Raw genomic sequence first — 144,179 nt, 5'->3', positions numbered from 1 at the left:
AAAATAGAAACATCTGTCTAAATAAAATATGCACACATTTGTTCAAAGCAGCTTTATCTGCAATGGTTAAAAATTAGAAACCACTGAAATATCCTACAATACATGAATGGTTAAAAAAAAAGGTGGTTCAGACATGCAGTGAAGTACTACTTAGCTGTAAAAATGAATCAACCATTAACATGTAATAGCTTGAGTAGATCTCAAGGGGATTACACTGAGTAAAAAAAAAAAATCAATATCAAAAGATCATATATGTATAATTCTATTTATATATCATTCTCCAAATGACAAAGTTAATAGAGAGGAAGAACTGATGAGTGGTTGTCAGGGTTAGTGATGGTGAGGAGGGCGGGGCAACTACAATGAGTAACACTAGAAAGATCTTTGTGGTAAGGTGGTGAATACACAAATGTACATCTGATAAGATGACATAGAACTATACACACACTTTGTACCAATGTCAAATTCATGTTTTATATATTGTACTATAAGCATTTAAGATGTAACCTGGGAAATCTCACGAACACAGGAGCCTGGCAGGTTACAGTCCATGGGGTCACAAGAGCCCAACATGACTGAGGGGCTAAATATGGGGGAAACTGGAGTAAGCGTGGAAATTGAGTCGCAGTTCTTTCTGTGCTATCTTTACAACTTCCTGTCAATCTAGAATATTTTAAACCAAAAACAAACTAAAAACAAAGAACTTTCCTTTTTCCATTGTAGTTACTCAGCTCCTTGTTGAATATCAATTAAGCATATATATGTGAGGGTTTATTTCTTAACTCTCTAGTGTATATAATTGGTTTATTTGTCTATCCCTATTGATGCTAATACCACACTATATAGGATGGAGTTATTTTACAGCTGGACAGGGAGAACTCCCTATTTATGTTCAGGGAAGGTGGGTATCCAGCTTCAACTATTATGTCAGTGGTTCAGAGTGCTAACCAGATGTGGTCTTTGGGCTAAACAATTCACTAATAATCAGTGATGTGCTGTTTAAAGTCTTAAACACCCTTTCTGACATCCACTTTGGTGGCTTTCAACTGGCACAAGACAGTTGACTTGGATATGTTACAGGAGCATATAAAAATATATCACTAGAAATTTCAGTCTTGAGCTCTAATAAGCCAAGATTCTTCAAACAATCTTGATTGTTTAAACTTAGCAAAGATTGCAATTTTGTGTAAGAACATGGAGAATCTTCATCTAGAACTCTCAAATTCAATGCGTGTCAACATTCTCTTTTTCTTGCTGTATCATATACTTTCTCCTTATTTAAAGCCTGACATTAAAATGTTTTTTGGTGACCTGTGAGTCATTCTAATATCCAAAGTCATTCAAATAACCTTTAAAACATTCTCTGTATTGCTGTAGCTTTATGGTAAGTCCTGAAATCATATAGTGTAGTATCTCCAAAATTTTATGCTTCTTTTTCAAAATGGCTTTGGTATTCTACATTCTATATATGTCCAAGTGCATTTTAGAATTGGTTATCTATTATGTTTTAAAATACCTGCAGGAAATTTTGTAGATGTATTTTGGGAGAATCTTAATATTGTCTTCCAATGCATTAACATGATATATCTATTTATACAGCTCTTTGTTTTCCTCAAAAAGACTTGATTACTTAAATGTAGCGATCTTGCTGAAATTTTATTAGATTTATTCTAAGATGTTTTATATTATTTTTGATATTACTTTATATCCTGAAATGTTTAAAAATTTTATTTTCCAATTGTTTCTTGCTAATATATACTGATAATTGCTCAGTTGTGTCCCACACTTTGGACCTCATGGACTATAGCCTCTGTCCATGGAATTAATCAGTCAAGAATACTGGAGTGGGTAGCCTTTCCCTTCTCCAGGGGATCTTTTCAACTCAGGGATGGAACCTGGGTCTCTCACATTGCAGGCAGATGCTTTACTGCCTGAGCCACCAGGTAAGCTAATATATAGAAATTTAATCAATTTTTATTGATATTCAATCTTGCTCTTATTTTATAATTTCCTTCTTTTATTTACTGAGTTTTTAATTTGCTCTTCTTTTTATAGCTTCTTGAACTGACAGCTAAGACCATTAATTTTATATCTTTACTGTTTCCTAATACAAATGTTTAAAGTTGTACAATTTCCTCTAAGTATTGCTTTTACTGCATTTTAAAAACATTAATGCTATATTTCCTTACAATTTAGTTCAGTTCTAGAATCCTTGTTCCAGAGACTACAATATTCATCTTTAACTGATTACAATCTACTTTCAATATTATTACACTATTTCAAAAAATGTGTAAGAGATTTCTTATAGCCTAATCCCACTTTCCCACCTCTGCCCTTTAGAGACTTGTTTTATAACTTGACTTTTCTAAATGCAAAAACAGGATAATAAATTGTTTGGAATTCCCTGGTGGCTCAGACAATTATAAATTACACTTTTAAAATACTTGTTTTTATTTATGCTTTACTTAGTTAAGACTCATCTAAAGATACACACAGATACACACACACCTGATTTAACTATCTACCAAATATGTGCTATTTCTGATATACATTCCTGTGCAGCTCTTGTGATCTGGTATTGATACAAACAAGGGTTTTTGACCTTCCCCAATCAACAGAAATTGACTAGGAGCCAGACAAGAAATTCAGTAAAGGCTTTCTTTATTTGGGCACCTGCTGTATTAGGGGTGAGCAAGAGTAAGTAACAGGTCCCCTTGCTTTCTCTCCGGGAGAGGGGGGCTGAGCTGGTTCTTTAAATGGGGTGAGGGTAAGAGTGTACCGGAGAGTCTAGCCAGAGGGGTGGCTTAGGTGGTTTGCCCACCCCTTTGTTGTGCGCTCGATCCCTGCATCAGGAAGATCCTCTGGAGAAGAGCTGGCAACTCCACTATTCTTGCCTGGAAAATCCAATGCACAGGGGAGCCTGGCGACCTACAGTCCATATTGTCAGAAAGAGTTGTACATAGCTGAAACGACAGCACATTTGCTGTGTGAAGGGGCTTGCGCAGTATCCAGCTTTTGCTCCCAGCATCCTGTTCTGCTTCTAGGTTCCTGGTAGTGGTATTGTTTTCTTATTTTCGTCTTCTTCTAACTTTTGGCTTGTAATTTGCCCCAACTACACACACACATAGTTACTATTAGTTCCTCATAGTTTCTTTGTAATTTGTAGTTCAAGGAGATGTCTATTCAAGTTCAAGCACTGCAGCACTGCAGCAAAGGGTCCCAAGTCGCAGCCTGTCTCGATATCGTTTCTATTCAACTTTTTTTTTTTTTTATAACAGTGCTTTTATTTATTTATTTATTTATTTATTTATTTATTTTTCCCCATTTTTATTAGTTGGAGGCTAATTACTCCACAATATTGTAGTGGTTTTTGCCATACATTGACATGAATCAGCCATGGATTTACATGTGTTCCCCATCCCGATCCCCCCTCCCGCCTCCCTCCCCATCCCATCCCTCTGGGTCTTCCCAGTGCACCAGCCCCGAGCACTTGTCTCATGGATCCAGCCTGGGCTGGTGATCTGTTTCACCCTTGATAGTATACTTGTTTCAATGCTATTCTCTCAGGACATCCCACCCTCACCTTCTCCCACACAGTCCAAAAGTCTGTTCTGTACATCTGTGTCTCTTTTTCTGTTTTGCATAAGGTTATTGTTACCATCTTTTTAAATTCCATATATATGCATTAGTATACTGTATTGGTCTTTATCTTTCTGGCTTACTTCACTCTGTATAATGGGCTACAGTTTCATCCATCTCATTAGGACTGGTTCAAATGAATTCTTTTTGACGGCTGAGTAAAATTCCATGGTGTATATGTACCACAGCTTCCTAATCCATTCATCTGCTGATGGGCATCTAGGTTGTTTCCATGTCCTGACAATTATAAACAGTGCTGCGATGAATATTGGGGTGCACGTGTCTCTTTCAGATCTGGTTTCCTCGGTGTGTATGCCCAGAAGTGGTATTGCTGGGTCATATGGCAGTTCTATTTTCAGTTTTTTAAGAAATCTCCACACTGTTCTCCATAGCGGCTCTACTAGTTTACATTCCCACCAACAGTGTAAGAAGATTCCCTTTTCTCCACACGCTCTCCGGCATTTATTGCTTGTAGACTTTTGGATAGCAGCCATCCTGACTGGCGTGTAATGGTACCTCATTGTGGTTTTGATTTGCATTTTTCTGATAATGAGTGATGTTGAGCATCTTTTCATGTGTCTGTTAGCCATCTGTATGTCTTCTTTGGAGAAATGTCTGTTTAGTTCTTTGGCCCATTTTTTGACTGGGTCATTTATTTTTCTGGAATTGAGCTTCAGGAGTTGCTTGTATATTTTTGAGATTAATCCTTTGTCTGTTGCTTCATTTGCTATTATTTTCTCCCAATCTGAGGGCTGTCTTTTCACCTTGCTGATAGTTTCCTTTGTTGTGCAAAAGCTTTTAAGTTTCATTAGGTCCCATTTGTTTATTTTTGCTTTTGTTTCCAATATTCTGGGAGGTGGGTCATAGAGGATCCTGCTGTGATTTATGTCGGAGAGTGTTTTGCCTATGTTCTCCTCTAGGAGTTTTATAGTTTCTGGTCTTACATTTAGATCTTTAATCCATTTTGAGTTGATTTTTGTGTATGGTGTTAGAAGGTGTTCTAGTTTCATTCTTTTACAAGTGGTTGACCAGTTTTTCCAGCACCGCTTGTTAAAGAGGTTGTCTTTTTTCCGTTGTATATTCTTGCCTCCTTTGTTGAAGATAAGGTGTCCATAGGTTCCTGGATTCATCTCTGGGCTTTCTATTCTGTTCCGTTAATCTATACATCTGTCTTTGTGCCAGTACCATACTGTCTTGATGACTGTGGCTTTGTAGTAGAGCCTGAAGTCAGGCAGGTTGATTCCTCCAGTTCCATTCTTCTTTCTCAAGATTACTTTGGCTATTCGAGGTTTTTTGTATTTCCATACAAATTGTGAAATTACTTGTTCTAGTTCTTTGAAAAATACCGTTGGTAGCTTGATAGGGATTGCATTGAATCTATAGATTGCTTTGGGTAGTATAGTCAGTTTGACAATATTGACTCTTCCAATCCATGAACGTGGTATATTTCTCCATCTGTTTGTGTCCTCTTTGATTTCTTTCATCAGTGTTTTATAGTTTTCTATGCATAGGTCTTTTGTTTCTTTAGGTAGATATACTCCTAAGTATTTTATTCTTTTTGTTGCAATGGTGAATGGTATTGTTTCCTTAATTTCTTTCTGTTTTCTCATTGTTAGTGTATAGGAATGCAAGGGATTTCTGAGTGTTAATTTTATATCCTGCAACTTTACTATATTCATTGATTAGCTCTATTAATTTTCTGGTAGAGTCTTTAGGGTTTTCTATGTAGAGGATCATGTCATCTGTGAACAGAGTGAGTTTCACTTCTTCTTTTCCTATCTGGATTCCTTTTACTTCTTTTTCTACTCTGATTGCTGTGGCCAGAACTTCCAAAACTATGTTGAATAGTAGTGGTGAGAGTGGGCACCCTTGTCTTGTTCCTGATTTTAGGGGAAATGCTTTCAATTTTTCACCATTGAGGGTGATACTTGCTGTGGGTTTGTCATATATAGCTTTTGTTATGTTGAGGTATCTTCCTTCTATTCCTGCTTTCTGGAGAGTTTTTTTATCACAAAAGGATGTTGAATTTTGTCAAAGGCTTTTTCTGCATCTATTGAGATAATCATATGGTTTTCATCTTTCAATTTGCTAATGTGGTGTATTACATTGATTGATTTGCAGATATTAAAGAATCCTTGCATTCCTGGGATAAAGCCCACTTGGTCATGATGTATGATCTTTTTAATACGTTGTGGGATTCTGTTTGATAGAATTTTGGTGAGCATTTTTGCATCTATGTTCATCAGTGATATTGGCCTGTACTTTTCTTTTTTTTGTGGTATCTTTGTCTGGTTTTGGAATTAGGGTGACGGTGGCCTCATAGAATGAGTTTGGAAGTTTACCTTCTGCAATTTTCTGGAAGAGTTTGAGTAAGATAGGTGTTAGCTGTTCTCTAAATTTTTGGTAAAATTTAGCTGTGAAGCCATCTGGATCTGGGCTTTTGTTTGCTGGAAGATTTCTGATTACAGTTTCGATTTCCTTGCTTGTGATGGCTCTGTTAAGATCTTCTATTTCTTTCTGGTTCAGTTTTGGAAAATTATATTTTCTAGGAATTTGTCCATTTCTTCCAAGCTGTCCATTTTATTGGCATAGAGCTGCTGGTAGTAGTCTCTTATGATCCTTTGTATTTCAGTGTTGTCTGTTGTGATCTCTCCATTTTCATTTCCAATTTTTTTAATTTGGTTCTTCTCCCTTTGTTTCTTAATGAGTCTTGTTAACGGTTTGTCAATTTTGTTTATTTAAAAAAAAAAAAAAACAGCTTTTAGCTTTATTGATTTTTGTATGGTCTCTTTAGTTTCTTTTGCATTTATTTCTGCCCTAATTTTTAAGATTTCTTTCCTTCTACTAACCCTGGGGTTCTTCATTTCTTCCTTCTCTAGTTGCTTTAGGTGTAGAGTCAGGTTATTTATTTGACCTTTTTCTTGTTTCTTGAAGTAAGCCTGTAATGCTATGAACCTTCCCCTTAGCACTGCTTTTACAGTGTCCCATGGGTTTTGGGTTGTTGTGTTTTCATGGTCATTTGTTTCTATGCACATTTTTATTTCCTTTTTTATTTCTTCTATGATTTGTTGGTTATTCAGAAGCGTGTTATTTAGCCTCCAAATGTTGGAATTTTTAATAATTTTTTTCCTGTAATTTAGATCTAGTCTTACTGTACTGTGGTCAGAAAAGATGACTGGAATGATTTCAATTTTTTTGAATTTCCCAAGACTAGATTTATGGCCCAGGGTGTGATCTATTCTGGAGAAGGTTCCGTGTGCACTTGAGAAAAAGGTGAAGTTGATTGTTTGGGGGTGAAACGTCCTATAGATATCAATTAGGTCTAGCTGGTCCATTGTGTCAATTAAAGTTTGTGTTTCCTTGTTAATTTTCTGTTTAGTTGATCTATCCATAGTTGTCAGTGGTGTATTAAAGTCTCCCAGTATTATTGTGTTGCCATTAATTTCCTCTTTCATACTCGTTAGTGTTTGCCGTACATATTGCGGTGCTCCTATGTTGGGTGCATATATATTTATAATTGTTATATCTTCTTCTTGGATTGATCCTTTGATCATTATGTAGTGTCCTTCTTTGTCTCTTTTCACAGCCTTTATTTGAAAGTCTATATTATCTAATATGAGTATTACGACTCCTGCTTTCTTTTGGTCTCCATTTGTGTGAAATATTTTTTTCCAGCCCTTCACTTTTAGTCTGTATGTGTTCCTTGTTTTGAGGTGGGTCTCTTGTAGACAGCATATATAGGGGTCTTGTTTTTGTATCCGTTCAGCCAGTCTTTGTTTTTTGGTTGAGGGTTTCAACCTATTTACATTTAAGGTAATTATTGATAAGAATGGTCCCATTGCCATTTGGTTTGTTGTTTTGGGTTCATGTTTATACAACCTTCTGTGTTTCCTGTCTAGAGAAGATCCTTTAGCATTTGTTGAAGAGCCGGTTTGGTGGTGCTGAATTCTCTCAGCTTTTGCTTGTCTGTGAAGCTTTTGAATTCTCCTTCATATCTGGATGAGATCCTTGCTGGGTACAGTAATCTAGGTTGTAGGTTATTCTCTTTCATTACTTTAAGTATGTCCTGCCATTCCCTTCTGGCCTGAAGGGTTTCTATTGATAGAGCAGCTGTTATCTTTAGGGGAATCCCTTTGTGTGTTATTTGTTGTTTGTCCTTTGCTGCTTTTAATATTTTTTCTTTGTGTTTGATCTTTGTTAACTTGACTAATGTGTCGTGGGGTGTTTTGCCTTGGGTTTATCCTGTTTGGGACTCTCTGGGTTTCTTGGACCTATGTGACTATTTCCTTCCCCATTTTAGGGAAGTTTTCAGCTATTATCTTCTCGAGTATTTTCTCATGGCCTTTCTTTTTGTCTTCTTCTTCTGGGACTCCTATGATTCGAATGTTGGGGCGTTTCACATTGTCCCAGAGGTTCCTGAGGTTGTCCTCATTTCTTTTGATTCTTTTTTCTTTTTTCCTCTCTGCCTCATTTATTTCCACCATTTTATCTTCTACCTCACTTATCCTATCTTCTGTCCCTGTTTTTCTACTGTTGGTTCCCTCCAGAGTGTTTTTGATCTCATTTATTGAATTATTCATTTTTAATTGACTCTCTTTTATTTCTTCTAGGTCCTTATTAAACATTTCTTGCATCTTCTCAATCTCTGTCTCCAGGCTTTTATCTGTAACTCCATTTTGTTTTCAAGATTTTGGATCATTTTTATTATCATTATTCTAAATTCTTTTTCAGGTTGATTCCCTATCTCCTCCTCTTTTGTTTGACTTGGTGGGCATTTTTCATGTTCCTTTACCTGTTGGGTATTTCTTTGCCTTTTCATCTTGTTCAGATTGCTGTCTGGAGTGAGCTTTCTGTATTCTGGTGGTCTGTGGTTCCTTTTTATTGTGGAGGTTTCACCCAGTGGGTGGGGTTGGACGATTGGCTTGTCAAGGTTTCCTGGTTAGGGAAGCTTGCATCGGTGTTCTGGTGGGTGGAGCTGGATTTCTTCTCTCTGGAGTGCAATGGAGTGTCCAGTAGTGAGTTTTCAGATGGGTCTATGTGTTAGGTGTGACTTTGGGCAGCCTGTATGTTGACACTCAGGGCTATGTTCCTGTGTTGCTGGGGAATTTGCATGGTATGTCTTGCTCTGGAACTTATTGACTCTTGGGTGGTGGTTGATTTCAGTGTAGGCATGGAGGCTTTTGGATGGTCTCTTATTACTTAATGTTCCCTGTAGTCAGGAGTTTTCTGGTGTTCTCAGGTTTTGGGCTTAAGTCTCCCGCCTCTGGATTTCAGTCTTATTCTTCCAGTAGTCTCAAGATTTCTCCAACTATACAGCACTGATAATAAAACTTCTCGGTTAATGGTGAAAAGATTCTCCACCGTGAGGGACACCCAGAGAGGTTCACAGAGTTACATGAAGAAGAGGAGAGGGAGGAAGGAGATAGAGATGAGCAGGAGGAGAAAACGGGGGACTCAAGAGGAGAGAGACAGATCTACGCAGTTCTCTGTTCCCAAAGTGTTCTCCGTAGCCCAGACACCCACAGAGATTCACAGAATTGGTTTGGGAAGAGAAGGGGAAGGGAGGAAATAGAGGTGATCTGAGGGAAAAAATGGAGAGTCAAAAGTGGGAGAGAGTAATCAACACATTCCTGAGTAAAAATGGGTACTGAATATTGGATTCTTAAATGTCCAACATTGATCTCAAATACTGAAAAACAAAGATTAAAAATCTAGAGTAGAGGTTAGACTCTTAAAAATACAATATTAAAAACAAAAACACAAAAAAATTTAGAAATATATATTAAGTTCAGTTTAAAAATAGGGCCTCTTCTCTTTTTTTTTTTGCAAGGTTATAGTGAAATGAAAATGAAAAGTAAGCAGTAGTAGAGGAGTAATAGAGGACTTTCAAAGAAAATAAGAGAAAAAAATAAAAAAATTTTCTAATTAAAAAAATAGTAAAAATATATGAAAATGAAATTTAAGGAGTAATGGAGGAGTAATAGGGAATTTTAAAAGAAAGTAAAAGAGTAAAAATAAAAAGCTTACACTTCTCGATATCTATAGGCCCCTTCCAGTGTAGTCAGTGTTAACTACCGGGATTTTAATCTGTTGCAGCGGTCATTTCTGAAGTGGTTTCCTTTGTTTATTTGGCTTCTGTTTGCTGGTCTCTTCAGTGTCTAATTTCCGCCCTGACACAGGCGGGTGGAGGTGGTCTCTTGTTCAGGTTCGCTTGTTCAGTCATGCTTCGGGGAGGGAGGGGTGCTCCATTCGAAGACGATGGGCTGCTTTTCTGGGTGCCTGATGTCTTCTGCTAGCGGTCAGTAGAGTTTTGTGAAGTTTGCTCAGTGTTCAAATATTCTTTCGATGAATTTGTAGGGGAGAAATTGGTCTCCCCGTCCTATTTCTCTGCCATTTTCTCTTAGAGATCTCCATTCAACTCTAAGAGCATTTTTTAAAAGCATTTCTTAAAGTTCAGGTGTTCCAGGGATGAATTATCTTAATTTTAGTATCCTATTCTGAAAATATATTGTCAGCTTTATTTTGTCTCAGAATAGCTTTGTTATCTTTATTTTTGAAAGATATCTTGCTGAATATAGATTTCCAGGTTGAACATTCTCTCTCCCTCTTCAGCATTTTAAAAATGCCAATTCCACTGTTTACTGCCTTCCACTGTTCTCGTGAGAAGTTAGCTGTTATCAGTTAACATGATTTCCTTCTCTATAATGTTTTATCTTCACTGGCTGCTCTTATAATTTGCTCTTTATCTTTTCTCTTTTAGTAGTTTAACTACAAATTGCCTGGGCATGGTTTAGTTGTAGGATTTGTCATTTATCATGCTTTCATTTTGCTGAGGTTCTTTATTCCATAGCTTGCTGCTCTCTTTAATTTGGAAAGATTTTAGTCATTATTTCTTTAAATTATATGTTTTATTTCTCTCTTTTGAGCCTCCAATTACATTTTTAGACATTTTGGTATTATTTCACAAATCTTGGATACAATATTTGTCTTTATTACTTGTAGTTTTTCCCTTTTTTCTCTTTGTACTTTGGCTTGAAATTTTTTCTACATGCATTCAACATCATAATACTTTCCTATGATGTGTCTAGTTTGTTTTTAACCTACTTAAATAAGTCCTTCATTTCTGAAATTATATTTTAAATTTCTAGAATTTTACTACATAATTCCCATCATTCTAGGGGCTTCTCCAGTGGCTCAGTGGTAATAGAGTCAGCCTGACAATGTAGGAGACACAGGAGACATGATTTCCATCCCTGAGTCAGGAAGATCTCATGAAGTAGGAAATGGAGACCAGTTCCAGTATTCTTGCCTGGATAATTCCATGGACAGTAGAACCTGGTGGACTACAGTCCATGGGGACACAAAGAGTTGGACATGACTGAGCACCTAGGAATGCATCCATGGCTCTTATGAAATTAAATATTTTTTATAAAACTTCTCCTTGATGCTTTATTATATTCATTATAGTTAATTTAAAGTCTTAAAATCCTCGTTTGAGAATTCCAACTTTGAGCCTTCTCTGAGGTTAATTATATTATTTTCTCCTTTGCCAATGGCCTATATAGACTCTTGATTTTTAATGTGTCTCATAATCTCATTGATTGAAAGCCAGGAATTTTGTGAAAAAGGGCTTCCCTGGTGGCTTAGATGTTAAAGCATCTGCCTGCAATGCAGGAGACCAGGGTTCGATCCCTAGGTTGGGAAGACCCCTTAGAGAAAGGGCAACCCACTCCAGTACTCTTGCCTGAAAAATTCCATGGATGGAGGACTGGAGACTAAAATAAATAATGTTCATCTCCACAAATAGGCAAACTCACTTTACTCTCAGGTTGCTAGTGTCAGGCCTTAGTCATATAATTTATGGTTGTCTTGTTTCTAAGCTTTGTTAAGTCTATAATTATTTTAAACTTACTACTGCCTTCAGATGTATTGACAAAAGGATCAGCACCTTCTCTTCAGTAACTCCCCTCCCCTGATTCTACATTTTGGTGAGGTATCAGAAATATGCCGCTTCTTTATAGCCAAGGCTCAGACAGTTTAATTGACCTGCTCAGGTTCACATCATCAATAATTAATAAATCAGCAACTCAGAACTTTCCTATTTTCACAGCCAGCAAACACCCAGTGCTTCAAATAAAGAAAATTGTATAGTTTGGAGGAGTACCTGAGGTTCTAAGACCTATACATAAAACAGGTGGTTTAATTCCCAGACCAAACAGAAAGCATGTGAGGAAAACAGTGGATCTCAAAAATGTAAGAAAATTACATGATATGTGAGACTGAGGAGCAGATCATATAGGTTGTTAAAACACTGAAATTTAAAGAATTATGAGCTATATTTATCTTGAGTTTTCTTTTCTTTGTCATGATATCCTCACTATTACATTAGACCCAGATTACTGATTTGGGATTACTTTCCACTTCAGATTTAGGCAGATGCTGATCAGGAGGTAGAATATGTCATTGTCATCTTTCTAAATCCCCTTCAACTTCATCTTTTTACTACCCTCATGACTTCCGCTTTCACCTTCATTAGAATATTCATGAATAATTTTATTTGTTTTGTGACTGGTTTGTTCAATTTCTAGTTGTGACTTGGTGTGAACTCTTTCCCCCACTTTTTTCCATTTTCTACCTTTCTTTAATCTTATCTAATTCAACTAGTGCAATTAAGATCCTCAACATCTTGAAGAGAGAATATGAATATTCATGTCAGGGAATTCATTGCAAATTTTTGGTATGAACTTTACAAAAATCCTTGATGTAAAATTGATTTGGTCCTTTGAGTAAGTGACTGAGAAATGGACTCAAGTTCACACATAAAAAGCAAACTCTTCTTTAAAAATCATGATTATGTTTTATTGATGATATATACATGCATTATTGATTTAAAATATTAGAAAAAATAAATTTATATGATTTTTTAATCCTTTAGTATATTTTCCTTAAATATATAAAACTAATCATATTTCAAGCTTGACTGTTTTAGAAAATTATAATTAAAAGTATACTGTACTTTTGTTAGGCACAATGCATCTAGTGACATAATTTACTTTTCAACACTTTTTAAAATTCAGTTCTGCTAAAACTTTCAACTCATTAGATTCACTTGAAAATATTTTAGATAATTCTGAAGTCCAGGACTAGTTAAATTATAATTATTGAGGGTGAGGATCAGGCCCTGGTAAATTTTTGAAAGCATAGATTATTAAAGTATGCTAACTGAGTTGAGACCACTGCCTCAATTTAAGCAAGGGCATACCATTGGGAACAATGTCCATGCAGAATCAAACTTATACATTTATAATACTAATAATATTTTTGCACTATATGTTTATTTGCTTGATATATTAGTGTTAACATCAGTGTTACATGAGATTGATTGGATTAAACTAACTTTCAAGTTGGAAATGATCTGACAAATTTACACTAATAAGAGCTTAATTGTTTGCCCATGATAATATATTTTACTAAAGACAATTTCAATCCAAGAGAATTACACCCTGGGTGAAATTTAAAGAAGCAGGGTGAGCCCAGTTGAACATACTTGAGGGATCAGGACATTTAAACAGTTTTCTATCATATTATATAACTGTCACCTTTCACTATATTTATAATGCATATTGTAATATTTGTGGTATCTCAGACTAAGTTATGTATCATTATTATTAACATTTAGAACTGAAGAAACAGATGCTCAAAGAGATGAAATCCAGTATCCAAGATTTCATAGCAGGAAATGACTGGGTAACTGGACTCCAAAGGCTGATTTGAGAACCACTATAATAGACCAGTCTACTACACACCATCTAGAATTCACTATAATTTTCCAAGATACATAATTAAAATTATTCCATACTGAGCAAGAGTTGTAGATAAAATATGTGTGATGCAGTGATAATTACACAGTAAATAGTTGATAAATATCTTATGATTGGCTTATAATGATATACATCATCACTAGGAAATGATTAAATAGAAAGGAAAAATTAGCATCACATTTAAGAAAGCATTTAGCATGACAAAAAGATTTTTTGTGAGGTTGTATTTTGGTTTTTTTTGTTTTTTTGGTTTTTTTATCTTCCCCCCTCAGAAAATTCTTCACAGCTTACTTTTTATACATAGACTGCACAATGTATTGTAAATTTGTAGATCTGGCTCTTACCTTAGTTTGCATGTAATAGCTACATTTTATTGAAATAATGTGAATAAAATAATATGCTTTCTCACTTAGCTAATATAACTTTCACAGGTCTTTATAAAAGTATAAGTCTTGTTTATTTTTGAATTGATGTCTAAGACTTAAAATTGCCCAAACCCATGGCATTTGTAAGAGTAAACATTTATATTTCTCAAAAGCCACATGATCTTTTTAATCTGAAATCTTTTTTCTTGTTTGCTATCAAATATTCTTATTTAGAAAGATCACTAATGTCATATGTAACATGTCATCAAGCACTCAGTTGGGTGTTTATAATATCATGTAGCATAACTGTAGCAAATTGATTGATATAGGAAGTGTGAGGGTCAGCTCATTCCATTTCCTTTTGATATTTATCAACACAGTTATTGTCAAAGCTACTCTGTCATTATCTAACTTTAACCTTTCTCATTACCACTTCTTCACAAGCTATGAATTCCAACCTGTTACATATATCTAGTTTGTAACAAGAAAACAACAAATTAATTGTACTTTTTATTAATTCATTTTACTTATTTCCTATGAAGGGCTTCCCTGGTGGCTCAGATGGTAAAGCATCTGCCTGCAATGTGGGAGACCTGGGTTTGATCCCTGGGTCAGAAAGATCCCCTGGAGAAGGAAATGGCAACACACTCCAGTACCCTTGCCTGGAAAATCCAAAGGACAGAGGAGCCTGGTAAGCTACAGTCCATGGGGTCGCAAAGAGCCAGACATAACTGAGGGACTTCAATTTACTTCCTATGAAACTATTTTATTTATTTTTAAACATTTTATTGGGTATAGTTGATTTGCAACATTGAGCTACTTTCTGCTGTACAGCAAGGTGAATCAGTTACACGTATACAAATATCTACTATTTTTTAGATTCTAAATAGGTCATTACAGAATATTGAGTAGAGTTCCCTGTGCTGACAGTAGGTCCTTATTAGTTATCCATTTTATATATAATGCTGTGTGAAACCATTTATTTTAAACATCATAGACATGCTACTTTCCTATCATTTGAATTATATTATATGCATACTTTCAAAATATATCTCTCTGTTGTACCTTTGTTGTTGTTGTTCAGTCACTAAGTCACATCCAACTCTTTGAGACCCCATGGAATGTTGTACCTACTCTGATCCAACTCCATGTCAAGTCATACTCCTCACTCATATTCCAACCTTCTGTAATATTTATTATCTGATTCAAATATTTCATTTTATCTTATGGTTCAGTCATTGTGATTGGATAGCTGACTTAAAACTCAACATTCAAAAAATGAAGATCATGGCATTCGATCCTATCACTGCATGGCAAACAGATGGGGAAACAATGGAAACAGTGACAGACTTGATTTTCTTGGGCTCCAAAATCATTGCAGATGGTGACTGCAACCATGAAATTAAAAGACACTTGCTCCTTGGAAGAGAAGTTATGACAAACCAAGATAGCATATTAAAGCAGAGACATTACTTTACCAGCAAAGGTCCATATAGTCAAAGCTATGGTTTTCCAGTAGTCTGTATGGATATGAGAGTTTGACCATAAAGAAAGCTGAGCGCCAAAGAATTGATGATTCTGAACTGTGGTGTTGGAGAAGAGTCTTGTGAGTCCCTTGGTGTGCAAGGAGATCCAACCAGTCAATCCTAAAGGAAATCAATCCTGAATATTCATTGGAAGGACTGATGCTGAAGCTGAAACTCCAATACTTTGGCCACCTAATGCAAAGAGCTGAATCATTAGAAAAGACCCTGATGCTGGGAAAGATTGAAGGAGGGAGGAAAAGGGTACAACAGAGGACGAGATGGTGGGATGGCATCACTGACTCAATGGACGTTAGTTTGAGCAAGCTCCAGGAGGTGGTGAAGGATAGGGAAGCCAGGCATGCTGCAGTCCATTGAGTCTCAAAGAGTCAGACATGACTGAGTGGTTGAACAACAGTGTAGTAATATAATAATCTGAAGAATCATACATTTGCTTCTTTCCATGAAGGTAGACAAGAGCATGTACTTCCTTTTCTGAGGGCCTCTAGCAAGCTGCGAGTAAAAACAGCTGTAGTCATCAGTTTTTCCAATCTTTTATATCAGTCTCTGGAAGGGTCATCACCAATGAGGGAAGAGAAGAAAGAGGTTTTTAGGAACAAGAATTAAGAGAGACTATGGAAAGGGAAGGGATTCCCTGGTTGCTCCGACAGTAAAGAATCCACCTGCAGTGTGGGAGACCTTCCCTGGGTTGGGAAGGTCCCCTGGAGGAGGGCATGGCAACCCACTCCAGTATTCTTGCCTGGAGAATCTCCATGGAGAGAGGAGCCTGGCAGGCTACAGTTCATGGGGTTGCACAGAGTTGGACATGATGGAGCGACTAAGAACACACATGGAAAGGGAAGAGACCAGATCCTTCTAACAGAAGCTGTTGGTCCTGTAGCTGGCAGCAGCCTGAAGAACAGGAAAACTTCAGAGAAGAATGTCCACATTATGCTCGAATGAATCAGATATTGAGGTTTCTTGCAAGTACCTCAAAGATGACGCAAAAATAGCAGAGCTTCTGAACCTAAAGAGATCCTAAATAGTGGGATAATGGGTATGTCAGTGGATGCCATTGAGGGCTGCTGAGTGATAATGGCTATCTCTCAATGTAAGATGCTGGAATAACTGTATAATATTGATGGAGTGTAAGAAGGGATCAAGTCATATGACTGAGGTTGACTTGTAGCCAACAGCGTGGACAGGTCTCAGAATTTAGAAGTAGTTGATATAAAACATAAAGATATACATCAGTTCTGCATAATTGAATTTATGATTCATATTCTCTATAATGTTAGTGTTTCATTATTCCAATTTAATTATAATTTCCTATAAGTAGTGTTCTCACTTTTTGCAGCCCTCTTAACACCTACCAAAAATACTTTACATATGATAGGTTGTCAAGTACTCACTGGTTTTTCTCTTTATTTATCTATGGCTTTAAGATGAAACTGAAAATTTCTGACTTACAAATGAAGTGTTTAGAATTTCTGAAGTTAAAAAAAATGATGAACACTATTATACTGTTAATCCAAAGGTCAAAATACTGAAAATATGTCCTAGCACATAATATTTAATGAGCTCGGTGTCATTCTGTTTCTCAAATATTTATATCTTAGTATTGCTGAGCAAAATTTTAAAAAATGAAAATTTTAAGTTAAATATTGAATGCTTACATTAAAGATTGAGTGAAATAATTTTAGAAGGCTTAGTAGCTCCACAGATGGACATGAAAGCATTTGGAAAAATCACTTGTCTTCCCAAGAATAATATCTTCACCATAGAAATATGTTTAAAATTTTTTCATAGAATAATAATTTCTTCATACTAAAATATAATGTGCTTTACATATTTATACAAAGATTGTATTGATATATCTGTGGTATAGACATATAAAACTATGCAAAATAATAATGCTCCAGCAAAATGCATAAATAGAATTTGTTCATATTCAAATGCATGGCTACTATTTGAAAATAGAATCTTGATGAAATTTTCAATACATAAGAATTACTTTGTATTGCCTATAAATATATACTAATTAGAATACTGTTAAACATTCAAAATAACTATTTTATGTAGAGTTTAATTAAACCAGGCTACTCCTAAATAATAAGAAGTCAGTAATCATCATACAAACACTCTCTCGAAAGTACCACATGAGCATAGTATTACCAGCAATGACATATTTGGGAGTCCAACTCACAATTAGTGGCCAGGATGAGTATCCTTGTTCCCCAAGACTCCCTTTCTCCAACCAGAGATACCAGAGTGACTGGACAACAAGGGAAAGGCAAGATATACCATAAAAAGCAGCCTGTACTAGGCAGTCTCTTTGTCCCAGGGAACCTGAGCAGTCTAGCCTAGGAAAACTCTTTTTTCCACCTTAAGCAGCACTAGTACAGATGAGTGAAGTCCTAGAAGTACCAGATAAACTAAGCAGACCAAAATAGAACAGTTTTCCTATATTTAAAATTTTTTAATTATCTTTACTAAAAATCAAAATAATCCAATGGATTTCCCTAAGGAAATCTGAATGTGAAGTTAATTAATGAAAGAAGACTTTTATTATAAGATGAGAATGAGCAGTAAGGTCATGACAGATGGTTTTCTGTAAGAAGTTGTCATGTTCTGTAGTATCTGTAAGGGTGTTCCATTATGAGTTATTATATCTGAGTCAGTCCTTAGTTCATTCTGCTCACTACCTGAGCTGAAGTAGGTTACAATGATCTGCTTTAGTTCAAAGACTATTAAACGTGTGATGACTTGAAAACTTCCCTGGTGGTCCAGTGGCTAAGATTTGGAGCTCCCAATGCAGGGGGCCCAGGTTCTAACTAAAGATCCCGCATGCCTCAACAAAGATTAAAGATCTTACCTGTCACAAATAAGGACTGGTGCAGCCAAGTAACTAAAAATTAAAAATAAATATTTTTTTAAAAAAGAGTGATGACTTGGAAATTTAGGACAGAAAAAATTTAATATATGAAATTAAGTGCTCTAAAATCACTGGAGAGCTTCAAGAAGAATTCAGGTCTTTTAAACTCAAGGATATGAATGCTGTGCTGTCACTCAGATTTCAGAAAGATGGTGGTACAGTCATCACGCCCCCTTCAAAAGGGCCTCTTATCCTCAGAAAGACAATGGATCTATGAATGGTAAGTAGGGCCAATGGAACTGTTTCCAAACACCCAGGGTCTATGACCTTGCGTTCTAGAAGAGGAGAAGAAATATGGTCTCCACTTTTTAGTTTCTTAACATTAAGTATATGTAATCAAAGGAATCCAAATTACTTCCAGAATTGTATCTTCAAGGGACTCTGGGAAACATTTTTAGCTTTCCTCCTTCTAAAATCAAGAAAAGTAGTAAAGAAGTTGAGTGAATCAATATGTAACATACAGTATAAACGTTAATTGTTTACACTTATAATCCTCTCCCTTCCACCCAATGTCAGTATTCTTCTTGATCATGTCTCTTGAGCAAGGCATTATTTTGACGCACAGAACCATCGGCATTTGTCTACTACTCCCGACCTTGAACAGAGAACTATTCTCCTACTTGCTTGCTTCCTGTTGCTCAAACATATCAACCTTGCCTATATTTTGAGAGTTATTATCATGCTCTGTCCTTCTGTCTGGAAAACTCTTCCCTTGAGTTTTCTCATCATTCAGGTACGTGCTCATATATCATCTCAAAAATTCTTCCTTCACAACACTATATGATATTTTAACCATTTTAATTCTCATTTTGTTCTTTGAAATGGTTTTCTTTTCCTCATAAGATTTATAATTACCACAAGCCTGTGCACACTCGCTAATTTGGATCTGACTTTTTGGGAACAGATGGACAGTAGCTCACCAGTCTCCTCTGTCCATGGAATTTCCCAGGTAAGAATACAGGAGTGAGTTGCCATTTCTTTCTCCAGAGCATCTTCCTGATCCAGGAATTGAACCCACGTCTCCTGCATTGGTAGGCAGATTCTTTACCACTGAGCCACCAGAGAAGCCATAGTTACCACTTACTTCTATTTAATAATAAGATCTCCTCCCCTCTCCCTTCTCCCACTGCCCTCTTTATTTTATCTAAGATATATTTATGCTATCATCCAAAATAAAAACATCAGGGGAAACATAATTTTTTTTAATAACTGCAGTAATCTAATTTTTTTCCTTTCTGCAAGCTATTACCCATTTAGAGGTCTAAAGTAATTTATATTTATATATATATATATTTTAATATTTAAAAAGCACTATCTGTGTTTTGAGAATGTAGTCATGGGCTAAGTACATTTAAAAATAGAGATTCCTGTATTTCAGGGAGAAGTAAATTTACAACAACCCCTAACTCCTAAAATTTAAGATCATATCCTTAAAGGGATGCCTGGTGGGGAAGAAAGTAGAGAGGGTAAGGTTAGAGGAGATGTTCTAGGGTAATAAATGTGAAGAATACTTAACAGAGGTTTGAAGTTAGCAGTGCAGATTCAGATTTTATGAAAAATTCCTCTATCAGTGTGTAGAAATGAGTGATATTTTATTAGAAATATTATATGTCCAGTCTGTTTTTTTTAAAGAATAATGTTATAATGACAATGGCAATGAGCATCTTAAGGATATGTTTATTTATATATCCATTCAGTAATTTATTCATATATGTTTCCACAAATATTTCTTTAATATCCACTGTTTTCCAAGCCAGGCTTCAGCAATATGTGAACCAAGAACTTTCAGATGTTCAAGCTGGTTTTAGAAAAGGCAGAGGGACCAAAGATCAAATTGCCAACATCTGCTGGATCATCAAAAAAGCAAGAGAGTTCCAGAAAAACATCTATTTCTGCTTTATTGACTATGCCAAAGCCTTTGACTGTGTGGATCACAGTAAAGTGTGGAAAATTCTGAAAGAGATGGGCATACCAGACCACCTGACCTGCCTCTTGAGAAACCTGTATACAGGTCAGGAAGCAACAGTTAGAACTGGACATGGAACAACAGATTGGTTCCAAATAGGAAAAGGAGTACGTCAAGGCTGAATATTGTCACCCTGCTTATTTAACTTCTATGCAGCGTACATCATGAGAAACGCTGGGCTGGATGAAGCACAAGCTGGAATCAAGATTGTTGGGAGAAATATCAATAACCTCAGATATGCAGATAACACCACCCTTAGGCAGAAAGTGAAGAAGAACTAAAGAACTTCCTGATGAAAGTGAAAGAGGAGAGTGAAAAAGTTGGCTTAAAGCTCAACATTCAGAAAACTAAGATCATGGCATCTGGTCCCATCACCTCATGGCAAACAGATGGGGAAACAGTGGCTAACTTTATTTTTCTGGGCTCCAAAATCACTGCAGATGGTGACTGCAGCCATGAAATTAAAAGACACTTATTCCTTGGAAGGAAAGTTATGACCAACCTAGACAGCATATTAAAAAGCAGAGATATTACTTTGCCAACAAAGGTCAGTCTAGTCAAGGCTATGGTTTTTCCCGTGGTCATGTATGAGTGTGAGAGTTGGACTGTGAAGAAAGCTGACCACCAAAGAATTGATGCTTTTGAACTGTAGTTTTGAGAAGACTCTTGAGAGTCCCTTGGGCTGCATGGAGATCCAACCAGTCCATCCTAAAGGAGATCAGTCCTGGGTGTTCATTGTAAGGACTGATGTTGAAGCTGAAACTTCAATACTTTGGCTACCTGATGCAAAGAGTTGACTCATTTGAAAAGACCCTGATGCTGGGAAAGATTGAGAGCAGGAGAAGGGGACGACAGAGGATGAGATGGTTGTATGGCATCACCAACTCAATGGACATGGGTTTGGGTGGACTCTGGGGGTTGGTGATGGACCGGGAGGCCTGGCATGCTGCGACTGACGGGGTTGCAAAGAGTCAGACATCATTGAGTGACTGAACTGAACTGAACTGATAACAGGTAATACAATTGAGATGGATGGCATGTTCATATTTCTGTTGACCAGTTAAGATAACTAAGAAAGATCTCTTTTCCCTCATATTCCATTTCATTTTTCCTTTTTAAATGAATTTCATTTTTGTTTTTTAATTGAAGTACATTTGACTTACAATATTATATGAGTTTCAAGTGTACAGTAAAGCGATTTGATATTTTTTTACATAACAAATGATCACTGAAATAAATCTAGTGACTATTTGTCACCATTATTACCATATTATTGATTATATCCCCTATGCTATATATTCAGTTCAGTTCAGTTCAGTTCAGTCGCTCAGTCGTGTCCGACTCTTTGCTACTCCATGAATCACAGCACGCCAGGCCTCCCTGTCCCTCACCAACTCCCGGAGTTTACTCAAACTCATGTCCATAGAGTTGGTGATGCCATCCAACCATCATCCTCTGTCGTCCCCTTCTCCTCCTGCCCCCAATCCCTCCCAGCATCAGGGTCTTTTCCAATGACTCAACTCTTCACATGAGGTGGCCAAAGTATTGAAGTTTCAGCTTCAGCATCAGTCCTTCCAATGAACACCCAGGACTGATCTCCTCTAGGATGGACTGGTTGGATCTCCTTGCAGTCCAAGGGACTCTCAAGAGTCTTCTCCAACACCACAGTTCAAAAGCATCAATTTTTTGGCGCTCAGCCTTCTTCACAGTCCAACTCTCACATCCATACATGACCACTGGATAAACCATAGCCTTGACCAGACGGACCTTTGTTGGCAAAGCAATGTCTCTGCCTTTTAATATGCTATCTAGGTTGGTCATAACTTTCCTTCCAAGGAGTAAGCATCTTTTAATTTCATGGCTGCAATCACCATCTGCAGTGATTTTGGAGCCCACATCCTTGCAATTTATTTTATAGCTGGACATTTTTACTTCTTAATCTTCTTCCTCTATCTTGCCCAACTCCCACCCCTTTCCCTTCTAGCAACCGCTGGTATATTTTCTCTATCTGTGGGTTTCTTTCTGTTTTATTATTAATACATTTTTTTTATTTTTTAGATTCCACATACAAATGAAATCAGACAGTATTTGTCTTTCTCTTTCTATTTTGTTTCACTTAGCATAATAATCTCTAGGTTCATTCATGTTGTTACAAATGGCAAGATTACATTGTTGTTTATGAGTGAGTAATATTCCATTGCATATACACTGATATAAAACTTCTTTATCCATTCATCTATCAAAGAACACATATTGCTCTATATGTTGGCTATTGTAAATAATGCTTCAGTGAACATAAGGGTGCATATTATCTACTGCAAAGGAAGCAAAAATATACAATGGAAAAAGGCCCTTTGATAAATGGTATTGGCAAAACTGTACATATTTGTGCAAAAGAATGAAACAAAGCCACTTTCTTACATTGTAAACAAAAATCTCAAATAGATTAAAGACTTAGATGTAAGACCTAAAACTATAATGTTTGACATTGGTCTTAGCAATATGTTTTTGGATCTGTCTCTTCAAGCAGGGGAAATAAGAGCAAAAATAAAGAAACAGAACTACATCAAACTAAAAAGTGAAGAAAACCATCAACAAAATGAAAAAACAACCTACTAAATGGGAGATGATATTTGCAAATGAGATGTCCAATAAAAGTTTAATATACAAGATACATAAAGAACTCATACAACTCAATATCAAAACACAAGTAGTCCAGTTTAAAAATGGGCAGAGTACCTGAATAGACATTTTTCCAAATAATGGCCAGATGGCCAATAGACACACAGAAAGATGTTCAGCATCACTAATCGTCAGGAAAATGCAAATCACGAACATAATGAGATATCACAGGCTAATTCTGTCAACTGCCTGAAAAAGATTTCATAGAACCAAAGAAGCTTTTTATTCAAATACTCATTGCTCACTAAACAAGTTTCCCTCATCACGGTAAGTCATGGCTGGTGACTTCAACAGCAGAAATGTAATGAAACAGATTCTCTTCAAAATTTTACATTCCAAAATGAGACTCTAATTTAGAATTATAAAAAAATATATCAATAAAAATTGCAAAGTATTGACGTAAACCAGATGTTTAATTTTCTTTGTTATAAATAATCTGCAAAGTTAAATTTTAAAGCATTTATTAAAAGATGAGTGCATTATACTTATTATTTTTAACTAAATTTTTATTATTTAATATATATCCAAACACATACTCTAAATTTAGCATGCAAACTTTGAACATAAACAGAAAATTAACTTCTTGAATTTCAGTTATTTCTAAATTATGAATTATTTTCTACACTATTTCATCTAATAATATTGCAAAAATTGGCCTCTTCCAAGACTACTCACAATGTGCATGTATGATTAGAATGAAGAAATCACACATTGAGTGATTATTAAAAAAACAACAATACTACATGACAGAATAGTTTCAGAGAAGCATATGACCCTTGACACTTCCTAAATTGGTTGCAAATTATAGTGTTTTAAGATGCAGGTCTCTTATATTACCTATTTCTCCCAAAGTTGTAGTATTTCCTTATAATATGGGATTTAAGTTCAATATTTTCTAAGAGAAAATTATGCCATTAATAGAAGCATTATATTAGTTCTATTGGATTATACAGGTTAAAAACATTGTAGTATATTAATAAAGCATATATGCTGTCATCATATTAGACTTAATATGACATATGCTGTTTCTGAAACACTTTAGTCTGCTCTGTCCTCAAAATGCCTTCTAATCCCTGTAATGTGCTTAGAATATTTCAAAAAGTGTCACAATAGAATACATACATATATATTATATATGTATACATAACACCTAAAAGAAATTCAAGCATATTAATTTAATAATCTACTTTCTACAATGTAATTTAACTCAAAACTGATACTACATAAGTATTAGTAAAAATAAAAAACAATTGCAAATATTATAAAGAATGCAGTTGTAAACTTAAAAGTTATTTATAACAGAACTGTATAATACATGGTTTACACTTCAAAGTCTTGTAGAACTTAGTGGATACAAAGCCATAAAAATAATTTAATCTAAGTAAAAAATCTTACATATAAGTCTCCTCTAAATACTCCTAAATTAAATATACATACTGTTGACCAGGTCTAATGATGGAGTATTTGTTATTTAATAAGTCAAATCATTTCATTTAGAATCAAATATATAAAATAGAATAAATCTATCTATATAAATTATTTAGGCCAAGTCTTGGTTCCTAATTTTCCAGTTGAAAAATATGAGATTTAAAGTACTTATGGCTTCTTTGGCTATTAAGTGATGACTCAGAAGTCCAATTTAAACCTTCTAACTTTAAGTCCATTTTTCATCACTGTCTCTTTAGTCTCATAATCAACAACTTACTTTTGCTTCTCATTTAATTCTGAACACTCAATAAAATTAGATTCAAGTCCAGTGTATGGAACCATGTGTGGATATTTCTTACTCTTGCAAAATATATTTACTATGTATTTTTAATTGTTAAAATTTTGAAAGAAGCAGACCTTGGGTCACTTTTTTAAGCATTCTTTTTCTTTTTTAGTTTGCCTGGGTATTTCACCTGGTGCCCATCAGTCAAACTCACTGCTGTATCAAATCTATTTCTATGAATTGTAATCTATTTTTTGTCATAAATATGGTGGACAATATAACTTATCATGTAAACCAAAACAGTTTGGAAAGTGAAAAGGAACACAGTTAAGAATTAAACAAAAAAAAAAAACAAAAAAACAGGCATAACTTGAACTTTCCTATCAAAATAAGGCATGAAGAAGTAAAGTGAAGTCGCTCAGTCCTGTCCGACTCACAGCGACCCCATGGACTGCAACCTACTGGGCATCTCTGTCCATGGGATTTTCCAGGCAAGAGTACTGGAGTGGGTTGCCATTTCCTTCTCCAGGGGATCTTCCTGACCCAGGGGTCAAACCCAGGTCTCCCACATTGTAGACAGACGCTTTACCATCTGAGCCACCAGGGAAGTCCAGAAAATAAGGCATGTGGTCATTCTAATTACAGATATTATGAATAGTTAAATGATGTCTTTAAGTGCACATTTTTCAACTATGATCAATTATATGCAAGGAAACATAAATGTTGGGAATATTGATGAATTAGACCTTGTTTTCTTTGCTCACAGGAAAAACAGTCTAGCAAAGAACACATAAAATCTAGGGTATATAGTGAATGTCATGACAGGCCTGATCACATGTAAGCTCTCTTAATGTCACCAAAGAGAAAGGAAGTTCACAAGTCTTTCTTGAAGAAGACTATTGATGTTTTGCCCATTGTTATGTAAATTGTTACATTTATATTTGTCTGAATATGCTTTCTACCTCTTCCTCAAAGTTTCAATTTCAAAGACTAATGTGTCACCACTTACTTAAAGATCCCCAAAGTCTGAGTGAAATTCCTCCTTCAGTGCTTACCTGGGCCATCTAAACTTTCATTGACATTATCTCACTCTTTTAAGTCACTATTGCCTGGAGGGTTTTGGAGAAACTAATGTGTGTGGTCAGCGATTTTTATTTTGCCTAGCCAAAAATTAACTGTTATTTCACTAAGACTTGGTGGGTTATTACATTCAGTAGTTACACCTGACACACCTGTAAAGTCTTCTAATTTTTGTGAATGTTGTCTTCAATCCTTTCTTCTGTAGAAGGAAACAAGCTTTCTCCAGCATTGTTTCATTTTCACTCTCTATATAAAATCAATCACTAAGGTGTTTTTGTCTTTTTGTTGGTCTAATATTCACATCGTCTGAATCAGAACTATATTTTGAAGAACTATATCTTCTGTGAATGTTAATTAATTGCTCAGTCATGTCTGACCCATGGACTCTTTATGACCCATGGACTGTAGCCTGCCAGGTTCCATGAAATTCTCCAGGTCCATGAAATTCTCCAGGCAAGAATACTGGAGTGAGTTCCCGTTCTCTTCTCCAGGGGATCTTCCCAACCCAGAGATTGAACCTGAATCTCCCATATTGCAAGCCAATTCTTTAACATTTGAGCCACCAGGGAAGCCCTATATTTTTGAGACACTAGTCAGTATGTTGCTTGGACAATCATAGAAAATATCTACATAAAAATCACCAAAAAATTCTTCACTCAAAATGTTCCAATGTATCATTTTTTAAATTTTACATTTAAAATATATACAAGGTTGGAACAAAAACCTAATAGAGCAATGTGAATGTGAATAATAACAACAAGCATAAGTTGTATAATGAACCCTTGATCAATTTTAAGCTCTAACAAATTTGCACAGTGATGTTAATTACATCACTCTCTAAAAACATGTTGATATGTCTCTGTTCAATAATATTCAGATAACAAAAGATGTATTAATATGTCTCTGGTTAATAATGTATTAACGTGACTTAGCATTTCATCCTAGTTTGAAACACATATTCTTATTGAATAGCTGGAACCATGTAGGTGTGTCTTTTATCTGAATATTTCTAGCACAATACAAAGTGCTTTTATGTGTTCATTTGTAACTGTTAATGAGGATATACTTGTCTTCACAACATTTGACTTTAGCTAAAAGGCAGAGAAGATATATATGTATATGTTCAACAGTTTCTCATGTTTACAATTACTTTATTTCTTTAGACACTATGCTCAGCAGGTAAAAAATCCGCCTGCAATGCAGGAGACCGCAATTCAATTCCTGGGTTGGGAAGATCCCCTGGAGAAGGGCTAGGCTACCCACTCCAGTATTCTTGGGCTTCCCTGGTGGCGCAGACAGTAAAGAATCTGCCTGCAATGAGGGAGACCTGGGTTCGATCTCCTGGCTCCGAAGATCCCCTGGAGAAGGGAATGGCTACTCATTCCAGTATCTTCACCTGGAAAATTCCATGGATAGAGAAGCCTACTGGCAGGTTACAGTCAATGGGGTTGCAAAGAGTCAAACATGACTGAGCAGACTTTCAGTAGATGCTATGTAATAGTAAAGAGCATAACTCCAATATTCTAATTCTTCTGGTAGTAAAGGATTTATGCCAAAAAAGATTCATGAAAGTCACAGTTCTGATCATATCAATCACTTCTGAAAGCATGGTCCCAAAAGTCAATCTGTCATTTATGAAATAATCATGGATAGTACTTCAGGAAAGGGCTTGAAGTTATCCTTAAACAGTAATCAAGAAAGTGTGATACTGGTAAAGTGTGATATTGATAAATAGATCAATAGATCAATGGAAGAGTGCAGAAATAGATCCACATAAACAGAGTCACCTGATCTTTGACAAAGGAGCAAATGCAAAACAATGGAGTAAAGAAGGTCTTTTCGACAAATGGTGCTAGAACTGGATATCCACACTGAAAAAAATAAATTTAGGTGCACATGTTACATCATTCACAAAAATTAACTCAAAATGTGTCATAGGCTTAAATGCAAAATTATAAGACTCCTAGAAGATAATGTAGTAGAAAACCTAGATGAACTTGGACATGGTGATGACTTTTTTTAGATATAACACCAAGACACAATCCAAGAAAGAAATAATGGATAACCTGGAATTCATTTAAAATTAAGAACTTCTGCTTTACAAAATACATTGTCAAGGAAAAAAAAATAAACAGAGGAAAAGGCATAGACTGAGAGAAAATATTTGCAAAAACACATCTGATAAAGGACTGTTATCTAAATACACAAAGGATTTTTAAACTCAACAATAAGAAAGCAAACAACCCAACTGAAAAATGGGCCAAAGATCTTCATGGAACTGTCATCAAATAAGATATACAAATGACAGATAAGAAAATGAAAAGCTGCTCAACATCATATGCCATCAAATTAAAACAATGAGATACCACTACACATCTGTGAGAATGGCCAAAATCTGGAACAATGATGATGCCAAATATAGGTAATGATGTGGAGCAGTAGGCACTCTCATTCACTCCTAGTGGGAATACAAAATCGTACAACTACCTTAAAAGAATTTGGTGGCTTCCTGCAAAACTAAACATACTCTTACCATACCATCCTGCAATCCCTCTCCTTGACATTTACCCAAAGAAAACAAAGACTTACATCCATACAAAAAATTTCACATAGCACTTTTCTTCATAATTGCCAAAACTTGGAAGCTACCAAAATGTCCTTCAATAGGTGAACATATGAATAAACTGGTATATTCAAATAATGGAATATTATTCTGCACTAACAAGAAACAAGCTGTCAAACCATGAAAAACTATGGAGGAAACAAATTTATATTAGTAAGTGAAGGAAGCCAGTGTGGAAATCTCCATACTATATGATTCCAACTACATGGCTTAAAACTATGGAAACAATAAAAAGATCAGTAGTTTACAGGACTAAGGAGGAAGAGATGGGATAAATGGGCAGAAGATTTTTAGGGCAGTGAAACTACTCTGTATGATACTATACTTGGTGGCATAGGCAACCACTTCTCAACCTATCAATAAAAGATAAAATGAGAAAGTCTTTAAGAGATGAAAACCAATTAAAATTTTGTGTTGCAGCTAGGGTAAAATTAATAGGATGACTATCAAATACACCATGAACACCTAGAATGCATGAGATAATAACCAGACTGAATAAACCTATTACTATCATTAAAAGCTAAAAGTATCTATGACATACACTAATGTTTAGTTTTCTTTCTCTCAGACTCTATGAGAAATATTTTATGTTTTAATTCCATCAGTTAACTATAAAAGTTTTCATAATACACAAACTTATGGTGCTTTCCCCCAAAGATACCTTTTGACCTCTCTTGATATGTAGACTTTGATTTGGGGGCACTCCTAGAGCCATGCTTCCATTGTAGCTGTCCTTAATTGGTTTACCTATTAGCCTTTCATTTCTCCTGTTTGTTTCCTCATCATTCTGCCTTCTCTTATTCACCATCAGAATTCTTAACAACTTAAAAAATTAGGTGTTGTATACAGGTACTATCATTAAATGATTCATTAAAAACCATCTGGGAAAGAGAGAAGCCTAATGTAAACTATGGACTATAGGAGGTAATGATGTGTCAGTGTAAATTCATTAATTGTAACAAATGTACTACTCTGATGTAGATGTTGATAATGAGGCAAGCTATGATTGTGTAAGGGGAGGGAGTATAAGGGAAATCTGTAACTTTCTCTCAATTTAGCTGTGAACCTAAAACTCCTATTAAAGAAACAAATTAAATCAATACATCTGGCCCAGATAAATTCATGAGGCCAAATCGATCCCAAACTAGTATGTAAATTATTGTTATTTTTTTCATGGGGGTGGCAAGAAGGCTAACAGCTAAACTTAAGTGAAAATGCAAATAACTATGAGAAAGCACTCTACCAAATTCTAATTATCAGCATGGATGGTAAAATTGTGATTATACCCTATAGAGCACCAATGGAGCAGCTAAGTGATTTATTTACAACAGATATTATCCCTCAATATGTGTAGTATTGTTTCTTTATATGATATCTCATTGTAATTAGCATTTCTATTTCTTTAAGCTGAAACCAATGTCTAACCTAATCTTTTCTTGCTTTTTGCATTAATATGTTTAACCTCCATGTGTTTAAGAACTATTAAAAGATTTCACATCAACCAAAATCTGGGGCATCATGTGAAATGCCCGGGCTGGATGAGATACAAGGAATCAAGATTGCCTGGAGAAATATCAATAACCTCAGATATGCAGATGACACCATCCTTATGGCAGAAAATGAAGAGAAAATAAAGAACCTCAATGAAAGTGAAAGGGGAGAGTAAAAAAGCTGGCTTAAAACTCAACATTCAGAAAACTAAGATCATGGCATCTGATCCCATCACTTCATGGCAAATACATGGGGAAACAATGGAAACTGTGACAGATTTAATTTTGGGGGGGCTCCAAATTACTGCAGATGGTGACTGCAGCCAAGAAATTAAGATGCTTGCTCTTTGGAAGAAAAGCTATGACCAACCTAGACAGCATATTAAAAAGCAGAGACATTACTTTGCCAACAAATGTCTATCTAGTAAAAGCTATGGTTTTTCCAGTAGTCATGTATGGATGCGAGATCTGGACTATAAAGAGAGCTGAGTGCTGAAGAATTGATACTTTTGAACTGTGGTGTTGGAGAAGACTCTTGAGAGTCCCTTGGACTGCAAGGAGATCCAACCAGTCCATCCTAAAGGAAATCAGTCCTGAATATTCATTGGAAGGACTGATGCTGAAGCTCAAGCTCTATATTTTGACCATCTGATGGGAAGAACTGACTCATTGGAAAAGACCCTGATGCTAGTAAAGATTGAGGGCAGGAGAAGAAGGGGACAACAGAGGACGAGATGGTTGGATGACATCACTGACTCGATGAGCATGACTTTGAGCAAACTCCAGGAGTTGGTGATGCAGAGGGAAACCTGGTGTGCTGTGGTTCATTGGGTTGCAAAGAGTTGGACACAAGTGAGCGACTGAACTGAACCGACTGAAAATCTTGTGAGCACTAGTGATCACTCAAGCGATGCATGCCTACTATATTTGCCCTGACTGAATTTCAGGAAATACCTGGATAATAATATAAGAATGACAAGTGCTTTCAGTGCCCAATTCTTCAAAAGTTGGCTATGTCCTTTACACATATTGTACAACATATCGATCCTTGACAGACTTTAGTGTGTGTCTGTTTCCTTAGAAAATCATTAGCATTGCCCTCTATCCCTCTATTTCCTAACCACATCCAAGCAGTATAAATGTCTTTCATAAGTCTTAAATCAGATTTAGAATTCTGACATGCCAGAGGAAATGTATAATGTTTGCCACATTTTTTTAATGCTTCTATTCAATCTTATACTGCATTCAATCCACAAATCTAAGCATTCCTTGTTGAAAAGTCCAAATTCTGGGCTTTTAAACATTACTGTTTATTATCTCAGCAAATTGATAAGCTCTCCACTAAAATCCTCAGTGTGTTAAAGCAGCAAATTCTTTATGAATGTGCAGTATATGCCAGCCCCTGCCTTGGGGTCTAGGCATAGACAGATGAAGCGGGCATTGCTTTAACCTCAAGGAGCCTAACAATAATACCTTTGTTTGTAAAGTTCTTTCACATAAATTATTTTTATTTAGTCTTCATAATATTTGTTTTGAATTTTTACTAATAATTACATTATGGTTTATTGAATTATAGCTTACAGTGAATTTAAAGTGCTGGTTTATAAGATTTTTGATGATATGTAATGCAATTATATGTACAGTATATCTGTTTAAAAATCATACTCTATGTACATATATAATCTAGAGGAGATTATCAAAATTTCACCATTCTATCTATCATTATGTGTCACCATGGTAAAATTTTGATAATAGTGGTGAAATTCCATGATCTTAAAGAGGGACTTGCTTCTTCAGGCTTAGCCAAAATAAACAACGGTCTTGAGATGCTGGGATTTCTATATAAGAAAGACTCCAAAGGTCTGGTGTTACTAAATGCCAGGCATACACAGATGCAGGTTGAGTACACTTCATGGATTTTTTTTTAAGTACCATGATTTATAACAAAACAGTGCTAAAATCATTAAACTTCCTTTTCTTTTCCTTTGTAAAAATTGCATGGAGCCTGTTGAGGTATTGTTATTGTTCAAAAAACTGTTTCATAAAGAAATGTTAGAATCAAACAAGTAGAACTGGTGTCATCACTTATATAAGAAAATATGTTACCATAAAAATACCCTTAGGCTTTTTTTGACTCCATAATATGGACTTCTAAAATTAAAGCATGGTTCAAGGTAATATAAACTCAACCACCCTCAGAAGGCCTTTGCCTTTAATAAGTCCCCTTCTCTTCATGACAAAATTATCTTCTCCTTCCTGCCTTCTAGAAAACAGTCTCCTCCTAGAAAATTTCTAAAAGTGCTAGCTTTCCAATCCCCGTTGGCTCTAAAAGCCTGCCTAGTACTGAAATACAGTTAAGGCTTACACTGATATCAGATATCAGATTTTACACCTTCAAAATCTTCACCTTCATTTTGTCTGTCAATAATTCCAGGCTGACATCTAAGAGGTTTCTTTACTAGGAGTGAGAAATAGCAAATATCTAATATGAAATTGCCCCCTAGTGGAGTTGAAAAGCTCTCATGATGATCACCTTTAAGAATATGGGTCAATTTAACATAGTAAATTTATTTTGGTTCTCCCACATTGACATGTAGGGTTGTATAGCGAACATAAAAATAAATTTGTTCCTTTCTTAAAAAAGAGGAACTATCAAACTGTACTTCTCAATCAGGAAAATCTGCCAAGGCATTAACCAGCTACTTAACCTCCAGCCCCTGTTATATTTCTTTATCCCACACAATTATTTTGTAAAAATCATGTTCAGTCTGACATATGGAACACACTATAGAGGAATAATAGTATCTCTTTAAAAAATACAGTATGCCCAAACTGGAGATTCTATCCATCTTCATTAGCACACAGTCAATAATACTGTTTTCACAGAATTAACCCAGTATGAGAAATTTTTCCTCGAATAAAATGAGTGACATAACTTTTAAGATGACAAATACATAATCTCTTCCCCAAATACCTTAATTAATTATACTTACCAAAGAAAATTCTACCTAATTTAAACAATAAGACTGTAAGAATGACTAGAAAGGGAATCTATTTTTTTAAATGAACTAATTACTAATCTCTTAAAATATTATTTTCCATCTAATAAACAATTTTGCAATATTTCAAAAGGAAGAATGTATAAATAATTTCCACTCCTTTCAGTCCAGATGAAAACATAACTCATGGAACACTTACTAACTAACAAAGAAGTAAAGACCAATAAGATAGTATGACATCTCAATTCTAGTAAATATCAGACATTGTCGTAAGGGCCTTGTAATCAATAATTAATGAAATTGATGGCCCATTCTCATTCTTACCATATACCACTTTGTTCTTCTTCCCTCTTTTACTTTTACTTCTCTTTTTTCTGCTTATTTTTCATTCCTTTTTCTCTACTAAATGGCTAGTAAAAGCCTTAGGCATATTTTTTACCACACTTTTTTTCAGACACTGAATATTTCATATCGAACTGAAATCATAAACAGCAATAACATTGGATTTACATCAGTTTTGTGATCAGTTTGCAAAACTAATGTTTTACAACAGTTTGTGAAACAATTAGTATTGTTTCATTATTTTATCTGTGTCCTTCAGTGATAGTACCTATGAAGTATTTACAATTATAAAGTTATAGTCATACCAAGCGGCTTCCCTGATAGCTCAGTTGGTAAAGAATCCACCTGCAACGCACCCTGGTTTGGTTACTGGGTGGGGAAGATCCACTGGAGAAGGGATAGACTACCCACTCCAGTATTCTTGGGCTTCCCTTATGGCTCAGCTGGTAAAGAATCTGCCTGCAATGTGGGAAACCTGAGTTTGTATCCCTGAGTTGGAAAGATCCCCTGGAGAAGGGAAAGGCTACCCACTCCAGCCTAGAGAATTCCATGGACTGTATAGTCCATGGGGTCGCAAAGAGTCAGGCACGACTGAACGGCTTTCGCTTTCACTTTCACTTTCAGTCATACTGAAACATTTACAAAATATAAAAATAGAAGAGTAAGGACTAAAATTTTAGGTTTAGAGAAGATAATATGTTTCTGCTAGTTTGGATACCTTGAGTATTGCTGGCACTACTGACCTCATCCATAAAGAGATAGGAGCTAGACACAGAGGAGGTAATAAAGCATACTTATATACAGCATAATTTAGATAGAAATACATAAAACATAATTTTATGTAAGACATATATTTATTATACATAGAGAGGATTTTTTCTATGAAGAAAGAATAAAAAAAACTAAAATTATTTTCAATTATTAAGAAGAGGAATGTAGACACATGGGAAAGCCATGTGAAGTGATTTTTCCTTGTATTTTTAGACTCTTCTGTGGACTGAACATGATTCAGTGCAAAAGAAGACAGCCTAACAAAAGTGAACAGAGCTGAAGGTTTGACTTAATTTTACCTGCTTATAGTAACAAGCACATAGGTATTTGGAATAGGGACTAAAATATACATTCACTAGCAAGAATGATTAAATGGGGTGCTGTCAGGCTCAAAACATAGGGAAAAAGTTAAATGTACATTTTCATATAACTGAATCTAAAAGTACTAGGAATTTCTTTCCTCATATCTTGTTCCCAATATTTTATTTTTATCGACTTCTCATACTGTGCTTGAGACAAAGTCTATTTAAAATTTCATTTTATAGACCAAAATCAGGAGATGAAATTTTTACATAACAGCTTCATTGAGTATCAAAGATAGCCCTGCTCTTAGCTGACAAATCCCAGAAATTTAAGTGTCTTAATTACACAGGGAAGGTCTAGCAATATTCAGCATTGTGTGTAGCAATTTGTGTCATTAGTAATGAGACATATTAGACATGAACAATGGGTTTACAATGTCTAGTTTCAGTGCAATAGTATTTATTAACTCATTGGTGTGCTTTACCACAAATGGTCAATTTAAGAAATGAAACTGTGGCAATTCTTAGAAATTGGTTATGAAAAAATGGGCTATACTTGAACCATTCAAGTCGTCTGGACATATTTAGCAAAAGGAAGATATATTATCCAAAGTCTGCCATATTGAAGATTACGAACAATAAAAAATAGGATTAATGTGTAAACTATATGAAATACAGGACACAATTTTAAATATGAATAATAATAGATAATAACTTTAGAAATGGGCTTCCCCTATGGCTCAGATGGTAAAGCATCTGCCCACAGTGTGTGAGACCGGGTTTGATCCCTGGGTCAGGAAGATGCCCTGAAGAAGGAAACGGCAACCCACTCCAGTATTCTTGCCTGGAAAATCCCGTGAACAGAGGACCCTGGTAGGCTACAGTCCATGGGGTTGCAAAGAGTCGGACACAACTGAGTGACTTCACTTTCTTTCTTTCTTGAGAAATGAGAAAATAAGAAATTCTGTAAAAAGTCTTAAGTTCAATTTAATAATCATAATTAACTGAATTATAATAATTTGTTTACAAACAGATTCCTATCAATACAGAGATGCATACATCAGAGTAGAGAGAATTCTAAATTGTGAAAGAGTTTTTTGCACATGGCCACCACAATAGCTTAGAGAAGCAGTGTACTGTTTACCATGATTAATGCCTTCAAAACCAAATCCTTTATTAAAATTTTTAAAAATCTATAAAGATAAGGGAAAATAGTATACTGTAAAAGTATTTGGCAGACTAAATTTAGATATCCCTATTTCTCTATTTCCATATTACTACTTTTATCCACAGGTTGATTGAATTTTGTTTCTCTATTTATTGATGCTGGTATCAACTTTGCAATGTTTTAGGGCATGGCAACCCACTCCAGGTTTCTTGCCTGGAGAACTCCATGGCCAGAGGAGCCTGGTGGACTATAGTCTGTAATGTCACAAGTGTCAGACATGACTGAAGCAATTTAGCACACACGCACGAATGTCAAATTTAACAAAAATAAGAATATTGTAACCACAAATAATAGACTAAGAAAATGGAAATACTCTTATGAGGCAAATTAGAGGCAATGTATTTAGAACGTGTATACTCTGAAGCAAGACCTCCTTAATTTAGCTCAGCCATTTGTTAGCTCTGTGACATTGAAAAGAATACTAATCACTCTGTGTCTCAGTTCCCTTGTCTGTAAATGGGGATATGATCTACATTTCCTTATTTCAGTCCTGTCATGAGAATTCACTAAGTTAGTGATCCAGAGCACCTAAAGTAGTACTTAGCACAGGGTAAATTCTCAGAATATGTTATGTCTTACTATGTAATTTTATCACTCATCATTTTCCAATCTCTGATGGTTGTTATAAAATGCCTCTAAAATTACAATAAGCATAGGAATTTTAAAGAAAAATTATTGCAATAACTACAATAACATTCTTCTTAAACACAAATTAGAAGATATTGAATTATACAGGCAGACACAGCCAAAAAGCACTATATTTCAATTCCAAATTAGCATGCCTGAAATTCCTGTTTACTCAAACTGCTTAGAAACTTGGCACTCTCTTGAAAGGGTCTCAGTTCTTACTGAACCTGTCAGATTGTGACTTCATATTAGCAAGAAATCAACTTAATTCTTTTCCTTCCAACTTTATATGAATCTTCCAATTGATGTTAGTGAGCCTCATTAGAGCTCTCCACTTGAATATAATCTTTTATAAAAACATTATAATATAATGCTGAATAAGCAAGAAAGACTATCATTAACATTACAGAAAATTCAACATACTTTTGAGAATTGTCTAGAGATTACAGGAAAGAAGGCGCAGCTGTGATGAATATACTGAAAGTAGAAATGTCTACATACCATCAAAACATCCAAAGTGAAAGTGAGCCTTTTAGTCAGATTTCCAGATGCTTGTTCCACATGGCAGTGAGCTTGGGTATGTCCATATAACATCGTGTGCTCTCCTCATGCCAACAGGTATCAAACTGGATGACAATTATTTGGAGCAAGCCTACAATCAGCTACATGAACATGAGATTACATATTGTAGAATCAGCTTTATTACCAGAATAGGTAATTAAAAAAATAATTCAATGTAATGAATGAATGTCTTCAATTATTTAAATATCTGATCACCTACAATAGTTTGATATAAATATAAAATATCTGATCATATCTAAATATGTGACTATGTAAATATAACTCTCAACTCTATTTTTATCTCATTCTACTCAATATTTTTTTTTTTAGAGGTCTGACTCATGAAAAGTCAAGCAATAAAACAGCATCACTACGAACAAAGCTAGTGGAGGTGATGGAATTCCAGTTGAGCTATTTCAAATCCTAAAAGATGATGCTGTGAAAGTGCTGCACTCAATATGTCAGCAAGTTTGGAAAACTCAGTAGTGGCCACAGGACTGGAAAAGGTCAGGTTATATTCCAATCACAAAGAAAGGAAATGCCAAAGAATGCTCAAGCTACCACACAATTGCACTCATCTCACACACTAGTAAAGTAATGCTCAAAATTCTCCAAGCCAGGTTTCAACAGTACATGAACTGTGAACTTCCAAATGTTCAAGCTGGATTTAGAAAAGGCATAGGAACCAGAGATCAAGTTGCCAACATCTGCTGGATCATCGAAAAAGCAAGAGAGTTCCAGAAAAACATCTATTTCTGCTTTATTGACTACGACTTTGACTGTGTGGATCACAACAAACTATGGAAAATTCTTAAAGAAATGGGAATACCAGACACCTGACCTGCCTCCTGAGAAATCTTTTATGCAGGTCAAGAAGCAGCAGTTAGAACTAGACATGGAACAACAGACTGGTTCCAAATAGGAAAAGGAGTATGTCAAGGCTGTATATTGTCACCCTGCTTATTTAACTTATATGCTGAGTGCATCATGAGAAATATTGGGCTGAATGAAGCACAAGCTGGAATCAAGATTACTGGGAGAAATACCAATAACCTCAGATACGCAGATGACATCACCCTTATGGCAGAAAGCGAAGAAGAAATGAAGAGCCTCTTGATGAAAGTCAAAGCGGAGGGTATAAAAGTTGGTTAAAAACTCAACAATCAGAAAACTAAGATCATGGCATCCAGTCCCATCACTTCATGGCAAATAGATGGGGAAATAGTGGAAACAGTGACAGATTTTATTTTGGGGGGCTTCAAAATCACTGCAGATTGTAATTGCAGCCATGAAATTAAAAGACGCTTGACCCTTGGAAGAAAAACTATGACCAAACTAGACAGCATATTAAAAAGCAGAGACATTACTTGGCCAACAAAGGTCTGTCTAATCAAAGCTATGGTTTTCCCAGTAGTTATGTATGGATGTGAGATTTGGACTATAAAGAAAGCTCAATGCCGAAGAACTGATGCTTTTGAACTGTGGTGTTGGAGAAGACTCTTCAGATTCCCTTGGACTGCAGGGAGATCCAACCAGTCCATCCTAAAGGAAATCAGTCCTGAATATTCATTGGAAGGACTCATCCTGAAGCTGAAATTCCAATACTTTGGCCACCTGGTGCGAGGAACCAACTCACTGGAAAAGACTCTGATGCTGGGAAAGATTGAAGGCAGGAGGAGAAGGGGACGACAGAGGACGAGATGGTTGGATGGCATCACTGACACAAGAGACATGAGTTTGGGTAGGCTCCGGAAGTTGGTGATGGACAGGGATGCCTGGCATGCTGTAGCCCATGGGGTCACAAAGAGTCGGATACAACTGAGCAACTGAACTACTATTCAGAAAGTTCGTTAATTACTGATATAGTGTTTATATTAATTTTAATAAAATAGAATATTGGCTGAAATAAACTACAAAAACACATTCTCATCAGCTCAGTCTGTTTGTGTTTGTGTATATAAGAACATTTGCACAAAGTATTTGCATACCATGGAGGCAGAAGGCAAGATTTACATTATTTGTTGCATGATGCCAGAAAATAGTAACTACAAAAATATTTGCACAAAATATATGCTGTTATGTATATGTACTGTTTGGATGAAAGTTAAACTTTGTCTATGAATTTCAGGAATAATAACTAAAATCTAAACAACTACAACTTTTTAAAAGGAGAAATTCTCCCAATAAAACTGATATAAATATGCCTATCATTCTGCAATGTGAGGTGTTTCTAATTTTCCACACAGTCTTATTAAAAACTGTGTGAGTATATAATACAATTTAGAAGGGTTTTCTTTCATATGCTTGTCATCTCCAAAGGAGTTAACATCTATTCTGGAGATCAGTGAGTGCTAGACATAAAATTAAAGCTAATGCGTAGATCTCTTTTTCATCTAAGAAATCCCTCTAAGCCTCATTGACTGAAGGCCAGTGTATGTGTCAGGATGTGAGGAACAAAGTAGGAAAATAGAAAGTCTGAAAAAAAAAAGTCCTTAAATTTAATCTCCTGTTTTCTAAATTGTATTTTATTTACTAATTTGCTAGTCCACATAACTATGTATTGTTTAGCCTTCTATTAGAACTAATTTAGAAAACTACAAATTTATTAGCATGTGTTTAAGCTGTGGTTCCACCATAAAGATAGAAATAAAAAGAACTGTCAATTGAGATATTACATAGCACTGTGAAACTGAAAGTAAAAAATGAAAGTTGCTCAGTTGTGTCCGACTCTTTGCTACTCCATGGACTTCTCTGGGCCAGAATGCTGGAGTGGATAGCCTTTCTCTTCTCCAGGGGATCTTCCTAACCCAGGGATTGAACCCAGGTCTTGTGCATTGCAGGCAGATTCTTTACCAAATGAGCCACAAGGGAAGCCCACATAGCACTGTAAATATTAGCAAATTGACTAAAGAAATATTCCATTTTCATTTTCATTTGAAATGAATTTAGGTAGTTAAAGTAGAGTCTCTGAATTATACTGTTGAATTTGCTTTTTTGTCACAATTTATGTGATAGTCAAATAGGACAGAAGTTCAGTGAAATATGTTTTTATTCTTGTTTACTAAATTTCCTACTTACACAGTAGGAGAATTTCAAATTATATATTGTAACATTTGTGATGAAGAAATGTTGGCTATTTGCATATAGGGTTCAAAAAAATACATCAAGCAAATCATTTTTGTGTGGATACAGTTCTATAACATAATAGAAATTCTTATTAACTTGAAATTTTTTTTAATTTCATAAAAATGAGTTAAAAAATCATGAATTTGAACACTTTTTTCCTTCCTAACCATATAGAACTAGATTTTTAAAGAGCTATGTTTTAGTCACTGTAAATCTTTCAAATAAGAAGGCATTTTATAGCAGAATTTTAAAACACAATATAGCATAATAGTTTATATCTTGCAAAAGACGACAATAGATGTCACATACAAATCTCTTATCAAAATTATTTTCAGTGACCAATATGTGAATAGACATAGACTACTGAAATTTCAGAAACATGCATGCATGTGTGCTGAGTGGCTTTAGTCACTTCCAAGTCTTTGTGACCCCATGGACTGTAGCCCACCAGGCCCCACTGTCCTTGGGATTCTACAGGCAAGAATACTGGAGTGGGTTGCTATGCCCTCCTCCAGGAGATCTTCCAGATGTAGCATCATATGTGCATCTCTTACTTCTCCTGCATTGGCGGGCGAGTTCTTTACCACTAATACACCTGGAAGCCCAGAGTTACACATACAGGGAGGCTATAAAGGCTGAGGACCAATCACTTAAGTAAACTAGCATGAATATTAAAAACTAAAGTTGCATCAGTTCAGTTCAGTTCAGTCGCTCAGTCGTGTCTGACTCTTTGCGACCCCATGAATCACAGCACACCAGGCCTCCCTGTCCATCACAAACTCCCGGAGTTTACTCAAACTCATGCCCATCGAGTCAGTGATGCCATCCAACCATCTCATCCTCTGCCGTCCCCTTCTCCTCCTGCCCCCAATCCCTCCCAGTATCAGGGTCTTTTCCAATGAGTCAACTCTTTGCATGAGGTGGCCAAAGTACTGGAGTTTCAGCTTCAGCATCAGTCCTTCCAGTGAACACCCAGGACTGATCTCCTTTAGGATGGACTGGTTGGGTCTCCTTGCAGTCCAAGGGACTCTCAAGAGTCTTCTCCAACACCACAGTTCAAAAGCATCAATACTTCAGCGCTCATCTTTCTTCACAGTCCAACTCTCACATCCATACATGACCACTGGAAAAACCATAGCCTTGACCAGACGGACCTTTGTTGGCAAAGTAATGTCTCTGCTTTTTAATATGCTATCTAGGTTGGTCATAACCTTCCTTCCAAGGAGTAAGCGTCTTTTAATTTCATGGCTACAATCACCATCTGCAGTGATTCTCGAGCCCCAAAAAATAAAGTCTGACACTGTTTCCACTGTCTCCCCATCTATTTCCCATGAGGTGATGGGACCAGATGACATGATCTTAGTTTTCTGAATGTTGAGCTTTAAGCGAACATTTTCACTCTCCTCTTTCACTTTCATCAAGAGGCTTTTTAGTTCCTCTTCACTCTCTGCCATAAGGGTGGTATCATCTGCATATCTGAGATTATTGATATTTCTCCTGGCAATCTTGATTCCAGCTTGTGCTTCTTCCAGCCCAGCATTTCTCATGATGTACTCTGCATATAAGTTAAATAAGCAGGGTGACAATATACAGCCTTACGTACTCCTTTTGCTATTTGGAAGCAGTCTGTTGTTCCATGTCCAGTTCAAACTGTTGCTTCCTGACCTGCATACAGGTTTCTCAAGAGGCAGGTCAGGTGGTCTGGGATTCCCATCTCCTTCAAAATTTTCCACAGTTTATTGTGATCCACACAGTCGAAGGCTTTGGCGTAGTCAATAAAGCAGAAATCGATGTGTTTCTGGAACTCTCTTGCTTTTTTGATGATCCATCGGATGTTGGCAATTTGATCTCTGGTTCCTCTGCCTTTTCTAAAACCAGCTTGAACATCTGGAAGTTCACGGTTCATGTACTGCTGAATTTTCAGCATTACTTTACTAGCGTGTGAGATGAGTGCAATTGTGCGGTAGTTTGAACATTCTTTGGGATTGCCTTTGTTAGGGACTGGAATGAAAACTGACCTTTTCCAGTCCTGTGGCCACTTCTGAGTTTTCAAAATTTGCTGACATATTGAGTGCAGCACTTTCACAGCATCGTCTTTCAGGATTTGAAATACCTCAACTGGAATTCCATCACCTCCACTAGCTTTGTTCGTAGTGATGCTTTCTCAGGACCACTTGACTTCACGTTCCAGGATGTCAGGCTCTAGGTGAGTGATCACACCATTGTGATTATCTGGGCCATGAAGATCTTTTTTGTACAGTTCTTCTGTGTATCCTTGCCACCTCTTCATAATATCTTCTACTTCTGTTAGTTCCATACCATTTCTGTCCTTTATTGAACCATCTTTGCCTGAAATGTTCCCTTGATATCTCTAATTTTCTTGAAGAGATCTCTAGTCTTTCCCATTCTGTTGTTTTCCTCTATTTCTTTGCATTGATCACTGAGGAAGGCTTTCTTATCTCTCCTGGCTATTCCATGGTAACCACATATCAAAAAATTGCAATAGATACACAGAAACTAAAAACAAAAGAACACAAGCATACTACTAAACAATATCATCAACCCACAAAAGAAACAAAAGAAGAAATTAATGCAGAAGAACTAGAAAAACAAACTTGGAAAAAGTTATGTTAATGGACTAAATGCTCCAGTCAAAACATGAATAATTGGATGAAAATATAAGACTCATCTATATGCTGCCTGAGGGCTTCCCAACTGGCTCAGTGATAAAGAATCTGCTTGCAATTCAGGAGATGCAGGTTCAATTCCTATGTCAGGAAGATTCCTGATAAAGGCAAATGGCAATCCACTCCAGTATTCTTGCCTGGGAAATCACACAGACAGAGGAGCCTGGTGGGCTACAGTCCATGAGCAAGCACACAAAACAAATATGCTGCCTACAAAAGATTCACTTCAAATCCACAGACATACACAGACTGAAAGTGAGAGTATAAGAAAAAAATATTGCATGCAAACATAAATGACAAGAAAGTGGGCAGTAATATTAATATCAGACAAAATAGACATTAGAACAAAGGCTATAACAAAAAAGAAGGCATCATAAAATGATAAAGGGAAATAAAAGAACAGGATACACATCTATTGATGTACATGTACCCAATCCAGGAGCATTTAAATATCTATATACAGATATATCACCTCATGGGAAATAGATGGGGAGACAGTGGAAACAGTGTCAGACTTTATTTTTGGGGGCTTCAAAATCACTGCAGATGGTGACTGCAGCCATGAAATTAAAAGACACTTACTCTTGGAAGGAAAGTTATGACCAACCTGGATAGCATATTAAAAAGCAAAGACATTACTTTGCCAACAAAGGTCCATCTGGTCAAGGCTATGGTTTTTCCAGTGGTCATGTATGGATGTGAGAGTTGGACTGTGAAGAAAGCTGAGCGCTGAAGAATTGATGCTTTTGAAGTGTGGTGTTGGAGAAGACTCTTGAGAGTCCCTTGGACTGTAAGGAGATCCAACCAGTCCATCCTAAAGGAGATCAGTCCTGGGTGTTCACTGGAAGGACTGATGCTGAAGCTGAAACTCCAGTACTTTGGCCACCTCATGCAAAGAGTTGACTCATTGGAAAAGACCCTGATACAGGAAGGATTGGGGACAGGAGGAGAAGGGGATGACAGAGGATGAGATGGCTGGATGGCATCACTGACTCGATGGACATGGGTTTGAGTAAACTCCAGGAGTTGGTGATGGACAGGGAGGCCTGGTGTGCTGTGATTCATGGGGTCGCAAAGAGTCAGACATGACTAAGCGACTGAACTGAACTGAACTGATACAGAAATATCGATATATATAGTATTAATAGACATAAAGGGCTAAGCTGGCAATAATGCAATGGTAGTTGGGGAGTTTAACATCCCATTTACATCAATGATCAAAGGTCAAATAGAAAATAAATAAGATAGAGACTTAAAAAAAAATATCGATGACATTAAGAGTTGTTTATTTGAAAGTATAAACAAAACTGATAAATCTTCAGCCACACTCACCAAGAAGAAAAGAGAGAGGACCCAAAAACAAAATAAGAAATGAATAGGAGAAATAACAGTTGATATTTCAGAGACAAAAAGATCATAATTGAATGCCACAAAGAGTTATATGCCACCAGACCAAACAACCTAGAAGGAATGGACGAATGTCTAGAAATATACAATCTGTCAATACTAACTCAAGAAGAAACAGACAATTTCAATGGACTGATCATCAGTAAAGTTGAACTTAAAAAAATCTCCAGCAACAAAAGTCCTAGAACGAACTTCTTCACAGGGGAAACTATCAAACATATAAAGATAATACCTATTCTTCTCAAACTATTCCAAGTCAAAGAGGAGGAAAAAAAATCACAAATTCATTCTACAAGGCTACCTTTACACAGACACCAAAATCAAAGGCATTACAGAAAATGAAAGTTACAGGGTTATACCACTAATGAATACAGTTGCAAAAAACAAGTAATAAAACACTAGTAAACAAAATTCTGGACTTCCCAGGTGGAAGAATGATAAAGAATCTTCCTGCCAACACAGAAGAGGCAAGAGACATGGGTTTGAACCCTGGGGTAGGAAATAACAACCTATTACGGTATTCTTGCCTGGAGAATTCCATGGACAGAGAAGCCTAGTGGCTACAGTCCTTGGGATCGCAAAGAGTTGGACATGACTGAGTGACTGAGCAGAGCAGAGCAGAGCACATGATCCAAATCCAACAATATATAAAAAGGATCACACAACATAATCAAGCTGGAACTATTTCAGAGATGCAAGGAGAGTTCAACACTGGCAAATCAATTAATGTGATATACCACATTAACGAGAAAAGGTATAAATCATACAATCCTCTCAAGAGAAGTTGAAAAAACAAGTGTCAAAATTCAACATCAGTACATAATAAAAACTTTAATTAAAGTGAATATACGTGTAACATATCTAAACAAAATAAAGAATATTTATGACAAATGAACAGCAAATATCATACTCAATGGTCAAATGCTAAAAGACTTTCCTTTAAATTCAGGAACAAGACAAGATACCCAGAAGGATCACCACTTCTATTTGACATAGTATTGTAAGTCCTAGCCACAGAAATCAGACAAGAAAAAGAAAGAAAAGGCACCCTACTTAGAAAGGAAGCAGTGAAACTGTCATTATTTGCAGTTGACATGATACTATATATAGAAATCCTAACATCTCCACAGTATAATACAGCTTTACATATTAAGAACATTAACCATGTTCAAATAGGTTAAATTAAAAATTATCAGTTACAAAGTAATTGTAACTTAGAATAGTGTAACAGAAAAAAATTCAAAGTTAAATTACAGCTAGGTCCCAACCTAAAAATTGGAGAGATGGACATTGGTCAACCTGGGGAAGAGTTTATAACTCATTGTTTTTATTCGCTTGACACATTTGTCAAATGAATAAGGTGGACTAGACATTCACTAATTCTGCTATTAGAATCCTGTCTCTCTCATAAGGTCCATGTTTATGTAGGAGTCCAGGACACTGAGAATGGGACAGATGTTCTTCATTTCAAAACTTTGATTTTATATTGTATCCATGCTTATATACTACTCCTTGACATTCATTTAACACTCAGAATCTAACAATTTGAAAGGAAGGATAGAGTTCATGATTTATCTCCACTCAATTGCTGTTGTTCAGTTGCTAAGTCGTGTCCAGTTCTTGCGACCCCGTGAGCTGCAGCATGCCAGGCTTCCTTGCCTTCATTATCTCCCGGTATTGGCTCAAGCTCATGCTCACTGAGTCGGTGATGCCATCCAATCATCTAATCCTCTGTCAACCCCTCTCCTGTTGCCCTCAATTTTTTTCCAGCATCAGAGTCTTTTCCAATAAGTCAGCATCAGGTGGACAACATATTGGAGCTTAAGCATCAGTCCTTCCAATGAATATTCAGGGTTGATCTCCTTTAAGATTGACTGGTTTGATATCCTTGCTGTCCAAGGGATTTGCAAGAGTCTTCTCCAGCACCAGAGTTCAAAAGCAGTATTTCTTTGGTGCTCAGCCTTCTTTATGGTTCAAATCTCACTCCATACATGACTACTGGAAAAACCACAGCTTTGACTATACAGACCTTTGTCAGCAAAGTGCTGCCTCTGGTTTTTAACACACTATCTGGTTTGGTCATAGCTTTTCTTCCAAGGAGAGTCTTCCATTTTGTGGCTACAGTCACCATCTGCAGTGATTCTGAAGCCCCAAAAAATTAAATCTGTCACTGTTTCCACTTTTTCCCCATATATTTGCCATGAAGTGGTGGGACCAGATGCCATGATCTTTGTTTTTTGAATGTTGAGTTTAAGTCAGCTTTTTCACTCTCCTCTTTCACCTTCATCAAGAGGCTCTTTAGTTCCTCTTCACTTTCTGCCATTAAAGTGATATCATCTGCATATCTGACATTGTTGATGTTTCTCTCAACAATCTGGACTCTAGCTTGCAAGCCATCCAACCCAGCATTTAACATGATGTACTCTGCATATCAGGGTGAAAATATACAGCCTTGATGTACTCCTTTCCCAATTTGAACCAGTCCATTATTCCATGTCCAGTTATCTTTTTGCCTAATTCAGCATTATTCACACAAAGACCATAATTTCATTTTTGTGTTCCTTTTTTTAAGCTCTATATTCCTCCTAAAATGCCTTCTTTCAAAATCAACATGTATTCATCTACAGCATCCTTCAAAAACAGGTTAAGAATGTTGACTTAGAAAGGTTTGTTATCCTATATTATTGTGAATAACTCATAGAAACTGTGTATTTAAAAATTTAAAAACTATCTGCAAACACCATTCTAATTAATCTGCACTAGAGAAAAATCACTACATTTCAATGGACAGCCAATGCTGACAAGGTACCCTAATAAGAAGACTGAAATGTTGTAGCAATATAAAGGTTTCATTGCACCCATGGTATAATTATAGTTCCTTTAGACTTACTCTATTGTGATCATAGTTAGACATTATTGACTAAATGTGCTATTTGTAACTTGAGTTAGGTATTAATGCAATCACCAATTTTACTATACACTTAAGAACACTTGTTTCAGTATAATATCTTTGGAAAATAAAGACAAAATATAAATATAATTTAGCTTTAGGGTTTATACTTGAGTTTCATTTTTAAGCTTTTAATTCCATTAAACCAACTGAATTAAGAGGTTTTTTAGCTATTTAAGGGTAAATAAGGTCATGATTCCATTCTTCACATTATGAAAATACATGTAAAAATTTTATGCATCTATGGGCATATATAGTGTGACTTAAAAAAAAACAAACAAACAAGAAATCCACTAAAAGATCCAAGGTAAAGCAACAGCAGCAGGGAGTAAAGGAAGGAGGGCTTAAAGGGAAAAACAAATAGAAATAAAGGCCAAAAAAAAAATAAAATAAAAGACTGAAAAGACAAAGGCGGAAAGGAAGAAAGAGTGCACTATATTTCATATTCCTTTATTCTAGGTACTTTCATGATAGTTATTCTATTTAATTGTGCAAAATTAACATGATTGTCTTATTTCTATCTTTAAGAAACTGAGAAAAATTTAACAGGCCAATCATGATAACAATTCTAATTCATTGTAGAGTTGAGATTATTTTCTCTCTCCAACAGAAAGTTTAGTTAAGTGCTCCCTTTTCCTTAATGTATCTCTTAATGAGAATAAGAATCAAAATGCCAAGAAAAAATGTAGACTAAATTATCTAACAATTTCAAACCAAAAAACAATTTCAAAAATGCCCTGCCCTGACCTGTAGTTAAAAATTGGACCAATATGTTAATTAAACTCAATCATAACAAGAGAAGTAAACAGTTTTAGTACAGACACATGCATTAGAATCAAAGTCTATTTGGTCATAGTGCCTTAAATCTTTTTTTCTACCTCTCATTAGGTCTTTTCTGACCCCCACCTCTGCTAGCTCTAAGGTACGTTTATAATAGTTGTATGGATAAGAAAGCTTTTCTCAGGATATTCACATTCTTTCCTTAGTCTCTTGTAGATAAGGGAAAAATTGTATTCCAGAAAAGTAAGTGGTGAACAGTCATGATGTAGAAATATATTTATCTCTTTACTTAATATTGTCAAAACCTCAGTGATTATCTAAATGACCCCTGAGCATCCACAGTGAAGGGAAGATCCCAGGCAATATTTTAAAAAACCCTTCACCATCATACTGGCTTGTTCTAATCAACCATTTATGCAAAAATGATTTAAGGGGTGCATATTTTGCGCTTAAGCAGTGTGAGGCATTTAAAGAAAAGTAAGATATGAAATTTGTCTTCAAGTAGATAGAAACCACGTTCTACAGTAATTCAAAAAAGAGACACTCAATCTGAAAGTGAGATGTGTTAAGAAAAAATGCCAAAGTAGTAGGCTATCATTGCCCTTGTTATTCAGATATACAGTGAATTCAGTAGCTACAGTGGCTTCAGGTTACAGGACTATGAGTTTTAACAAAGAAGAATCAACACATATTTAACCTTAAACTGTGGGTAGCAGGAAAAGCACTACACATAAAAAGGAGCATATAACTTAGAAGAATTTGAACAATGAAGGATAGAAAGATAAATTTGAGATGTTATACGTAGTGGTTTGCTTGTGTTGACAGAAATAGGCAACACAGGAGAAAATGGACCTTGCCTTTTGTTGGTCATCAACTGCAAGCAAAGAAGGTAACAAAGATAAATAGACAATGTGAACTAAAATGGCAGGTAATTTTCACAAAAGAACAGAAAAATAATCATCTTTGTCCTACTACTTGGTGGGAGAAGGAGATGCATATCTCCACAAATAACTTCAAGCCAAGATAAAATGTGTACCATATATCAAAAACGGTGAAAATTGCCAAGAAAAAGTAAAAGCGAGCAATACAAGAGCACTGATCTGAATGAACTCAAGCTATATAGATTTATTTTGCTCTCTAAAATAATGGCTTAAACTAGGAAAACATAAAAGTGCAATGAGAGTTCAACAACACAATTCAAGGCACAGCACATTTCAAAGATAAAACAATCCAAATGCTACTTTGCTTATTTATGTAATTTCTTCCCAAAAAAACAGGTCAAAAAGAATGTGTATCTGAAATAGGACTCTCAGTTCTTATTAAGAATAGAAATGTCTATAATATATTGTAAACTTCCATACTTAAAAATATAATGGTTGGGCATTTTGGAAGAAGAAAAAAAAAAAAAAAAGAGTTTTCTCTGATTCATCTTGTGTGTGTGCTAAGTTGCTTTAGTCCTGTCTGACTCTTTGTGATCCTGTGGATGGGTAGCCCACCATAGGCTCCTCTGTCCATAGGATTTTCCAGGCAAGAATACTGGTGTGGGTTGCCATGCCCTTCTCCAGGGTATCCTCCCAACCCAGGGATCAAATCTATGTCTCTTATGTCTCCTGCATTGGCATGAGGGTTCTTTACAACTCATAACAATTAAGTGGAAATAGAATATATCCTTTTTAGTGACTGAGCAAGAGAAGCCCTGGATATATGAGCTTACAGTGTGCAAACACAAACACCACACACACACACACACACACAAAGAGGAGGCAGAATAAGTAGTAAAATATCTTCTGATCATCTGAGTTTTAATAGCAAACCCTGTCTTTCTCTTGCTTTAGAACAAAGGTTTGAAAAGAGCTTTAATATCTCACTTTAATCAAGATACGATATTCTTTATTTTCACTCACTCTAAAATTCAAAAACATTTCTCTGAAATCTTACAAGTAGTGATAGCAGAGATTTTATTTAAAAGATGGCCCATAAAAGATAAGAATAGAAATCACAGCTATCTACAGAGACTTTAACTAAAAAACACATAAACTTTCACAGGAACTAGTATTTCCATGTAATTTAGTTTCCAATGACTTTTTTCAAAACCCAGGATGCCCTGACTATCCCCCACCACAGGTGTTCTACTCTAAAAACAATGAATCTTAGTACAGAAAAATAACACTTTATCTCAGATACACTAAAAGTATCACGCACACATCGCCAAACCCAGTATGTGAACTCATAGACAAACAGCCAATTACATGTCAGTCACAACCGTGAAATCTTGAATAGAACAGAAACCAGTGGGTCATAGATTGGTAGATAATAGACTTGAAGATTTTTTGCCATGAAAGCAAGTCCAGGTTGGCCTTGTTTTAAAATAAAACTAGTGAAATAGTATTTTTTACATTTATGTAGAAATTGTTTATTGGCTTATACAAAAGACATGGAAATGAGTCTTTTGTGAAATGATTTGTTATTTGATTATTCAATCTTTTCATCTAATGTTCAGGACTGGATTAGATTTGCTTAGCTCATATAACTGTCTGTCTCTCCCCATTAATTTTTCATCTTGCCATACAAATACTCGCACATTAATCAACAAAACTCTAGTTACTTCGCTATGAGCCATTTCATGATTCAGTGAGTTAAATCACAACTTGAAATATTCCCCAGTTGAGAAAATTTATCAGTTACATAGTCACTATTCATTATCTCTTGTTGTCATCTCTAAAAAAATAAATTTTTGATGTATTTTATTTTCTAAATATGGGACATAAGCTCCATATTAAACTGTACATTTAAATGGCTTTTCTTGTTTAAATAATTTTATGAATATCCAATGGAATAATCATTGTTACTGGCATGGAACATTCTTTTAATATTAATCTAATAATAGAAAACTATACTTTCTTCCATCTTATAAAGAGCTGTATATCAAAAGTCATTTTTCTACTTAAGTATTTTGGAATATTAAAAAATAGTTCATTTTCATTCCTTTATTTTCTGAGTTCAACTGGACACAATCCTATTCTAGCCTGCAAAATTCTAATATGCAATAGACAGAAACAGTAAGAGAAAATTACATACTTGGCTGCCCTACATCTTTTTTAAAGTGTTGCCTGAAAGTCAAAAGTGAGCAGTTTTTTACCAAGATATTAAAACTTGGTACAACAATGCTTGTATTGAACTTGTATGCAAGAAACAGTTTGTTTTTTAGAAAGTCAAAATCAAGGTTATAACAATTTTCTAGGAAAGAGGGGTAAGGGTGCAGATACTATTCTGTGGAGTCATTTTCAAGAATGAAACAACTACTTCTATGTACTGCCCATCTTTCAATGCTACAATAAATTCCCTAACAGATGTTTAGGATATATTGTTATTTCAAGTTTTATCTTCTGAACATACTGTTATATAAGCTAAGGATTAAAATTAATTAGCTTAGAAGAAAAACAAAGTGATGGGGTGATGGGGAAAAAGGACAAATTAAATTTAAAGGCATCCCCATTGCCTTTTTTTTCTGAATAAGACTAATTCATCAACTGAATCAACATAGTATATAAAACAAACAAACAAACAAAAAAACAATAAATAGTAAATGTGAATTTCTGTGTAAAAGAATGAAGCAAACATAGTGAACAAGCTCATTATACTTACATGGAGACACATCCTTTATAGTTCTCCAACTAAAATTTTGATGATAAAATCAAATGCAAGTCACATAAACTTTATTCAACAGAATAAAAGCATTTTAATATTTTCTAACCTCAGATACATATACTGCATGCTCACTGCTCATGCATATTAGCAAACAATACAGAGACGCTGTGTGTAGTAGAGGACCCTTCATCTTGGCAGTGGGCTGTGGTGAACAGCTGAACGTTAAGCACTGCTGACACACCCCCAATCTGCCTAGAATGCAGCTGCAGCTGGAGCTGGCACTGGGGTGGTGCTCAATGTTGTTTTGCTCAAGATCTTGAGTGCTTTTAAAGTGACAATTAATGATCTGAGAATCATATGAAATTGAAAATTCATGTTTTCTTCTTGATCCTCTATGACCTATATCATTTCTTATGATAATCAATGTTTAAACACACTTAGGTGCTGAACTATTTACATGGATTCACTCAGTTACCAGTGAATTGTTATTAGGCTATTTGAGTACATTCACATGTTTCAGATTGAAAAGAAAAAAAAAAGTAACCATCAGTTTGGTTTACTAATAGACTCAATTCAAGATAAAATCAGTAGTCTTGAATAATAGTTCAGTTCAGTTCAGTCACTCAGTCATGTCCAACTCATTGCGACCCCATGGACTGCAGCACTCCAGGAATCCCTGTCCATCACCAACACCCAGAGCTTACTTATACTGATGTCCACTGAGTCAGTGATGCCATCTAACCATCTCATCTTCTGGCATCCCCTTCTCCTCCTGCTTTCAATCTTTCCCAGCCTCAGGGTCTTTTCCAAAGAGTCAGCTCTTCGCATGAGGTGGCCAAACTATTGGAGATTCACCTTCAACATCAGTCCTTCCAACGAACACCCAGGACTGATCTCCTTTAGGATGGACTGGTTGGATCTCCTTGCAGTCCAAGGGACTCTCAAGAGCCTTCTCCAACACCACAGTTCAAAAGCATCAGTTCTTCGGCACTCAGCATTCTTTATAGTCCAACTCTTGTCACATCAACACTTGACTACTGGAAAAACCATAGCTTTGATTAGACAGAACTTTGTAGGCAAAGTAATGTCTTAAATATAGAACCCATTGAAAATGTTCAAATATAAGTTGAGTGACTACCTGACAAAAATATTAATTCACTGTATGTGACTTTAACATTAATATTTAAATTTAAGATTTTTCCCAGTATTCAGATTATTTAAGAGTAATCTTTCATCCTATTTACATGACTATCTATATATAGGTGTGTGTATATATGTATTTGTATATGCATACATACATATATATATATATATATATATATATATATATATAAGGTATGCATTTTATAAATAGTGGTATTGAAATATCAGTCTTGCATTTCTGCTTTTGAATTGAGTATTGCTTTCAGAAGCTATCCACAAAATGATGTTAAAGGGAAAACATTTTTCTTTTAAGAATCCTTTTGAAATTTTACGTATTGTTATTGGTTAAATTAGGCTGGAAAATTACAGGCTGATATCACTGATGAAATAGACACAACAAAAATTCTCAACAAAATACTAGAAAACTGAATCAAACAATATATTAAAAGGATCATAAACCATCATCTAGTCAAATTTATCCAAGGGATGCAAGGGTTTTTCAATATTTGCAAATTAACCAATGAAATACATGACATTAACAGCTTAAAGAATAAAAACCATATGATCAGTTCAATAGATGCAGAGAAATCTTTTGATTAATTTCAACATCAATTGCTGGGCTGGATGAAGCACAAGCTGGAATCAAGATTGCTGGGAGAAATATCAATAACCTCAGATATGCAGATGACACCACCCTTATGGCAGAAAGCAAAGAAGAACTAAAGAGTCTCTTGATGAAAGTCAAAGAGGAGAGTGAAAAAGCTGTCTTAAAACTTAACATTCAGAAAACTAAGATCAAGGCATCTGGTCCCATCACTTCATGGCAACTAGAGGGGGGAAAATGGAACAGTAACAGACTTTATTTATTTATTTATTTGAGCTCCAAAATCACTGCAGATGTTGACTGCAGCCATGAAATTAAAAGACACTTGCTCCTTGGAAGAAAAGCTATGACCAACCTAGATAGCATATTAAAAAGCAGAGGCATTACTTTGCCAACAAATGTCTGTCTAGTCAAAGCTATGGTTTTTCCAATAGTCATGTATGGATGTGAGATTTGGACTATAAAGAAAGAAGAATTGATGCTTTTTAACTGTGGTGTAGGAGAAGACTCTTGCGAGTCCCTTGGACTGCAGGGAGATCAAACCAGTCAATCCTAATGGAAATCAGTCCTGAATATTCGTTGGAAGGACTGATGCTGAAGCTAAAACTCCAATATTTTGACCACCTGATGCAAAGAATGGACTCAATGGAAAAGACCCTGATGCTGGGAAAGATTGAAGGTGGGAGGAGAAGGGGATGACAGAGATGAGATGGTTGGATGGTGTCACTGACTCAATGGACATGAGTTTGAGTAAGCTCCGGGAGTTGGTGATGGGCAGGGAAGCCTGATGTGCTGTAGTCCATGGAGTCACAAAGAGTCAGACACAACTGAGCCACTGAACTGAACTGAATATCAATTATGATAGAAGCTCTCCAGGAGGTGAGCATAGAGGGAACATACTTTGACATAATAAGGCCATATAATGACAGTTCCATAGCTAATATCATACTCAACTGTGAAAAGCTAAGAGAATTTTCTCTAAAATCAGGAATAAAACAAGAATGGTCACCTTAGCCACTTTTAATCAACATAGCTTTAAAAGTCCTATCCACGGCAATCAGAGAAGAAAAGAAATAAAAAGAATTCAAACTGGAAAAGGAGTAAAACTGTCACTGTTTGTAGATGACCTGATACTACAGATATAAAATCCTAAAGATACCATGAGAAAACTATTAGAGCTCATCAATGAGCTTGGTAAAGTTGCAGGATAAAAAGTTAATATACAGAAAGATGTTGCATTCATGTATATTAGCAATAAAATATCAGAAACAGAAAAGAAGAAAACAATTCTATTTACCATCACATCAAAAAGAATAAAATACCTGGAATAAAACTACATAAAGAGGCAAAAGACCTGTACTCAGAAAACTATAATATGTTGATGAAAGAGATTGAAGATGACACAAACAGATCTAAAGATATAGCGTGTTCTTGGACTGGAAGAATCAATATTGTAAAAATGGCCGTACTACCCAAGGCAATCTACAGATTCAAAACAATACCTATGAAGCTACTAATGGCATTTTTCACAGAACTAAAACAGATAGTTTTACAATCTGTATGGAAACACAAAAGACTCTGAATAGATCAAACAATCTCAAGAAAGAAGAGTGGAGCTGGAGGAATCAGACTCCCTGATTTCAAACTGTACTATAGACTAACATAATCAAAACAGTATTGTACTGGCACAAAAAAGACACATAGATCAATGGAACAGGATATAAAGCCCAGAAATAAACCCATGGACTTATGGCCAATTAATCTAAGACAAAAATATACAATGGAAAAACAGTTTCTTCAATAAGCAGTGCTTGAAAAACTGGACAGCTACATGTAAAAGAATGAAATTAAAACATTCTCTAACACCATATACAAAAATAAACTCAAAACGGATTAAAGATCTAAATTTAAGATCTGATACTATAAAACACCTAGAGGAAAATATAGGCAGAACACTCTTTGACATAAATTCCAGCAATATTATTTTGGATCCATCTCCTAAAGTAATGGAAATGAAGCAAAAATAAACAATGAGACCTAATTAAACATAAAACTTTGGCACAACAAAGGAAACCATAAACAAAATGAAAAGGCAACCTACAAAATAGAAGAAAATATTTGTAAATGATGTTACCAATGAGGGGTTAATTTCCAAAATATACAAACAGTTCATATAGCTCAATATCAATAAACAAAAACCCAAATTAAAAAAAAATTTTTTTTTTTGCAGAAGACCTAAATAGACATTTCTCCAAAGACATACAGATGGCTAATAGGCACATAAAAAGATGCTCAAGATGGTTAATTATTAGAGAAATTCAAATCAATTTTGAACTATTAACGAGGTATCACCTCACATCTGTCAGAATGGCTATCATCAAGCCAAGGGGCAAGGTCATCAAGGTCTACAAATAATAAATGCTGGAGAGCGTGTGGAGTAAAAATAATCCTCTTGTGCTGTTAATGGGAATGTAAACTGGTGCAGTCACAATGGAGAACAAGATGGAGGTCCCTTAAAAAAACAAAAATTGAGTCACCATACAATCCAGCGATCCTACTCCTGGGCATATATCCAGAAAAGATGAAAACTCTAATTTGGAAAGATACATGAACCCCAATGTTCACGGCACTAATATTCATTGCCATTTCCTCCTCCAGGGGAACTTCCTGACCCAGGGATCGAAACTGTGTCTCCTGTGGGAGACAGAGGATCCTAGCAATCTACAGTCCACAGGGTTGCAAAGAGTCAGACATGACTGAAGTGATTTAGCACAAACTTGTAGCTTGTATGAGGCCCATCCTGGGATTATAGTGCATTTACCTTATAGATAGAAAAGCTTTTTATCTGGTCACTTTGGAAATTCACTAAGTTATGCCAAAGTCACTGGATAATGTAATTTTTTCCTGTGGGAGTAAATGGGTCAAATAAGTTGTTTATTACAGTAGAAAATATGCCATCAGTTAGACAGAGACCATGTGCCAGTAGTTTCCCTTCCACAGAATAATTATGAAAAGCTAAATATCAAGGAGTGCATGGACGAACAGAAGATAAAGGGAAGGGGTAATTTGACTTACTTCTTGATTTCTATTCTCTTTGATCAACTGATGGCCATAGTTTGGTGTTTGAAATTCAAATGCGTCTTTTCAAAGATACACCAGAAATGATAGTTAGTAAAGAAATTTGAACACATTTTGAGAAGCTAAAATTAGTATGCCACATGACAATTAAGTACGAAAGTAAAATAAAATAAATTTAGAATATTTCATTATTTAAGATTTGCTTATAATCAAACTACTTATTAACTAATAACTATAATATATTACTTTAGGTTTTCCTTCCTTCATTAAGGAGATTTTCCCATGTCAGGAATAATATTTTGCAGCTTATGATCTTTTAATGATATATCTTAAAAATTGAAAGTGCATCAATATCTAAAGAGGATAGTTATAGTCACAAAGGTATGAGAATTAAAAATTAAATTTCTAATTAACATCAAAGGTGAATTTAGAAAGAAGATATAGTAAAACTTTGATTAACAGAAACCCAGAGCCATGGCTTCAATTAATAAAGATTTTCCTTAACTTTGAAATGAGAACCATATTATAAGAAGATTTATACTAAAGATTTATACTAAAAATTTGTTTAAAAAATAATTTAAAGTTTGGAGCAACTATATTGCTGTTCAGTCTTCTACATCATATATTGTTTAAGAGTAAGTGATATAGAGAGAAGTTTGTGGAAGAGTAAGTGATATAGAGATCTTAATCCCATACACTGTAAGGTCCTTAGTCCTCACTGAGGATCAACTTGTTAGAATGTCTAAAATCCAATGTTTAATACTCAATTTACTGTCAGGCAGTGATGCCTACTTCACCTTTGTTAATGCTAATTAATCAAACTAAGAGAAGAGCACTATTTGTGCATAAGTGTTCTTACAGTAAGGGGCACAATAATGCCTGTTTATTGGAATGCTAAATTGATGCAAAATTATCTAGACATCTTCATCAATTACACATTCAAATGTTAAAATAACATTTTAAGTCTTAATGATCTTTTCATGTAGAGATAGGTCATTCTCCTTTGTTAAAGCTTCTATAGGAGATTTGATTTCTGCTTAGGGGATAGAGAGGCTATGAGATAGTTGATATAATCACTTTGATCAAAAAGTCAGGAAAATGATGCTGCATGGAAACCATGCATATCCTAAATTTATGGAAACAAAATACTTATGAGTATTTCAACAATCATGCATATGCTAAGAGATAAAGACAGTTAGGAGTTTATAAGGAGCCATCTAAGGTGCCATGCAACAACCAGCAGTGTAAGTCTTTATAGAGTGGATGGCTGGTGTTTCTATATGAAGGATCTCTCTTTCACCATTTTCCTGAACTTTTCACTCTTTCCAAGTGTTCTCCCAGGATCCCCCTCACAATATTTCTGCCAACATGTTATATGGCTCTTCAGAGTATATATCTTTTCAGAGATAAGCCTTTCATGAAATATACTTTTCCTCTCATTTCCCACTCTCACCCATTTCTACATCTTGAAGTGGGTAACAAGGTTAAAGAGTCCAGTTTTATTTTGTTTTTAGCTTCTTCCTCTGAAAATTCTGCAAATGGAGATTTGTCTTATTTCTGCTTTAGTGTAATGTATCTATGATACCAGTTCCTCAGTAAAAAAAGGAGGTGAAAATAGTTTCCAACTAACATCCTGTTATATCAATTCATGGCATGATAAGTGGTATTTATTTATTCAGTATAATTATTAAACACTACTTATATGCTAGTTTCCGAGAAAAGAATTGTGGACAAAATAAAGGTGGTATCTAATTTCACATAATTTACAGCATAGTTCAGAGACAGTACTTATGTGGCACTCATGAAGCCAAACTCCACTCACAACAGCTTAGAGGCAGTGCTAACTGACCTCAGCGCAGTTTCTAAATCATCACTACCAATCCATTAAAATCGCCATTAGATAGGACATGTTTTTTCATTGTCATTTCTTTATGTGCTAAGGCACTTCAGTCATGTCCAACTCTGAAACCCTATGGACTATAGTTCACCAGATTTCTCTGTCCATGGGATTCTCTAGGCAAGAATACTGAAGTGGGTCGCCATGTCCTTCTCCAGGGGCTCTTTCTGACCCAGGGATCGAGCCCACATCTCTTATGTCTCCCACACTGGCTGGCAGGTTCTTTACCACTAGTGCCACCTGGAAAGCCCCATCACTTTTTAATAGTCAACTGTAAACTGAAAGAAGGAAGCAAGCTACCATTATATGCCACAGAACCCATAGCACCATTTGATCAATAAATATTTCTTTATTTGTATAATAAGTATTTCTTGAGTTAAATACATGTTCTTAATCATTTTTTTTTACTTTAAAATAATATTAAATATGGACAGGGAGCCTGGTGTGCTACAGTCCATGGGGTCACAAAGAGTTGGACATGACTAAGTGACTGAACTGAACTGAATATAAATATATATTAGGTGTCTATTGAATTATAGAAGAAGATGAGCTTATAGAGCTTTGTAAGTAAATTTGGAAAAGCTGAAGGAGGAATTTCTGTTATAAATGCATTTATTAACTCATTTTATTGAATACCTTCTCTGATCCTAGAACTGTTTTAGACTTTTTGAAATCATCAATGAACAATATACACAGAACCTTGCCTTCATGGAGCTTACCTTATGACAGGAGGGATAAACACACAATAAACATAATAAATCAGCAAAATACAAAGGACATAATAACCTGGTTCAAAAAAGAGAGAGAGAAAAGAAGTACTGGGGAATAGGGTAAGAGGCAAGGGCAACATGAGAGATTAAATAGGTTGGTCACTGTAAGTATTATCAAAGATTAAACTTAAGGCAATACTTGAAGAAAGAAAGGAAGGTTTCCAAGTGGTAAAAGGAAGAAATAGTGGAAGAAGACTATTCCAAGCAACTGGGCAGCCTTTGGCTCTGCTCTTCCACTAAACTGTTCTTCTGAAAGTCATCCCTGCTGTTACTAAAACCAGAGATCACTCCTGCTTCCCAATCACTTCTATCCACAACTTTTGACATGGGTGATATGTCCCCACTTTTTGCATGACCATCATCTTTTAGTTTATAAGGAACTATCTTCCTGGATTTTTTCCCACTTCCCTGGCTGTCCTCTTTTCTGGTTTGCCCTGAAATTCCTGACTTCTAAGTACCAGAGGGCTTTGAATGTTTAATTCTTGTATTTTATTAATATTACAGATTCAGTTCTCTGAATAAAAGATACTGACATAAAGTCTGGCATATAAAATATTTATTAGAGATCAACATCTGTGGAAAGAAGAGAAAAATAAGATTGCACAGTAGGAAAAGTGGAGTTGCAGGGCAGAGGTATGGCAGCCTCAGGGGAATCCAATGGAAGCAGAGTCAGAGTTCCTCTGAACTGAGCTGAAACGGTACAGACCATCAGTCACTGGTGGAGAAGGCCCAAACAGGTCAGCTGAGGCAAAATCTGAAACAGCTTTCAGATGGAGGCTGTGTATTGAAAGCACTCTTAAACTCTTAAGAGGGGATCTGGGCGATTCATCTCCATGTCTAACACAGACTTCTTCTCTACCTACATGCAATCCCTTTTTTGGCTCATATATTCTTATGACTATAAACAAAATACATAAAGTGTTTCATATTCATGGTCAATGCCAAAATGATACAAACCTCAAATAAAATATACTCAAAACTAGAGGAGGGAGATCAAGATGGCAAAGTGGGAGGAAGCTGAGCTCACCTCATCCATGAACACAGCAAAAATACATCTACATGTGGAGTAACTGTCGCTGAAAACAATCTGCTGACTGGCAGAAAGGCTCTTCTACAGCCACGGCTATAAAGAAAGACCTATACAGAGTCAGGTAGGAAGAGAAAAGCAATTGGTTTGGGCCCCATATCCCTGGCAGGGGACACAGAAGAGGAGGGGATACTATGAGCTCAAAAACCCTCCATGAGGACTGGGGGTCTGAGCCACATTGGACACCCCAGTCCTGGGATCTGAAAACAACAGGACAAGTGTCCTCAGCTGGTTTGAAAAACAGTGAGACTTACCAGAGCCCTCGAGGAAATCTAAACTCTGACCCTAAAGAGCACAAACACACGTATTTACTCCCAGTGACAGCAATGAGGAAGCAGACTGAAAACATGCCTGAGCTCCTGCCCATCGCCCGTGACCACCGCAGGGCGCACCCCAGCCCTCACCGGGCGCCTCTCTTGCTCAGGTGCTATTCTCCACTAGCGTAGAGGCTGCAGTGAGAGTGTGCAAACTTAGAGGGAATGGAACCAGCTCAGACTTAGCCCTAAGGGCTTCCGTTCCAGCACCCTGGACCCCAAAACTTCGCTCAATGGGGCAGTGACCAACGCTGAATACAGGAGAAGCCTCAGCTCATTTCTGATTCTGGCTCTAGCTCCTTCATCTCCAGCCCTGCCATCACGGTGGTCACTGCAGACACCTAAGGGACAATGACACCGTTTACCCTTCAGATCTAGCTCTCCCACCACTGGGCACAGGCGACTGCCTAGGGATGCGCTCATGTGAGTACACTCTTTCATGACCAGGATAGGTAACTGCCTCACCCAAGTTCACAGACACGGAGAAAGTTAAACAAAATAAGACAGAGAAACATGTTTCAAATGAAAGGAAAAGAAAAACAACTTAAAAAAAAAAAAAGCTAATGAACAGAGATAAATAATTTACAAGGTAAAGAGTTCAAAGAAATAGTATAAGAATGCTAACTGAACTTGAGGGAAAAAATGGGTGGCCACAGTGAGAATTTTAACAAGGAACTGTAACATATAAAAATGAACCAGTAAGAACTAAATAATACAATAACAGACATTTTTAAAAGATACAACTGAATAATACACAATAACAGACATTTTTAAAAGATACACAAAAAGGAATCAATAGCAAACTAGGTGATACAGAAGAAAGCTGAGTGATCTAGAAAATAGAATGATAAAAATTATCAATCAGAACAGCAAAAAGAAAACAAATTTTTTAAAAATGAGGATAGTTTAGCGAAACACTGGAACATCAAGGATTCTAACATTATAGGGGTTCCAGGAGAAGAGAGAGAAAGTGGTAGAAAATGTATTTGATGATCATGGCTGAAAGTTTCTTAAAGCTAAACAATGAAACATATTTGCAGGTACAGGCAGCATAGAAGTACCAAACATGATGAACCCAAACAAATCCGTACCAGGACATGTTATAATTAAAATGGAAAAGTTAAAGAGATAATTCTAAAAACAGCAAGGGAAAAACACAGAGTCACATACAGACAGCACCACGAATTTTCTGCAAAATGTTGCAGGCCAGAAGGGAGTGGCATGACATAATATAAAGTGTTGAGAGGGAAAAACATACAAGCTAGGTTATTATTCAGAATTGAAGGAGAGAAAAAGACTTCTCACAAAGGCAAAAATTAAAAGAATTTATCAATACTAAACCAAAGAAGTTGTGGCACACATATACAGTGGAATATTAGCCATAAAAAGGAAAAATTTGAATCAGTCTTAGGAAAATGGATGTTTCAAGAGCCTCTTATATAGAGTGAAGTAAGAAAGAGAAAAACACATCAGTTAGAACCAGACATGGAACAACAGATTGGTTCAAAACTGGGAAAGGAGTACGTCAAGGCTGAATATGTCACCTGCTTATTTAACTTATATGCAGAGTACATTGTGTGAAATGCCAGGCTGGATGAATCACAGCTGGAATAAAGATTGCCAGGGGACATATTAACAACCTCAGATATGCAGATGACACACCCTGATGGCAGAAAGCGAAGAGGAATGGAAGAGCTTTTTTTTTTTTTTTTTTCCTGGATGGGGACAAAACAGACAGACGTGGAAGAGCTTTTTGATGAAGGTGAAAGAGAGTGAAGAGGTGGCTTAAAACTCAATATTCCAAAAATGAAGATCATGGTATCCAGTCCCATCACTGCATAGCAAATAGATGGGGAAACAATGGAAACAGTGACAGACTTTATTTTCTGGGGCTCAAAAAACAGTGTGGACAGGGACTGCAGCCATGAAATTATAAGACCCTTGCTCCTTGAGAGAAAACTTATGACAAACCTAGACAGCGTATTGAAAAGCAAAGACATCACTTTGTTGACAAAGGTCCTTCTAATCAAAGCTATGGTTTTTCCAGTAGTCATATACAGATGTGAGAGTTGGATCATAAAGAAGGCTGAGCACTGAAGAATTGATGCTTTCAAACTGTGGTTCTGGAGAAGACTCTTGAGAGTCCCTTGGACAGCAAGGTGTTCAAACCAGTCAATCCTAAAAGAAACCAACCCTGAATATTCATGGAAGGACTGATGCTGAAGCTCCAATACTTTAGTCACCTGATACGGAGAGCCAACTCATTGAAAAAGACCCTGATGCTGGGAAAGATTGAGGGCAAGAGGATAAGGGGGCAACAGAGGATGAGAGAGTTGGATGTCATCACCAAATCAATGGACATGAATTTGAGGATACTCTAGAAGATACTGAAGGACAGAGGAACCTGTCTTGCTAGATCCCATGAAGTCACAAAGAGTTGGACTTGACTTAGTAACTGAACAACAGCAACCATGCACATATATGGAATCTAGAAAAATGGTACTGATGAACCTATTTGCAGGGTAGGAATAGACACACAGACATTGAAAACAGACCTGTAGGCACAGAGGGTAATGAGAGGCTGGAGTGAATTGAGAGAGTAGCATTAAAACATATACATTACCATATGTAAAATAGGTAGGTAGTGGGAAGTTGTTGAAACACAGGGAGCCCAACCTAGTGCTCTGCAACAACCTAGAGGGGTGGGATGGAGTAGAGGTGGGAGGAAGTTTCAAGAGGGAGGGGACATATGTACAGTGTTTATGGGACACCAACACAACATTGTAATTAAAAATAAAAATAATCAAAATGTTCTAAATCAAACTCCAAGAAGTGTAAAGGGTCTTCCTTAAGTAAAAAAGAAAAGGCTACAAGGAGAAACAATAATTTATAGGAAATTAAAAGATCACACTAGTAATGACAAAAATATAGTCAAGACTGTGGTGGATCAATCACTCAAACAAGCTAGAATGAAGATTAAAACACAAAAATTGTAAAATCAACTATAACTACAATAAATATTTAAGGGACATGAAGGAAGATGTAAAATATGGTCTCAAAAATGCAAATGATGGGAAAAAGGAGTTAAAAAGGGTATATCCTTTAGCCAGTCTCACTCCTTAAGAAAAAAAGAGAGGACACAGGTAAAGTGAGAAATGAAAGAAAAGTCATCACAAACAGCCAGGCTCCCGCTCTCAGCTCTCACTCCCTCTTTGACTCCGGCTCTATCTATAGACAGACACTATGTGAAGATATCTGAATATTAACATTGTTGTCATTATTGATTTCACTCTACTTGCATTACTTTATAGAATAGATCTCTTTCAGCAGAATAAAATTAATCATTTATCCATTTACTGTCATGTTAAGCACACTTGTGAAAAAAGACATAAGACAATGGGCATTCCATAGTGGGATATACGTTTGAATACACTAAAATACTTTTGTCTGCTTGAAGTTGTATTATCGATTTAAAAGTTTATTTTATTTTACAGCAGTTTTATCATTTTGTATCATTTTCCAATACTGCATTACCTCCCAGGCATTAGCTAGCCACTACTTCTAATGCATCATCTCATGCCTGGAGATATTTCCCCAAAATGTGTTTCCTTACAATGATTTGATCCTTCTCGTTACATCTGGGCATGCACAGTCAATGTCCCATAAAGGTGAGTTTCAATATCAGGGTCTTCATTATTTGCATAGCCTCCAAACAAAAGAAGTACTTTTTTAGTATAGGTTTCATTTTTGAAATGAAAATTTTTATTTCATTTTTTTGTTTTGTTTTGCTTTAGTATAATCCTGTACTGATTCACATTAAATGGTATCAGTGGTTGATGCTTCATGATTGGGTATATTGTGAATATTATCATATATGATAAATTTTTTCATAAGCTCTTGAAAAATACACGTCAATTTAAAATAACTATTTTAATATAAATATTAAAATGGAATCAATTTTCAAATGTCTGCTTTAATTTTTTATGTTAATCTGTGTGGGTATCTTGCCCCACCCTCCTTGGACCAGTGAACTAGCTGGGCATGTTTTTCCTACAGCAATGGTAAAAGCACAAGAAGGCACATCTCTTAAAATGCATATTTTAAGCATGAACCAATAAAGTCTTACACTCTCCTATTCATACTCCTAAGGCTAAGTAATGAAGAATTACACTCTTCCAAGGGGAGAATGAATTGAATATTCTTAACATAATCTAATCAGGAGGAAGGGCAATTATATAGTTTAGTTGAGCCAGGATTGTAGTTTGGCGAAAGAGGGAAACATGAAGAGAATTGAGATTAAGGATATTTGTGCTGTTCTGTGCTTAGTCACTCAGTTGTGTCTGACTCTTTGCAGCCTCATGGACTGTAGCCCGCCAGGCTCCTCTGTCCATGGGGAGTCTCCTGGAAAGAATACTGGAGTGGGTTGCCATGCCCTCCTCCATGGGATCTTCCCAACCCAGAGATCAAACCCAGGTCTCCCACACTGCAGGTAGATTCTTTACCATCTGAGCCACCGGGGAAGCCCAAGAATATTGGACTGGGTAGTCTCTCCCTTCTCCAGGGGACCTTCCCAACCTAGGAATCCAACCGGGGTCTCCTGCATTGCAGGTAGATTCTTCATCAGGTGAGCTACCAGGGAAGCCAAAAGGATATTTAGAAGGCAATATAAATAGGACATGCTGCTGCTGCTGCTGCTGCTAAGTCGCTTCAGTCATGTCCGACTCTGTGAGACCCCATAAACGGCAGCCCGCCAGGCTCCCCCATCCCTGGGATTCTCCAGGCAAGAACACTGGAGTGAGTTGCCATTTCCTTCTCCAATGCATGAAAGTGGAAAGTGAAAGCGAAGGCACTCAGTCATGTCCAACTCTTAGCGACACCATGGACTGCAGCCCACCAGGCTCCTTCATCCATGGGATTTTCCAGACAAGAGTACTGGAGTGGGGTGCCATTGCCTTCTCCATAAATAGGACATAGGGAGGGACAGTGATGAGGTGGGGGAGGGTTTGTTGAAGAGCTGCCAAGCATTATTTCTGGAAATATGAACTCAATAACTTGATACTTAGTGTGGCTATTCATAGCGATGGTAGACTTTGAAAGAGATGAGGGTGGTTTCCTGGGTGGGGCAGGGGGGTTATAAATAACTGTTATCATATTTACCATTGCTATTGTCATCATTATTATTATTAGTGGTTTGGTAAATTGAAATTATACTCAGTTATATCCAAGGTTACCAGCACTTTTTCTTCTACAGAACAGCTCCTATAATATCATCCATCCAGACTTCCCTCCCATCAATTGCAGCCATAAGGCAGATATCATGGCATCTCCCATGTCAACCCTGGGTTGTGAGATTCTCTACCCTCTATTGGCCTCAGCACCCTGGACCCCTACTTGTCCAGGAGACAGGATTAAAAAGAAATTGTATATAAATTTCCATTTGATATTTTCTCAATGTGCCAAAATGCTTTCCATTTTGATAAAAATCTGAAACATTAGTGTTGATTCCATCTTGGTAATTTTTTTTTTTAAGTAGAATACTTTTATTCTGACAATCATGACAATAAGTTCTACCTTGAAATCAAAATAAGGTTTAAAAATTGGATTAAGAAAATAAAGCTTACTTCAACTCAAAATGTTTTTACTACTGAAGTGGTGGTTAAATTACATTTTGACCTACTAATGAGCAGTGCCACTTAGCTCAGTACCAGCATAAGTGCATCTAGATGGAACACACACACATACACAATTATTTAACATTTTCAGCACAGCTGCTTTATGTGAGTATTTATTAATTGTCTGTAAAATCAGCAAAATATGTTCAGTAAGTGCCAGCTTGGCATATCCTGTACATAATCACACATTCGAGCCACACATTGTTTATGTCATTTTATAATCATGCTAATAATTCCCAGACAACTAAATTATTCAGCAAACTATGAATGTTATATTTAATTACTTTATCATCTTTGTGTGTTGCCATGGAGATCAAACTGCTACCTCAATCCATAAATTGAGTTCTTTTGTGATTTCCATCTTTGTCAGTGTGAGTGTGGAATGAACGGACGATGCTGGGAAGCACATGCAAATACGTCAGCATTTTCCAGACGCGCTTTCTACTCACGCAGTTTGTACACGTGCTGCCAAAACTCACCAGCTTCTCTCTAGCGTCTTCAAGGCATTCCTGAGCTCTGAAATTAAAGGGAGAGAAATAAAATAAATCTTTACAAGGTACAATTTCCACCTTCTGTCAGGAACTAACTGATTAGAAAACTCTTTATAGGTTCAACCAACCGTTACATTTTATAGTTCTGTATATTTCCAAACATAAAGAATAAAGCTTTTTCACCATAAACTATCCTCATACAGCAAACACCAGCATTGTCGACAGTAGCAGTCTATGTAACAATCCATCATATATCTAGTTTTGTTTTTCTACAGTATCCTTTTTATAGGTCTGCAAATTTCACTCAGAATATTCCTGCATCTAAAATTGTCAGGAAGCATTTAACAAAAGGCTTCCTGCATGCTGTTTTGGATCTGTCAGGAACCCTCTGGCCCTTATTGATTCCTGAATATTCAGGGATTAAGAGGAGAGGCACGCCTTTCCCGGGGCTGAGGAATCCAGGCATTTCTCATTACAGTGATAAGTACCCACTTCCTTTTTATGAGCCAAATGGTAAAAGATGATTGTTTGCAACTCTCTCTCTTTGATAGGGATCATCTTATGTTTTGTAAGCCTAGAATTTTAACCTCTATCTTTGTTGAGAATTACTACAGTATATATGCCCACGCCATGTTGATTAAAACACCTTTGCTCCATCAGAGCTTTGGTCTCATGTCTTTCTTTCTTTCTTTCTATTCCTTCTCTCTTTCTCTCTCTCTCTTTCTGGCTAATTCCTTGGAGCGCGGAGGCCCGCTGAGCTCACTTTCTTGCCCGGGCTTCTAAGACCCACTGGAGAGGGCGCCTGGTGTTGTACCTGGGTCCCGGAATCCCACCAAACACCACAGGAGCCGGGGATCCATGCAAAAGCAGTGAGGAGCTTTATTACAAGCTCCACCAGGAACTCTCTTCACACAACGGGCGAAGGAGCCCCAAGTGAAAGGGGCAAATCTTTTTTACTGTATAGCAGGGGAAGCGGGAAGGGAAGCTTAAGGGGATTGGTTAATTCTTCAACTAAGGATGTCTTGTTAGCTACTGATTGGTGGGTTAGAGTAAGGGGGGAGGGACTTTCCTGTCCTCCCCTGATTGGCTCGTTAAGTTTCTTTGTCTTAAAGTTTCGTTTTCTCTCCTCAGGAGCAGGTTTTACTCAAAATGGCGGTGCTATGTTATCTCTCCTCGGGAGGGGTTTCACATTTCACACTGGTGCCTACGTGCAGCAGCGCGAGCCCTAAGAACTGGGCTCTATTGGCTTTCTGCGTAAACCAGGGGATATCAGCCTCTTTCTCTCTCTTACTCTCGGAACCAGCAGGTTCCGGTCCATTAAAGGACCAACATAAAATCACTTATAACTTAAAACTGTCTTCTGATAAACACTGAATGGGTGCCAATCCTTTGCATAAAGTACCCAGCACCCATTTTACACCATTTTGAGTATAATAAACTTGGGTCATTAAAGTGAGTTACTCTTCTTGTAGGTAACAGGGATTGAAAGAATCCAAGGATATACTCAGGGCCTTGACTTCATTGAAAGATTCTAGTTATATTGAAAACTTTAAAAGTATATTATAATTTAATCAAATCTTAGGACTTTATATATATAATTCTAACATGTCAGTGTTCTTAATGGGTGGCAGACATCACCAAGCCTCTTGGCCTTATCTGTCTAGCTCATAGTTTTAGTTGCTCAGACATGTCCCACTCTTTGCAACCCCATCGACTGTAGCCCACCAGGTTCCTCTGTCCATGGAATTCTCCAAGCAAGAATACTGGAGTGGATTGCCATTTCCTTCCCCAACCCAGTTCATAACTGGGGCGACATTCATACTAAAATACCGCAGTCCATTGTTGGCTTACTTATGAATAGGGCAAGCCCAAGAGACTAGAGATGTCCAAACTTTGGATTGGGTTAGATATATGTACATGCTATTCATTAATTCATTCATGTATGTTCATTTATCTAATTGCTGACTAAAACATGAATTTTGAAGACACTTGAAAAAATAACAGATTTTTAAAGATTTACAAGTACTTTTACAGATATTTATCCAATATATAATTGAATGTTCAGAAATTAATAATACAGTGGTACAAAATTCAAGAAACATTGGCAAAAGGGTATAAGTGAATTCAAGAAACCATAGTTGGAAGTGGAATGTTATTAATGCCATAATATAATAAATAAAACACAATTTCAAAAGAGATAAAATTCAAATTCTTTCAAGTTCCTGGGGAGACAAAATTTCTCTTCATAAAATTCAGAGCTTTATATCATAAAATGTAATCAAATATCAAAACATGAGGCTGGATCATGCAAGGCAACATTAAATCTTGCCTGGGTTATTGATAAAGTCTCTCATCTGATTTTACTGCTTCTAGTTAGTCCCTTTCCAAGCCAAACTCTATACAGATGTGGGAGATACTTTTTTAGAGCATAAATTACATATAAGACCACTTCAATACTTTTTCTTTTGTTCCAAGTTTTCCTTAGAATTAACACTAAAATCATTGATAGAAATGCAAGTCAATTCAAAATGGTTCCTTTGCTTAACTTCCTCATTTTCTATCTTGCCATTTTTCCCTTTAAATTCTATACACATCAGGTATATGGAATTTTTGCTTAGCTTGCAAATATGTCATATTTAATTTAGTTTCCAGTTCTTTGTCTATATAATCTCTTCTTTCTAAAAACGTATTTCACTCCCTCTTTCCCTGGACAAACTCTAGTCGAGTCTCCTTCTCCTGACTATGTGACACACAGGGAAGAAAACGTTCCCTAGTTTAAGGCACCTCGACTGCATCCTCAGTTAGTACCTGCGCTTTGCGCTTAGTCGCTCGGTCATGTCTGACTCTGCAACCCCACGGGCTGTAGCCCACCAGGCTCTTCTGTCCATGAGGATTTTCTAGACAAGAATACTGGAGTGGGTTGCCATACCCTCCTCCAGGGCATCTTCCCAACCCAGGGATCGAATCCAGGTCTCCCACATTGCAGGTGGATTCTTTACTGTCTGAGACACCAGGGAAGCCCATCTGTGCTTTACCCATAATAATACATGCAATACTGAATTTTCTTTCTCTTTTCATTTCATTATTTTCTCTATAAAACTAAAACATCTTGGAAGGCTTGCAATTCTCAGGTCTAGTATAGAATTTATCACTGTTTTAGATAATAAGCAAATATTACTTATTATTCAATAAATATTAAAATAAATAGAAATGTACAACCCTTTTCTTAATAAAGACAGTCAAGTTTAAAATTTTAAACTTGAAAGTAAAGGAAATTCTTAATGCAAATATCATCCTCCAGCATTTATGAATCATATGCAGCCTCAATTTTTGATCCACTAATAAGCTAAAATATGGAGGGAAATATAGATGGTGAAGATTATAATTAATTTGGTACCTAATCAATATATAACTAAGTAAGCAATTGTTTATAAAAAAATAGACCTAGTACTAAAAATTAAGATTCAAGATATTTATAATATTCTTCCTTACATTATTTATATTTTAGATTAAGTTAGGAAAAGATAAGCAAATCATTACAGAAATAAGATATAAAAATCACTGTGACATAAACAAAAAAAATCGGTTGTTTATTCTACCAATAAAAACATGAGTTTAAAAATTGTGAAATACCATTAAAAGCCATCTTTATATACATTATGGTAACACTCACTAAATTTGTTATTCACATTTTGTACCAAATAAATTACTTCACATCCTAACTTCTCCCCTGCCAACCTTCCCCTCTCTTCAGGTAACATCTTTTTCATTGTTTGCTAACCAACAAACTGCCAAAGTGTCCCTGGAGGCTCTTCTGCAGTGTGTGAGACAGCTACTCTCTCAACCAGCTCTGGAACTTTGATATTGATGTGTCTCTTTAGGGGCTGCAGTGAAGATAAATTACTAGTTGTCATTTTGTAAAAGTGCCTTTTAGCTCTTCAGACTGTAGTAAATGAATAAAATGACTTAAAATAGTAATAAATTGTGGTTTATTATTAATGTCATCCCTGCAGTGGCATGTCAATATCAAAGGGCACACTTGCAAAGAAAACCTCTAATACTAAACTTCAAGCTGAGATATAGATAATATTCGTGCCTCTTACCTAACATCTGAGGGGGGAAAAATCAAGCATCATGAAGGGAATAACAAGTGATCAGCAGGAAAATTAATAACCAAAAGGGAACACATAAGAGATGTGGGAAAAGGCAAATTCTACGTTTAAATTCAGAATTAAGCCGGAGAATCCTTTTCTAGTTGACAATTCAGGCACTTAGGTGAGAATAAAAGATCTCAATAGAAATTCAAACTGTGCAAATTTCTGCCTGTTGAAAAGCTAGCTCTCAATAAGCACTGCTGTAATCATTAGTTCAGGTAAGTGTGGAATTCTATCACAGGTCTTTCTAGCTAAAAGTTTGGTAATCTCCTTGGCAAGATGCAACTCAGCATGAGTGGAAGTAGGAAAGTTTAAGTGCAACATGGTGATTTTGTTGAGTCACTAGTGACTAAGATCCATGGCTGAATATCTGATTTTTGAGCAGAAGAGCTGCAAATAAAAATAGAAGAAGCTGCCTTCCCTAAACATCCTGTCAGAGACATGAGGAGACACTCCTTTGGGTCTAATGTTAAGCAAATGTAGTTAGAGGGAATTATTCTCATTTTAGTGGGTCCACTGAATGAACCTTTACATCAAGAGTATAAAAGTAGAGTAAAAATTTGGTATGCACTCGAGAGGTACAGCAACCTCTATAGAGAAACCTGGGGTACTGAGTTTCTCTTTATAGCATGAGACAACAAGCTTGATGCAGATAAGTAGCATTAAGTATATCTAGCAATAAAGTAGGTTTAATGTATTGTGAAAGTGCCTAGCACATAGTAAGGCTCAATAAATATCATCATTATATTTTTTCTGCTATCTATATACACTCTCATTGGTCATCATAACTTTCAGCCATATATTTAGGATTTTGAAGGTGAAAGTAACAGGATTTGCCTTGATTGGCTATGGAGATTGGTAAAAACAGGAAAAAAAAAAGACAAAGATGACTCTAAGATCCTTTGCCTGACCAAGGAAGGATAGAATAGCAATTTGCTGAAATGACAAAAAAAAAAAAAAAAAGTGGAAGTGAGAGCAAAATTTCTGATTAGAATATATTATTCAATCAAGTATTTTAAATTCAAGCTGAATCTGGAATCCAAAACAGCAGTCAGTGCTCTACATATATTTAAAACACATCAAGTAGGAGAATGAACAATATCTCTAGAGAATGGTATGTTGATAAAAATTTTTAAAGTTCCCAAAGTCTGAGTGTTTGGACCCTCAAATGTTTCGAGATCTGAGACGTAAGGAAATCAGCAAAAATGGACAATGGTCACATTGGAGGATGTGCCAAACTAGAAGCTGAGTAGGAGAAGGTGTTCCAAATCTGACAAGTGTTGCTTGTAGACCAAGATAATTACTCACAATCAGTCACAGAAGTTAGCTAGATGAATAATTATTGGTGATACTGATAAACAAGTCACATATCCTGTCCCTTGGCACAAACTAGGAAAAGGATGTTATTTTTGCTGAGTCGATAAAAATCCACAAAAGGGGCATGGTTTGGTGAGTAAAGCACAAATTAGAGTTCAACCTCCATATGCTAAATACCCCTGAGTACCAAAAACATGTCAAACTAGAAGAAGCTACAGCCATATTGAATGGTTTCAGTGATGTGGTGGGTCTGAGAAAGTAATTGTCAGATTGAACATGCAAATGATTAAATAAATTCAAATACAATTATCAAAGGCTTATTCAAAAGAATTTGGCTTTAAGAAGAAGAGAAATAGGGAAGTAGCTAGAGGAAATAGCCCAAGTCATGGATGGCAGCCTTGTCATGGTGAAGGTGCTTGTGCAACTAAATGAAGCTATCAGCCATGCCATGCAGGGTCACCCAAGATGGATGGGTCAAAGTGGAGAGTTCTGACAAAACGTGGTCCACTGAAGGAGGGAATGGAAAACCACTCTAGTATCATTTCCTTGAGAACTCCATGAACAGTATGAAAAGACAAAAGGATATGACACTAGACGATGAGCCTCCCAGGTTGGAAGGTGTCCAATATACTACTGGGGAAGACCAGAGGGCAATTACCAGTAGCCCCACAAAGAAAGAAGCGGCTCGGCCAAAGTGAAAACAACGCGCAGTCGTGGCTGTGTCTGGTGGTAAAAGTAAAGTCCGATGCTGTAAAAAACATAAGAACTGCATAGGAACCTGGAATGTTAGGTCCATGAATCCAGGTAAATTGGATGTGGTCAAGCAGGAGATGGTAAGAGTGAACACTGAAGTCAGGAATCAGTGAACTAAAATGTACAGGAATGGGCAAATTTAATTCAGAAGAAAATTATATCTACTACTATGGGCAGGAATTCCTTAGAAGTAAGGGAGCAACCCTCACAGTCAATAAAAGAGTCCAAAATGCAGTACTTGGGTGCAGCCTCAAAATGACAGAATGATCTGTTTTCAAGGCAAACCTTCAGTATCACAGTACTACAAGTCTATTCCCCAATACCTGATGCCAAAGAAGCTGAAGTTGACCAGTTCTATGAAGACCCACAAGAACTTCTAGAATTAATGCCAAAAAAAAAGTCCTTTTCATTGTAGGAGAATGAAATACAAAAGTAAATCAAGAGACACCTGGGGTAACAGGCAAGTTTGGCCTTAAAGTACAAAATGAAGTAGGGCAAAAGCTAACAAAGTTTTGTCAAGAAAAACTGAGATCTCTTCAAGGAAATTGGAGGTATCAAGGGAACATTTCATACAAGGATGGGCACAATTAAGGACAGAAACAGTAAGGAACTAACAGAAGCAGAAGAGATTAAGAAGAAGTGGCAAGAATATCTAGAAGAAGTAAGTAAGAAAGATCTTAATGACCCAGATAACCATGATGGTGTGATCACTCACCTAGAGTCAGACATCCTGGAATGTGAAGCCAACTGGGTCTTAAGAAGCATTACTATGAACAAAGCTAGTGAAGGGGACAGAATTTCAGCTGAGCTATTTCGAATCCTAAAAGGTGATGCTGTTAAAATGCTGCAGTCCATATGCCAGCAAATTTGACAAACTCAGCAATTGCCACAGGACTAAAAAAGTCCGTTTTCATTCCAATCCCAAAGAAGGGCAACACCAAAAAATGTTCAAACTACTGCACAATTGCATTCATTTCACATGCTAGCAAAGTAATGCTCAAAAACCTTCAAGTTAGGCTTCAGTAGTACATGAGCAGAGAATTTCCAGATGTACATGCTGAATTTAGAAAAAGGCAGAGGAACCAGAGACCAAATTGCCAACATCTGCTGGATTATAGAAAAAGAAAGGGAATTACAGAAAAACATCTACTTCTACTTCATTGACTATGCTAAAGCCTTTGACTGTGTGGATCACAACAAACTGTGGAAAATTCTTCAAGAGATGGGAATACCAGACCACCTGACCTGGCTCCTGAGAAGCCTGTATGCAGGTCAGGAAGCACCAGAATAACACGTTGAACAACAGACTGGTTCGAAATTTGGAAAGGAGAATGTCAAGGCTGTATACTGTCACCTTGCTTATTTAATTTATATGCAGAGTACATCAAGCAAAATACCAGGGTGGATGGATGAATCACAAGCTGAAATAAACATTGCCAGAAGAAATATCAAAAACATTAGATATGCAGATGATACAGCTCTAACACCAGAAAGCAATGAGGAACTAATGAGCCTCCTGATGAAGGTGAAAGAGGAGAGTGAAAAAGCTTACTTAAAACTCAACATTCGAAAAACTAAGATCGTGATATCCAATCCCATCACTTCATGGAAAATAGAAGGGGAAAATATGGAAGCAGTGACAGAATTTATTTTCTTAGGCTCCAAAATCACTGCCAATGGTGACAGCAGCCGTAAAATTAAAAGACACTTGCTCCTTTGAAGAAAATCTATGACCAACCTATACAGTGTATTAAAAAGCAGAGGCTATGCCTTGCCGACAAAGGTCCATCTAGTCAAAGTTGTGGTTTTTTCAGTAGTCATGTATTGAATGTGAGAGTTGAACAATAAAGAAGGCTGAACACTGAAGAATTGATGCTTTTGAACTGTGGTGTTGGAGAAGACTCTTGAGAGTCCCTTGGACTGCAAGGAGATCAAACCAGAATCCTAAAGGAAATCAACCCTGAATATTCATTGAAAGAACTGATGCTGAAGCTGAAGCTCCAATACTTTGACCACCTGATGCAAAGAGTTGACTCATTGGAAAAAAACCCAATTATGGCGAAAATTGAAGGCAAAACGAGAAGGGGACAGCAGAGGATAAGATGATTAGATAGCATCACCAACTTGATGGGCATGAATCTGAGCAAACTGTCTATAGCAAAAACACTCTCTCTCCTCAGAAAGTGAAGGACAGGGAAGCCTGGTGTGCTACAGTCCATGGGGTTGCAAAGAGTCAGACACTACTTAGCAACCGAACAACAAAAACAGAGGGAATGGTGTATTTTATTTTTCAATTTTTAGCAGATGATGTGAGTGTCCTGTCCATGTATCTACACTTCCATTTTTCTTGTACACACTGACGGCTTTTTATTATGACCACATCATCTGCCCAAGGACTTTTACTCTCTGCAGGAGCATGTTGAGTCAGGCAGGATGGTGTGGAGATTATTAGCCCAGGGGACAATATTAGCCAATCTGTATGGATGGAAATTGAAAAGTAAATACCCTTGCATCCTAAATTCTTATTTTATGGCTAATGTTCAAACACAGGGATCTTCTTAGAGTGTATAAAAAATAATGTCATAATTTGCAGTAGAGCAAATCAATGCAGCCTGTGGCAATTGGAATGTAGCTGCTATCCCAGTAAATGATTTTTCGTGATTCAAACATACATAGAATACCATAAGCTTTTACTTTCAGTTGGCAAGAAGAAGAGTGTATCATTCTTCCTTGGGCATGTATCAAATTTTTATTCTATAACCATTTAGCTTATAAGGATTTGGCGCTTCACGAGCCAACTGAATATTTTTATGCAATCACCAATAGAATTTGGAGACTGGGAGTTAGCAAGCACTTTGGGTGCCTTTGGAACACTCATGAATGGAAGATGAACCCCAGCATAGCACAGCTACATTTCATCGCAGTGATGTTTCTCTGTATAGAGTAGTATGAGACAGGTTGAAAATTCTTCTCCAAAAAAGAATGTCCCTAGATGATACAAAGCTGAATAATTCAATCTACATTGTTACACCTTTTTTTATTAATACAGATATGTGTTTGGAGGATATTAAAGTGTACTGTTAATGACCACTAAAATCACTAATAGTATAAATTAAAAATAAATACCCTAACAATTTTAAAGAATATATTTTTTTAATTTTCTACTTAAGTAAAATAGATTCTCTACAACGAAATTCCCTCAAAGCATGTACATATAGCCAAGGAAAAACATATGCTAAAAGGTTAGTTTATATGTTCCACTAATACCAAATGAGAGTTGGTGTTTGTTTGTTTTTTTTTTATAATATAAAGTGTTAAGGTTTTAAAATATTAAAAGTAAATTTTTGTTATTAAACAAAATTTAAATTTGTATTGCTAATGAAAACATCAATATGTTTATGCAGAGAAGCTAAACTCTTCTAGTTTTTAAATCACTGTTATTAGGCTGATTTTAGAAGTAGTTTATAAAGAACCAGTAATGTAGCATAAGCAGTATTCATGAATAGAAAACCACTATCAGATATGAATATTAAATAAAACATTTCTGAGAATTGTAAATCCTTTTTTCTTAATATTGAATATAAATATTTTTATTTGTTATATTTAGCAAATTTCCATCTGCTTCTGTGTTGCTCAGGGTGATTGAATTGTTTTTATTTCTTCAAAAAATTAAAAATTATAATTATCCATTGGGCTATACATAAATATATGTCAGTAAAATACCTGATATACATTTGTACTCAGTGTTTAATTTTTGCACAGTTTATTGTTCCTGGGCTTTCCTAGTTGCTCAGTTCAGTTCAAAACGGTTGCTCATTGTGTCTGACTCTTTGCGACCCACTGACTGCAGCAGGCCACCTCACCCTGCCCTTCACCAGCCCCCAGAGTCCACCCAAACCCATGTCCATCGAGTCAGTGATGCCATCCAGCCATCTCATCCTCTGCCATCCCCTTATCCTCCTGCCCTCAATCTTTCCCAGCATCAGGGTGTTTTCCAATGAGTCAGCTCTTCACACCAGGTGGCCAAAGTCCTGGAGTTTCAGCTTCAGCATCAGTCCTTCCAATGAACACCCAGGACTGACCTCCTTTAGGATGGACTGGTTGGATCTCCTTGCACTCTGAGGGACTCTCAAGAGTCTTCTCCAACACCACAGTTCAAAAGCATCAGTTCTTCAGCGCTCAGCTTTCTTCACAGTCCAACTCTCACATCCATACATGACCACTGGAAAAACCATAGCCTTGACCAGATGGACCTTTGTTGGGAAAGTAATCTCTCCCTTTTAATATGCTGTCTAGGTTGGCCATAGCTTTTTTCCAAAGAGCAAGCGTCTTTTAATTTTATGGCTGCAGTCACCATCCGCAGTGATTTTGGAGCCCCCCAATAATAAAGTCTGCCACTGTTTCCATGTTTCCCCATCTATTTGCCATGAAGTGATGGGACCAGATGCCATGGTCTTAGTTTTCTGAATGTTGAGCTTTAAGCCAACTTTTTCACTCTCCTCTTTCACTTTCATCAAGAAGCTCTTTAGTTCTTCTTCACTTTCTGCTATAAAGGGGGTGTCATCTGCATATCTGAGGTTATTGATATTTCTCCCAGCAATCTTGATTCCAGCTTGTGCATCATCCAGTCCAGCGTTTCTCATGATGTACTCTGCATCTAAGTTAAATAAGCAGGGTGATAATATACAGCCTTGACGTACTCCTTTTCCTATTTGGAGCCAGTCTGTTGTCCCATGTCCAGTTCTAACTGTTGCTTCCTGACCTGTGTGCAGATTTCTCAAAAGGCAGATCAGGTCGTCTGATACTCCCATCTCTTTCAGAATTTTCCACAGTTTATTGTGATCCACACAGTCAAAGGCTTTGGCATAGTCAATAACGCAGAAATAGATGTTTTTCTGGAACTCTTTTTTTTTTCTGCTTTTTCAAAAACTCTCTGCTTTTTCAACGATCCAGTGGATGTTGCCAATTTGGTCTCTGGTTCCTCTGCCTTTTCTAAAACCAGCTTGAACATCTGGAAGTTCATGGTTCACATATTGTTGAAGCCTGGCTTGGAGAATTTTGAGCACTACTTTGCTAGAGTGTGAGATGAGTGCAATTGTGCAGTATATTGGACATTCTTTGACTTTGCCTTTCTTTGGGATTGGAATGAAAAGTGACCTTTTCCAGTTCTGTGGCCACTGCTGAGTTTTCCAAATTTGCTGAATATTGAGTGCAACCAATATATGATGATTCACACCATCACCTTTTAGGATTTGAAATAGCTCAACTGGAATTCCATCACCTCCACTAGCTTTGTTTGTAGTGATTCTTCCTAAGGCCCACTTGACTTCACATTCCAGGATTTCTGGCTTTACATGAGTGATCACACCGTTGTGATCATCTGGGTAATGAAGATCTTTTTTTGTTCAGTTCTTCCATGTATTCTTGCCACCTCTTCTTAATATCTTCTGCTTCTGTTAGGGCCATACCATTTCTGTCCTTTATTGTGCCCATCTTTGCATGACATGTTCCCTTGGTATCTCTAATTTTCTTAAAGAGATCTCTAGAATTTGCCTCCCAAGGCAGAAGACACAGAAGACATGGGTTCAACCCCTGGGTCAGGAAAATCCCCTGGAGGAGGGCATGGCAATCCACTCCAGTATTCTTGCCTGAGAAATCCCATGGACAGAGGAGCATTGCAGGCTACAGTCCATAGGGTCAAAAAGAGTTGGACAGGACTTAGTACCTAAACAACAACAAACTGTACTCTACTTGTCAGAAAGATTACTTAATAAAGTTTTAAATCATAAGTAACACATGTCAGTTATATAAATATGTAACAGATCTTATAATGGTTCAAAAAAGGGTATCTAACAGTATTCATAATGACCTAATATAATATGCATATCTAATACTATATAAATGTAAACTAGCTTCACAATATATGGTGCAAAAATTTGTGAATTAGTACAAAACTATGGAGCAGATAGGTGTTAATAGCATTTCATTCTCCTCTTCTACCTCATTAGCTTCAAAAGACACTTTTTAACTTTGTCAGTGTGAATATTATTGTATTTTATCACCTTTGGTGGTTGTTTAGTTACTAAGTTGTGTCCAACTCTTGAGTTCCTATGGACTGTATCCTATCAAGCTCCTTTATTGCCTTTATAATTGGATAATGGTGAATAGATCACTATTGGTATTGAAAATTGAAAATTCCATATCTTATAGTTTCAAGTTTGGGGAGCTCAATTATTGGTACATGCAAAATACCTTACACTTCTATTAACAATCTGTGTTATGTATGAAAGGTGCTGAAAATACTGTTCCATTAATATCTAACAATATGCTTATTCATCTTTATCATAAGAAAAAAACTATTCCACTTTTAATTGTAACTGAAGGTATGCTTTAATTTGGTCAAATTAAGCAGAATGCATAAGCATCTAAGCCTCAGCTTGAAATAAATTTAATAATATTTTAGGAGGCTCTACTCTTCCATTTGTATCTGCTTGCATGTGCATGCCTGCTAAGTCCTTCAGTTGTGTCCGGCTCTTTGTGATCTTATGGCCTGTAGCCCATCAGGCTCATCTATCTGTGGAATTTTCCAGGCAGGAACACTGCAGTGGGTTGCCATGCCCTCCTCCAGGGGATCTTCCTGATTCAGGTATCAAACCCATGTCTCTCATGTCTCTTATTTCTCCTGCACTACAAGCAGATTCTTTACTGCCAAGCCACTGGGAAGCCAGCTTGAATGTGAGTAGAGAGGAAATCCTGTCTCACTAACTGCTTTTGCTTCAGTTAAGTTTCTGCTATCCTCATATTAGCTGAAATCCTAGTCTGGTTAAATTAAATTTTAATTAATTTAATTTTGGCTAATTAAATTTTGGCTATGAAGAGAACAGTAAAAACACTTGAGGCCTCTTCAAGCACAGGATAGCATGATTCAAAAATGTGATGGTCCTTCTAGGATCAGCACTAAATAATATTCCACTGTATGAATATATCACAATTTGTTTTATTCATTCACTAGTTGAAGAAAATCTTGGTTGCTTTCAGTTTGGGGCCTGTATGAATAAAGATGCCATAAGCATTCTCATGTGGACATAAATTTCAAAGCAGCTGGGTAAACACTTAGAGGACAGACTGCTAGATCTTTTGGTAAGCTATCAAACTGTCTTCCAAACTGTCTGTAGTAATTTTGCACTCTCAGCAGCAGCGAATGCTCTACATCCCCACCAACAACAGTTACTGTTAGTTTGGGTAATTTTAGATGTTCTCATAGGCGTGCTGGGTCTGCGCTGGGGCTTCAGTCAGTAAAGAATCCGTCTACAGTGCAGGAGATCCGGATTCAGTTCATGGTTCAGGAAGATCCCCTGGAGAAGGAAATGGCAATCCCTTCTATCAGTCGTACCTGGGAAATGCCATGGACAGAGGAACCTAGTTGGCTAGAGTCAATGGGGTCTCAAGAAGCAGACATGACTTAGCAACTAAACCACCACAACCATCATAGCAGTGCCATGGTAGCTTACTGTTGTTTTAATTTGCAAAGATGAGGTGCTTTTTCATACACTTATTCATCATCCATGTATCTTTAGTGAGATCTCTATTCAGATCTTTTATTCATTTTAAATTGTTAATTATTTGTTTTTTATTGTTTAGTTTTAAGGGTTCTTTATTTTGGACCCAAGTTCTTTATTATTTATGTTTTCAAGTATTTTTTTCTCAGTCTGAGTTTGAACTTTAATTTCCTTAATGTGGTTTTCACAGAGCAGAAGTTCAAATTTTAATCAAGTCCAAGATTTGAGATGACAGATCAGCAAGCAGAAGTCACAGGCTATTTATTTTTAGGTTAATTTTATATTCTGCTAAGATAATGAGTAGCTTTGTGTTAAGTTTATCATTGTTCCCTTTTTGTTCTCTAGTTTTACAATCAGATCATCTGAAAACAGAGTCTTACTACCTTTCTAATTTTATTTTTCTAATTGACTTCTCTTATATGATTATATTGGCTAATAAATTCAAAACAATGTTATGTAGGTAGAAGTGACAGTGGACATCCTTGGTTTGTTCATACACACTTTAACTGTCTATTAACAATTCTCAAACTAGGTACAGTTTCCAATTGATAACATTTTTTTCTCTACTGAATAAAATATAGTAACTGACACTATTATTATTATCCTGATATTTTCATTATTATTATTCTCTCAGATATACAGAAAAATACTTATACTATCTGGAAAACTATATTACTGTTCTGTGTAAGGCACCCCTCATTTTATTTATTCTTTTAAAAAACCCATTCTTTGTTCTTATTGATTCTTCCAAAAGCAAATACTCTGCTGTACTGAATGTGTGTTCTTGAGTTTTATACATCCATTTAAAAATATGCCAGGATTTGCTGTAAGAATATTTTAAATGCACATAAATTTTATTGTGTTAAGACCACATTCTGTTTCTTACTCTATTCATTAAGCACTGAGTTCTTAAAAGTTATTGGTACTGCTGAGTTTATACCTAGCTTGCTGTTTCTAATTTTTTTAGAAATCCATAGCACACATCCACTATATTTTATTTATACAATCTGCTCTGGGAGCATAAAGATCACTTTCAACTCCCCACTTCATTATATTTGGCTTTCTATGACCCTTTTTTGTGATATATACAGCTAGGTATGAAATAAATGTATACACAGCACAAATACAAATCTGACAAAGTACTGAAGCGTTACACACTAGACTGGCCAAAGCAGTCTATAAACCCCCACAAACTCTGCATGAAGAGTTCAGTTTTCCAAAACTGACACTATATAACTATTTAATTCTTGTCAACCCAATGACTGTAAACAGGTATCGCCTTTTTAAGCATTTTAATTTTTCTAATTATTTATGAGTTTAAATATTCATTAATATACTTGCTAGTCATTTGTGTTTTTCTTTCTGGGAATTATGTTTGTATCTTTGCTCAATTTTTTTCTTGGATTTCTTGCCCTTCATTTATTGATTTTTCAACATCTCCTTCTTTATTCTATTAATTTAGTGCTGGTTTAACATAGTGACAGTGTTCTCTTTCAGCTTTTGGTTACCCATTATCTCCATCAACAGTGTTTATGTTAAACTGAAATCCTTAATATGGGTGAGAAGAAATCCATCTATTTTTCACCTTATTGTTGTTACTTCTTAATTAATTAATTCTTACATAACACATTTTGAGATTCAGTCGCCAAGTCATATCCAACTCTTCACAACCCCATGGACTGCAGCATGCCAGGTTTCCCTGTCCTTCACCATCTCCCAGAGTTTGCCCAAGTTCATGTCCATTTCATCGGTGATGTCATCCAACCATCTCAACCTCTGTAAGTAGGTAAATGAATCAAGATAACATGCTTAAAAATTTTACCCCCCCCCATTACATTTGGTTGATGTGGATCTTTTGAAAAGTTCTCTCAGTGAAGCTCAGCAATGTAAGTTTGTTTTTCAAGGATATGTCTCATGGTATATCCTCTATGTCTTCAAATTATCCTCTCATAATTGTTATTTGTGTGCAGCGTCTGGGTGCGTATCTCAAAAGTCATCATCTTTTATTTCAAGAATAACTATCTAACACCATACACAAAAATAAACTCAAAATGGATTAAAGATCTAAATGTAAGACCAGAAACTATAAAACTCCTAGAGGAGAACATAGGCAAAACACTCTCCGACATAAATCACAGCAAGATCCTCTATGACCCACCTCCCAGAATATTGGAAATAAAAGCAAAACTAAACAAATGGGATCTAATGAAACTTAAAAGCTTTTGCACTACAAAAGAAACTATAAGTAAGGTGAAAAGACAGCCGTCAGATTGGGAGAAAATAATAGCAAATGAAGAAACAGACAAAGGATTAATCTCAAAAATATACAAGCAACTCCTGAAGCTCAATTACAGAAAAATAAATGACCCAATCAAAAAATGGGCCAGAGAACTAAACAGACATTTCTCCAAAGAAGACATACAGATGGCTAACAAACACATGAAAAGGTGCTCAACATCACTCATTATTAGAGAAAAGCAAATCAAAACCACAATGAGGTACCATTACACACCAGTCAGGATGGCTGCTATCCAAAAGTCTACAAGCAATAAATGCTGGAGAGGGTGTGGAGAAAAGGGAACCCTCTTACACTGTTGGTGGGAATGCAAACTAGTACAGCCACTATGGAAAACAGTGTGGAGATTCCTTAAAAAACTGGAAATAGAACTGCCATATGACCCAGCAATCCCACTTCTGGGCATACACACTGAGGAAACCAGATCTGAAAGAGACACGTGCACCCCAATGTTCATCGCAGCACTGTTTATAATAGCCAGGACATGGAAGCAACCTAGATGCCCATCAGCAGATGAATGGATAAGGAAGCTGTGGTACATATACACCATGGAATTTTACTCAGCCGTCAAAAAGAATTCATTTGAACCAGTCCTAATGAGATGGATGAAACTGGAGCCCCTTATACAGAGTGAAGTAAGCCAGAAAGATAAAGAACATTACAGCATACTAACACATATATATGGAATTTAGAAAGATGGTAACGATAACCCTATATGCAAAACAGAAAAAGAGACACAGAAATACAGAACAGACTTTTGAACTCTGTGGGAGAAGGTGAGGGTGGGATGTTTCAAAAGAACAGCATGTATACTATCTATGGTGAAACAGATCACCAGCCCAGGTGGGATGCATGAGACAAGTGCTTGGGCCTGGTGCACTGGGAAGACCCAGAGGAATCGGGTGGAGAGGGAGATGGGAGGGGGGATCGGGATGGGGAATAAGTGTAAATCTATGGCTGATTCATATCAATGTATGACAAAACCCACTGAAATGTTGTGAAGCAATTAGCCTCCAACTAATAAAAAAATTAAAAAAAAAAAAAAAAAAGAATAACTAATCTAGCTCTTATCCCAGACATTATTTTTCAAATTTTAATTTCATATATATATATATAAAATATGCACATATAAATAATTATACACAGAATACACAAATACTCAAAAGAAATGGGGTAGCCATTATAGTCAACAAAAGGATGCAAAATGCAGTACGTGGATGCAGTCTCAAAAATGACAGAATGATGTCTGTTCATTTCCAAGGCAAACCATTCAATATCACAGTAACCCAACTCTATGCCCTGACCAATAATGCCGAAGCTGAAGTTGAATGGTACTATGAAGACCTACAAGACCTTCTAGAACAAATACCCCCAAAAGATGTCCTTTTCATTATATGGGACTGGAACACAAAAGTAGGAATTCAAGAGATACCTGGAGTAACATGCAAGTTTGGCTTTGGAGTACAAAACAAAGGAGATCAAAAGTTAACAGAGTTTTGCCAAGAGAACGCACTGGTCATAGCAAGTACACTCTTCCAACAACACAAAAAAGACCCTACACATGGGCATCACCATATGGTAAATACCAAAGTCAGATTGACCATATTCTTCGTAGCCAAATATGGAGAAGCTCTATACAGTCAGCAAAAACAAGACCAGGAGCCGAGTGTGGCTCAGATCATGAATTCCTTATTGCCAAATTCAGACTGAAATGAAGAGAGTAGGGAAAACCACTAGACCATTCAGGTATGACCTAGATCAAATCTGTTACAATTATATAATGTAAGTGAGAAATAGATTAAAGGGATTAGATCTGATTCACAGATTGCCTGAAGAACTATGGACAGAGGTTCATGACATTGTATAGGTGGCAGTAATCAAGATCATCCCCAAGAAAAAGAAATGCAAAAATGCAAAATGGTTGTCTGAGGAGGCCTTACAAATAGCTGTGAAAAGAAGAGAAGCAAAAGGAAAAGGAGAAAATAAAAGATATGCCATTTGAATGCAGAGTTCCAAAGAATAGCAAGGAGAGATAAGAAAGTCTTCCACAGTGATCAATGCAAAGAATTAGAGAAAAACAATTAAATGAGAAAGACAAAAGATTTCTTACAAAAAAAATTAATTGAGATACCAAGGGAACATTTCATGCAAAGATGGGCAGAATAAAGGACAGAATTGGTATGGATGTAACAGAAGCAGAAGATATTAAGAAAAGGTGGCAAGAATACACAGAAGAACTATACAAAAAGGATCTTCATGACCCAGATAACCATGATGGTGAGATCACTCACCTAGAGCCTGACATGCTGGAATGCAAAGTCAAGTGGGCCTTAGGAAGCATCACTATGAACAAAGAAAGTGGAGGGGATGGAGTTTTCAGTTGAGCTATTTCAAATCCTAAAAGATGATGCTGTGAAAGTGCTGCACTCAATATGCCAGCAAATTTGGAAAACTCAGCAGTGGCCACAGGACTGGAAAATGTCAGTTTTCATTCCAACCCCAAAGAAAGGAAATGCCAAAGAATGTTCAAAAGAATGTTCAAGCTACTGCACTATGGCACTCATCTCATACTCTAGCAAAGTAGTGCTCAAAATTCTCCAAGGCAGGATTCAACAGTACATGAACCGTGAACTTCCAGCTGTTCAAGTTGGATTTAGAAAAGGCAGAGGAACCAGAGATCAAATTGCCAACATCCGTTGGATCACTGAAAACAGCAAGGGACTTCCAGAAAAACATCTACTTCTGCTTTATTGACTACGCCAAAGCCTTTGACTGTGTGGATCAAAACAAACTGTGGAAAATTCTTCAAGAGATGGAATAACAGACCACCTGACCTACCTCTTGAGAAACCTATATGCAGGTCAAGAAGCCACAGTTAGAACTGGACATGGAACAGCAGACTGGTTCCAAATAAGGAAAAGAGTATGTCAAGGTTGTATACTGTCACCCTGCTTATTTAACTTAAATGCAGAGTACATTATGAGAAATGTCAGGCTGGATGAAGCATAGGCTGGAATCAAGATTGCCAAGAGTAATATCAACAACCTCAGATATGCAGAGGACACCACCTTTATGGCAAAAGTGAAGAACTAAACGGCCTTTTGATTAAAAGCGGAGAGTGAAAAAGTTGGCTTAAAATTCAACATTCAGAAAACTAAGATCATGGCATCTGGTCCCAATCACTTCATGGCAAATGCATGGAGAAACAATGGAAACAGTGAGAGACTTTATCTTTGGGGTTCCAAAATCACTGCAGATGGTGACTGCAGCCATGAAGTTAAAAGACACTTGCTCTTTTGAAGGAAAGCTAGTGACCAACCTAGACAGCATATTAAAAAGCAGAGACATTACTTTGCCAACAAAGGTTCATCTAGTCAAAGCTATGGTTTTTCCAGTAGTCATGTATGGATGTGAGAGTTGGACTATAAAGAAAGCTGAGCACTGAAGAATTGATGCTTTTAAACTGTGGTGTTGGAAAAGACTCTTGAGAGTCCCTTGGACTGGAAGGAGATCCAACCAGTTCATCTAAAGGAAATCAGTCCCGAATACTCATTGGAAGGACTGATGCTGAAGCTGAAACTCCAATACTTTGGCCACCTGATGCGAAGAACTGACTCCTTGGAAAATACCCTGATGCTGGGAAAGATTGAAGGCAGGAGGAGAAGGGCACAACAGAAGATGAGATGGTTTGAGGGCATCACTGACTCGATGGTCATGAGTTTGAGTAAGTGCCAGGAATTGGTGATGGACAGGGAAGCCTGGCATGCTGCAGTCCACGTGGTTGCAAAAAGTCATACATGACTGAGTGACTGAACAGAATTTATACACAAATATATATATACATATATATATATACACACACATATATGTGTGTATGCTCCTTGGTTTTTGTCTCATCACAACAAAGATTTGGAGTGATGGACATTAAAGCCCCCCTCGGCGGGTCACAGCTCTCGGGTCTTGGACAGACCGTGTTGTAGCTCTCAGGTCTCGAATGGACCCTGTCACAGCTCTTAGATAATCAGTGTTACAGTTCAGTGTTACAGCTCTATTTATTTAGATAATAGCAGGAGAATCCATCTTCAAGGCATGAGGGCATGTCGATCCAAAGACGCGAAGAGAAGAGAGCCCCAGCGCGTGGGAGAGACAGCGAGCAAGCTAGCTTTGGCTCCTGTTTTTATATGTTTTTCTCTCCCTGGGCCTGTCCTATGTAAATTGGGCCAGTCAGGAGTGCTGTGTTTTACCTGAGGTCCTCACTCCGGTCCTCGGACCTTCCTTTGTTTTATTTTCGCGGGCTTTTCCCTTCCAGGTCTTTTAGCCACCGCCATTCTGGACTCCTTTTCCTATTCTAACTACCTAACATATATATATATATATATATATATATATATATATATTATATATATATATGGTGTCCAGTTTTTTTTCTTCACTTCTATCTGACAACTTGACTAGACCACAACTCTCAGATTAACTTGTAAAACGGTATTCTAAACATTTATTTGAAGATTTCTGGATGAGATTAACATTGTTTTCCATTTCTTTGAGAAATAATTGACATATATCATGGCATAAATTTTAAGACACACAGCATGATGATCTAATTTTACACTTATTGTGAAATAATTGCACAATAGATTCAGTTATCATCCACCATCTCACAGATACAATAAAAAGAAAAGGAAAACTATTTTGGGGGTGAGAATACTTAGGGTTTACTCTCAACATCTTGTCTACATATCATAGAACAGTGTTAATGATAATCATCATATTGTATTTCAAATCTTTCATTTGTCTTATAGATGGAACTGTGTACCTTTTGACCACCTTCCTCCAATTCCCCCCTCCCCCAGCCTCCCTTCACTTTTGGTAACCACAAGTTTGATCTCTTTTTCTATGAGTCTGTTTCTTTTTATTTATTTATTTTTGAATTACAAATACTAGTGAGATTTGTCTTTCTCTGTCTGACATTTCACTTAGCATAATGTATTCAAGGTCCATCCTTGTTGTCAAAAGTGGTGAGATTTCTTCATTTTTTATGGCTGATGGGATTAACATTTAAATTAGTAGACTGAGTATAGCAAATCATCTTTCATAAAGTGGGCCTTATCCATTCAGTTGAAGCCCTTAAGTAAAAAACACGGACTGTCCCCCAAATACGGGCATCCTACCAGCCAAACGCCTAGAGACTGGAACTGCAGCTGTCTCGGTCTCCAGTTTGCTGTGTGTCCTAAAGATGTTGCCTGTATCAGCCTCCACAATAAACCTGAGCCAATTCCTTAAAATAATCTCAAAAAATCTTTTTATTTTTCTCTCTCCATTATTCTTTTTCTCGCTCTCTCATTCTGTGTGTGTATATTAAAATATGTAATAAATAACAATGACAGACTCAAAATGAATAGGAATCAGTTGAATAATGAATGAGTAAATAAGCAAATATAACTATATTTATAGTTTATACTTGTTAAGAGAGAGGTTCTTGAAATACAACAAATAAGAAACTATTATAATTTGACAGCTAAATAGGATATGCTGACCATCCTATGAGTTTAGGGAACACTTAGTGGAGGAAGTGTGCTTTTAAAAGCTTCATGAAAGAGGAAACAAGATCGCTGAGTATGCTAATAAAACAAAGGAATTATTTTATCTTATTATTTCACATATTAGTATTTACCTCTCTATTGGTTTTCCAGCAGTTTGCCTTATGATGAGTTCTTTTTTGCTAACATAAGTATTTCTGAAGTTATAAACTCTTTAAGATAGTGTGACAAGGAGGAAAAAAAATCCTTCTTTTAACTAGAATTCCAGATTTGTTTCGTTTTAACCATTCTTTTTTCCTTGCCTTCAGAAAAAAAAGCAAAGAACATTATCTGCTATGAGACTTTTCTATCAGAAGTAAACTTATACGTCCTAGTGGAAAACAGCCAATGCCATTCACTCCCTTTAGACACGGTATAGATAGCAGGATAGTGTTATTCACTCAGTAGTGTCCAACTCTTTGCAACTCCATGGACTGTAACTGGCCAGGCTCCTCTACCCATGGAATTATCCAGGCAAGAGTACTGGAGTGGGGTGCCATTCGCTTCTCAGGGGGATCTTCCTGGCTCAGGAACTGAACCCAGGTCTCCTGCATTGCAGACAGATTCTTTATTGTCTGAGCCACAGGGAAAGCAATGAATTCACATGGTCTGAATAAATGCTACGGATACAATAGATACCAATTTAAATTGGCCTGAGTCAGTTAGTTTTAGAAGAAAACAAAATAAGCCTTACAGATATTGTATTCTTTATCCTCCTTTATGAGTGTTATTTTCGCAGAGATGTTCACTTCCTGATGTTGGTGTTACTTTAGCAATAGTTGGATTAAAAAGGTTCCTGGTTGAGAGATCCTAAATTGGGTATCAGATGGATGGCTGGACTGATGATTTCAAAGAATCCATAAACCATGAAATGCTATGATACTTCAGATATTTGGCACTGTGATGTGGTGGAAAGAACAAGAAATTTTAAGTCATACTATATTGATTCTGTGTCTGGTCTGTCGTTTATACTAGTTGTATAAATCTAACCTCCATGAGCCTCCATCTCATTGGTAAAATGTGGATAAACAATGGAGCTTGTCCGCTGTGACTGTATATTGAGAAAACAAATATGAAGCACACACTAACAATTAAGTATATATTATCCCCTCTCAAATAAAGGCTAACTATAAAAAATCAATAATTTCAGTATTTATAGGATATTGAAATATATTTTTTAAGATATTAAAACACAATAACCTCATTAATCCGACAATGGAAAACACATACAACCTCTTAATCTTCCACAACAACAACGACATTAACTTCGAGGATGATTTCAATAGTGTAGCCTCACATCCTTCCTTCTTTGATAATAGTTCTATTTTGAAACTGACAATGGTTTCTTTATCATTAACATTACCACTTTAGGCTCTTATTACTGAAATAATGTATTCCATATTATATAATATGAAGATCAAAATAAAAAATTTAAATATATGTTTATATTTTATAAAATGGTATATAAATAATCTATAAATATCTCTTGTCTTTGTTGTTTTATAAGATCTTGTAGCTAGAGTCTAAGATTGGGTTGCTGATTTAGTCAACTCCTTTAATGTCCAACGGCACATCTGCTTGTCAACATAGCACATATCCTAATTGACAACACTGAATAGTCATTGGCATGCCACTTTATGGCTTTAAAAGAAATGTGTTTTCTGCTTAAACTGATAAAAACTCAACTGAATAATGAATGTGCAGTCACCATAACACTGGATGCTCAGTCACATCTGACTCTCTGTAACCCCATGGACTGTAACCTGCCAGGCTCTTCTGTCCATGGAATTTTCCAGACAAGAATACTGGTGCAGGTTGCCATTTGCTCCTTCAGGGAACTACACATGACACCATACCATTACATGATATCAAAATGATTTTCTCTGGCAGTATAGAAAATGTTCCCATATACGCTTTTATAAAACTTGGTAAATTTCTTGTATGTGCAACTAAAATTTCACTCATTGCATTTTATTTTTAATTTTCAGGCACTATTTTCCTTCATAGGTAGAGAAACTGAGACAGAGAGGAGAGCCTGAGACATTTGCCAAGGGCCAACTCAACAGTAACTGCTGAAGCTAGGATTCAAATCCAGGAAATCTGGTCGGGAAACCGACCTGTTAAGCTCTATGCAGCCTCATATGAGCACCACAAAATGCACACCAAAAAAACATGTGAAAACACCTCCCAAGCTGCCTGGCACATAATAATGTTCAATGAATATTAATCTAGATTTACCCTTAAGGCTCACACAAATTAAGGCTTCTTTCAGTAACATAATCTTCCACCATGAAGATTTTTAAGACCAGGATTCCTTCAAAGCTTCTAAAAATAATTAAGAAAAACTCACAGTTGGAACCTGGAGAAGGAAATGGCAACCCACTCCAGTGTTCTTGCCTGGAGACTCCCAGGGACAGAGGAGCCTGGAGGGCTGCTGTCTATGGGGTCGCACAGAGTCAGACACAACTGAAGCGACTTAGCATGCATGCATGCATTAGAAAAGGAAACGGCAACCCACTCCAGTGTTCTTGCCTGGAGACTCCCAGGGACGGGGGAGCCTGGTGGGCTGCTGTCTCTGGGGTCGCACAGAGTCGGCCAGGACTGCAGCGACCTAGCAGCAGCGGCAGCAGCACAATTGGAAAGAGAGTGGTTGAGGACTTCTACTTTCTGGACCAACATGTAAACAGCTCAGAAGTCATCACTCAGGCCAGGAAGAAAGAAAGAAAAAAAAAAAAAAAAAACTGAAATCGACCGCTCTTCATAGATGCATCAGAGAAATGAGGAATCTATTGAAAATAGATTGAATCTATTTTTAGATTGAACGGAATCAATTCAATAGATTGAATTCTATTTCTCAGAATCCATTGCCCAGAATCTGGACAGACAAATAAACAAAAACAGAGAATCACAGCTTACCAGGAGTAAAACCCAGGGGTAGTCCCAGCACCTAGGGTCAGCTATCACAGCTGGAAACATCAGTAAGACGACTTTAGATTGTAACTGGTGAATTGTTGCAGGCTCAGTGTAGATGAGTTTGGGAGTCAAAAACTCTGCAGAGGGCCAGTATTAGCCTCTCCACAAATCTTTTTGTGAGTTTTACCTCTAGGAAGCCTATTTCTGCCACTGTAAACATTAGAGAGAAATCCCTTTGTACTTTATGAGCTCCTCCTTCTTCCCTCAAAGAAACATATTTTACCAGAGACTAAGCCAACTGGAGTTTTTAACCAAAGAGTAACCAACCTGGGAAAGAAAAATACCCAATTCAGGTTCATTTAAAGACTGATACCCAATCATAGGACTACTGAACCCTTCTCCTTCTACAGCTTACTGTTACATCAGCAGGGCTCTGGTGTAATAACAAGGGATTGAAGCTGAAAGAACGGTAAGCCTCAGACCTTTTTAAAGAATCTAGGCTCCTCTGTCCATGGGATCTTCCAGGTAAGAATACTAGAGTAGGTTGCCATTTTCTTCTCCAGGAGACCTTCCCAACTCAGGAACTGAACCCAGGTCTCCCACATTGTCGGAGAAGGCAATGGCAACCCACTCCAGTACTCTTGCCTGGAAAATCCCATGGAGGGAGGAGCCTGGTAGGCTGCAGTCCACGGGGTCTCTAGGAGTTGGACACGACTGAAGCGACTTAGCAGCAGCTCCCACATTGTAGGCAGACGCTTTACTGTCTGAGCCACCAGAGAAGTCCAAAGAACCTCTAGAAAAGCTCAAAAACAACAGATGAATCAGAAACAAAAACATTAGAAGAAATTGTAGGCTCTGACAATACAATCACAGCAACCAATAAACATGGTCTAACTCCTAGCCAGATAAAAATAATCCTCACACTAAAATCCTTTTACCTGATATACAGTTACAGAGTTGAGTAGATATTAATCTAACTGTATTAATAATCACCATAATGAAAGTAATCTAAATATGCCCATTAAAAGACACAGACTATCAAATTGAATTAAGAAAAACAAGACCCACACATAAATTGTCTACAATTTATAGATGTGTTTGAGCTCAATATTCTTGATTTTCAAGAAAAAATTATTTATTAATCCCTCTTGATACTGATTTTCCTGTATAAATTGCTTCACTGTTTTTATATCTAGTGTATCTCTTAAAATATGTTGCTTGGCAAATAAAAGAAACCCAGCTCAAACTAACCTCAGCAGAAAAAAGTGAACATTCTGGAATCGTGGACTTTATTTATCTAAAATCTCAGGTCTTGGCTGAACCCATAGCTCAAACTATATTACAAGAAACTGGTTGCTCTGTTTCTCCACTACATGTCTTCTATGTGTTTTATTCTCAAATAGTTTTGGAAAGAACTGTTTGAAAGTTTCAAAACCAAACAAAAACAATGAGATTTTTCCCTGTCATTTTGTCCCATTGTTCTAATGGCTTTGATGGTTTTCCTTAAACCCACCGTAGTAGCCTGAACAATACAATATGCTGTGTGGATTAGGTCTTTCTGGATGAAGTAAATGCCACTGGAAACACATGAGATAAGAGGGAAGAATGTGTGATCCCCTGGAGGGAAAACAGGTATAGTTACCAAGACAACAATGTTTGGAAAATAGATGTCCACAAACATCTATTGGACTAAAATATCAGATTTTTTTTATATTGTACTCAACTTGTTCATTGTTCCCTTCTCAATGGTTTCTAATATACTGTTGGAAAACTGAACTAATTTAAATTAAACTACAGTGAGCTGGGTTGGGACCTGGTACCCTTTACCAAAGTGCTTATACTTAATACCTGGACAAAAGTCTCCCCTAGCAACAGAATACAAAGAATACTTCCTCTCCACTCTAACCATCCTGACCTCCAAGTTTACATCTCACTTGGAAAGCAAACCATGTTAGGATAACTGTCTTAGTCCATGCAGGTTGCTAAAACAAAAATATCATAAACAAGGTGGCTGACACATAAAATAAACATTTATTTCTCACAGTCTGGGAGCTGAGAAGTCTAAGGTCAATCCACCAGCAGATTCTGTGTCTGGTGAGGGCCTGCCTCTTTATTCATAGGAGGCTGTCTCTGCTGTGACCTCATACAGCAGAAAAGATGAGGGAGCTCTGTCTGTTTTATAAGGATTCCACCCTTCTGACTTAATCATCCCACCCCTCCCCCACCCCTAATATCACTCGAAGAGACTATAACTGTATGTCTGTGCAGTCAGGTATGCACAACAAAATACAAAAAGGCCACAAACCAACTGCCCCTTCTGAGTTTCCAGGAGCGAAAGCAAGGATGATACTGCCATGATCCCTGCTTTCAGCACCATCAAGGAGTGGGCAGACCACTTGGCTACCCCTCTACCCTGACCCACCGATGTGCCCCTACTTTTACCCCATTTAAGGGACCAGCCTGCCCTCCTCAGAGAGCAACCAAGGTCACCTGTTACACGTTTTCACTCCCTCCCACAGAAGCATGAGTCCCAATAAAGCCTTGCCTGAACTTCTCATCGGGCCTCATCAATTTCTATTGATTAAAGAGTCCAATGACCCAGATCATATTAACACTGAACTGAAATGTTATGAATTGAAATGAACTGAAGAAGTGAATATTAGAGATTTCTCCCAACTGCATGAGATAGCAGGGTAGAAAAGCCTGCAAGAATAAACTGGCCTTTCATTCTGTTCCTCAGTGCAAAGTCAGCAATAGTTTAAGCAAGAACAAATGGTAATTATCTAAAGCATGAATGTGTTTTTCCTTTGAATATCTGATTTTAAAGTTGAAAAATGAATAGGAATTTTTGTTTATTAGTTTTTGAGCTTTTTTTGTCATAATGCTGCCACATTCTGTGAAAGTTCTATATGATAATAATAAATCTTTAACAAAGAAAATACATGAAAGAACAATTATAAGCTTCTTAGAAGCATCTGGACATTTGTAGGATGAGATTCACATGAGCTTTACCCTCTTCTCCTTTCAGGCCTATCCTTTTCATATTGAGAGATCACAGTAGACAGTTTTACTGTACTTCAGGATTGACTAATTAAACCATATTACAGAAAGCAAGAAAACAGGGAGAGAGGACAGAAAAGGAATGAAGGACAAAATACATATCTGGTCTTCTGCATTTTTTCTAATCAAACCAGTCACGTTCATGCAAGGGCTCCCCTTGTTCCTGAAGTGAAGCATGAGCAAATTTTACATACCAGACATCAAGAAGACATTTGTAACACCAAGCATGCCAAAGGAGCACTCTAAGTCAGAAGCAGAGCCACATGCATTAAAAATAAACTATCTTGCCTAAAGACTAAATTTCCTAAACATTTCAAGTCCTAGAAAAATTGGCACTTTACCCTCAAGCAGTCATGCCACCAAAGCTGAAAAACTAACGAAATCCTAACATTTGAAACACTGTAGGAAGAAAGTTATTGGCAAAGTCAGAAATTAATGTTCATTATACTTCCATTATCATTTATAACTTTTTCACTTATGATGAAGTAGTCTGACTTTATTAATAATGTTCTCAAATATTATTAAAAGGATGAATTTCACAGCTTTGTATATTTTTATGAAATCCTCAGCTATGGTTAACTTCACTATGTAATGTCAGTTTAAAGGAACATAACCAGGCTCAAGTAACAACAATATTTCATAAGGTTTTGGTTTTATAGATATTTTTATATATTGTTTCTTTCTAGTTTCCAAACAAGTCCCATATTTAACTAAAACATATTTTAAAAATATACATTTTGATAATCAGAAATTATACAATCAGTGAGTAGGCACCTAAACTTAACCTATGTTTCACAAAGACCCCAAACAGTTGCAATATAGATTAAAATTTACAGATTTCAGGACTTGCTGTGTGGGTGGTCACAGGACACCACCATTATTTGTTCTATCGAGGCTGCTTCATGGTGCCTGCATTTGCTTTGCTGGTACTTCCTCTCCACTCTAACCATCCTGACCTCCAAGTTTACATCTCACTTGGAAAGCAAACCATGTTAGGATAACTGTCTTAGTCCATGCAGGTTGCTAAAACAAAAATATCATAAACAAGGTGGCTGACACATAAAATAAACATTTATTTCTCACAGTCTGGGAGCTGAGAAGTCTAAGGTCAATCCACCAGCAGATTCTGTGTCTGGTGAGGGCCTGCCTCTTTATCCATAGGAGGCTGTCTCTGCTGTGACCTCATACAGCAGAAAAGATGAGGGAGCTCTGTCTGTTTTATAAGGATTCCACCCTTCTGACTTAATCATCCCACCCCTCCCCCACCCCTAATATCACCACAGTAACAGAATTTCAAAAAAAAAAAAGAGTTAAGATTCAACATATGAATTGGAGAGGTTCAAAAACATACAATTCACAACAATAGCCAATGACTATCTTATTTGCATGTCAAACTCAAGGCCTTACGTGCAGAAGAAATGGAGCCATGCTTCAGGGAGCTGATGCCATCAAGGGAACATTCAAGGAAGAACAGACATAGAGATAATCTCATTAAATCTTACTAAAATCTTGCACAAATAAAATGTAAAGTCCATGAGTAAGCTTTATTAGAACAAAGCTACTAATATAATCTCTCACAATATAGTGCATTTAATAGAATTTGGGGAAAAATAAGTATCACAGAACAAATAATATTTAGTAGAATATCAAGATTTTGTTTTAAATACATATTCATAGTCAAATGTTTTAAATTTAAATATGAAGTAGTTTCTGCATACCTATATATAAAAAAGAAACTCCTGAAACAGAAACTAAGAGTAACGAATTAAAAAACTTCAGCATTTGACAAATATTTTGATCACAGAAATTACTTTTCAGATCACCTATTAAAATCACAGTTGATATTATTGTTTCACGGCATAAAGTTTGAGATATTCCAAGTTTTTAAAAGTGTAAGTGTGCCTTCACTAATAATTCTGCCTACCAGTTTTGCAAAATGTTTCTTCAAAAGAATACCTAATGTTTTCATGGAAAACAACACTGTTCGCATAAAGAAATATGGTTCTACCATTGACTTCTTATATAACTTTAGACAAATCATGATACTTCTATGGACTTAATTCATCTACCTGTTAAGTGGAAGTTTGGGGACTTCTGAATAAATAGTATCTAGCTAATCAGAGACAATCTTCCCTTTACCATTTCTCTTTTAAAAGACAAAACAAAACTGAAAGGTGCTGCAAAATTGCAATTTTGTCATCATATTTTTATAGAAAAAAAACTTTCCACCTTACAAAATAAGAATATTCAACTGAAAAATTTCTGGAGTTTTTCCCTATCAAAGAACAATAGAAACAAAACACAGCAAGGACTTGTTGATTCTAAAAAATTAATATTTAATTCTTACCCATTAGTCTAATATATAATCAAGTGGTAAATTATACTTTCTTTTACCTTTAGGGCTTTTCTGAATTATGTCATTTACCACTGGAAATATAATCAATTTCCTCAACATAAGATATCATCAAATGCAAAAACACCATTATTTTAAAGACCATTATTAAAGAAAAAAACTCTAGTTAAACTATATTTTATCATTGACTGAAAGATGTACCCTACTTCTGAGATGCTAAAATGTGGGGATAAACTGTCCTCCTTAGAATCAGTGGGATATATATATTTTGAAGAAGCAAAATTAAAATAACTTTCTTTCAATTTTGTAACACACTCTTCTAACAACACCTTTTGTAAAGCTACTTTTTGAAGAGTCATTAAGTTCAGTTCAGTCGCTCAGTCGTGTCTGACTCTTTGTGACCCCATGAATCTCAGCATGCCAGGCCTCCCTGTCCCTCACCAACTCCCATCACTATTCAAATTCATGCCCATTGAGTTGGTGATGCCATCCAGGCATCTCATCCTCTGTCGTCCCCTTCTCCTCCTGCCCCCAATCACTCCCAGCATCAGGGTCTTTTCCAATGAGTCAACACTTCGCATGAGGTGGCCAAAGTATTGGAGTTTCAGCTTCAGCATCAGTCCTGCCAATGAACACCCAGAACTGACCTCCTTTAGGATGGACTGGTTGGATCTCCTTGCAGTCCAAGGGACTCTCAAGAGTCTTCTCCAACATCACAGTTCAAAAGCATCAATTCTTCGGCACTCAGTTTTCTTCACCATCCAACTCTCACATCCATACATGACCACTGGAAAAAACATACCCTTGACTAGACGGACATTTGTTGGCAAAGTAATGTCTCTGCTTTTTAATATGCTATCTAGGTTGGTCATAACTTTCCTTCCAAGGAGCAAGAGTCTTTTAATTTCATGGCTGTAATCACCGAAGAGTCATTATAATGCCCTTAAAAGCAGTCCGTTAAGTAACAAGGTAAAATACTCCTCGATATTAACTTTGAAACATTTATGTTCAGCTGAGACTCCCATCATTTAGAAAGTGAAAAAGGAACCGATTCCCTTTAAAATATACCTAATTCCTGAAAAAAGTGATTAGTAGTTCTTATTGTGCTGAGCTGTGCTTAGTCACTCAGTTGTGTCCTACTCTTTGCAACCCCATGGACTGTAGTCCGCCAGGCTCCTCTGTCCATGGGGGATTCCCCACGCAAGAATACTGGAGTGGGTCGCTATGCCCTCCTCCAGGGGATCTTCCCAACCCAGGGTTCGAACCCAGGTCTCCCGCATTGCAGGCAGATTCTTTACCATCTGAGCCCCTCTTATTGTGCTAGATAAAGCTATAAATACAAATCTTCAAAACAACATTAGTTATAATAAGAGATTTTATATCTATACAAAGCAATGAGAAAATTGGAACTTGAAATTTATCTGTATTGATCAAGGAATGTGATAAATTAGCTACGGTGATGTCATAAGACTTCTCTTTCCAAAGTAAATACCAAATTAATTTAAATAACTGTAGATTAATAGATATTTATAGAATGGCAGCAAGTAAAGTTTTTTAGTCTGATCTCTTCACAAAATTTAAATTATAACATTATCCAAGGATTAAAACCATCCAAACTTTTCCATAGTAACTAAGTGAAAGTGAAACTGTCAGTCACTCAGTTGTGTCCGACTCTTTTCAACCCTATGGACTGTAGCCCGCCAGGCTCCTCTGTCCATGGAATTCTCCAGGTAAGAATACTGGAGTGAGTAGTCATTCCCTTTTCCAGGGGATCTTCCCAACTCAGGGATCGAACCTAGGTCTCCTGCATTGCAGGCAGATTCTCTACCATCTAACCCACGAGGAAAGCACCATATCAACTAAAATGACAAGCAAAATCCTTGCCATGGATCACAAGGCCCTACATGCTCTGGTCCCAGGAGTGCTCTCTGACTGGGTGCTCATCTCTTCCTCCTGCTCTCTCTTCCTCAGCCAGAGTGACCCTCTTTGAAGCTTAATCAAGTTTATTGATCAACATGGGCAGAAGTTTCAGTTTTCAGAATGCTAAATATAAGTGCAATCAATTAGTCTTCATTCCAACAATTTTCTACACAAGGGTCACTTTTATCCCAGATCTTGACATTACTGTTTTATCTTTTCTTTTTTTTCCTATCTTAATGATTTACTACAATGACTCATTCTCTCAGAAGCTTTCATTAAACACCATAGTTAGCTTCTCCCCATTTCCAGTAACTCCCAATTCTACTGCCATATTTTATTCCCTTCAGGTAGTCTTATCATTATCTGAAATCATAGGATTCCTAATAAAACAGTAGGTTTTAAAAAAAAAATTTTCCCTTTATCACACATTATTATTTCCATAATAACTAAAACTGTATGTAACTTCACTTATGGATGGGACTTTCAGCATTCTTGCCTGGAAACTCCCATGTACAGAGGAGCCTGGCAGGCTACAGTCCATGGGGTCGCAAGGAGTCGGACACAACTGATTGACTGAACTTAACAGTTAAACAGGCTTGGATGGCTGAGGAAGACACACAAGAATCAAAATGGCAGTGCTTACATACCTGAAGTTATTTATCTAAAAAGGGAAGAACACAACAACATCAAGTCAGGATATGCATGACAGCAAAGGTTGTCTAAGGAGAAGGCTGCAAAGGCCAGGTGAGTACCACTGCCCTCTCTCTCTGAAAGGCTGACATGCACACACTTCTTTTGCTCAGATCAGGAACCACAGATGTGTGCAGAGAACACCTCAGAACCAGGACACTTAAAATAGAGACTCTGCTGGGATTTCTTGTGTCTCACCGAGACCCTGGACAAATTATGAATCTCCTGCTACCAAATACAATGCTGATAAGCTGGTACAAACTGCCTCAAATCTCCTAGAATCTACAGTTACAAGTCAACACTATTATCAGTACATTTCATGTCATTCCTAGGGATTAGTGTCATGCAGGGACATTTCTTATTTCAGTGGAACAGCTCCAGCTAATTCCAGGTCTGTTGGAATTAAGCCTACAAGCAGAGGCACATAGTAGAAAGTGTGTGTGTGTGTGCATGTGTGTGTGTGTGTTGAATGAATTAGTAAGCCTTTATTTCCAGCTTTTCCTTAAGATTTGAAATTTTTATCCTAATTGTTTCTACATAGAAAACAAATTGGCTATATTTTATTCAGGTAACAGAGGTGACTAACTACCCACCAATATTGGCATCTCTGCTTCTGCAGCACAGAGTACTTGCCCAACCTATGGCAACACGTCCAAACACTCACCTAAGGAGTATGAAAGAGATCTGTGCTGCTTCTTGGCTGTGGCAATTGAGAAGTAGGCATGGCTCCCCTTGATCTTTCCCCATGTACTTCCTCGATTCAGATGGCCTGAGAACCTAGGGGATGGTCAAACCATAAAATGGAAATTAATGCTGATCAGGAGTAGCCTCAGTTGTTGTTACAAGTGTGAGAAATGCATCACTATTGTGGTAAGTCGCTGATATGTTGGGATTTATTACTGCAGCTAGTGTTTTCTTTGCCAATACTATTCTTACTAGAGAATGGTACTCATAAAAAGGAGACTACCAATTACTCGCTGGTGATTAGAGTTTACTTCATATAGTTGCAGAATTATAGCACAGTAATTTTTCATTTAATAGCTGGTATTTAAATTTCAATTCGGCAATCTATTTTTATATGATTTATAGGACACATGTCAAATATGCTTCTCTTGATGTATTTTACTTAATGGGTAACATAATATTTTATTATTCCTATTTGCTTGTGCATATGTCCTACATTTGATGTGTTCAAGATGTTTTACAAAATAAACTAGAAGAACAACCTCATATTTCTAAATTCATGCTTTGTACACTGTTTACCAAGGAAACATTTAAAAATGGATTTTTCACCTCTTCCAAAGAACGTTTTCACACATTTCTCTCCTTCCTAAACATAAATATTCACTCTTCGTGATGTACAATTTAGAAATGTTAATAATCTGTATCATATCTTTGTCTAAATACAACAGCACAGTATTAGGCCTTCAGAAGGTTGAATAAAATTTTCTGTTGATTTGTAGAGATTAGTTAGCTCTGTGCTTACTATTATTGCCCTCTTTAGCCATTTTAAAATTGGTTATCTACTCTGTGAAACAAACTCATATTTAATTAATTATGTGTAAGCTGGTAACTATGGACAACTTTGTAATTACATAGTGTAATATATTATAAATAAACATCACTACTAGGTTCTTAGTAAGGTTAATTTCATATTATTTTATTAAAGTATTTTATATTGTATAATTTGGTACCCACCATATAAATTTAACTTTTAAAAATGCAGTGAAGTGTTGTGGACTATTCATTAAAACAATCCTTTCCCTTTGAGATGACTGATTGAAGTTCTTTTTTAAAAAAATCAATACTTATAATCTTAGTATTGTAAGTTTTTAAAGTCTCTTTCTCTCCTTTATTTCTCTAAAAATAGAATGATGATTTGATTAAGTAACTTAATCACTTGAATAAAACTACTTAATCAACGTTTTATCTAAGAGGAATGTATAATGTGCATATTGTGTTTTTGATACCCCAAACAAGTATTTTAATAGAATAATATAAAATGTAAACATAAAATATAAAAATAATATACTTTTAGGATCCATTCCTGTATTACTTTAAGCAAGTACTCCTGTTTTCTTCATTTTATTCATATCTGCCCCACTTCTTCCCTAAAGGGATTCAGTAATGAGATTCGGTTAAAAGTAGTAACAAAATTATTTCTGCTAAAGAAGAATAGCAATCAAAATTTTGTACATGCGTTTTAGTTTCAAAAACTATCTGTCAAAAAAAATTGCAGTGCTTATGAATCTAGTCATTACTGAATTTTGAATGACAATGCACCAACTATATGAAACACGAGTGCTTTGTTCTGTTTTGATTGTTTTCTTTGGGTCATTTTGCTTTTGAATCAGTGCCTGCTAAATTGACTTCATCTTAAGGATCTTCTTTCTTTCCTAGAGACAGCGAATCTAGATACAGACAACCTTGCATTTGGTGTTTAGTGAAATTCTCTTTGTGAACAAAAATCCACAAATATGAATAACCTAGGACTATGTAATATGTTAAATCAATCACAGAGTTACGTTTAAAAGAAAATAAAATTAGGAATGTTTGAAACCAGATTGGAGACTCAGTGGTAATTATAAAGGTTTCTATAAGAATTAATCCTTATAGAAAACAACTGCTGAGAGGAAACTTTCGAAGTGACTGTTCTTTCTTCCATTGTGGAAATGGTTTAATTTACCTTCAAAGTTAGTACGGTGAGTTAGTGTGATTATTTCTCTCAGGGAAAAAACAAACAAAACCAGAATTTTTTAATGTATATTTACCTGCATTACCATTTGTGAACTGCTTCAGAAGTAGATCAAAACAACTCTCCCTTCTCAATTTTTTATTAATTAACTATGCAGTTTATATTAATTTATAATTGATGTGCTTGTTTTGTTATTTTTATGTGTGGTGCAAAGTAAGGCTTAAAAGAAGACCTCTTTACTGAGCACAAACAGAACAGGGAGTGCCAGCAGTTAAATACCAATTGCTCCCATGGTGGGCACCAGCCCTGGTTCCAAATGTCAATGACCAAATTTAGATGTTTCCATTTAGGTATTTGGTGTCAGAAGAAACAATAGTCTGGAAGAATATGGAGTCACTGAAAGAGGTGCAGTAACGATGAGAAGGTCTAAATGCTAAACTAGATGCTCAATAAAATTAACAATACCACTAGAAAAGAATATTGTACCTGAAAATTTACTAGTAGTTGGTTACCACTTTTTTTTTTTTTCAGTTACCACTTTTAAGTTTGAAAAATTCAGGTATATTTTTTTGCTTTAGTTACAATATGCCTTAATTTCCTAGAAGGCTTCAACAACTCATCTTAGGAAACAAAATGATTCTAAAAAGTAAGGAGGAAATGTTGCCTTTTGTGAAAACAATAAAGTAATAAATATGATGTATTTTTAACAATGCTTGGACCCTAGGTAAAATAATGTATTCAGATAAATAAAATTTGAAGAAAAATTATGTTTAAATATTGAGTGAAATATAAATAAATGCATTAAGGACTAAACTACACATATAGAAATATGCTAATACAAAGGCAAACGGACTAATACCATATTATAGTTTGTAGAATTTTTACTAGCAATAACACCAGGACAATGGTAAGCCTTTTGTGATTTAATATTGCTATTACCACTAATGGAGAAGGAAATGGCAACCCACTCCAGTATTCTCACCCAGAGAATCCTGTGGACAGAGGAGCCTGATGGGCTGTTGTCCATAGGGTCACACCAGAGTCGGACACGACTGAAGTGACTTAGCATGCTTGCAAGCATGCATTACCATTAAACCTATAATGTAAAACTTCTATGAGAAAACAAAATTGTTATTTTACTGGTTTCCTACTTAGATATGAAGATGTGTGCCAAAGACTTGAGAAACCATCAGTGTTAGTTGCTCAGTCGTGTCCGACTCTTTGTAACCCCATGGACTGTAGCTCGCCAGGCTCCTCTATCCATGAAATTCTCCAGGCAAGGATACTAGAGTGGGTTGGCATGCCCTCTTCCAGGGGATCTGACTCAGGAACCTGAGTCTCCTGTGTCTCCTGCATTACAGGTGGGTTTTTTACCACTGAACCACTGGGGAAGCCCATAAATATATACATACATATAATATGTTTAGATATATTCACATGTATAACATACAGATACTAGTCAACCTCAAATTAGGAAATAGTATGTATTATTAGAGTTTCACATTTATTTCCCCAGCTCTCCAGTTCTTTATTACTACTACTCATAGGAATCCCTAGTCATTCATTATAGTTGTCACCCTACCCACACTCCTAATAAAATTCACTTGCTTATCAAAAGGCCATCTCTGAAACCTTCCTAATTTTATTAATAGGTTGCTACACTATCCCTCTACAATATTTTTTTGCTCTTTATCCAATGTACAAATTGCTTGATATATTCTTATAGTAAGCCAACTGATAAAAATTCATGGAGTATGTCTTATTTTTAAAAAAAGATAGCAGAGAGTAACTTTGTAAAACCTAATGATGATTATATTTTTCAAACAGAGAAAAGTATGTTCTCAGTCTCAGAATATGGGTAGGAGGTATATAAATAATGACTGTGAAGAGCTCAGAATGGGCCCAGTTGATTACAGGCTGTTTGGCTTATAGGAACCAATGCAAAGACAATGATATTAAAAGAATTTTAATAAATTAACAAATATATATTAAGACCTTAAGGGCTAACTGCTTGATACCTTTTAATCTACTATTATATTCTAGTAACACTTAAAGAAATTCAGCATAAAAGTGAATTCAACTGTAATTACAACACAAACCATAAATCAACAAATTTGATATTTTTCTTTCTCATCACACAAGTGAGTCAAAGCAAAAACCCAAATGGTGTGCAAAATGTCAAAGAAATGTCATAAATCAAGTCATCCAAGCACTCCTATTGTAGAGATTAATATATTTTCCCAAAGAACTCTCACCCTTCTGTTTGGAGTCCATAAAATATTGTATGTCTATGATGGTTAGAGTCCTAGGATCAGAAGGCAGAAAGATCTTTGAGAAGACATTTACTTTTGAAACAACCAAGCAGGGTAATACTTGAAGCATAGTTTATTGAACTTTTAAAGGAATGGTATTTTATAAAAAATATTTAGACATACATTACTTAGTATTTCCTCTGTGACACAAACCAGAATTTTTAACTGAAAATTAAATCCTTTTCTTCTTCCTTTAAAAGTTAGATACATTTTTCCATCCATATTCATCTGTATTATGCTCTAGAAAATACTTATTTGTCCTCATTCAACTACAATATCCCACCCTACACCCCCAATTTTATAACTTTAGGGACAAAAGAAAGCTATTGTTTCTTCCTGAAATCTTGGTTAACTAGACACTTTCCAGGTGTTGTAGTGCTTCTTCTTGCCTTAATGGCCTTTTTCTCAAAAGACTGATATTCTGTTTATCCTGGTAGTTTTCAAATAGCCTTCCACCGAAGTACGTTATGCAGGTTTTAATTTGTTTGTTTACAATTTATTCTGCTTCTCCTTTCTGCTCTCACACAGTTTTTGCATGCATACATCACTGGTGGCTCAAACTGTACAGAATCTACCTGCAATGCAGGACACCCAGGTTCAGGCTCTGGGTTGGGAAGATACCGGAGAACGAAATGGGTATCCACTCCAGAACTCTCGCCTGGAGAATTCTACCGACAGAAGAGCCTGGCAGGCTACAGTTCATGGGATTCAGGAAGAGTTGGACACAACACAGCAATTAACACTTTCACTTTCATAGTAACACTATACATCACTTCTACCTTCTTGAAATTTTTATAAATACCTTATTTGTTCTAAGTTAGCACAAATAAGCTGTATCTGGCCAGATATGTTGCTTTAGCTTTGAATACTTTAGCAACTATACATTTTCATAACCTGTGTGCCTTAGCAGTTAATATCTGAGTCTTATACACCCTGTTGGAGAAGGAAATGGCAACCCACTCCAGCATTCTTGCCTGGAAAACCCCATGGATGGAGAAGCCTGGTGGGCTACAGTCCATGAAGTCACAAAGAGTCGGACACGACTGAGCGACTTCAAACATCCTGATGTTTACTAAAGAGAACAGACTGAGTGACTGACATCTTGCATTGTTCTAAATTTTCCATTCCAAAGGTCTTCTAAATGCCCCTTTCATTCCATGAATACATTCTATAATATACCTCTCATAGATTTCAAAATCATTTATCTTATTTTAATTTCAATAGTATATACCTACAATTGTAAGAAAAAGTCTTCCCAGTCAGTTCAGTGCAGTCGCTCAGTTGTGTCCGACTCTGCGACCCCTTGGACTGCAGCACGCCAGGCTTCCCTGACCATCACCAACTCCCGGAGCTTACTCAAACTCACGTCCAAGCGTCATTGATGCCATCCAGCCATCTCGTCCTCTGTCGTCCCCTTCTCCTCCCGCCTTCAATCTTTCCCAGCATCAGGGTATTTTCCAATGAGTTGGTTCTTTGCAACAAGTGGCCAATATATTAGCGTTTCAGCTTCAGCATCAGTCCTTCCAACGAATATTCAGGACTGATTTCCTTTAGGATAGACTGGCTGGATCTCCTTGCAGTCAAAGGGACTCTCAAGAGTCTTCTCCAACACCACAGTTCAAAAGCATCAGTTCTTCTGTGCTCATCTTTCTTTATAGTCCAACTCTCACATCCATACATGACTACTGGAAAAACCATAGCTTTGACTAGACAGACCTTTGTTGGCAAAGTAATGTCTCTGCTTTTTAATATTCTGTCTAGATTGGTCATAGCTTTTCTTCCAAAGAGCAAGTGTCTTTTAATTTCATGGCTGCAGTCACCATCTGCAGTGATTTTGGAGCACAAAAAAACAAAGTCTCTCACTGTTTCCATTCTCTCCCCATCTATTTTCCATGAAGTGATGGGACTGAATGCCATGATCTTAGTTTTCTGAATGTTGAGCTATAAGCCAGCTTTTGCATTCTCCTCTTTCACTTTCATCTAGAGGCTCTTTAGTTCTTTGCTTTCTGCCATAAGGGTGGTGTCATTTGCATATCTGAGGTTATTGATATTTTTCCTGGCAATCTTGATTCCAGCTTGTGCTTCATCCAGCCCGGCTTTCTCATGATGTACTCTGCGTATAAGTTAAATAAGCAGGGTGACAGTATACAGCCTTGACATACTCCTTTCCCGATTTGGAACCAATCTGCTGTTCTGTGTCCAGTTCTAACTGTTGCTTCTTGACCTGCATACAGATTTCTCAGGATGCAGGTTAGGTGGTCTGGTATTCCAATCTCTTTCAGAATTTTCCACAGTTTGTTGTAAGCCACAAAATCAAAGGCTTTAGCGTAGTCAATAAAGCAAAAATAGATGTTTTTCTGGAACTCTCTTGTTTTTCCGATGATCCAGCTGATGTTGCCAAATTGATTAAGTCAAAATTCTACAACTTATAAACTATTTTATTTTTGTCTTATTAGAGATGGAAAGTTGCAAATTAGTTTCCAAATTATTTTTTTTTTTAGTTCTCTCAACTTATCTTCTCTGATTTAAATTGATTCAATTGACTGCTTCCTGTTTATATTTGTAAAATTTAATGTTGGTAAAAATATTTGATAAATATTCAGATTAAAATGGTAGTATTTCTCTGTTATACATTCATCTAGCTAGAAAATCAATTCTGCAATAATAAGGACATTGGTTTGTCTTTGTCCTTGAAGACAATCTACAAAATCTTTGGTATTTTCCAAGTGATAGAAATATCTTTGTTATCATGGTAGAATCTGCTAGTTTATGCTAATGAGATGACTCATAAAATGAGGCCCTAGATAGCTTGTACTAAAAAGATGATTCAGTTTTGGGACTGGCCATTCCAGAAAGACCAAACTGTTTTGGGGCTTCAACCCATGTGATATCAACCTTATCTCTAGGAAGCAGAGGGGCTCTAGAGGTTGAAGTCAGCCACATAGCCAGCAATCAGATAAATCATTCTTATGTAATAAAACCCCAATAAAACTTCTGGGCATTGAAGGTCAGGTGAGCTTTCTTATTTGGCAATACTCTGAATATTGTCACAAATTGATGTGCCAAAACAGAGATGTGTCCTGAGTCCACAGGGAGAGGACATAGAAGCTTTATGTCTGGAACCATCTCACCCTATCTGTCTCTTCTTTTGGCTGGTTCTGATTTGTATATTTTGGCTATAATAAAACTTTAATCCTATGTTTAATGTTTGAAAGAGTTCTGTGAGCTGTTCCAGTAAATTACCAAACCCTGAAGGACTAAAGAGGAACCCTGAATTTGTAGCCAAATGATCAGAGGTGCAAGTGGCCTGGGATACCCCTGAACTCACAGCTGATGTCTAAAGTAAGTAAGAATACTACCCTTAACCTTGAAACTTTGGCCTAACTCCACATAGTTGGTTACAGAAGTGACTATACCAATTAAATGGCTTTCTGCATATATACACCATTCTCAACAGTATGAAAAAGTATTGTTAATTACTTAGATCAGAGTTTTTCAACCTCATCATACTGACATTTTGAACTAGATGATTCTAATTTTCTGGTGGGCTATCCTATGCCTTATAAGCAAACTATTAAATGCTGCATGTTTAGAGAATCAGTGGTTTACATATATGTTCCTTAAAGACTGAAGAATGGAAATTCACATGTATGGAAATGATTTTGTATGTAACATTAGCAAGTTTTAATAAATGAATAAATATATATAATGATTATACTCTTATCTCAGATAAGCATGTATTTCCAGAGAAATTTTCAATAATCTTGCTGTTGTTGTAGCTTTTCTTGTAAATGAGACAGCCCCTCTATTATGCCTAGAACACAGATTCTATGGGATCTTGAACAAAGATTATTTATGCAGTAAATATTTTGCATTGCTTCTGTATTCTCTAAAGCTATATACTGAAATATTTCTTCAGGTGTTTCAAAAGTCATCTTATGTTCCCCATTTCCATAGGAAAGAAAAGACATCACAAATAACATCATATTTCATAACTTTATATAGTTTCTGACCCAGTAATGGAGGTTATCATTCTTTTCAATGCCAAACATACCACCTAATTTTTTTCTGTGGTTGAAACAGAAACAGTTTGTAACCAAAGTGTGTATAATCAAAGAAATAAAACAATTTAAGTATATTTCAAAATTCATGTAAATATAATTTGCTTAACATTTATTAAGAGCATATTTATTAACAATTTATTTAAATCTTAAGAGCATATAATGGTTCAAAATTAGTCAGTAATCTGAAATTTTATTTTCTTAGTGACTTCTTGACTGATACTAATTGGTTAATTTCTTGTAATCTGGACATATTCAAAAGAAATTGAAGTAGCTTGATACACATCCTCTAAGATTAAAACTTATTGATTGAAGAAACCATATATAAGCTGGGGGAAAGAGTATTTTGAGGATTTTCCAGAGAAATCCAAAGAAAGTAGTAGAACAAAGAGAGAAGGGAAGAAATAGCCACCTGGATAAATGTGTAAAGATTAAAAATAATAATAAATCAAAATATTCAAGGGCAGAAAAAAGTAACAGAAAATGGGTTAACAATTTATATATATATATAAATATATATGTAATATATATTATAACTTATATATTTTAGAATATAATTATAATATAATATAATTTATTTATATGTTTATATATGTTTAATATATTAAATATTTGTTTATTTATTTATTTAAATATATTAAATAATATATATACTTTTATATATATAAAAACCTGGAAGCCAGGTTTCTCATTGTTGGTATTGGAGTTTACAGATACAGAAGGGGAGGGGCCTAGAATGATCCATGTGGTAATGGATTAGAATTTAAGACAGCGTGTTTAGTTTAATATATATATATATAATTATATACAGAAATATTATAGATAGTTAGATATACACAGATTGGGGGGGGAGGGATGGGGACAGAGGCAGATTTTGACTTCTTAGGCTCCAAAACCACTGCAGGATGGTGACTGCAGCCATGAAATTAAAAGATGCCTGCTCCTTGGAAGAAAAACTATGACAAAACTAGACAGGATATTAAAAAGCTGTGACATCACTTTGCCAACAAAGGTCCATATAGTCAAAGCTATGGTTTTTCCAGTAGTCATGTATGGATGTAAGACTTGGACCATAAAGAAGGTTGAGCGAACTGTGGTACTGAAGAAGACTCTTGGGAGTCCCTTGGACAGCAAGGAGATCAAATCAGTCAGTCCTAAAGGAAATTAACCCTGGAGTGGAAGGACTGATGCTGAAGCTGAAGCTCCAATACTTTGGCCACCTAATGCAAAGAGCCTAGTCATTGGCAAAGACCTTGATGCTGGGGAAGATTTAGGGCAGGAGGAAAAGAGGGCAACAGAGGAGAAGATTGTTGGATGGCATCACCGATGCCATGGATGTGAGTTTGAGCACACTCTGGGAGATGATGAAGTACAGGGAAACCTGGCATGCTGCAGTCCATGGGTTTGCAGAGCTGGACATAGCAACTGATCAACAACAGATTAGTACCATCATATATTTTTGTCACTGTCAGTCAAGAAAACCTCAAAACAACCACATCTCAGTTACAACAAGGATACCTGCACCCATATCTTGGTTTCTAATTCTGTTCTCCAATTTAAAAAATGAGCCTTCTTGGAGAAATGGAAGATTCTGGAATGTGTGCAGGAAATAGATGAATCTGGAGCATGTTGTAGTACCAGAAAGTAGGGAAATGCTAAATAAAGAAATAAACCACAAAACAAAAACACACAGTAATAGGTATATGCCTGCCAAAGGGACACAAGAGAGTAAACTGAAAGAGCCCCCAGTGGCCAAAAGTGGAGCAACTGGCACAAGAAAAGAAATGTTACATTGGATTCTATCTCACAATAAAATAAATGTCCTCGAGTCCATGCTGATATAAATTAGTAATTGAGTAAATAAACAAATCAGGAAGAAAAAAGTCTCCCATGAAGAAACACTACAAGTAATGTATGTAGAGACTCCACCCTCAAGGAGAGAGAGCACATAAATCCTTCCTCTGAAAAAGTATCAATACCTATTCCCCACCCTTTATTCCAAATATATTAGTTTGCTCTAGGTACTGACATGTGTCACACATCATCCTTATTCGCCACTCCTAAAATTTGACACAGAAATAATGATATGAAGATGGTAGCACTATGGCCCTGTTTGGTCTTATAAAGTAGCTTCATTAGTATAATCATGTGTAAACTTTCCAACAGTTCTGTATACTAAGCAATCTATTTACCATACTGCAGAAAAGTAATTGAAGGTTTTAAAGATCTCAGAATATTTGACATAGCCTTAATGCAGGACTTGTTATTCTGACTCTGTATTCAGTCCCATTTCTACCATAGATAAAATCTATCTCCAATATGCTTAGGCCACAACATCTATAAGTACTGACAAATAGTGATAGTTTCAGAAAAATACATCCCCAAGAATAAATGAATATATAACTATACATTCCTCTATTTATGTAAGCTAAAACTGAGTTCGAATCACATACACATATTTAATGCTTTTAGGTTTAGTTGCTCAGTCGTGTCTGACTCTTGTGACCCCATGGACTGTAGCCCACCAGGCTCCTCTGTCCATGGGATTCTCCAGGCAAGAATACTGGAGTGGGTTGCCATTTCTTTCTCCAGGTCAACACTTATAATTTTTCTTAAATATACATAGAGATATACAGATAAGCATAAATTACAATTACATGCAGACACACATTGTTTTCATATACCTGTGTGTATATACACAGATACACATATATGTAAAATCTTTATATTCAAATAGATCATTCTTTTGAATCAAATATATCTACATATATATATATATATATATATATATATATATATATTTCTTTAGCCACTTAACTATCTTAAAATATTGCATTTTAATGTTTTATGTTAAACAATTTTCATTTGTTATTTTAATCTTTGAAATGTTATCCTCTCCATTTTGTAGAAAATAGAACAGCTTCTTTCAGAAAGTTATTAGCCTATAAAGCTATTCATATTATGGGTATACAACCATTTAAGTTTTTAGCCCAGTGTTCTCTACATTCATAGGAGAAACAAAGAATAAATTTTAAAATGATAGGTACAGAATACGCTAGCAGTCAGAAAGGCAAACATAAGAATTAGTAGTTTTTAAAAGTCTAGTAGCCTATAAATATTTAGCTTACTGAAACCAATTTTCCACTAGAGTGAATATAGACCTCAAAAGTGCAATATCATTGGTAAAAAATTTAGCTTGAACTGAGTTTACCAACCTCATCATATCCTAGGTTAGTGAAGCAACCAAAGCTGATTTTTTTCCCTTGTTTAGTGCTTGAACCAAAAAAGAAAAGCAAAGAAAGGACAACTCAATGTCAGAGATCAATTTACAAATAGATATTCTACAAACTGCTGCAATAAAGCTTTGTAAGCAAAACAACTGACAGCAAAAAATGTGACATTCCTATTTAAAATTAGCTTTGTATGTATGACTATCAATGTAAAATGTATTTTGCCAAATACATTCAAAAAGATCTTTAAATTGTGTTTTGTGTTTATCCAAGAAGTTCAAATCACAGTGCTTTCGTTTTTTCCTTTTTTCTGAGACACTAAACTCACTCATCAAGAGCCTTGGTATCAGTGCCTTGACGGCATTATTCACTGCAATATCCCGACTTGTCTTTGAGAATTTTCTCTTATTTATACTGTAACCTCCATACAATTTTTCGTAGAGGTGAAAAATCAACAAGGTAAAAAAAATCACAAGTCTGACAGCCTCTGTTCAAAAGAAACTGTTGCAAACATAATAGGGTATCTTTCTCATTGATTGTTTGAACAATAGCTGGACAGATTCTCAGGGTTCAATTTTCTCTTTCCCCCAAGCCCTTCAATCTGTGCCAATGTTTTGAAAACTTTAGGTTCTGAACCATTGTTCTCTAAGTCAGGCTTTCCAAGGTGGGGTGTGGTGGAGTGTGGGAGGTCATCTTAAAAAGGAAAGGTTGACTATAATTTATTCTCCTTTTTCACCATCTTAAAAAATATAAACAGATTATAGGAAACTCACTGATAAGAAACAAAACTTTAAAAGCTGACCAGAAAATAAAAATCAAGAAAATAAAGAAAATAAAATCAAGGAAATTAAAAAAAATAATAATAAATTCAAAATACACAAAATTCACCTCTTTTTCCCTCCACGTCTTTTACATTCCTCCCTACCCCAAGTGATTATAATGTTGAATATCACTTTATAGAATGTGTCTTGATAGCTCAAAAGCATTAATGAGATTAAAAAAATAGTTTGAAGTAGAACAAAGTCAACTGAAATAACGCAATTCCATTACCTTCGGTTAAAATAAAGAAACTTAAGAAACTAGCTTAAACATGCAACCACCATGAACAAACAGTAAAATGTTAAATTCAAAACTCATGTATTAATATTTAAATGTTTTCATATGAAACTCATGTTCAAGTTTACAATCAGCCTCTGCTTTTACCTGGAAACCTAACTACACAAACTATAGAATCCAACCCTTTCCTTTTTCAGTTGTGCGTTATTTTGTTGATGATAAATTAAAAGCTATCTGAATAGCACAAACATTCCTAATTAGCACATTCAGTTTACTTTAAATGTGCATATTATAGCATAATAGCAACAAAAGGATAATGTTTTGAATAATGAAAATATTGAAATATTTTCTTTACTTTGAAGGGAAAAGATAAATATCCCTCTCAGGGTTAAGAGCACTGGCAAAGGAAGAACCCCAAAGCCTAAAGTTTAAGTTAGATTTGAGGACAAGAAAGCAACAACCTCCCATTGTCCTTGAGAGAGCACCCATGCTGGTGTTGACTCTTATCACAGAGGAAAGATGAAAACCACTTTCTACATGTCTGCATAATCACCTCCATAGAACAACAGTGCTAAATTTCGGACCTGGTGAACCAGCATTTGGCCAAAGAAAACCTCAAAATTAACAATTCTTTCCTCAAAAGAAACACATAGTCTCACAGCGGAATGCTTAGTTGTTGGCTGAATACAATAAAAGTTCTTCAATCCCCCCAACTTCCACCAAAGTGTCTGCTAGAGACTTAGGAACAGTTACTGAATGAGTTTCCTGAATCATTTCCTGGATGCTTGTTGCAGGGAAGAGCCAATTCTGACTCCATGATGGATCTTTCTCTTTCACTTTAACATCTGTTTTTCATTGCTTTTGTTATTATAATCATACATAATGACCACCTCAGGTAACCCTGATTGACACATTCCCCTCCCTAATAGCCTGCCTCAGGGAACACTATCCCTTTGCAGGAAGAGACTGACACATCCCCTCCCTGAGAGCAGCCATTCCAGGAGATACATGCAAGATAATGGTCTTTACTGCCAGCAACTTCTCCAGTCTGTCCTATAAAAGAATCAGGCATCCAGACCCCAATAAGATGGTTATTTTGAGACATTAGTCTACCATCTTGTCGGTCAGCCAGTTTTCTGAATAAATTGTAGTCCTTGTCTCAACACCTCATCTCTCAGTTAATTGACCTGTCAAGCGGTGAGCAGATCGAGCTTGGACTCAAGTGACAAAACTCAAACCAAGTTCTTTATCATCTGTCCTATGGGTTTAGCATGTGGCTTGGAAATGTCAAATGAGTAGCCATATGTGGTCTGTCAGTAGTACCAAACATGCCCACAAAGATGAAAAAAGACCCTGTACAGGACAGTTAAGATAGCATCACTCTCTCTGTGCTCGAGTTCTCTCTCACACAATATTTCTGGGCCTTCTGTTTTCTGTGCATGACCTAAGCACAAATTGCAATTTCCTTTTGTTAAGTAATTCTTAAGTCCGCTCCTGCTAGGATACATATGTCTGAGAATCCCCAGATCAATCCCAGGTGGTGTCTCAAGGTAGCAACACTAGCAATATTCTTGGTGTAACAGGAATCCGAGTTCTTGTTCATGGAGCCAAAGAATGGAATCCATGAACACACAAACACTCACAGTAGCAAGAGAATATGATTTATTAAAGAGAAGGAAACTACAAAGCCCTCAGCATAGACATTGAGAGGGGGTAAAAAGCCCCCAAAGACAGGGCGTAATAGCAGTTTTTATATCCTTAATTTGTACATTTTTTGTTGCTCTTGTCCTTAAAATATGTCATTTTTAACCAATCAGTTTAAAGATCAAGATGCTTAACAACTTTCTGGCTTCTCTTGATCCTTGGGTTGTCACCACCCTTTTTCATGACCCCTGGGCATTTTACAGTGTACCAGCTATATAGGCCTAAGGTTAATGATCACCAGCTGTTTTTCCCTCGGGCATATGGAACAGAAGTTAACTACTCCCCTTCCCTGGATCTGAGTGCTGATAATTTATCAAGCCAAGGACATGTTTCAGGAATTTGGGACAAAGGGTATCAGTTCAGTTCAGTCACTCGGTCCTGTCCAGCTCTGCAACCCCATGAACTGCAGCACGTCAGGCCTCCCTGTCCATCACCAACTTCGGGAGTCCACCCAAACCCATGTCCATCGAGTCGGTGATGCCATACAACCATCTCATCCTCTGTTGTCCCCCTCTCCTCCTGCCCTCAATCTTTCCAGCATCAGGGCCTTTTCAAATGAGTCAGCTCTTCCCATCAGGTGGCCAAAATTTTGGAGTTTCAGCTTCAATATCAGTCCCACCAATGAACACCCAGGATGGATTTCCTTTAGGATGGACTGGTTGGATCTCCTTGTGTCCAAGGGACTCTCAAGAGTCTTCTCCAACACCACAGTTCAAAAGCACCAATTCTTCGGTGCTCAGCCTTCTTTATAGTCCAACTCTCACATGGTAAATGACCACTGGAAAAACCATAGCCTTGACTAGATGGACCTTTGTTGACAAAGTAATGTCTCTGCTTTTCAATATGCTAAGTTGTTCATAACTTTCCTTCCAGGGAGTAAGCGTCTTTTAATTTCATGCCTGCAATCACCATCTGCAGTGATTTGGGAGCACAAAAAAATAAAGTCAGCCACTGTTTCCACTGTTTCCCCATCTATTTGCCATCAAGTGATGGGACCGGATGCCATGATCTTAGTTTTCTGAATGTTGAGCTTTAAGCCAACTTTTTCACTCTCCTCTTTCACTTTCATCAAGAGGCTCTTTAATTCTTCTTCACTTTCTGCCATAAGGGTGGTGTCATCTCCCTATCTGAGGTTACTGATATTTCTCCCAGCTATTTTGACTCCAGTTTGTGCATCTTCCAGACCAGCGTTTCTCATGATGTACTCTGCATATAAGTTAAATAAGCAGGGTGACAATATACAACCTTGACGTACTCCTTTTCCTATTTGGAACCAGTCTGTTGTTCCATGTCCAGTTCTAACTGTTGCTTCCTGACCTGCATACAGGTTTCTCAAGGGGCAGGTCAGGTGGTCTGGTATGCCCATCTCTTTCAGAATTTTCCACACTTTACTGTGATCCACATAGTCAAAAGCTTTGGCATGGTCAATACAGCAGAAATAGATGTTTTTCTGGAATTCTCTTGCTTTTTTGATGATCCATTGGATGTTGGCAATTTAATCTCTGGTTCCTCTGCCTTTTCTAAAACCAGCTTGAACATCTGGAAGTTCATGGTTCATGTATTTCTGAAGCCTGGCTTGGAGAATTGTGTGGTAGTTTGCACATTCTTTGGCATTGCCTTTCTTTGGGATTGAGGCTAATATGGAGCAAGTTGTTTACTGAAAACAAGACTAAGATCTCAGATTTCTACACCGACTGCCTAGCAATTTCTTCCTCATTGGTCATGGTAAATACTTACTCATTATTTGTTCTGTTCTATAAAATGCTCTTGGCATTTGATATTTTTTGTGGTTCTCACAGCAATCCTGCAGGATAAAGAGTCTTTTTTTATTAGTAAAGCAAATAAGCCATGCCACTTCTTTTGTTCATTTACTATATTTCTTACTTACTTACTGATAAGTGAGCTTATCACTTAAGCTCTCTACAGTTCTCTCATGGCTATCATTATTAACTTTTTAGTATATACATATATATATATATGTATATATATGTGTGTGTGTGTATATATCACACACACAGGGAGGCCCTGACTGCCTGATCTTTTTTCCTATCTCTTCATCTCCCTGTCTCTCTTTTTATGAATTGGTGGTGGTGGTAATTTAGTCATGAGTTTGTATCTCTTTGAGACCCCATGGACTATAACTCACCAGGCTCCTCTGTCCATGGATTTCCCAGGCAAGAATATTGGAGTGAGTTGCCATTTCTTTCTCCAGGGGATCTTCCTGACCCAGGGATCAAGCCCACATCTTCTGTATTAAAGGCAGATTCTTTACCACTTAGCCACCAGGGAAGCCCTTTCCATGGATTATGTTCATCTAAATATCCCATTGAATAGTTAGATAAAAAAAAAAAAAAAAAAACCATAATCTTTTATCATATACAGAGACCAAAACAAAGAACAGAATATTTAGACCATGTATCTCTATGTATTTTATAACAGTAAATTTCTCTTTCTTTCCATGCTATTGGAAAGGTGAGGCATGTAGGTCTTCAACTTGCTTTTACACTTATTTGATCACATGTGTTTTTCTAAGGTGGTACACACAGATTACCCTTATTTAAAGAAGACAAACATACCCACTGTTTATAATGGAGATGTACTACAACGGATACAAACATTCTTCCACAGAGATATATTTTGAGATTTCAAGCAATGCTACAATGAACATATCCATGTTAGTCACTGTGTTTTTCCAGGGATATATTCCTAAGTGCTGATAAACTCCACAAAAATGTTCCACCAATCCAGATTCTCATCAACGGTACATAAGAGAGCTCATTTTTTCCATGCTCTTGGAAATACTACCCCTTAGCTTTTTAAAATGTGTCCTTACTAGGTAAATTCACCATTTGGACTTAATTTGCATTTCTTTCATTATCAGTGGTGTTGACTATTTTTCTTGTGTCTTAAACTGATTTTATTTTTCTGGGCTCCAAAATCACTGCAGATGGTGATTGCAGCCATGAAATTAAAAGACACTTACTCCTTGGAAGGAAAGTTATGACCAACCTAGATAGCACATTAAAAAGCAGAGACATGACTTTGCCAACAAAAGTCTGTCTAGTTAGTCAAAGCTATGGTTTCTCCAGTGGTCATGTATGGACATGAGAGTTGGACTGTGAAGAAAGCTGAGTGCCGAAAAATTGATGTTTTTGAACTGTGGTGTTGGAGAAGATTCTTGAGAGTCCCTTGGACTGCAAGGAGATCCAACCAGTCTATCCTAAAGGAGATCAGTCCTGGGTGTTCATTGGATGGACTGATGCTGAAGCTGAACTCCAGTACTTTGGTCACCTGATGGGATGAGCTGACTCATTGGAAAAGTCCCTGATGCTGGGAGGGATTGGGGGCAGGAGGAGAAGGGGACGACAGAGGATGAGATGGTTGAATGGCATCACTGACTCGATGGACATGAGTTTAAGTAAACTCCAGGAGTTGGTGATAGACAGGGAAGGCAGACGTGCTGTGGTTCATGGGGTCGCAAAGAGTTGGACACGACTGAGTGACTGAACTGAACTGAAGCATTTGTAATTCTATAATTTCCTAAACTTCCTAGAAATATCTGGTACCTACTTTCGGTTGCTTAGCTCACTATGTACTATTTCATTTTATATTTTATATTTATTATACACCCCTTATTTTTTATTTACTTGACCTAGCCCTTACTAAATTAAGATTTTTATGGATTATTTTTATCATTTCAAATAAACATTTATTTCAAATCACCAATGTCCTCTGGTATGTTATGGAAAAGAGGAAATGACAGGTAAAGACTTTTAAAATACTAGCAACTCCATTACATTGGCTAATGTGGCAGCTGTTTAGAAAAAAATGATTAACAACTTATTAACACAGCTGGTTCATCTTTTAAAGCATGCTTAAACAACACAGATGAAGCACGAGGCATTTTTATTTTTTTAACAGCCAACATAGCTGCTAATTTGCTTTCAAATTGCATTTTCAACTTCTTTTGGATTTATTAGAAAAAAAAAAATGCATGTCAACAGACCAGAATTAAAAAGGTGACAAACTGTGAAGAATTAAAAGTTCTAATTTAACAGATGAGCAATTGCAAATAACAAAATCTCACACAAACACAATTCTAATGAACGCTGACATGCTGGAGATTCTTTTTTGTTTTCTTCCTTTTCATCAGGTAACAACAAATTAGTTTAAGAAGCCATACTAGAATGTTTTGATTGGGATAACCAGCTCATAGCCCATGCTGTTAGCTTTGGTTTTTGTTTGTTTCCTGAAACTATACATGACACTTCTTTTCTACTAAGTACATTTTCTTCACTCAGATGTATCACAAGTTGTTCAAGACCAGACTAGTTCTCATGTGTTATTGCTCTCAGATGCTATTCTTCTGGTTCCCACTTGTGGAAATATATATTTCTATCCGTGTTCAGATTTATAGAGAATCTCATGGGCACACAGTGAGGAAGTATAAAGATTTTTTATGGGACAAGAGTAATATTTTGTGACTTATCGAAAGAACATAGATACTGTCTTGCCTTGCAAACTCAGAGAAAGTATTAATTTAAATTGGGAAGGGGATTAAATGTGATTAAAGAATGGGAAAAAATTGAATGTGATTAAGGAAATTTCTGTAATAATAGAATGTACAGAAATGTTCTTTTTACATTTGTTTAGGCTTCTAATATATGTTTGCTGATTAATTAGACAGATATGTATCCTTCTGTTCCTTGCACATTCATAAAGCAATAAAAGCAAAAAATTCATAATATTAATGAAATTTGTATTCACAGCTCCCACTTACACGTTTGTAAACATGCACCTGTGAGTGTTCCTCATCCAGGCCTGCACGCTGATTTTGAACATTCAAGCATGCTTTTCTAGCTTCTCTTATTTACAATTCAAACCATTTCTGTATTATTTTAAAGAGGTAACAGGAATTAATACAATGAGAAAATAAATCTTCAAAGAATATTTTTTCTTTTCATTTAAATGAAATTACAGTTTAAGGTTTTCTTTATTTTCCTTTAAGATACACTTAATTGCTCTATATTTAAATATTTATTTATGGTTGACCTTGCAGAATATTCTTATTACCATTTTGCAAACAGAATGGTATTCTAATTAAGTATTTGTAGGCATATTTTATTTGATATGGCTCATGGATAAAGAATCCACCTGCAACACAGCAGACACAAGAGATGCTGGTTGGATCCCTAGGTTGGAAAGATCACCTGGAGGAGGACATGGCAATTCACTCCAGTATTCTTGCCTGGAAAATACCATGGAGAGGAGCCTCACAGGCTATAGTCCAAAGGCCTGCGAAGAGTCGGACATGAATGAGCACAAGCATGGACAGACGGATTATACAAATTATATTATATTAATTTTTATTAAAATCAGTTATGTATATATATTATATTTATATATATACCACTTGTAAAATATTTATCAGCTGATTGTGGACTTTTGTACACACTAAATGTGAAGTGTGAGCAAGTAAATTGAAGCAAAATTCTCCAGGGTAAATGACATCTGGAACCCAAGTGTGATATCACCTTCGTTTCCAAATTCCATGGACAGAGGAACCTGGCAGGCTTCAGTCCATGGGATTGCAAAAGAGTCAGACACGATTTAGCTTCTTACCAACAAAACAATATACTCCAATAGACTTATAAGTAATGCGTTCCTAACTGAATGGGGAAAGTCTAATTTTACTGGAAGTCTCATTTAGTGGAAGACATAGAACTATTTATCTCTCTACACCAAGTAAATGTTCTTAGTCAAGTAAAATTGTCTTGTCTTTAGAGTCAAAATACCATTATGAAACATTGTATTACCTAACTTTGTAAATATTTTTGCTGTTAGCTAAAACTTAGTGTCTTTAAATAATAAAGACTAGAAATATATTGTCAAATGAGATCTGCTTTACCAATCGCATCCTGTTTCCGAAACCATCCAACTTGCACTTACACGTCTTTCATTCATATTTAGAAAAGGCATAAAGTCCTACTCGAACATAATTTTTTAAACTAAAAATAAAATAGTTCTTAAATAGTTCTAAGTTTAAGAAATGACTGATAATCTCTACTTTCTTCAACCACCATTACCCCAAGGAAGATGAAAGCTTCTATATGAATCCTTCTTCCAGGTTTCTTATCTCCCTGCCTATGAATCAATCCATCAACAACTCTTCTCTGAGCACTTTTTACATGTACAAATCCTATCACATCCTGCAGTTACAGCCCTCATGGAGCTAATTTCCAATTAGGACAGACATTTTTAAATATCATACTATATATTTATAATTACAAATTAACAGAAGTATTCTGAGAAGAAAAAGTATTTGTTGAGAAATAAGAGCACAATGATGTAGGACATGCAGCAAAGACTTTTCTGAGAAAATAACACTTAAAATTTTCACTTAGGCTGGGTGTGGGGGAGAGAATATTCCAGGCAAAGAGAACATCACTTGCAAATGTTCTGTTGTTTAATTTCACCAGTGTGGAGAGAGAAGAGTATCAGTAGAAGAAGTTCCATAATTAGGGGCTGAGTCATATAGGGCTTCAAAGACTGAGGTAAGTATTTTTAGATTTTAATTTAAGTCAGAATTTTATGAAAGTTTTACACAGGTGCATGAAACAATCTGATTTATTTTGTAAATCATTGATTAGGTTATAATGGGGAACTAAGGTTGGAAGGTAGGCATGAGCAACGAGGAGTGGCCTAGTCAAAAAAAGATTCAAGCTGATCTCTAAACACTACCCCAGACACTCCCCAGTGCAGCCCAGGAGAGCACACAGATGTGCTACAAAATAACCACAGAGATTTGTCCAATTCCAGCACATGGTAAGTGCACACACACTAACCAGAGAGGCTTCTCTCACTCTGGCACATGTGCCCTTGATGCACAGTTGTGTCCTCACATGACCTTTGGCAGCCAGGAGCCTGTTAAGGGTTCACAAATATTCTATACATACACAAAGTGAAGTGAAAGTAAGTTGCTTAGTCCTGTCTGACTCTTTATAACCCCATGGTGTACAGTCCATGGAATTCTTCAGGCCAGAATACTGGAGTGGGTAGCCTTTCCCTCCTCCAGGGGATCTTCCCAACCCAGGGATCGAATCCAGGTCTCACACACTGCAGACAGATTCTTTACCAGCTGAGCCACAAGGGAATCTGATTATAACAGATTGAATTATGGGAAAGACATGCGCAATAGAGCGTGTTGTTATGTAAGCTGAAACTGTCAATCAAAACTCTCAGTTTGGGCTGCAGTCCAAGGGGTTACATGACTGAGCATGCATGCATGAGGGTGGAGGGAGATGGGTTGGTAGCAATAAACTGGTAGAACTAAAAAACAAAATACTGTCAGTCTATGCCAGCCTAGGTGAATATGTAAAAGCCCTGTCTTGCACACCCTGATACCTCGTCACTCCAGCACCACTGCCTCTCTTGGCTTGGCCCAATTCTCCCTTGAGCTATTCTTTCTGTTTTTCCATTTCTTTCTTAATAAACTTGTTTTTACCACGGGTAAGACCTCAGATTCTTCTTTGTATCCTTACCAGGACCCGAGGCCCATGAAAAAGGGTCCTCTTCAACCTTCTCCCTACCCAGTGATAGGAACATGAAGTGTGAGGAAGGAGAGGGGTACAAATGGAAATGCTATTTAAGAGGTGCCCGGGGATATCTAAGAGAGGATATAGTGTCAGGAATTAAGATGATAGCAACAGAAGATAGATACAGACTTAAAAGCTCCTTAGTAGGCATACTTGATATGTCTTGGTACTTATTAGATTGTGAAGAAGAATACAGAAAGAAGCTGTTATTCAGAAAGCTCAGTTAAGGAACCCAGCTACAAATATTGAGCTTTACATTTCACTTTTCTTGACAATTGACATTTCCTCATGAATTCTTCCATTACTGCTTCATTGTTTTAGTATGCATAAATTTCTGGAATGTCTGTTTCATCTTCCCAGATGGCATAACAAAAGTTACTAGAGGATTTTGAATTCTGCATTTCTAAGGATGCATCAATATATAGGTCTGAATAGCTATTAGTCACATAAATATCTTTACATGTCTGTAGTTACAACTGTTCCCTATTATTTCATATTTTGAAATAATTGTTGAACAAAAATTATGAGTATAAAAATATTTGCTGAAGAAGGGTATAAAAGTGTGCTAAGCTTTCCCATCATGATGGATCTTTAGAATCAGTGAGATCCACTTTGCATGAGTTTCTGACTCCTGGGACTACCCACAGTTCATCTGAATTGGCAGAGAGACCTTATGGAACCATATGGGGGGCAGCTATTGAAGGAAGTTAAAGGCAAAGATGGCTGCCATAGTAGAGACAAATATCAAGCAATCTTAATAGCTTTCTTGGCATTATAAGTGAGCTTCTGCTAGAACTACATGGATGTATATTCACACTGAATAGACATATATTATTATTTCCAAGAAAGTCAAGTGTCCATCCCCATAGTTCTGCATCAGTTCTCTCCTCTTGATCAGGAACTGGACTGTCTCTGCCATGTTCCCTTTTGGCTGTCCACATTTGCTTTATTATCAGTCTCTCCCCAAGGAGTCATAGTCTTGTTCTTTAAAACCAAGGCCCTTTTTAATTCTGCTTGTTTCCCTCTTTTGTATACTTCTCTGTTAATTAATTGGGGCATAACCTGACCTGGATATCTGTCTTAATATGGTAACGTGTTATGTGTTTTTGATAACTCATGAAGGAAATGTAATTCAGTTTCTTTGCTTTTAGCAGGCAAGTCACTACATGAACTGTTGAATATGCAACTTGACGGTACCATAGAAAGATCTATGAAATAGAATATCTACTTGATTTTCTCTTAGTTATTAATGAGGTAAAGCCAACCATAACACTACTTCCTGTCAGCAGGAAGAAGAAAAAGTTATAATAAGAACGTTCATCTCTGTATTTATTATAAAGTAATAAATGTGGTACTCTTATGAGTACCACTAGAGAGCTATTGAACTTTAAAAATTAGCAGCCTGCTATAATAAATATTCAATTTCAATTTCAATGATCATTCTAGAGCCTGCCATTTTAGAAATTTAGGAAGTCCAAAAGTCACGACACAAGAAACAGTGCTAACAGTGATTTAAACCAATCAGCAACCATTGATGTGGTAGGACATCCATGGAAATCAAGCTCTGGCATCATTACCAGAACTGACAGGTCAGGTACAACTTCTTATTACAAAAGTGAATAATGATAAAAAGATAGCATTATAAATTTTGTGAAATTTAATTTCTGAATTTAAAACTTTATATGATATATTATTAAAAATAATATTTTAATGTAACTCATGGACTAATAATTCATATTAGGATTTGCATGAAGAACCTACTATGTAGGAAGTCATGATCTTAGCTATTTTCAAGTAAGGGCACATGTTTTGTGTCTCTGTTTTCAATTATATATCTGTACATTTTAATAATTTAGATCCATCATACAGTATGAACTGTTATAAAACTAAAGTACATTATAATACATAATATTAAATGAGCTCAATCTTCAGTCACATTAATTCAGATGAGAAGGATTTCTGTATGAATAGCTGTATCTTTTACAGAAAAGTATATTTATATTACACAGTATGTTTACACATTTGAAAGACATCTGATCTTAGGAAAAGTGTTATACACACACACACACACGCACACACATATACACATACAATGTGTTAAGAAAACTTCTAGGAAATATGGATGACTGAGCTGATGTGGAAAAATATCCACACTTAAACACAAATAAAGCTATAAAGTCACATATAATATTGTGTTTTTAATGGCTAAGTTTAAAAATAGGAATATAATATCCTTAGTCAATGCAGAGATCATTCAAACCCAGAGTGCTGACTAGCAACTCGTGGCCTGTGGTTTATGTGGGGTTTAGAACAAGACAGTAAGGGTAGGAATAGGCACTGGAGAGGTTAGTGCCCATGATGAAATAGAAAAGATGACTCCATAAGCTGTGTGGGGAAAGCAAGAAAGGAAAATAGCATTTTTCTGGCCCTGTACTAGAACGTTTCTTTACTCACAAGTGGGTTCTCACTTATAGTACTCATGCTTTACACATAACACAAGTTGGTAAGTGAGAAATCTTTTTCTCTTTTTTCCTTCTTGTTTTCTCTCTTCTCTCCTAGCTACCCTCTCCTCTCTTCTTTCTCTTTCTATATGTATATATATATATATATGCATATATATAGTATGCATATATACATTATATCAACAGATCTATATCACACATATATAACCATGTGTGTAAATTCATATATATTACAATATATGCAAGTAAACATAAATATAGACCCCTCCCCACATATATATATATATATATATATATATATATATATATATATATATATATATATATACGTGAACCATGAACTTCCAGATGTTCAAGCTGGTTTTAGAAAAGCCAGAGGAACCAGAGATCAAAATGCCAACATCTGCTGGATCATCGAAAAAGCAAGAGAGTTCCAGAAAAACATCTATTTCTGCTTTATTGACTATTCCAAAGCCTTTGACTGTGTGGATCACAATAAACTGTGCAAAATTCTGAAAGAGATGGGCATACCAGACCACCTGACCTGCCTCTTGAGAAACCTGTATGCAAGTCAGGAAGCAATAGTTAGAACTGGACATGAAAGAACAGATTGGTTGCAAATAGGAAAAGAAGTATGTCAAGACTGTATATTGTCACCCTGCTTATTTAATTTATATGCAGAGTACATCATGAGAAACGCTGGGCTGGACGAAGCACAAGCTAGAATCAAGATTGCCAGGAGAAATATCAATAACCTCAGATATGCAGATGACACCACCCTTATGGCAGAAAGTGAAGAAGAATTAAAGAGCCTCTTGATGAAAGTGAAAGAAGAGAGTGAAAACGTTGGCTTAAAGCTCAACATTCAGAAAACTAAAATCATGGCATCCGGTCCCATCACCTCATGGGAAATAGGTGGGGAGACAGTGGACACAGTGTCAGACTTTATTTTGGGGGCTCCCAAATCACTGCAGATGGTGATTGCAGCCATGAAATTAAAAGATGCTTACTCCCTGGAAGGAAAGTTATGACCAACCTAGACAGCATATTAAAAAACAGAGACATTACTTTGTCAACAAAGGTCCATCTAGTCAAGGCTATGGTTTTTTCAGTGGTCATGTATGGATGTGAGAGTTGAACTATAAAGAAGGCTGAGCACTGAAGAATTGGTGCTTTTGAACTGTGGTGTTGGAGAAGACTCTTGAGAGTCCCTTGGACTGCAAGGAGATCCAACCAGTCCATCCAAAGGAGATCAGTCCTGGGTGTTCATTGGAAGGACTGATGCTGAAGCTGAAACTCTAATACTGTGGCCACCTGATGCAAAGAGTTGACTGATTTGAAAAGACCCTGACTCTGGGAAAGATTGAGAGCAGGAGGAGAAGGGGACAACAAAGGATGAGATGGTTGGGTGGCATCAGCGACTCAGTGGACATGGGTTTGGGTGGACTCCAGGAGTTGCTGATGGACAAGGAGGCCTGGCATGCTGTGGTTCACGGGGTCACAAAGAGTTGGACATGACTGAGTGACTGAACTGAACTGAACATATATAAACAACATTTAATGAATTAACAGATAGGCTTTGCCAATCAACAGTTAAGTGTATGTGTGTTCAGTCGCTCAGTCATATCTGACTCTTTGCAACCCCATAGACTGTAGCCCCCCAGGCTCCTCTATCCATTTCCCTCCTCTGAAATTTCCTAGGCAAGAATACTGGAGCAGCTTGCCATTTCCCTACTCCGGGAGATCTTCACAACTCAGGGATCGAACCCACATCTCTTGAGTCTTGTGTACGGGCAGGTGGATTCTTTACCACTAAGCCACCTAGGAAGCCTGCAACAGTTGGTACCATCATGAAAAGAAAGTCGTGGAGATATAGCGTGCCTCCTAAAGCAAGAACAAACCACCACTCATGAAGTAGACTTGACATACAAAACAATCTTCCTGAATCTTTTCAGTCCACCAGATCTGACTACAGAGTAAATACAGAGACTAGAACACATTAATCATATCATTTATCAATTGAGAGATATAATCAGTAATGTCTGGACTATAGAAAATAATGCAGATCATATGATTTAATTACTTCAACAAATAAATTTTAAGAGCATGAAGAGATGGAATGAAAACCTATAGATTAAAGGAGATAACTAACATACAAATTAATCACAATATGTGGACTCTTTGTGTATTAGTCTCTCAGTCATGTCTGACTCTTTGTGACCCCATGTACTCTAGCCCACCAGGTTCCTTTGTCCATAGAATTCTCCAGGCAAGAATACTGGAGTGGGTTGCCATTTTCTTCGTCAGAGGATCTTCCTGACCCAGGGATCAAACCCAGGTCTCTGCATTGCAGGCAGATTCTTTACCATCTAAGGCACCGGGGAAGGCCTACATTTAGTTGTTTAAATTCTTAGGCAAACAAACAACTAAATGTATCTAACATTTATAAGATAATTGGATATCTTATCATTTACTAGATACTTGATAATAGTAAGAAATTATTTTATTTCTTATTTTTAAAAGGTATTTATTTTAAGAAGTAAATACTAAAATGTTTATTAATAAGTCATGGAATTTTCTTTAAAATAACATGAGAAGAAAGCAAATGAGTATAATATATATGAGAAAACACCAGCCATGTGATGATAATTGCTGTAACTGGGTGATAGACATTAAGTTCATTATATTATTTAATCTATATTTGTATGTTTGAAATATAGTTCATAATAAAAAATTAAGAATAAAATAAAATATATTTGGAGTGGTAAAATTTATTTGAATTAAGATTATAGAATATACTACAATAAAAAATAAATAATGATTTAAGACATTATAATATAGATCATTTTTAAAAATAAAAATAAAATGTGTTAAGGACGGCTGCTGAAGCTGAAGCTCTAATACTTTGGCCACCTGATGCAAAGAGCTGACTCACTGGAAAAAACCCTGATGCTGGAAAAGATAGAAGGCAGAAGGAGAGGGGGACAATAGAGGATAAGATGGTTGGATAACATAACCAATTCAATGGACATGAGTTTGAGCAAGCTCTCGGAGATGGTGAAGGACAAAGAAGCCTGGTGTGCTGCAGTCCACGGGGATCACAAAGAGTCAGACACGACTGAGACTGACAACAAACATTTTAGAAGATTAAATTGACCAATTAACCTCTTCAAAGGCAGAAATTAACCCCTACACACTATAGGTCTCACAATTCTTGCTATACAATGGTCAGTCAATAATTTGTCTTAATAATACAATCTTGTTTTTCCATATCAGAATATGAAAGGAACTTAAATGCTACATGAGTGAGACTTACTTCATGACAAATCAAAGATATATTTTCTACTTAATGAATTAGGTATGCAGGTATACTGATAAATATGAGCATTCATACAGCCAGAAAAAAATAACATTTTTGTAAAAATGAATTTCAGATATTTTTCATTAAGACAGTCTTTAAGAAAAATCAGTTAATATGAGTTTCAGAGTTGATACATGATCCATTATTTTGAAAAAATTTAAGAAAACTACAATAGGCTAAAAGAAATTCATTAACCCTATCCAAAAAGTCTTAGGCTGCCTACAAGCCAATTTTCAATCTCTTGTGGAATCATTCATAAACCACCAACCAAAATAACAAGTGAATGAAATATAACGAAAACATAAGCAGTGAGCTCGATGCATTTTTTAAAAAGTAAATCATGTCAAGCAAACTTAATTGCTTTCTCAATTGAAATACATAATTCATGGATGAAGTGAATGTAGTTGATGTGATGGATTTATATTTCATTGAGTGGATGTAATGACTGAGAATTATGATTTGAAAAATAGATTTTAATTGTCTTACATGAGCTGTCATTTCTTATAGAAAATAGAAACAACAGTTAAATCTGTTAATAGAATGGTTAAGGTCTACAAATTAGTAGACTCACTAGAAAAGACCCTGATGCTGGGAAAGACTGAAGGCAAGAGGAGAAGGGGACGACAGAGGATGAGATGGTTGGATGGCATCACCAAGTCAATGGACATCAGTTTGAGTAAGCCGGAAGTTGGTGATGGACAGGGAAGCCTGGCGTGCTGCAGTCCATGAGGTCGCAAAGTCAGACACGACTGAGTGACTGAACTGAACTGATAACTCATTAATTCCTGTCTTATGAACCTTTGGCGAAACAACACACTGAGCTCTGCCACGCCTTTTGAGTTCTCTAACACAGAAACTGAGACCAGGTAATCAAGAAACTGGGTGCATTCCAGATGAAAAAGTGAATTTAAGCTAGGTAGGTCACTTTTACCCTTCCTGCACTGGCTCTTTTTAATCATGTAATTTGAAAATATCTTTTTTTCTCATGTTTCCTATAACTTTGAAAGAAAGCACTAATAAAATCAATGTCATTAAATACTGGTAGCTGAAAATGCTATGCCTCATAGGTTTGATGATATTTACATTTTAAAAAACTTAATAAGTAAAAAGCATCTAAAGTGGAAAGAAAAATGGAAAACTATCTATATACACTATCATAAATGAACAATCCTAAGGAATAAACACATATAAAAACAAATCAAAACTACTATATTATCTTAGCAAGATTACAAGATACAAGATCAATATGTAAAAGTCAACTGTATATCTATACACTAGCAATAAAAGATCCAAAAATGAAATTAATTAAAATTTTTCATAATAATATTAAAACAAATAAAGCAGGAACAAGCTTAACAAAAAGATTGCAAGAGTTACAAACTGAGAATTATAAGGCATGGTTGAAAAATCAGAAATAACCTGAAAACAATGGAAAATACTCCATATTAATGAATTGCAAGAATTAATACTGTTAAGATGGTAATATTACAGATCCAACACAACCTCATGAAAATTGGAGTTGGCAATTTTACAAAAATTGACAAGCTGATCCTAACATTCATACGAAAATGCAAGGGACCCAGAAAAGTCAAAACAATCTTGAAAAAGAAAATAAATTTTGGTGATTCACACTTCTTAATTTCAAAACTTACTACAACACTACAGTATCAAGGCACAGATTAATGGGCTGGAACTGAGAATCTGGAACAAAACCTTTACATTTATTTTGACAAGAGTGCCAATGCAAGTAAATACAACTAAATGGGGGAAAGAACAGTTTTGTTTTTTTTTTCAACAAACAATGTCTAGACAACTGAGTATCTACATGTAAAATTAAGGGATGACTTGCTAATAGTTTTCACATGTTCATAAGGGAAGATTATTTTTGGACCCAAAACTTACTATAAGTTCTTGAAATCAAACACTAGTAAGCTAAAAGAGTGGATGCTTAGGGATTTACGTACCCCTCTATACATGGAAAAAACATTCTGATGTCTCACAACCAGCCCTTCTGCTGACTGTGGTACTTTGTGGTCTTCCTACAACACTTCTGAATGAGCATGGAGGAGGGCGAGGCAATCCACTCCAGTGTTCTTGCTGGAGAATCCCATGCACAGAGGAGCCCGGTGGTCTGTGGTCCACAGTGTCACAAAGAGTCAGACATGACTGAAATGACTTAGCACTCATGCACATACCAGATCAGTACCCATTTCTATGAATAATACCCTTAATTTCCCTACTGTGAGTTAACGTACATTTTATATTTGTTCACTCTGCCTTGTACATAGTAAGAATCAGTAGGTCAGAGATATAGGTATTTGTTTATTTATTCACTCATTCATCCATTCCATCCATTCATTCACTTAGTCAGTAAACAATTATTGCATAAATTTTCAATATCCTACATTACGAATTAGGAATAATAAAAGTTTTAAGACCATAAGAATGTAAATTCCATGAGATCAGGAATTTTATCTCATTCCGTTGATCCCTTATTTCTGGAACAGCACCTAACTAGGCACTCATTGAATATCTGTTAAATGAATAAAATAGCTAATGCACTTTGAGCACTAGTATCTATATCTCTGTTCTAGGTACTTTGATCTTTTTAACTTTCACAGCAACCCTTGGATAAAAGTATCATTGTAATCCACACTCCACATTTGAAGAAACTAAATGCCGTGGACAGTAACACAGAACTGGCAAGTCTATGTTCTAATCAAGACAATCTGACCCACAGGCATTCAGAGATGATGTAGACTACAACGTAACTGGTCACATAAAATATAAACACATCAAACACATCTAATGCAGCCACATAAAGTCCGATGAGTATGAAGTCAATTCCTACTTACTTCCCAATTTCAAAACTGCTATACACAAATAAGGGCTTCCCAGATGGTGCTAGTGGTAAAGAATCTGCCTGCCAATGCAGGAGATATAAGAAATGCAGGTTCAATCCCAGGGTCTGGAAGATCTTCTGGAGGAGGGCATGGCAACCCACTCCAGTATTCCTGCCTGGAGAATCCCCATGAACAGAAGAGCCTGGCAGACTACAGTCCACAGGGTCGCAAAGAGTCAGATACAACTGAAGTGCTTAGCACAGCATAGCATACACAAATACAAAATCTACAGTATAAGTGAGAAGAGAAAAAGAGTTACTGCCACAAAAAGTTAGATAAAAATGTAAATTAATTAGCCCACTGGTTCCTGTGAATTTCGCTCATTTGCTTTATTGAAAAGAAGGATATTTAGTTAGAATTTTCTTTTTCTCTACTTGGAAAAAAAAAGCCTTTTTTTTCTCCAACCAAAAAATTAAGGCCAATCTTAATTTTTAAAAGGTGTTGTCTCTTTACAATATAACACAGTTTATAAAGGACAGATATAGCAAAACAAAAAAAAGTGTGCTTCAAATTCATCAATGTTCAGCTAAAGAAATATAATTTCTAGTCATTAGAGTTAAAATGTATTAATATTTGCACTTAAAATAATTATTATACTTCATTTAAATATCTTGTTGTAAAAATAGAATTGAGGTATCTGCTGAGAAATGTTAGGGACACCCCTTATTTACAATTTTGTTTGTATTTATAATGTTGTATGTTCATTCTTAAGTACTGACTTCGATGACTTCATTCTGATTACTATAGATTCATAAAATCTTAAGACTGGAAGGGATCTTGAGAGATCGTTTACATAGCCACTCAGGCAGCATCCTACTTAACTGTCCCTGACAAATGTGCATCTATTCTACTTTTAAAGCCATACTGCAAGAAGTTCATACAAATTAATTATAGACATAGTTCTAGAGAATAGAGAGCTCAGAATGACACTCCTGATTTAACCAATCAAATTATTACTGATTACATCAGCACTTCCATGGTTCCAACTGCTTTTTTCTTATAAATCAGTAGCAATTTAAGGACTAAAAATTTTCATCTGCTTCTGAGGATATAAGAGATCACGCCTCACTAGCATTTTTACTAACCATGTTAAGTGAGAAGTCAAAACAACTGCACTACTAGGGAAGGCAAACTGGCAGTAAGTAAACTGGCATCCCTAATTTCAAATAATATCTTAAATAGGAAATCAGTAAAAGTCATGGTAAATATAGATAGATATATATATAAAGTGCATTCTACTAAATGAATGCAGATACTGATAAAGATTTTTCCTACTTTAACTTTATATGATCTTTCCCTGTGGCCTTGCTTCTATTGCACACATCATTCATTAGATTATGAAAACCATTAATGTCAAGAAGCAGAACAAAATGAATTCACTGAGGGGCTGCTATTAGCATATCAAGTAGCTATTACTCACTAAATATTCCTGACAGCTCTCATTACGTATGATGGATGAACTTTATAAGTAGTAGTAGTTTCTGAGGAAAATAAAATCTCTAGGCGTACTATCACGTGTTGCTGAATAACTAGCAATCATCTTTCCACAGTTTATATTTTCCCCTTTTTACTGGGAAGGTGTTATAAAATTCACAGGTAGGTTAAATGCCTGAGTCAAAATTCATTTAGAAATAGCAAGTCTAATTTATGACCTGAATATTTTAAATGCCTTTAGTTAAGATACATTGGAGCTAGTCATCCAAATACTCTACAAACATAGTAAATGACAGTAACTGAAAAAAAAAAGCAGTTGGAAATCAGAATTTTGGAAGCCATTGGTATAGAGGGATTTAAAACAAGCAGGGAAATTCAGAACATAGGCTAAAAGGCAAAAATATGATATTACTCCTTGTGTTTTCACTAGAGCTTTGGGAAAACACTGCAAACCTTTATCATGATATGAGTATGAAGAAATAATAATTATTACAATAATATTGTTTGCTGTCTCTGCTCAAGTGAGAAGTGAGCATTATAAGTCCAAGGGTATAACTGTGTGACCCCCAGGCATTATATTATCTACATTAGAGTTCACAAACTGCAGCACAGATTGAATCCAGCTTGTAGAAGTATTCTGTTTAGTCTATACAATGCATTTTTAAAATTCAAATTTTCAGCATTTAAAATTCAAGGGATTTCTTAGAACTGTCTAAATTTCTGGTTACTTTTTAAAAATTTGGCAACAGTTGCTGGGAGCATCAGCATTTATTCACCTTTTTGCCAAATATTTTGCCTCTCTATAGTAGTCCTTGAAGGATGAGAAGAGCATTTGTTGTCTTTTATCATTAAGACAATATTATTGTTTTTCTGATGTCAGAGAAATAGTTCTCTATGAAATGTGGAAAAACAAACAATAAACTAAGAGGGGTCTCTAAGTCATTGACTTAGGTTATCTAGTCTGGACCTATTTTAACTTTATGAAAGTGTTTAATATAATTCCTTAACATGTTAATTTCTTATCCACAATAGGAAACTAATGCTCCAATAACAATGTAAAACTGATTTTTACCTTGATATTATCCATACACCTTAGTATATGTTATACATTATATATGTGAGTGTGTATATGTGTGTGTGTGTGTGTGTATTACATATATATTCACTATAGTTGTGTTTTGAGACTTGCAAAAAAGTAATTGTATATACATTTGTAAGTTACATAGAAAACAAAATGTTTCAGTTAATCAAATACATATTTCAAATATTTGGGTTAGTCCTAATGTAGACTAAATAAACCAACACATCTATATTGTTGAAAGCCTTTCTAAAACCAAAGCAGTGACCCTAACTCTCTTAACTATGTAACTTTTAAAGCACCCTCTTATTTATAAAGAAGCTTACTTTTTCAACCAAAGATAGTGAAGTACTGGTAAAGTATTATTTTTATTACTTTAGTAGTGTATTCCTTGGAAAGGAATATTTAAAGAGGCATTTTTTATTGTTTGTCATTAAAATAGTCTTTAGGAATTACCACCAAAGAAACGCTGGGCTGGAGGAAGCACAAGCTGGAATCAAGATTGCCAGGAGAAATATCAATAACCTCAGATATGCAGATGACACCAACCTTATGGCAGAAAGTGAAGAACTAAAGAGCCTCTTGATGAAAGTGGAAGAGGAGAGTGAAAAAGTTGGCTTAAAGCTCAACATTCAGAAAACAAAGATCATGGCATCTGGTCCCATCATTTCATGGCAAATAGATGGGGAAACAGTGGCTAACTTTATTTTTTTGTGCTCCAAAATCACTGCAGATGGTGATTGTAGCCATGAAATTAAAAGATGCTTACTCTTTGGAAGGAAAGTTATGACCAACCTAGACACAATATTAAAAAGCAGAGACATTACTTTGTCAACAAAGGCCCGTCTAGTCAAGGCTATGGTTTTTCCAGTGGTCATGTATGGATGTGAGAGTTGGACTATAAAGAAAGCTGAGCGCAGAAGAATTGATGCTTTTGAACTGTGGTGTAGAAGGCTCTTGAGAGTCCCTTGGACACAAGGAGATCCAACCAGTCCATCCTCAAGGATATCAGTCCTGGGTGTTCATTGGAAGGACTGATGTTGAAGCTGAAACTCCAATATTTTGGCTACCTGATATGAAGAGTTGACTCATTTGAAAAGACCCTGATGTTGGGAAAGATTGAAGGCAGGAGGAGAAGGGGACAACAGAGGATGAGATGGCTGGATAGCATCACCGACTCAATGGACATGAGTTTGGGTAGACTCCGGGAGTTGGTGATAGACAGGGAGGCCTGGCGTGCTGCAGTTCATGGGGTCACAAAGAGTAGACACGACTGAGCAACTGAACTGAACTGAATCTATATTCTGAAAAATTAATAGATTTTAATTTAGCAACTGACAAAACTATGCTTAGACTTAGCTAAAATAAACTTACAATCAAAAGAAAAATAAAATTGGCTAATAAAACAATCCTTTTTTCCATCCTCTTGTCCTATTGTATTTTTCCCTTTAGGGAAATGTATTCTGAGTGTCATACAGAAACAGAACTCTAGGTAAGCATTTTACAGCCAGCACCAGTGTCATATAATGTAGCAACAACACTAGCACATAAAAATCTCAAATCTTCTTTTGTCTTATTGACAAAAACAGCTGGATGAGAAAAATTCAGGTTCAAGCTCAGGAGGAAAAGTAAACTTTGATGATATATAATATCAAATTGCACATGAACAGATCTTACTATGAACAAGAGAAGTGCTAAAGATTTTAGATTTATCAAGTAGAACAACAGGGTTTGCAATGGAGAATGCAAAAAGAAAACAGAATTATTTCAACCAACCAACAGTGTTTTCATATCCCAGCCTAAATATTATTTACCACTACTATCAGGGCACAACTGGAATACTTCTGGCTATTTAGAGCTTCACTGAAATAGGATATAGGTAGCAACTTCATGTTAATAAATGTGCAGTGGATATTAATCTTCATCCCACCAACTCAGTTATGTAAGAAGTACCCATATAAATCTAAGTTCTGGTCTAGCCAGGCTGGTGAAAAATTTGGAGAGACCTAGATTGGATGCAAAAATAGATTGTCAGATTTGCAATCCTTGTCTTTCATCTCGTATCTGAAGTTCAGCAACACCTGATTTGGCGATACTTTAGAAGTATGAATTTCTTTGCAGAACCTGGAAAACCAGGGTTTTCCACAGTCTAACCTCTCCCTGTATGCTGCTGCTGCCAACCTCCCCCTGTGTAGTGACTGTTAATTCCAAGACACATGAATGTTAGTCAGTATCTCTCTATGTAGAAAGACATCCTACAAGAAACGGAGTATCGATATCAGAAATCTGAATTATGAACAATGGACATATATGTCCACAAGAAAAGTATTTATTAGGGGCTCCCAGGTCCCATTCAGGAATATACTTCCTGAGAATCGCCAGAAAAGAATAGTATCTTTACAAAAAAATTAGGTTATAGAATTCATTTCCTCCCTGGTTTCTGTTTCAATTACACTGAATTATTTGGCTATACAAAATAAAGGAGGGAAGGAGTAATCAGTAAGCAAATCATCCTATGGTCTGGGGATGGAGAGAAGCAAATAAAGCATGAATATGCCATTTAAAAACTCATCATTTATTTCACAGATTCAGGTAGAAACAATTAACTGCAATGAAGGCAAAAATATGCTGGAAAAAGTTGCAAAAGTGCTCTTGGAAAATAGAAGGAAAAACTAACACCATCTTGGGAAGTATGAGACAACACAGCATCACATATAACAAATAAAACAGTTGTACTCTCTTTTCTCGCCTTTGTCATTTCCCCAAGGATGTTTACCATGTAACAGTGTACCTTCACATCAGGCCTTTCTGAAGCGGGTCGAAGTTAAATGTAGACTTAAGAAGAAATACTTGATGAAAGTACAATTTATCTTATTTCATTGAGAGTCTTACAATCATGTGCAAATAAGCTACTTATTATCAAACATTAACTTCCTTTATTGTAGATTATTCCTCATCATAGATCATAACTTTTTTCTACCGTAGATGGTAGACAGATATATAAATAAAGATAGATATTTAAAATGAGATTCTGAAACTCCACTAAGACTTGTGTAGTTCTGAAAAATAAGTGCTGGAAATTTTACTTTTAATATTGGAAGGAGAGTTAAAATACATTATCAATTGCTATCTCTGTGTAGTGGATTTGTACATAGTTTTCTTCAATTTGTTTTGTTACATTTTGAAATAAGATCACAAGAAGTTGCAAAAATGATAGAGTCTATTTACCTTCACTTCACTTTCCCCAATGAACATTTTATACAGCCAGGGTACACTTTCAAAATATGAAATTAACACAGACACACACTATTGAACTGTAGAATTTATTCAAATTTCAACAGTTTTTACATACACAGAATTTGTAGGTAACTTTTTCTTCAATTTTTTGGCTTTTAATTTTTTTTTTTTTTAATGTACACATGTACACTACCATATGTAAAATAGAAAGCCCATGGTAACTTGCTATATGACTCAGGAAACTATAACCAGTGCTCTGTAACAACCTAGAGGGGTGGAAAGGGTGGGAGGTCAGAGGGAGCTTCAAGAGGGAGGGGACATATGTACACCTATGGATGATTCATGTTGATGCATGACAAAAATCAAACCAATACTGTAAAAAGCAATTATCCTTCAATTAAAAATAAATAAAATTTTTAAAAAAGAAAAAAAGAAGATAGATATAATGGAAATAATTTTTATTTTCCTATTTTCTTTGTAGAAATGCCTCAACTGAGGTTTCCAAAGTAATATCATATGTCATATACAATCAGGTTTTAGAAACAGCCATATCCATCTTGATCAATTTTATATCCTTCCATGTCATTAACATAACAATAATTTCAGGATTTCCAGAGCGTTAACCTTCCGCTGAAACATTGTACTTATACACAAAGTAATTTCCAATTGGTAAATATGTAAGAAATTAGGATTAACGTTATTATTTATGTTTGTGAAACAAATATCCACATTATTTTAAAGTTTTTGTCATCTTCTTTCATGTAAAAAAATTTGATCATCTTCTTTCAAGGAAACTATGACTTATGTGAACAATAAACTAAGCCACGGTTATTTATTATTTGACATTTTGAAGAATTGCTTTTACTTTGTGGTTTTCTTCTCACACTTTTTTTTCCAGAAATTTTCTCATGAAATGAAACGTTGCATTATTCATTCAACAAGTGCTGAATGAATGACACGTGAGTGACAGTACAGGAGTTAAAAAGATGATGAAGGCATGATTCCTGCTGTCAAGGAGGTAAAATGTGCACACAGATTACTGTAATGCACGGTAGAAAGTGTTAAGGGGCACAAGAAAAAGTGTAGAGAGAGTTTAGAGGAGGGGGCGTTCCTCCCGGTTGGAGAATAAGCCCTGTGGTAGGTTGTAGCACACTCAAGGGCTAGAGCACAGGCTCTTATGCTGGATGTAAATGCTGTGTTCCTTATTTGCCTTAGCAGAAACTTACTGGGTTTCATTTTTCTAATCTGTGAAGTACAGATAATACTAATATTTACCACTTGAGGTTCTGAGTAAGTGAAAGAAAATACTGTATGGAAAACACTTAGAAATACTTTTACCAAATCCAACAATGTTATGCATAACATTGGTTGAGAAAAAAAGGGGCATGGAGATTGTCTGTTACCATAGCATTTATGTGAGAGTTTTGAGAAAGCACTATGCTTCTATTGTCCTGACCAAATCCTTTGTAAATTTTTTCACTCCCTTTTTCCAAAATGCACAGCATATAAAAAGGAAATTAAAGTTCACCTTAGGAGTTCCCGGGTGGTCCAGCGGTTAAGAATCTGCCTTGCAATGCAAAAGACACCAGTTCAATCCCTGGTCTGGGAAGATCCCACACGCCACAGAGCAACTAAGCCGATGTGTACACACCCTGGGTGGGATGCCGGTCCTGTGTTCCAGGCATGCGCACATCCTCCGCTGCTATGGGAGCAGCGGTCACACTGGGGACTGGGCTCTCCTGAGCTGAGTAAAGAAGGACGCCCTCAACAGTACAAGTACACTTGCTGCTCTTTCCCTTCCCTTGAGAGTTTGAACAGTGTTTACTGAGTGGAAGGAAAAAAGAATCAGTCATGAGGATATGGTCCAGTGATTAATTCATGCTGGGCGTATTCAAACAACCTGAATTCAAGTGGGCATGTTTCAGTTTCATCGCAGATCCCCTTAATTTCTGCTCCCAGAGTCTTGTCCCCTAGTGTTGTTTCAGAAAGTTATCTACAGAAAGTTTTCAAAAAGGAAACAAAAAAAGGTATTATCAAGGGTGTGGGTTTGGAGTGAGATAAAGGGAGTCTCTAAATGTTTCATGAAACGAAAGTTTTCAAAAAATGGTCGTTTGCTATAAGATACTGGATTTTCTCTGCCTTAATGGAGTTAAAAGGCAACTTAATGGACTCTTTCCACCTGAGCAATTTCAAATTTTCTCAAAACTCTTTAACAATTTTAGAAGCACATACTTCAAAATCCATTGCAAGTTTATTGAGCAATTTAATAATAAAAAGGAAACAAGGAAAATAAATCAAGGGGAAGATTTTAGCCTAAAAACATTATCTCAATAGCATTATATCTGCTATATAACCACTCATATGTGGTGGCTTGTTAGCAGCTGTGATCATAAATCTTAGCGTCCAGGATATTCAGAGAGGATGATATACTGCTGGTAGCTATCTATACACAAATATATGATCTTTTAATCTATGAATTGTAATCACTCCTCAGAACTGATGCCTTGAAAGCATCCTTTGTAGACAATTCAGTTATGCATAACTTTCACTGTGGCTTAGGCAGTCATTTCACACTGTATCTGAAACACTGTTATAGCACTGATGGTTCACACAGCTTTCAGAGACCAAACTCTAACTACTTTCCTACCTTTCACACAGTCACACACTCACCACTGACACCACTAATGGCCACCTGACATCTAAGCCCTCCTCCCCATTCTCAACAGCAAACCTGAGCCCTGATAGGAGAAATAAACCGCATTCAGCACTGGATTCCAAGACCCACTCCCACACTGTGTCCCAGACTAGCTTGTCAACTTCATGCAGCCGGTAACTGGGCTCCTTCTTTGCCCTCAGGTGCCAATTCTCCTTCTTATCCTCCTAGACTTTTCCAGTTTCTATCAGTGGGCTTCAGTTTTATTTCTTATACCAGTGGAAATTCAGTAATTGGTGTGGTTGTCACCTGTAAAAATAGTGGAGCTGTAACGTTTGGCACCAGGCCCACCTCCATCAGAATCCAGCTAGTACCGGCCGTGGGAACGGCAACCCACTCCAGCATTCTTGCCCAGAGGAACATGGCAAATTATAGTCCATGGGGTGGCAAAGAGTTGGACACAACTAAGTGACTAACACTTTTCACTTTCACTTCTCACCGGTCATGTGAATTTAGGCAAATTTCTAAATCTCAGACTATTTCCTCACAGAGAGGCTATTATGATTAAATTCATCTATGTAATCTGCTTTTATGTACCAAACCTGATTCTAAAAAGTACCACATGAAGCCAAAAAAACTATTAGTTCCCTCTCTCTACCTCCTTCTCATGACAGTCACTTGTCCGAGGTGACTGGACCGCTAAGGCACTGCTGCTGCGGCTAAGTCTCTTCAGTCATGTCTGACTCTGTGTGACCCCATAGACGTCAGCCCACCAGGCTGCCCCGTCCCCGGGATTCTCCAGGCAAGAACACTGGAGTGGGTTGCCATTTCCTTCTCCAATGCATGAAAGTGAAAACTGAAAATGAAGTCACTCAGTCGTGTCTGCTACACATGTATAAATATGCCCAGTGCCCAATGCAGGAATTTCTGAACAGAGTGGTTCTCCATCAGCCTACACCTCTTAGCTCAAGCAAGTCAAAACTCTCTCCCCTTCCTATTAAGTATCTCTGTCCTAAGAGCCAAATTCCCTATGTTACTACAAACAGAGGGGCAGACTGCCTACAATCATGAAACAGAAAAAACATTCTTTATTTGCTTAAGTCTGTTTGTGATAGCCAATTTTGTATACCAGCAACTACCTAGAAAATAGTATGTCTGTAAATTGTGTTTCAATATATATATTTTTTAATTCTCAATAAAGTACATGTTTATATATTAATTGAAAGCCTAAAAGAATGATTTTGTGTGATTTATTATCAGTCTTTCATAGTCTAATATCCCCAACAGGAAATATATGTGTACACACACACACATACACACACACATATACACACAACTCCTTAAATCAGAATGTTTTAATTGTGGCCTTGATTTTTTTAAAATGTACACAAAAGCATATCGTATATTCAATAGTCATTTTCCCAATTAGGAACAATCAGCTTATATTGGGGTTTTAGCCAGTATATATGTAACATATGCATGATTATAAATACATAGTATATTTTCCAATGTTTTTGAGGTCAGAGAATATGTTACACAACCAAAGGGGCTCAAAAGCTGTCTTCAGTTCTAGATGAATCTGGTCAGATCAGATTTCACCTGGATCTGATTTAAAGACTTTTCTCTCAGTCTCATCCCTGCAGGGCAGCCTCGTATCTGGCTCCTAGGATATCAGTGTATAAGCCCCAGCCTCCTCTAGGGTGCCATTATAATCCTTTTTAGCTCCATAGCAACTCTCTCCTGTGAGCCTAAGATATCAGATAACTATTATTTCCTAAGCTATTAAAATAAAGGCTTTTCAGCTTCCTCAGGTGCAGAATTGGAAAGAAGCCTAGAAGCCTGGAAGGCTTACCTGTCTAGCTAAGTCCCACGATCTATCAATTAAATGCAGCGTGGTTCATGTCAGCAGTGCTCAGCGGAGTCTAATTTTTCATTCTGGCTTCTCAATGTTATAGTCCCTATCTTCCGAGTTTTTTGCTATTAAATCTATTTGTTGCTGGTTCCTGTTGCTTTCCCTTAAGTAATACTATAATTAATGGATGCTATTGTTTCTTGGAATCTCTTGGTTGCCACTTAATCATTTTTACTTTGTATACTAACGATAAAAAAGTCTTAGAAATGTCATTAAATTGCTGCAACTCTATCAGCAGGTTACACAGTTTAATAATTACAGGTGGTAAGAATTATTATAGTAACTAAAGATAAAAAGTAAATATCTCTTGAATTAATTTTATAGGCCTCATATATGGAAAATTCAGGAAGTTTAAAGGCTCAAAGAAAATGTTCTACAACATTTGTGCAAGTGTTATTTAGACAAAGGATTGACAACTGGAAGATCTGGAAAAGAAAGACATGTGTAGATTCCATGAACAGTAGTATAACTCCCCAAGTGAGTCCAATATGGTCTTTCTCTCTCTTTGCCCCAAGCTCCTTTAGAGAATAGATACGTCATGAAAAGATCGGTTTAACTAGGAACGCTTTAAAGTCAATACTTTTCCATAAAGTCTCGTCAACCTACATAGCTGTCATGAGCTGTGTTAAGCCTGGCCATAAAAATTGCTGTTGTCTGAACAGCAAAGCATACATGGCCAGGTCATTAACAGAATAATCCATATCTAAGAAAAAAGATGATCTTAGATGACAAGTGGATATTAAGCAAGCTCCCTTTTACCATCGAATTAATAAAACAAATATGTTTTCAGGAAGCCTTCAGGAACTACAGGTACCACTTGTTCTAAATAAATAAATATTGAAAAATGGTTGGACATTTCAAAGCAATGAAAGGAAAAGATATTTTGTCTATAGTCCATCACTGGCATAGTTTAAATGATTCATCCAACAAAGAAAGGAAGCTAGTGAAATATTTCTATTAACCCATTCTATTTTTAAAAATTTTATTATCATTATATTAAGAATATTTAAAGCATTTGAAAAAAAAAAATAACAATCTCTTTGCCAAGGAATAGTTTCTTTCTGAATAGAACTTGAGAATCCTATTGAACTATCTCTGAATTAAGGGATGATAAGTTTTAGCTTGAAATTAACACAGGTCTAAAAGTGCTAACAGCAAAGAGTTTACTTATTCAATTCAGTTTCCTTTATCTTTATGACTTTGGGTTTCAACTACATACTATATAATTCTGATATATATAGTTGGTTAGATAAAATAGGAAATTCTTAGACATCAATTAAAGATCTTCTTTACAGTGATAATGTAAAGGCCATTTTTCAGAGTAAGCACTAAAGAATAGAATGCTTTTGCAGTACCCCACTATGCTTACTTTGAAAGGAAAAGACATCAAAGTATGTACAAACAGTATTTCACAATCCAAGGGTAAGAATAATCTTAGGTAATATGGTTCTATAGTAAGAATCCCAGGTTTGGAATCCATTTTCATGCCTGCCCTATCCTGCAATTCACTGTCATCATACATCTATCTATCTCTTCTTTCAATTACAAAACATGAAAAATAAAAACATCTTCCCTTATAGACATAGGTTCCATAATCCATTTATTCATTCTTTTACCTTCAACTACTATTCCTTCTTTCAATTTATTGTTTAGATTTAACCAAAACATTTCCCCCTCCACAGGTGAGAGAAGATTGGGAAAAGAATTAAGACAAAGCTTTTCTTTTGCTAGGAGGAGGAGCTACTTAAGGAGGGGGATTCTAGCAGAGAAAGTATAGAAATAAAAAGGTAATAAGCAAAAGTCTTCACTTCTTACTTCCCACTACCTACCAACCACCAAAATAGATATCTGGGATGGGGTGCATGATTTGGTAGAAGATTTGGGGAATCTGAGAACAGGGCTACAAGTAACATTTCCTGAAAGACAATAGGCTCCTCAAAACAAACCCAGGCCACACCCAGATGCTCTGCCCGGGGAGGAAGCAGGGTCACAGCAACGGACGAAGTGCAAAGGGCGGCCTCACAGTGGCCCCTGAAGATCTATGAGGTATAAAACAGCTTCTAATACCATTTTGATTATTTCCCATTACTAATGAATGTGTTTACTGGGTAATTGGCTATTCCCTGCTGTGAATTTCATATTTATAACCTTTTTTCTATTTTTAGACTACTTCATTTTATTGATTTGTAATCATTGTTATGTGTTCTGTATGTCAATTTTTATATAATACAACCATTTCTTCAGTTTGTTTTATAGCAGTGACTATACTTATGGCATATCTTGTTATAAAAAGTTTTCATTTTAATGTGATGAATTTTATTATGTCTTTTCCATATGATTTCTTCTCTGTGTCTTGCATCAGAAACCCATCTCTACCTAGAATGCATTAAAAATATTTGTTCATGTTTTCTAAAATTCTTATTTTTCACATTGAGATCCTAAAACCATCTGGAGTTTACTTTTTTGGTATGGAGTGAGATTAGGATCTAATTTTACTTTAACCATATGGAAAGCTAATTGTTCTAATATCATTCATCAAATAAATCATCCTTTATCCACTTATTTTTATTTTTACCCACTTACTTTAATGTCTCATCCATCATATGAATGCTTTCTTTGTTGCTATTAAAATCGTCATTTGATTCATCTTGTTTTTACTAGTTAGTATTAAATAACATATATAGAGCTTCACTGGTATTGAGCAACTTTTGCTTTTCTGATATAAACATTAATTGAATATGATCTACAAACAAGGGTTTTTCATATTATTGCTGCATTCAGTTGGATACTATTTAGTAAGAATATTGTACCTATAGTCATTGTGAGAATGGTCTATTGGTCCCTAAGTTCCTTTTTTGTGTGTGTACTAGTACTATTCTTATGCTTGTTTTAATATAGAAAAATTATTCTCGCATCCTGAAAGTTTATTCAAAATTTAAAATTTAAAAAATTTTAGTGTATTCCAGAATTAAATGCTTCAAAAAAAAACCCTCTTTATTCTGTAGCTATTCCTTTAAGTATATTTCCAACCCTCCTCAAAAGATCTAAGCCATGATTAATGACAAAACACATAGAAGTTAATCATGTCAGTAATGTGATAAAATATAAGATGCTATACTAACTTTGCATTATTTAGTATAATGAAATGACACCATTTTATAAAATGTAAAATGTACATTTTGCAATCATACAAAACAATTTATAGTATTATCTTTCCTCTATTAATATATAAACATAAATGTTTTGAACAAATATATGTTTATCCATAACAATGTATCCAAATGATTTATCTACAGAATTTTATATTTTGAAAAAAAATCTGGTATGCTTATTTCCCATATGAATAAACTAATTTACAAAAGTCAGAAAAATGTTAGTTACTCAGTCTTGTCTGACTCTTTGTGACCCCATGTACTGTAGCCCACCAGGCTCCTTGTCCATGGAATTCTCTAGGCAAGAATACTGGAGCGGGTAGCCATTCTCTTCTCTGGGGGAATCTTCCCAACCTACGGATCAAACCTGGGTCTGCCTGAATTGCAGGCATTCTTTATGGTCTGAGCCACCAGGGAAGTC

Source organism: Cervus elaphus, chromosome 8 (assembly GCF_910594005.1).
Source record: "Cervus elaphus chromosome 8, mCerEla1.1, whole genome shotgun sequence".
In the NCBI taxonomy this organism is placed as follows: Eukaryota; Metazoa; Chordata; class Mammalia; order Artiodactyla; family Cervidae; genus Cervus; species Cervus elaphus.
This window is presented reverse-complemented; position numbering follows the sequence as displayed.